This window comes from Macaca fascicularis, chromosome 5 (assembly GCF_037993035.2).
Source record: "Macaca fascicularis isolate 582-1 chromosome 5, T2T-MFA8v1.1".
NCBI classification, from domain to species: domain Eukaryota; kingdom Metazoa; phylum Chordata; class Mammalia; order Primates; family Cercopithecidae; genus Macaca; species Macaca fascicularis.
Window position 1 is genome coordinate 140,865,259 of NC_088379.1, and position 144,179 is coordinate 141,009,437.

At 33.8% G+C, this 144,179-nt stretch overlaps 1 long non-coding RNA gene across 1 annotated transcript; it reads right to left on the reverse strand.

Annotated features, from left to right (window-relative positions):
- Nucleotides 1-36,970: 36,970 nt before the first annotated feature.
- Nucleotides 36,971-89,912, reverse strand: LOC102129215 (uncharacterized). The gene is made up of 3 exons (XR_277400.3): nucleotides 89,854-89,912; nucleotides 37,846-37,907; nucleotides 36,971-37,173 (listed from the first exon to the last, which is right to left on the reverse strand). It is a non-coding gene; the product is annotated as an uncharacterized lncRNA (long non-coding RNA).
- Between the last annotated feature and the right edge of the window lie 54,267 nt (nucleotides 89,913-144,179).

The window sequence follows — 144,179 nt, forward strand, 5'->3', positions numbered from 1 at the left end:
AATCTATTCTCGCTTAAGTTTTAAATCAGATGTAACCCTTTATATTAAAATTCAAATGCATTGTAAATGTTCTTATGGTTTCAGCAAAAGAATGAAGAAGCAGGACAGAAAACACAAGTAAATTAATTACTGCTTTTGTACACACACCATGGGCAAATCAAAGAAACAGGCCACATCAATTCTCAGAATTTTCTAAAGTACAGGCTGCCAGCTTTTTGCCAGCATATCTCAGTGTAGTCATTAGTAGTAAAAAAAAAAAAAAAAAAAAAAAATTATACTTAAGAAACGTACGTGGTCATCAACCATGTGAAGGTTTAGATTGTAAATTCAGAGATGAAACATTCTCCTTTCCTTACTCCTTATATGAAAAGTAATTCAAGATGGATTAGAGACATAAATGTTAGATCTAAAACCATAAAAACCCTAGAAGAAAACTTAGGGAATACCCTTTAGGACATAGGCATGGGCAAGGACTTCGTGTCTAAAACACCAAAAGCAACAGCAACAAAAGCCAAAATTGACAATGGGATCTAATTAAACTAAAGAGCTTCTGCACAGCAAAAGAAACTACCATCAGAGTGAACAGGCAATCTACAGAATGGGAGAAAATTTTTGCAATCTACTCATCTGACAAAGGGCTAATATCCAGAACCTACAAAGAACTCAATCAAATTTACAAGAAAAAAACAACCCCATCAAAAAGTGGGCAAAGGATATGAATAGACACTTCTCAAAAGAAGACATTCATACAGCCAACAGACACATGAAAAAATGCTCATCGTCACTGGCCATCAGAGAAATGCAAATCAAAACCACAATGAGATACCATCTCACACCAGTTAGAATGGCAATCACTAAAAATCAGGAAACAACAGGTGCTGGAGAGGATGTGGAGAAATAGGAACACTTTTACACTGTTGGTGGGACGGTAAACTAGTTCAACCATTGTGGAAAACAGTGTGGCAATTCCTCAAGGATCTAGAACTAGAAATATCACTGGACCCAGCCATCCCATTACTGGGGATATGCCCAAAGGATTATAAGTCATGCTACTATAAAGACACATGCACATGTATGTTTATTGTGGCATTATTCACAATAGCAAAGACTTGGAATCAACCCAAATGTCCATCAGTGACAGATTGGATTAAGAAAATGTGGCACATATACACCATGGAATACCATGCAGCCATAAAGAGGGATGAATTTGTGTCCTTTGTAGGGACATGGATGCAGCTGGAAATCATCATTCTCAGCAAACTATCACAAGAACAGAAAACCAAACACCGCATGTCTTGACTCATAGGTGGGAACTGAACAATGAGATCACTTGGACACAGGAAGGGGAGCATCATACACCGGATCTTATTGTGGGGAGGGGGTAGGGGAGAGGGATAGCATTAGGAGATATACCTAATGTAAATGAAGAGCTAATGGGTTCAGCATACCAACATGGCACATGTGTGTGTGTGTGTGTGTGTGTATATATATATATATATAAAACAAACCTGCATGTTGTGCACATGTACCCTAGAACTTAAAGTATAAAATATATACACACACACACACACACACACACACATGCACACACACACGAAAGAAAAAAAAATTCTGAAAACAGAATGATGTTGGGCAAGAATCAGGGCATCTCTACATTGAGTGAGATCCAGGTTGAACCAGAACAAAAATTATGCTCTCAGAGGTGTAACTAATAGCTATATATCCAATGAAAAAAATTTTTGGCTTGGCAAAGATATTGTATGTCTTAGGGAATTGTGGTAGGCAGAATTCTGGTATAGCACCTTTTTCCCAAGATTCCCCTCCTAATTCTTGAATTAAAATATGTTGAATATTGGAGCTATGATCATATGTTACCTTAAATAAAAAAGGGATCTTTCCTATGTGAGGATTTTTTTCAAAGGTAATTAAGATTACTAGTCAGTTAACTCGGTACTTTAATTAATAGGGTGATTAACTGAGTGGACATAATCAAACAACGGAAGCCCTCTAAAAAGAATGTTAAACTTTCTGGCTTTCTTTGGCTGGTAGCAAAAGAGAAAGTCAAAGAGACTGCAAGTGTGAGAGGTATTTTACTTGCTGTTGCTTGTTTATACATGGAGGGGGCCATGTGATGAAAAATACAGTTGTCCTCCAGCAACCAAGTTCAATGCCCAGCTGACAGTCAGTAAAGAAAGAGGGACTTCAGTACTATAACCACAAAACAATGAATTGTATCAACTTAACTGTGCCTTGCAGAAGATTCTTCCTCAGATCCTCTGTACATTAGTCTAGTCTTATCAGCATCTTCATTTCAGCCTTAGGAAAACTTAAGCAAATAACTTTCATGAACCAGTTACTTCTGACCTACAGAACTATTAGCTAGGAAATGAGTGTTGTTTAATTCACTAAGTAATTTGTTATACAGCCAGAGAAAATTAATCCAAAAATTTTGCTCAATTTTAAAATAGGAGTTATGGCTTTACTTGAAGAAGAGAAAAAAATTGGAAAATCCGAACTCTTTCTGAATGGCATAAAAGGCTGTTCACTTTAGATGAAACACAACCACTGCTATTGCAACTGTTTCATCCTGGACATGTTATTCCCTTCGGTTCAACATACAAATATTTGAGTTTTGATTCCTGCTCTAAACCATAGTGACCAATCTCACAGGGATTCTTTACAGATGGTAAAATATATTTTCTGTAGTACTATGCTATATATCTTATTAGAAGATGCATATGTATAGGCTTACTAATAAACAATTGAATGTATATGGTTTAGAAAATTCTGTTTCCAAAGTGTGATCCAGAATTTTAGCCTTTAGCCCTCACGATATATCAAATTCTCTTGTAGTTCATATTGAAACATAAACTGGTTGACTAACTCCCTTTCAATATCAAAGAAAGAGTCAGTCTTAGGATCTGCAAAGCTAGCTAAACAGCACCTCTTACACAGCATTTATAATATTTAGCTTTAAAATAAGATTTTACACTATTATGTTTGGATGACAGCATTACTTATATGATGAAAGGCTTAAACGTTATAACAATCCCATTTGAATATTTAAGAATCAGTAATACAGATCAATATTTTATAATGGTATATGTATTTACAGGAAAGTATAAAAGATTAACTCTCAATCAATGTATCCAACTCCACAAGTTGACAAGGAAAGTTAAAGTTCATGCGCAAGAAAACAACACAGTCTGCAAATCTTAAATTAAATGGTGTACCATGGTTCATAGTAATGAGATTCTGGTAAGTAGAGAAGTAGTTGTCAAAGTTGTTCAGGTTGCATGATAAGAAGGGTGCCAGTAACACTTAAAGTTTTTTTGGGGGGATTGTATAACATACATTAAATTTTCAATGCTGAGCTCTTCATTTGGTAAGGAGAAAAAAATCTATGAATTTTAAAGAGGCTTGACCATAACATCTTCAGGGCAAAATGCTTGTCAATGTGTGATCTGAAAATAGCACAATCAAGCACATTGAAAATTCAGCAGTTTTTCTCATAAGAATGGATGTCTTCCTGACAAGTGAACACTGGGTTTTATTTTGGCCTGGGGATTTGTTTTGATAGAAAAATTTATTTACTCCAGATAAATCTTATAAACTATGAAAACAAATCCAAACTTCAAAGTTATTTTCTATGCAAAATGCACAAAAGAGCTGATTGCTTTTCATGATTGTTCTCTTTGAGCAAAGACATAATTACTCATCAATCAAATTGGGTTAAAACTCCTATGAGTCTAATTTTTTGGTTATACATAGTTTATGACAATACAGGATACATTTTCTAATTTGGGTGCCATATGATTTATCAATAAGGAATTGTTTTCTTTTCCCTTCTAATATCTTGTTATGTACATGTTAGTTATTCAAAGAGCAAAGTATTGATTACTTTATAAAAGCAAAAAAAGTAAATATATTTAGTTTTTAAGTATTATCTGATGACAAACACATGCATTGACAGAGATTCAACTCAGAAATAGAGGTAAATTACTGTAAAATAGTGTAAAATACTTACTATTTGTGTACTGAGATGATAGTGCCAAAATATCATGCTTTTGTTGCATTATATTCGAGTGTTAAGAAGTATCAACTTGTGAAATTTGAATTACATATTTTAGAAGCTAAAACCAAGCATAAACAATAACTGAAAATAATGAAGTTGGAGTGAGGAGAAACAAAACTATTTCTTTTAAAGAAAATTTTCCAGAAAGAACAAGTGATACATGCAGGTGGCATATTTTGCGTTTGTTTTGTAATTCTGGATCTGGCCTGATGGGAATAACAATTTTACCCTTCCTGGTTCAATCGTGTTATTTCCGGTTAAATCGTATTATTTCTCGGCTCAAATACTCCAAGAATGAATCTCATTCAGATCAAAAGCCGAAGCCCTACGATGTTCACAAGCTCTGATTTCTCTTGCATCATTGAATTAATCTACTGCCTTTCTCTATTTGCTCACTCCAATCCAGTCATCCTGGCTTCCCTGTAGTCCCTCCAAATCCAGCACTTTCCTTGAACTATTGCTCCTGGTTAGTTAGCTCGTCTCTAGAGAACTGCATGGATTAACTCATTTACTTCAAGGGTGAGCTAAAATGTCAACTTTTGAAAATATTTCTTTTCCACACTTTTAAAAGAACCAAATGTACCTGCCCCCACCTCCCATTTCACACCAGAACTCACTCTTCCTCTTACCTACTTTCTTCACTTCTGTAGTATGCATTCATATCTAAAACATTTACACATATAACTTATGTGCATATTAATTTTGTTTGTTTCTTAAAGAGATTGCAGAATGTCAGCTCCAGAAATGCTTACCAAAAAGAAGTCAGCAACTAAATATTTGGTCAGTAAATCACATATATATGTTGGTGCAAAAGCAATTCTGGTTTCTGCCATTACTTTCAATGACAAAAACCACAATTACTTTTGCACCAACCTGATGTATATTTTATAAGGAGTTATATATGCATCACACCTCCTTTTCTGTTGTGTATGTGATATGTATATATCACTCTTCATAAAATGACATATATATCACTCCTTATAAAATGCTTATCACTTTAAGAAGTATAGAAATTTCACTATTAAAAATAAATTTAAAGCAAAAGGTTATGAAGATGGTGGTACTGAAAACTAAGGGTATAAATTAGACTCTATACCAAGATATGTTAAACTCAGATATACATGTAAATTTTCCTTTTATTATCTGGAAAAAGCTGACAGGATTTTCCTGTCAGAAGTAAAACTGCAATTACTATGGACTTAATGTTTGTGTCCCTCCAAAATTTATATATTCATTCACGAATCCCCACTGCAGTGGAATTTGGAGATAGGCCCATGGAAGTTAATCAGGTCACAAAAGTAGAAACTTCATGGTGGGATTAGTGCACTTATATGAAGAGATACTAGAGGACTTGCTTCTTCTCTGTCTCTCTGCTCTGTGAGGATACAGCAAGAAGGCAGACCAGGAGCGGGTCCACACTAGGAATTGAATGGGCCAGCACGTTGATCTTGGGCTTCTCAATCTCCGGAACTGTGAAGATTTATTTCAGTTGTTTAAACCACCCAGTCTATGATAGTTTTATTATAGCAGCCTAAGACTGACTAAGATAACATTCTTACTCATAGCTGACCAAGAATATACTTCAGACCCAAAGGATGAAAAAAGCAGTAATTTATAGTTCTTGGTAGGTGGCTTTCAATCGGTGCAGTATGTCTTAGATGGCTATTCACAAATTCTTCTTCCCTGAATCTCCCTGCCTTTTACCGTTTCTAATCATCTTCCTACAGTGTCTCAGTTTGATTACTCTACTGTTCCTTGTTTTCCAGTGTATGCCGCTTCCGTGCTTTACCTCGTTCATGTATTAGCATTCTGTTTTGCATTCTCACATTATTCATTCTGGGCAAGTCACAAGACAAGCAATCTATTCACTTGATAATGCTAATTGCTTCCCAGCTAAATTATTCCTCCTCTGCCATCATTTTGAACTAGATTTTTAAAAACTTTTACCTAGTTGAAGTATCATTGACAATGATAAGAATACTTGACTTTTTGATACCTGTCCATGAAACACTTCCCATGGCAACCAAGCCTCATAATTTCTCCCTTGTCAGAATGGACCTAAGAATTGGGTTTCAAACTCTGAAATTTTACCCTTGATCTCCTGATTCTGTAGACTTTTCTGACTTGTGTTAGTGTATGCTTATTATAACGAAAGAGGGGCTCAGCTACTATTAACTGTGTTAGCTAGATTTTGACTCTTGGTTACTATAAAACAAAATGTTACATACTTTATTAAAAAAACGAGTTGCCTCTAACCAGCTCTCCCCATTAGGCAGTGTTTTGTCCTCTGAATAGATCTCGTGAAAGAGCATTGCTATTTCTCTGTATTTACACTCTATGTCCAAATCTGCATTGGTTTCTAGAGGCTGTTATAACAAATTCCTACAAACTGAGTAGCTTAAAAACAGCAGAAAGATTTTGTCTCACAGTTCTGGAGGCAAAAATCTGAAATCAATATCAATGGGCTGAAATTAAGGTGTTGGCTGGGGTGTACTTTCCCTGGAGTTTCCAGGTGAGAATCTGTTCTTGCCTTTTTAAACTCCTCCTGGCATTACTTGGTTTGTGGCTGCCGCACTCCAATTCCTGACTCTATCTTCACAAACACCTCCTCTTCTGTTGTGTATATTTATATTTATAGTGTAGAACGCTACATTCTTCTCCATAACACTTAATGGAAAAGGCATAATATCTTCTTTTTATAGAGTAAGATTTTTCTCTGTTTACAGAGCACATTTGCATAACTTGTTTCTGTACTGTTTCTTCTTTTGTCAGTATCTCCAAAATAACCTCTGGGGTTGGAACACTTGAACTTTTATTTTTTATTATTATGAATACTTAATAATTGGACATATTTACAGGGTCCATGTGATATTTTGATACAGGCGTACAGGGTATAATATTTAAATCAGGGTAACTGGGGTATCCCTCTCCTCAATAATTTATTATTTCTTTGTGTTAGGAATATTTCAATTCTATTATTTTAGTTATTTTTAAGTACATAATAAATTGTTGTTAACAATAGTCACCGTATTATGCAATCACTCACTAGATTTTATGCATTCTAACTGTAAATTTTATCCCCATGAATCAGCCTCTCTTTATTTTCCCCTCCCTACTTCTGTTCCCATCCTCTGATAACTATCACTCTACTCTATCTCAAAGAGTTTAATTTTTTTCCAGCTCCTGCATATGATGGTAACGTAGAATGCTTGTTTTTCTTCACTGGATAGCCAGTTTAGGGTTTCTGTAATTGCTTGAATTCAACCACAACAGTTAACACTAGGCTGTTTTCTGTCCTACTCATTTTGAAGTCAGTGTTCTATTACCTGCAACTGGTATTTTCCCTTCTTTTACAAAATATGGTATCATGAGAGCTAGGCTTGTAGGATATAATATTTTTATTTCTTTTGTTTAACCAAGATCTATATTTTATACATAAATTACGGCCTGATAACACAGTAACTGTGCTGTCTTATAGCTTACCTGTCATGGTTTATAGAATTATTAGTTTTCATCCATCAAAGTGTTTTCCATATGTTTAAAAAAATTGTTTATACTAGTTTACTTCAATTCCAAATCTGTGACCTTCTGATTTTAAATAAATAATAGAATTACAGAGTTAGACTGGCAAATGCCATGGCTGTTTCTACAGTAAACTTCCTTTTGTATTACTTCATGAGGCTTTGGCAAACATGGAGCCTTTCTAAGATATTGATAACATTCCATTTCTTCAGCTGGGTGGTGAGTCTATTATTATTTATTTTATTTGTATTCTTTCCCTGTCCATATTCAGTGTGTATCTTATTTTGTATGTATTATGCCATTCACAATGTAAGTAAAATAAAATTAATGCACGTTTTCCAAAGGTGCATTAACCAGCCTTTTGCCATAGGGAAATGCCCAACAATCTGGATCCACCCAAAACCATCACTGTTATTAGACATTCCTGAGCATGCAGTGCTCTGTGGGGATTCTCAACACTGTCAGCCCTGACAGCTGAGACACTTTTTAACAGTAGTTCCTGTCAGATTTTTCTCCATGGCTTTTTCGTCTTTTCCTATGCTTATTCTTTGTTTAAAGTATTTCTTTTATGCCTCTTCTCTCGTTTCTTTAAAGAAAATTAAAAGACAAAAAACAAAACTCATCACCACCAAGATGGAGGAAAAGTATAATCAGTCATTATTTAAACTTTCATGTACACCTGAAGTGTAAAAGGAAAAACTTCTGTGGTTTTTTATCCAGATAATAATGTCTCAATAATCCAGACTGCTTTTTATTTTAGTGTTCTGATAATTATAGGTAGAAAAATTACTGCTAAGCTCTAAACGCTCATGTTGGCCATGTTTATTTTTTAAATGTGTTAATCTTCCTAAAAAAGGATTAAAGGCTTCAGAAATTATATAAAAATTATGAACTGTTGAATTTTGTTTAAAATATATGAGAGTTTAAAAAGATATATCTCTCATGGTTGTGTATAATCTATTCAGAAGTTCAGTCGTGGTAACATTTTGAGATTAAAAGACACAGAGTGAACACTGTTCAAGGAATAATGCCACTATTTGCAAAGAGAAAAGAACTCTTTTTAGAAGACTACATCAGTGGCATAAATGAGAAAATTTGTCAAAAAGATTTCCTTACAAGGAAAAGGAAGAGCACAGAAAAGGCATAGTATGTTATATAATCTGAAAATAAGGCCGGGCGTGATGGCTCATGCCCACTTTTGGAAACTGAGGCAGGTGGATCACTTGAGGTAAGGAATTCCAGACCAACCTGCCCAACTTTGTGAAACCCGTCTAGACTAAAAGGTACAAAAATAGCCAGGCGTGGTTACAGGCGAGCATCTGTAATCCCAGCTACTCAGGAAACTGAGGCAGGAGAATCCCTTGAACATGGGAGGTGGAGGTTGCAGTGAGCCGAGATCGTGCCATTACACTCCAAGTTGGGGGACAGAACAAGAATCTGTCACAAAAAAAGAAAGAAAAATAATTTACTATTAAGTCTAATAAATCTTAATTCTTGCTTTGCTTTTCACTTCTTGTGATATCTTCCACTCTTATTTGTAGATGTTTATTTGCCTTCCTGATGCTCTAAAATAATTGTTTTGAAAGAAAAAGCATCTGTAAAAAGTAATTTTTACATTTTTTTGCAGATATATAAGATTGAGATTTAGATTATGTAAGAAAAAAATCTCATGAGATTTTGTCTGTGAGATCAATTACATAATTTAGGGATTATGGGGTCAGAATCAGCCTTCTTCAGATCCTAGCTCTTACCTTCTACTTATTCGGGGTATGGATTTGGAAAATATGAAAATTGTCAGTACGTCAGTTTCTTCATAATTAAAAAATGACAGTAAAAGTAGTATCCTCTAATTGAACATTTGTCAAGAATCAGTGAACGAATATATTTTCTTTATTACTTTTATAGAGATTACTCATGAATAAGTAATAGTTATTTGACCAGAGATTGTAGTCAACCCAGAATTGAATAGAAATTCAGTAAAATGTCATCATTAATTTTTATTACTTCAAAACAACATAATAAGTAATTTTTATTAGTACGCCAAATTCCTTCTGAACAGTGGTGACATTGCCCACATGAGACAAAAAAAAAAAATGCTTTTCGAAGTTTGAAAAATATTACTCTTTTTGTGTATAAAGTAAAGATACATAAACAGTACATAAAGAGATATACATTTTATCTGTGGTATTAAAATTTTATGAGAGTACATGAAGAAAAACTTTCTTAAAAGGCACCTTGAGGAAAGAGTTATAATGGAAAAAAGTTTAGAACCATTGGTTTAAAACAAGGTAAAGTAAAGAAATGATAAATTTTTAGAAATAAACTCATAAAATAAAAAAATCCTTAATGTTTAATTTTTTTTTAGCATGAACAGTACACTATTTGAATAAAAAACTGTTGTTAGTTAACAGTTCTCTATGACTCTCTCACATTTTTGGACACCTTATGATCTGAGGCTAACTTTTTTTTCTGGAATATCTTCTCAAGTATGTCTATGTGTCAACAGCCTTAAAATATGGAGTGTTTTCCTTTCAAGCAATTGGCCAACATACATGCTGTGCAGAATAGTATCTTCAGGTTCTCCAAACAGTGTTTCTCCTCTGTGCTGCAGCTTACTTTATGCGTAGATGTCACCTGACAATTTTAGTTTACTCAGTGCTTATTGGGGATTAGGACCCTAGTGCCATTTAATAAATTGCTGATTCTCTGGCTACTGCTATTGCTGTGAGTAATAACACTGTTTTTCCTCTGTCCCAGAAATCTCATGCCTTCCACTAGCATCCAAGCATCAGGGGTGGGCTAACTTGGTAGCTTGAATACGGAGGAAAATTTCAAATTTTTAATTCTTAACAGGCATAAGACTTTAATTCAAGCATTTTTATTTCTAATTGTTTGTACTGTAAAAAATTAAGTACATTTTCTTTCCTACATGAAACTAATTTATTTTGCCAAATACAGATTTCAATGTGATGATGTTTCTCAATATCTTGAGTGTTACAGTAATTGATAATTTTGATCACTGCTTAACTGTATCACAGACCAATTTTCTTCAATATTTAATTTATTCATTTTCAAAAACAGTATTTGAAGTCATATATAGATTCTATAAGGGTTATTTGTATCTTTATTATTACTAAAACTATTGTAAGCAATTGTTTCATTGTTTACTGTTGTACAAGACATTATCCAGATATAGCTTCATAACTTGAATTTTTTCAATAAATGTATTGATTGTTTTTCCATCTCATCTTTTATCACACAAATGATTATTCCAGTAAACTGAAATAATGATTTGAGTAGTTTAATAATAATAGCTCTTATATGTGTTTTCAGTTGTTCAATATTAATGGAGACTGTTTCCCATCCCCTCCACCCTAGGGAAAATTATGCTCCAAGTTTACTGTCCCATCGACTTTCTCTAGCTGCCTAATTGGTAATCACCAAACTTAGATTTCTTATGTCAAGAAAAATAAATGTATTGCCATAGACTTTTCTGCTGCAATGATCCCACTTGTCTACACTTATGTCAAATTCTGTAATAGTTATTCCCATGACAGGGTTCATAGGGGATTTCCTATTAAGTTGAATTCAGAAGTCAAGTTTCCCCTAAGGATTACTGAATGCCAAGTTGACAAAGTAATAGAGAGTTTTTCTTTCTTTTTTTTTTGTTTAGTTTTTTAGTCTTCTTTTAACTCTGCTTGCTTGCCATTAAACTAATGTTACTTGTTAAATATTAGGTTTTTTAATAAAAATTGTCCAGTAGAAGTAGTAATGAGTGAATATCATATTATCAGGAGTTCCTTTTTCCTATTTTGTTATTCCGATATAAAACACTGCATTTAATTTTTTTTTCAAATAATTATGTAGTTACCAACTGTAAATTAGGCAGTGCACTTAAAAGTGTCTGTATACAAAATGTTCTAAGGACATCAAGTTCAATGAGAGAGAGACCTGAATTCAATTTGCTCCAACATAGGTTTCTCCTTCTCTTGTAAAAATGTAATTGCATCTTCCTGCTTCAATTTCTTGCTGTAATCTGGCCTTGTGTTTCTCTTTGCCTCCTTTACTATGTCTTCAAAACTAAATGAGATTTTTATGCTCCTTCCACTCCCTTGTCTCTTCCATCCCTGTCTCAAAACTTCTGCTTGGAAGGCTTCGAGTGAGGTAGGTGGAATATTTTAAACCATAACTTTTACTTTTCTAGAACACAGAAATTCACATACAGTGTGAAATAGAATGCTTTAAGAAAAAGTTAGTCCTGTGCTTAATTGTGTGACTGTTTTAGTAAAATCACCACAGGGAATATCTTGAAGCAGATACTGAGTAATGATAACATACAGAGAGTGGTACATAACTCCTCCAAATTACTGCCTGTCATCTCAAAAGAAAAAAAAAATGCAAAAGAAGTGAGTGAAACCTAGAGAAGAAAGTGAGATCTTTAATTGCTGTCATTAAGTAGTAAGAGGACTAAGACATGTTTTGTATCTTTCTTTCTACATTGGAAGTCTAGGCTCATTGTCTAAAGAAAACAATGGGAAGCATTGTAGCTTTTACCTAATGTTATAGTGGCTGAGATTCAGAATTTTTTCAGAGAATGCAGAGTAGATCACAGAAGGAACTCTCCCTGGGAATTTATCACAAATGTCTTAGAGAATAAGAAAAGCAGACAGATTTTCAGATTCAAAATTAGCATTTTTCAAACATATTTTAAGCTGATGTCAAGAATAAGAAAACAATTCCATAGGCTAGGCCTTACACTGGGGCTGCTCTGGGAAATCTAAATGCAATGGGAGTATTTGGATCTCATGGTGGCAGGGGCTGACAATTGTATCAGCAGTCAACCTACAAAAGCATGATGGGTATGGTTGCCATAGAAACAGCAGAGTCACAGCAGCAGTCAGATTGGTGTGAGTCATGCAGCCCCATGCTGTTGGCTACTTGATCATGGTGTTTGTAGAAGTGAAATAGATAGGAAGCCTCTTAAATCCTTACTTGACCTGTGTAAACAGAAAAGTCCCAGGTCAAGAGAACAAAAGTCTAATCTGAATCATAAAAACAGTCATGGCCCCTCACTTGAGATAATTTACAGGCCCTGAACCTCTTGAATGAAGGGCAACTCAGTCACGTTGAGGAAAAATCCCAGTACATGGACAAAAATTTATACAGCGCATCTTTTTCTCAGTCTTTCACAAAGCGCTCTACAGCCTTTTTCCAGGATAACTGTGCATTGGGGAAAATGAAATAGACAGAACTTTCAGGGACTACTGAAACTGCACTGGTTCTGAAGTGCACTCATTTCAGGAGACTCGAAATATCACTGTCGTCTACTAGCCAGCGTAGGAGCATATGAAGGTCAGGTGATGAAAATAGTTTGGTTTGAGTAGTCCTTACTGTGGGATCTGTGGGACCCTGCATGTAATCTGTGGTTATTTCTACAGTTCCAGAATGCAAAATTCAAATGGATATACTCAGTAGCTGGTTGAATCCCCACATTGTTTTCTTGACCTATGGAGTGAGGGCTATTATGATGGAAAAGACCAAGTGGTAGCCATCAGAACTGCCTTTTACTAGAAAAATAGCAAATCAAAAGCAATACCACATTTCTGGAGGAATTGCAAAGATTAGTGCCACTGTCAAAACCTTGAAAAATGCAGGAATGGTGAGTGGCATCATATTCTTATTTGACTCACCAATTTGAGAAGTGCAGAAAATAGATGGATATTAGCGAATGACTGTGAGTTATCACACATTTAACCAGACGGTGTCTCCAATTGCAGCTGCCATACCAAATGTGTTTTCATTGCTTGAGCAAATTAACACTTTTCCTGGTACCTGGTATGCAGCTATTGTTGTGGAAAATGCTTTTACTCCATATCTGTATATAAGGCCCACCAGAACCAGTTTTCAGCTGAATAGGCTAGCAATGAACCTTCACTGCCTAACTGAAGGTATATCAACTCTCTAGCCCTACGTTATAATTTATTTTATAAGAGTCTTGATCACCTTTCTCTTCCGAAGGATATCACACTGGTTCATTACATTGATGGCATTACAATTGATTGGATCCAGCGAGTAAAAACTAGTAACTACTCTGAGCTTGTTGGTAAGTTATTTTCATGTCAAAGGGTGGGGAATAAATCTGACAAAAATTCAGGGATCTACTACCTTAGTGAAATACCTAAACATTCAGTAGTTTGGGAAATATGAAGATACCACTTCTAAGATGAAAAAGAATTTGATGCATCTTGTCCCTCCTGCAACCAAAAAAGAGGCACAAGGCCTAGTGGACTTCTTTGTATTTTGAAGGCAACACATTCCTTGTTTGAGTATGTTACTCTAACCTATTTATTGAGTGAGCCCCAAAGCTGCTAGTTTTGAAGGGGGCTCACAAAAATGAAAGACTGTGCATCAGGTCCAAGCTGTTGTAAAAGTTCTTCCGCCACTTGATTCTACAGATCCAATGAGACGTAAAGTTTTGATATCAGATAGGAATGCAATTTGGAGCCTTTGGAAGAGCCTCATATGTGTATTTCAGTGTAGGCCTATAGCATTTTGGATCCTAGTGTTGATATTCTCCAGATATCAACGCCAATTTTTTATAACTAGCTCTTTGTCTGACTGGACCTTCATGGAAATTAAATGCTTAACTACTGGCCACCAAGTTTGTATGCAACCTGAGCTGCCCACCATGAACTAACTCTTACCTAACTCACCAAGCCATTAAGTTGGGCATGCTCAGCAGCATTCCATCATCAAACAGAAGTGGTATGTATGTGTTCAGGCCTAAGGAAGCCCTGCAGGCATAAGTAGGTTACATGAAGAAGACGCCAAATGTCTATAGCCCCCCCTTCTCTTACACTGTCTTTTCTCACCTAGCCTGTACCTACAACCTAAAATCAGTTGACAAGAGGAAGAAATTAACCTTGATTTAGAAATAGTTCTGCACAAAATGCAAGCATCATCCAAAAATAAAGAGCTGCAGCATTACAGCCACTTTCTAGGACATCCTTGAAGGATAGTGATGAAAGTAATCCTCCCAGTGGACAGAACTTTGAACAATGCACCTAGATGTTTAATTTGTTTAGAAACAGAAATGGCTAGATGTATGATTAGACCTCAGTTCGTGGGCAGTGGCCAATGGTTTGACTGTATGGTAAGGAATTTGGAAGAAAAACGATGGAAAAATTGTTGATGAAAAAATTGGGAAAATGACATGTGGATAAACCTCTGTGAACAGGTCAAAAAACATGCAGATATTTGTGCCACATGTGAATATGCACCGAAGTATGACTTCAGCAGAGAAGGATTTTAATAAACTAAACAAAGCAGGTGATATAGCCTGTTTTATAGATAACAGTCAGCCTCTTTCTCCTGCCACTCATGTCATTGCATAAGGGCCCATGAACAAATAGCCATGTGGCAGGGATGGAGTTGATATATGCCCTTAGAAGCATGAATTTCTTCTCAGTAATATTTACCTGCTTACAGCTACTGCTGAGTGCCCAATCTGCCAGCAGAAGACCAACATTGAATCCCAAATATGGCACTATTCCCGTGAATGATCAAGCTGGTGACCTGGTGGCAGGTGGATTACATTACACTACTTCCACCATGTAAGGGCCAGCATTATGTCCCTTCTGGAATAGAAACTTTAAATATAAATTTGCCTTCTCTGCACATAATGCTTATGCTGAACCTATCATCTAAGGACTTACAGAATGTAATGCTTATGCCAAGAACTTCCCTGCATATAATGCTTACGCTAAAACTACCATCCAAGGACTTATCCACTGTGATTGTATTCTGCATGGCATTGCTTCTAATCAAAGAACTTGCTTCACAGCAAAATCCACAAAAAAAAAAAAAAAAGTGACAAAGGGCCACGCTCACAGAATTTACTGGATTTACAATATTATCTGCCACCAGAAGCAGCTGTTCTGGAAGAACAGTAGAATGGCTTTTAGAAAATTCAGTTACAGCACTAGCTAGGTGACAATAACTTCCAAGTACAGAGTGATATGAGGAGATTTCTTATGATAATTGGCTCACAATTATGGAGATGAAGTATTCCCATAATATACCATCTCTGAGCTGAAGAACCAGGAAAACCAGTGGTGTAATTCAGTCCAAATTCAAAGGTCTGAGAACAGGGACCCAACTTCTAGTTGGAGGCTGAAGGCCTGACAACTGGAAAGAGTAGGGGGAGTCCTAAGGCCCAAGGCCCAGGAACTTTGGTGTCCTAGGCAGGCGAAATACATATCCCAGCTCAAAGGAGTGTGAGAGAATTTGTTCTTCTCCTATTTTTTTGTTCTATTTGGGTCCTCAATGTACTGGATGATGCCTGCCAACATTAGCAAGAGTTTATCGTCTTTACTCACTCTACCAATTCAAAGGGTAATCTCTTCCAGTTATGCTTCACAGACACACACAGAACTAGTGTTTTACCAGTTTTCTGGGCATTTCTCAGACCCATCAAGGTGACACATAAAATTGATTATCACAAGTTATATATGCTCTGATTCTGTGTCTAATCTATAATGTTCTTTTTCCCACAGCTAGGATTCACAGCATCAGGAATCAAGCATTAGAAATGAGAATGGTATTACTAAAAATTACTTCACTGATCTTCCAGCCAAATGTTTGATTTTTGTTCCCATGAGTTTATGCTTCCTGGCCTACTTTTAGAGAAAGGAATGCTTTTACTGGGAGACATAGCATTGATTCTATTGAACTGGAAGTTAAGAGTGCCACCTGACCACTTTGGACTCTCTATGTCTGTCTCAACATGCAAAAGAGAGTCATTTTTCTAACTGAGGTGATTCATCCTGATAAGTAAGTAGAAATTGAAATATTACTCCATTGTGGATGTAAGGAAGATTATGTCTGAAATTCGAGGTGCCTTTTAGTATTTCCACGCTCTGTGATTAAGGTCCATGGACAACTACAACAACCCAATGTAGGAAAGAAGTACTCTTGGCCCAAACTCTTCAGGAATGAAGGTTTAAGTAACCCTACAAGTGAAATAAACACAATTAGCTGAGGTGCTTATAGAAAGCAAGGGGAATACAGAAGAGGAAGTAGAAGAAGGTAGTTTTAAATACCAGTTACAACTGCATGACCAGCTACAGAAAGGATGACTTTAGTTGTTATGAGTATTTTCTTCATATTTTATTATGCATTTATATGTGTGTATAAATATGTATTTATATATCAATATTTATGTGCCATATATAGAAATATACACTAAACAGATATTTTGTTTTCCTTTCTCTCATTTCTTCAAGTAATATAAAACAAATTGATTCTATATCATTGTGTTTATGTATTATAGTTTTCTATTATAATATTTAAATTGTAGACTCAAATACTTCCTCTCTCTTAAAGGAGTTAGTGTGTTTTCTGTTGTATTCAGGATAGCTGAATTATATTAAGCAGATTATGACTTTGCCATTTTCTTTATTTGCAGAATAAGTATGGTTTAAGGAATTGCATATGGGTTCTAAGTTGATAAAGAATAGACCTGTTACTGTTAATTTCATGTGTCAACTTGACTGGGCCATGAGGTGCCCAGGTATTTGATTATACTTTATTCCGAGTATGTCTGCGAAGGTGTGTTTTTATGAGATTAACATTTAAATAAGTGTACTCAGTAAAGCATATTATTTTCTTTAATGTGAGTAGCACTTAACCAATCAGTTGAAGTCTAGAGCAAAAAGCTGACTCTTCCATTAACGGGAAAAAATTCCTCTCTGCCTGACAGTTTTTGAGCTGGGATGTTGAACTCTGACTTGGATTAGAATTCACAGTATTGGCTCTCCTTTTTCTCTGACTTGGATTAGAATGTATACCATCATTTTTCCTGGGGCTCCAATTTGCTGACTGTGTATCTTGGAAGTTCTCAGACTCCCGAACCATGTGAACCAATTCCTAAAATAAATGTCTTTAGATATAGATATGGATATATACATATGTTTGTCCAGATAGTTGATCAAACTTTATTCTGGGTTATTGATCTATTGATTGATTATATCTATATATGTGTCTCCTATTAGTTCTATTATCTGTAGAACCCAGATTAATACAACATTCTAACCCAGAACACAGAAACACATGTATAATCATGTCAAAGCCCAACAATTAGAAAATAGTACTTAAACTAACTCTGTGTTATATTGTTTGTATTTCTTCTTTTATTCACTTTAAATCTATATGATTGCAAACTAAATTGATTTTATATTCTATGATTGGGTGGCAACTCATAATTTGTAAAACAGTGTTGTAAAACCCAGTGGGGTAGAGGGTAGTACTAAGATACCAGAAGAAGGTAGAATGTTGCTAATAAATGTCTGGCCAACAATGATAAAGCAGACCTGTGGTGCTGGAACTTCAGGAGATGGGGTTGGTAAGTTGTGAACTTTTAGCAGAGAAAACATGAAATGGCTCTCATTCTTGTGATAAGGCTAAAATAATTTTTGAATCATGTATGGCTGAGAGGTTCATGGAACAAATTGAAACAAGTCTCAGTTCAAAAGAGTGCTAGAACAAGCTATACTTAAGTTCATGCTGTGTGTAATGAGGTCCAGAAAAATCTCCACTTTTCCTTTGAGAAGGTGAAATTTGGAAGTCTTTTTAAAACTTATTTCTCTATTACTTAAACTCTCCAATATGGGCCAAGTAATACAGTTTAACAGGTGAAATGTTAAGTTTCACCTGATGGGGGAAGTTTTAATTTATCTCACTAGGCGTTGTCATCAGGTATTTAAGGAATCTTGATTTTCTCTGAGCCTGTTTTCTCCACCCCATCCAAGAAAATTCAACTAAGTGAAGGGACAAAGAATACCTACAGCGAGGCTAATCCCTGTGTGATTGCTGTACTTGGCTCTGTAGAAGTGAGAAAAACATGCTAGCTCCAGAAGTTAATCTCTCATCATGGTTTCTAAAGCCATAGTTTAATCTCTGTTCTTAACTCTTCCTTCAGAAAGAAGCAGGAGAACCTGAGATACCTCTTGCAAAAACAGCATAGCTTCCCTTCGTGACTTTGTGGAACTTATTTTATTGGTTTTGGATTCTCCATTATTGGCTGCTTATCTCTTTTAGATATGAATATGAAATTCAACCATTTTTTAAAAGCAAAATCTTGGTAAATAAACCTCAACGGATTATGCTAGTGACCTGAGTTGCCATTACTGGAATCATTCTTTACACTCTATAAAAAAAGCAGTCGTTTTGTAAACTCAGAAGACATGAAGGAATGTTAATGGCAACCTTCTGTGATCAGTTACTTCTTCCATATGATGACTATTTTGTATTTGTCTCTGATTTTTTAAAATTTATGGCCTGTGTATGATGAGCATCTACTTTTAGTAGAGAGTGTGTTAATTAGACTGTGATAACCATATGCTACACCATATTCCATTTTACAAAATTTTAGTCATCAGTACTCCTTGAATGCACACAGTGCTTATATTTTGGCTTTGCTCCAATATTCTGAGTATTTTATTCTGGGATTTTTCTACTATAGCAGGACAGAACTTTCATATACATATAGAATCCTGCTCTCTATGGAACCCCATAAACTTGGTGAATCAAATGATCTATATAGCAAAGTAGATTTCATGGAAGTATGGAAAGACCAAGAAAATAGGGCATAGAAGCAAAAGGTGCAGGCTTGCAATGTAGCTCTAGAAGTCTTGGCCAGGTTGATATTCAAAACAACACAAAATATTTCGATATCCAAAAACAAAACAAAACAAAACAAAAAAATTTGAGTACCTGTATGCTAGTTCAAAGGTATTATGTAATATATCATTTTTCTTTTCATTAATGGGTAATAAAGTCTATTATTTTAAAGATCTCATTATGTAGAGACTAGATTTTTAAAACTCTATACCTTTAAAATTATATAAAATATATACTGTCACATATCAAAATTAATCTATTTGCTTGTTACATATCTTAAAACAACATTTTAAATTACATACACTTAAGTTGCAAAAATCATGTTTAAATTTTATTCATTTAACTTGTTATATCTACTATAAAAGTCATGATTTTGGAAAAAAAATTAGTTCACATTAAGGAATAATGTATAAAATTCCTTTAAAATTATGTTTTTGAACAATATTTTATGAGTGAGTTATAATTAGAACCCCCTCCTGAAACCCAGCATCTTTGTTTGCAAATAATTTCATTTGTATTCCTCCATATTATTGGTTATTGTCTTTGAATAATGAATAATCATTATTAAATTAATTTTGTATTTATTTTACTTTTCTATGTTTTTCACCAAGGATGCTGACTTAGCTTAAACGTACAGTGTCACTTTTAAACTAACAAACCAAAACCCTACAACTATTCTTTGTTGTATGTAGAGATCATATTCCCTACTGAAATTTCTACCTTTTGATAAATATTTTTGCAAAGTAACCATCTGCATGCTACATTGAACAATTCATAATGCCTCCCCAGAACAATAAATGAAGTCACAGGTGATAATGTGTCTTGAAAGAGCGTCACCCTTAATAGAATATCATCAAAAGAACTGTTTATGGCGGAAGTAAGGAAAATATAGAATCAAAAAGAACTAGGGAAATAATCATAGAGCTAAATATATCCATTAAATTATGAGATAAACAATATTAAATTATCATTTTCAAGGCCTAGTTTTATGTGTTTATTAAATCCCTTTTTGTATTCAGCAATTAAGCTGGAAAACCAATTTGTGTTCCCAGCTATTGTAGTTATAATAGAAGGGCTAGTAATTAGTGAAAAGCAGAAAAGGGTGGAAAAGATGGAAAGAAAAGAGAAACTACCAAGCAAACTGTTATAAAACTTACAGTATAAAGAGAAAACACATTTGTTTTTGCAGAATTTAAACCTTATTTCATGACTTTATATTTAGATTTAGATTATTTGCATTATTTTAATGTTTTATCATCTTATTCATGCTCTTTTTAGAGTGTTTTGTGTCCAGGAATTCATCCATTTCTTCTAGACTTTTTAGTTTATTTGCATATAGGTGTTTAGAGTATTCTCTGATGGTAGTTTGTATTTCTGTGGGATCAGTGGTGATATCCCTTTTATCATTTTTTATTGTGTCTGTGTCTCCTCTCTTTTCTTCTTTATTAGTCTGGCTAGTGGTCTAAAGACTAAACCAGGAAGAAGTCAAATCCCTAAATAGACCAATAATAATTCTGAAATTGAGGCAGTAATTAGTAGCCTACCAACCAAAAGAAGTCCAGGACCAGAGGAATTCACAGCTGAATTCTAGCAGAGGTACAAAGAGGAGTTGGTATCATTCCTTCTGAAACTATTCCAAATGATAGAAAAAGAGGGACTCCTCCCTAACTCATTTTATGAGACCACCATCATCCTGATACCAAAACCTGGCAGAGACACAACAACAACAAAAAAGAAAATTTCAGGCCAATATCTCTGATGAGCATCAATGCGAAAATCCTCAATAAAATACTGGCAGACCAAATCTAGCAGCACATCAAAAAGCTCATCCACCAACATCAAGTCGGCTTCATCCCTGGGATGCAAGGCTAGTTCAACATACACAAATCAATAAACAGTTTATGTAATCCACAACATAAACAGAACCAATGACAAAAAACACATGATTATCTCAATAGACACATAAAGGGCCTTCAATAAAATTAAACATTCCTTCATACTAAAAACTCTCAATAAACTAGGAATTGATGGAACTTAATTAATAGCTCAAAATAATGAGAGCTATGTATGACAAACACACAATCAATATCATACTGAAGGGGCAAAAGCTGGAAACATTCCCTTTGAAAACTGGCACAAGACAATGATGCTCTCTCTCACCACTCCTATTCAACATAGTATTGGAAGTTCTGGCCAGGGCAACAAGGCAAGAGAAAGAAGTAAAGCGTATTCAAATAGGAAGAGAAAGTCAAACATTCTCTGTTTGCAGATGACTTGATTGTATATTTAGAAAACCCCATCGTCTCAGCCCCAAATCTCCTTAAGATGATAAGCAACTTCAACAAAGTCTCAGCATACAAAAATCAATGTGCAAAAATCACAAGATTCCTATACACCAATAGTAGAGAAACAGAGAGCCAAATCATGAGTGAATTCCCATTCACAATTGCTACAAAGAGAATAAAATAAATAGGGGAATGCAACTTACAAGGGATTTGAAGGACCTTTTCAAGGAGAACTATAAACCACTGCTCAAGGAAATACGAGAGGACACAAACAAATGCACAAACATTCCATGCTCAGAGATAGGAAGAATCAATACCGTGAAAATGACCATATGCCCAAAGAAATTTATACATTCAATGCTATCCTCATCAAGCTATAATTGACTTTCTTCAGAGAATTAGAAAACACTGCTTTAAATTTCATATGGAACCAAAAAAGAGTCCGTATAGCCAAGACAATACTAAGCAAAAAGAACAAAGCTGGAGGCATCACACTACTGACTTCAAACTATAATACAAGGCTACAGTAATCAAAAAAAGCATGGTACTGGTTCCAAAAACAGGTATATAGACTAATGGAACGGAATATAGCCCTCAGAAATAACACCACACATCTACAACCATCTGATTTTTGACAAACCTGGCAAAAACAAGCAATGGGGAAATGATTCCCTATTTAATAAATTGTGTTTGGAAAACTGGCTAGCCATATGCAGAAAACTGTAACTGGACCCCTTTCTTACATCTCCTACAAAAATTAACTCATGATGGATTAAAGACTTAAACGTAAGACCTAAAATCATAAAAACCGTAGAAGAAACCTAGGTAGTTCTAATCTAATCTAGATCTAATGAATTTAGTGGTGTGTGCAAGTTTCCGAAATCTCTGTGTTTCCATTTCTCTGCCTACATAATGGGAGTAGAATTATGTAGGTACTTTATACCTTCCATCATGAATTATATATGATGAAACATTAAAAGACATGAGGCAATTGTTGGCACATATTAAACATTGAATCATTGTCAATAACAATACTGGTTGTTAATTGTGTTGCTATCCCTTCTCTTTTTTCGACAAAAATGTGCTCTGGACTGGATACATCTGAAATTAATTCATTAGACTGAATTAGTTCAGCATTATGATTAGAGTATGTCACAGTGTCTCTGGGTCTCTGTTTCCCTGTGATAGAAGTGGCAAACACATCTTACTCAGAATATTGTGAGAAAGTGCTTAACATGATGTCCTGAAAAGCCCCAGCACACACAGAGAAACTCGCATATGTCAGATGTTTACTTATTTTATGTTTTAGGGAACTAATGATCCAAGATTAGAGGAAAAATCTGTCCTTAAGGCTCTTGTATTCTAAGGTGGTTGAATGAGGGTTTGTTGGGGGAAGAAATTCTACACACACACACATGCACGCATCCGTGCGTGCACACACACACATACACACACAGACACACAATGCAAAAACAAAAAATAATTGATGCATATTGTTTTAATGTATACTGTCACAAAGTTAGAAGTTATTTTCTACTTTTGGCATGATTCTGAGTAAAAATTCACTAATTCTCCTGCTGTCTTTCTTTGCATCATCTGATTCCTTGTAAGCGTGGGTATACACTCAAATTTCAGTTAATTGACAGCTAAGCACAGCTGTTGTGCTTAAGGAGAGATAGAATTTGTTGTCATACAACCTACAAAGGTTGAATGAGGTAAGAATCTCAGTGCCCCAGCTTATAACCTCCTCATTTTTTAATTGAAAACACTTTTTCATTTTTGATTAGCCTTACTTCTGAGAGAGATGGTAACTTCAGCCATACTTGACATCGTTTACTATCTCCACTGAGTACTGTGATACTCCTCTTATTTAATAACTGAAAATATTCCATTGTATGGATATACCACAGTTTTGTATTCATTTCTTTATTGAAGGATATTTCAATTGCTTCCAAGTTTTGGCAATTGTGAATAAAGTTACGATAAACATCAGTGTGTGGGGTCTTGTCTAAACATAAGTTTTTAATTCATTTGGGGAACTATCTATAGGCACATTTGTCCTGCCATTTACTGACACTTCTTTTCTCAACAGTCACAATAATTGAATGATGCACCAGGCAAGAATTTTTGACACTGGCCTGGGAAAAATCAAGGGAAAAGATTGGGCTCAGTGTTATTCTTATGACATATCCATGTATAATTCACTGCTATGTCCTTATCTGGTAGAGTAAACCTATGTGAATTATATACATGCAAAAATACTATCAGTATATGCAATCTTTATTATGATTTGCTGTATGAACTATATGCATGCTCAATTACTGTATAACATATCCAAAGCTACTGGATTAATCTATAAGCATGGATTATGAAAGTGTGTATTAGATTTTTCAGATGTTTTAATATTACAGTGATATTCATTCTGAGATTCCTATAATTCCCTTATAGACATATAGACTCATTCTACCTTTTTAATTGAGTTTAATTTAATTCTTGAGATAGGGTCTCACTCTATCACTCAGACTGGAGTGCAGTGGCACAATCTAGGCCCACTATTGCCTCAACCTTCTGGGTTCAAGCCATCCTCTCACCTCGGCCTCCCACGTAGCTGGGACCATAGGCATGTACCACCATGCCCAACTAGTTTTTGTAATTTTTATAGAGACAGAGTTTCACCATGCTGCCAAGACTGGTCTTACCACAGTTATAGTGTTATAATATTCTGTGTTTTTCTGTGTACTTACTATTACCAGTGATTATTTTGTATGTTCAAGTGACTATTTGCTACTCATTAATGTCCTTTTCTTTCTCATTGAAGTACTCCCTTTAGCATTTCTTGTGGAACAGTTCCAATATTAACGAAATCCTTCATCTTTCTTTGTCTCAGAAAGTCTTTATTTCTTCTTCATGTTTGAAGGATATTTTTGCAGCGTATACTATTCTTAAAAGTTTTTTCCCTTCAACACTTTAAATATGTCATGCTCTCTCTACTGGCCTGCAGTGTTCCTACTGAATGGTCTGCTACCGGATGTATTGGAGCTCCAGTGTATGTTGTTTATTTCTTTTCTCTTGCTGCTTTTGGAATCCTTTCTCTATCCTTGATCTTTGGGAGTTGGATTACTAAATGCCTTGAGGTAATACTCTTTCAGTTAAATATGCTTTGTGTTCTATAACATTCTTGTACTTGGATTTTGATATCTGTCTCTAGATAAGTTCTAGATATTCAGAGAACTTTGGGAAGACATTCAGAGGACATTGGGAAGCTCTCTGTTATTTTCCCTTTGAATAAATGTTACACCTGTTTCCTTTCTCTACTTCTTCTTTAAGACCAATAACTGTTAGATTTGTCCTTTTGATGTTATTTTCTACATACTGTAATCATGCTTCATAGTTTTTTTGTTATTTTGTTTCCTCTGACTGTGTGTTTTTAAATAGTCCATCTTCAAGGTCACTAATTGTTTCTTCTGCTTGATCCCTTCTGCTATTAAAGGACTCTGACACATTCTTCAGTGTGCCAATTGTATTTTTCAGTTCCAGAGTTTCTGCTTGATTCTTTTTAATTATTTCAATCACTTTGTTAAATTTATCTGATATAATTCCAAATTCTTTCTCTGTGTTATCTAGAATTTCTTTGAGTTTTCTCAATACAGCTCGTTGGAATTCTCTTTCTCAAAGGTCACATATTTCTGTTTGTCCAGGATTGGTCTCTGGTGCCTTATTTAGTTCATTTGGTGAGGTCATGTTTTCCTGGATGGTGTTGGTGCTAGTAGAGGTTCTTTGGAGTCTTAGCACTGAAGAGTTAGGTATTTAATATAGTCTTAACTGTCTGGACTTATTTGTAGCCATCCTTCTTGGAGAGGCTTTCTGGATATTTGAAAAGAGTTGTGCGTTGTGATCTAAGGTGTAGCTACTTTAGGGTACACCCCAGCCCAGTAATGCTGCAGTTCTTGCAGACTTGTAGAGGTACTACCTTGATGGTCTTGGATAAGACCTGGGAGAGGCGGGGCACGTGGTTCATGCCCGTAATCCCAGCACTTTGTGGGGCCAAATCGGGCAGATTATGAGGTGAGAAGATTGAGACCATCCTGGCTAACATGGTGAAACCCTGTCTCTACTAAAAATACAAAAATAAAATAAAATAAAATAAAATAGCAGGGCGTGGTGGCAGGTGCCTGTAGTCCCAGCTACTCGGGAGGCTGAGGCAGGAGACTGGGGTGAACCCAGGGGATGGAGCTTGCAGTGAGCCAAGATTGTGCCACTGCACTCCAGCCTGGGTGACAGAGCAAGACTCCAAAAAAAAGAAAAAAGAAAGAAAGAAAAAAAGACCTACGTGGCAGAGACTCTTCTTCTTCTTTTTTTTTTTTTTTTTTTATTTCTCCCAAACAGAGAGTCTCTCTCTCTCTCTCTCTCTGTTCTGAGCCACCTAAAGCTGGCGGTAGGGTGACACAAGCACCCTTGTGGCCACCACCACTATGACCGCACTGGGTCAGATCTGATGCCAGTACAGCACTGGGTCTCATTCAAGTCTGGCTGTAACCACTCCCTGGCTATTGCCTAGATCTGCGGAAGTCCCTGCGGCTGTCCCTGCAGCTCTACAGTCAGAAACAGCAAAGCCAACCAGGCCTATGTCTTTGCTTTCAAGATGGTGAGGTCCCTGAGCCACCAGGTGTCCCAGGTGGGTCCAGAAGTTTTGTCTAGGAGTCAGGGACTAGAGTCAAAAACTTTAGAAGTCTACCTGGTGTTCAATTTTATTTCAGCTGAGCTTGCACTAGAACCAAAACATGCAGTCCTTCCCACTCTTTCCTCCTCTTTCCAGAGGCAGAGGAGCCTCAGTTTGCACCCACTGCAACCTCAGGCCATGAGGAATTCTGCCAGACTACCACCGATGTTTCCTTAAGGCCTCAAAACTCTTAAGTCAATTTGTTGTGAAGTCGCCAGGCCTGGGCTCATCCTTCAGGGCAGTGGGCTCCCCTCTGGCCCAGGGCAGGTCCAGAAATGCCATTCAAGAATCATGTCCTGGAATCGGAGCCCCCAAGAGCTCACTTGGTGCTTTACCATTCTGTGATCATATTGATACCCAAGGTGCAAGACAAAGTCCTTTTTGCTTTTTCTCTATTTTTCTCAAGCAAAATGAGTTTTGCCCCTTAGCCACCACAGTTTGTATATGTGCTGAGTTTCACTTGAAGTCAGCAAGTTTCATAGGCTCATCGAAAGCCTTTGATGTAATTCTTGGGTATCACTGGTGGTTATTCAGGGCCCAAGTGCTCTTCAGTTAGCAGGTGATAAATACTGCCAGGGCTGTGTCCTTTCCTTCAAGGCAGTGGATTTCCTTCTGGCCCAGGATGTGTCTAGAAATGTCATCTGGGAGTTAGGGCCTCAAGATGCTGACAGGTACCCTATTCTGCTATGGCTGATCTGGCATCCAAGATGCAAGACAAAGTCCTCTCCACTCTTCCCTGTCCTCTCCTCAGGCATAAGGAAGCGTTCTCATTTAGAGATGCAAGCTATGCAGCCTAGGGTCAGGGGAGGGGTGGCTGCCCCAGCCAGTGCCTCATTATGTCACGAGCCACCCCCGACCCCCACTGCCACCAATTCCACCGTCCCTGGGCTTAGTTCAGCACTAGGACTTGCCTAAGAGTTTCAGTCCTTATGACCTAGGCTGCCTTTCAAGTTTACTTGGAGACACAGAGTGCTGTAGCCCTCACTGGTGAGACACATTTTATTTTTTTTAAAGTGCCTCACAATCGTATATGTTTTGGAGTGCTTACCCATTTATATTGTCATAATATTTTGAGTTTAAATTTAATTATCATGGATTGTTCTAAGTGTACATTTGTTTCTTCTTTTTTGAAATCTTTGTTTCATTCAGACTGTGCCCAAGATTCTAGAAATCAGATTGTTATTTCTTTGAAGTCTCTAATATAAAAATAGTTCATTCATTTAAGATAATCAGTGTGTTTACAGTCAACCCTCTTTACAATTCTTTTCCTTGGGTATCTAAATGTTCTGGAAAACAATGACAGATTTTCTTTCTGCGTGGCTTAATAAAAATACACAATTAGATTCCTGCTTTCAGTTCAATATAGCCAGTGCAACTTAGAATTAGGGACAGAAAAGTGAAATAATTCAGTATTGTTTGCTTTCACCTGGGGCCTATCGTTTTCTGAAGTTGTTCTGAGGGTATAATTTCAGTCACAGTCTGTGTCGTTAGTAATCCTTTTACTATGGATTTCCCTTGTCTATACTATCTAGTGACATTATGAACATTTTAATAAAAATGTAGAAAGAGGCATATTGGGAACATCAAATTTGCTAACCTGATGGTATAATGACCAGATACACTCTTTCCCTTTCATCTTCTACATTACACATAATTGATACTAAAGATTTTTTTTAATGAAACAAATCAGTAACAAAGTTATTTTCTTTCTTTCAAAAAATTTAAAACTTATATTCTCATGAGAGCAAAGGCCTACCTTAGTTTTTAATATTAAGATTCTATTTAAGATTTAATCAGTTATTCTTTTCTTATAGAGAGAAAATTTTGCGTGATGTAACTCTAAGAAGGATGCTTCTAAGCCTCCATCCACTCATAAGAAATGCACTCATCTCAAATGAACAAAGATATCATACGAATATAAAAGACTGTGTATATAAAAGGAAAATGTCAAAAATATATGTTATAAAAGGGAGACAATTAAAGATATATTATTTATAAGTAATTTGAAAGTGTATGTATATTTTAAAAATATTAAATTGAGAAATAAAACAACAATATACTTGCATGATTTTGATTATTATAATTACCTTGGTCTGAAAAATTTCTTGCTTTTATCTTCTCTTTTAGATATGGCTTGGTCAAAAAGAAAACTTGCAACTAGCATTTTTGAATCACAGGTAGTGCAATGTGGTGGATAGGGACATAGCCTATAGAGCATTGCTGCATGTGTGTATAGTTGACCTCTGTCTCTTCTTATCTGTGAGATTTTTTAGTTACTTTAACTCTCTGTGCCTCAACTGCCTCAACACAGAATGGTTAACAGTACCCCCTACACTAGGACGACCCTACGAAGATTAATGTCCCAATATATGTAAAGTCCTTACAAACCATGCTGTTTCTCATCTTGGACTCACAGTTTTTTAAATAGTTTAAATGGCCAACATGAACATCGGGCAATTGTATTTTACATTTGTTTCATGTAATATGAAACTTACTTAATTCACGTTGGTATAGCCAGTGCAAATTCATCAGGGTATGTAGCCTAAAGAACCAAATGGATTAGATTTAAAAAAAAAAAAAAAACTCACACCCAAAGTCTTGTTTCCTGAGTTGAGATGCCTGAAAAATAAACTTAAATTATACTTTCTCTTATATTTTTGCCAAAGAAACAGAAATGCTTGTAGTTCTGTGGTGAATTGAACTCTGGGAGAAGAAATGGGAGATGGCCATGAAGTAAGGAAATCTCTATGTTTGAAATATCAGATTTCCAATGAATCTCCAAGTACAATGTTTGAGTTCATGTAGAGAACGCACAAACTATGGCTATGTTGAAAAATGATTACAGAATTAAAATGTTAAGAATTCTAAATTTGATTTAAAATGTAGTCTCTGTTTCTCACCCAAATCATGCATATTATAGGGAAGAAGTCTGCCTCCAGAGAAGGTTATTTAGTCGGCTTCTTTCTTGTTCTTACTTACTGCAGCTATTTAATCAAAGCTTCTGACCATTCCTTGGTTGGCCTACAGGAAGAAGAATAGGAACTGAGCCAATTAATTCCTTCCTGGCTGATACTGCCACAAACTGGTGGCGCAGCTCTAGTATCAGTACTTGCTGGACTTAGGGAGTATTTCAGTTTGTCTCTCATAGACATGTTTCTGCTGCACAAGCTATTCCACATTGCTGGCATTATTGATCACTGTTTTTTGATGGAGATAAATGCATCTCTATTTTTGCTGGTCACTCATTAACTCACCAGCCTGTAGAATCCAGACATACCTCAGCTTCTATCTATTATGATTTGTTCACATTGAGAAGGCTTTATTGGAGAGGTTCTAATATATACTACAATGAATATTTTTGTGTGTTATCACCTACATCTATTACATGGGAAAAGCTTGCCATCTTTGCTCTGAATGAAAAGGTAGGTACCTCCTAAACTACAACCCTATTTTGTTAATATCTTATGATTTTGATTATTATCTGTGACTTAGACACCAATTTACTTTATCCTACTAGCCTCAATATATAAGTATTGAGCTTTTAAGTGACTGCTTTCAGAACATTCCCTTTTGTGTTGAGTATGTATCATGACAGTGAGAAAAGTAAAATTTCACAGTACTGCTATAGCCAAAGAATTATTCAAATCTTCCCTTCATATACCCTCATTCTATTGTATTATAAAAATAATTCAAGATTTTCAGAATAATATGAGAAGTCATCACTTTCTGTCATTTCTGCAATATCCTTGTGGCCACACAAGTCAGCCCTAATAATTATGGTGGGAACTTCACAAGCTCGCTGAATGCCTGGAAACAGAAATCACTTGGGGCTGTCTCAGTAGCCAGCTAGCACAGTGTGTCCTCTGGCCACCAATGATTCCCGCTACCCCCACATGCAAAATACACTTGCCCTCCTCCCAGGCCGTGACATGTCTCATCTTATTAAAATTATAATAACTTATTATCCAAATTAAGTTTTATGAGCAACTTCTCAAGAAGTTCCTCTCATTCTGAAGATCTGTGAGTTAAAGAAACAGCTTATCTGCTTCCTATTTACATGCACACAGCGAACACAGTGAGGCGGTTCTAGGGTACTGCTACACACATTCCTTTCCAAAGAAGGGTGTCTGTTGGGAAGAACACAGAAATCACTGTTTCTCAATATTTTTGAAATTATGACAGGCCAGTTGAAAATTTTCTTGTTTGAGACTCAGTCATACACTTACCATGGACTGATTCTCCATGATTCTTTTCTCTGCCCTCTCGATTTATGAATTCTTTATTGAAAATACCTCAGCTGAATATAACCTACAGCCCACTCAGAAAGTGACTTTGTTTTTACTCTCTTTGTCTCTTTTGGTGAAAACTGGAACAGTTTATGCAAATATAATTCTCTTAAAAATGTGTTCATTTATTCCTATTGAACTCTTAAAAAATTCAATTGTATGTTTTTAAAATATATTCTGAGAACAAACTTCTACAGCTTTTGTGTGTTCCAAATATCTTCTTCAACTGCATGGCTTGCCTTTGAAATCACATATGTGTATTACTTATATCTTTATTTATTTACATATATAATATACTCAATATATTTTATTATATTAATTATATATTTACATATGTAAAATGCATATATTCGTCATAATATATATGTGTTTTACTTAACTTTTCTTCGATTTTTAATCATGATTAATAATTTTTAATTTCTATTTACAAAATTTTAATCAGAGGTCAAGTTGATATTTTCTTGTATACTCCACAGAGCTTATTTTATTACAGAGTGCTTTTAGAACTAAAATGTATTACAGATCAGTGGTCTTTTTTCCTCATATGCACTCCAACTCCATAAACAGGACATGTTCCTTGAAGATTACTCTCACCAGGCAAGTCTCAGCAGAGAAAGTGGTGGGAGGGTAATCCTGCAGATTCTACAGTTCAGCTCGCTTTCAGCAAGGGGCTGATATCCCAATACCTCTATTTTGCTTGAATTACTCTTCTGAGGGCCTCTCACCTGTCTGCCTGTGAGTAGTCTTTACAGTATGTTTCCAAAAAATCTTACAAAGACTATCTCAGTGACTCTCAACTCTCAACTCTCAACACTTTCTCTGTCCCCAGTCATTGTTGCATAAAGTTTGGGGATAAGAGCTGGAGAGCTACTATTGTGGAAAAGTGGTAATTGTAGTAGGAATAAATTCTATTTTCTCTTTAGTAATCCCTAAGGATCTTCTTTAGAACTGGACACACATCATCGCTTGGTGGCAACTGTGGATCCTGATCTCCGCGGCAGAAGTTAGCTAAGCCTCAATTACATGAGTGAAAATGAAGATCCCCCTTGTCCCTGAAGGTTTGTTTATCTGTTGAGTTTTAGAGCAGAATACTATGTGATGGCACATATTGAATTCTAATGTATTTTTTTATTGTTTATGTTGAAGAATAAACTAATAAAGAACATATTTTCAGGAAAATAGTGCATTGAACTTTTGAAAAAAAAATTATCTCAAACTGTAAAATTACCTGACATTACTTTCCAACAAAATGAATGATCTACTAAACTGTAGAATCTGTGATATAGAACTAATCTTCTAAGTGGGTGGGTAGGTAAAAACAAAAGAAAAATTTCTACTAGCATGACTCTTATTAATGTTTCAGCCCTACACACTAAGTTGAAAATTTATTCTTTATTATGTAGAGTCTTCTATTCAAAATCATTCAGTGAATCTTTCAGTTATTAATTGCACATGAGATTTGTTTTTGTGCTATGATAACTCCTCTGGAAATGAAGTTATAACACAGGCTATGTGAAAATTTACAAGGTGCTAATGAGCTTTCTTCAAGCACCACAAATTATTTAAGTAACTTAATGCTGTTGTTATTTTTACAGTGTCAGAGGAGTTTTCACACTAATGTGAAGCAGCCACACAATTTATTTCTCTGTTTTCAAACTTCCAAAAACATAAGCATAATGTCAAACAGAATGGCATTAATTTATTTCTTTCAAATGCTTGGATGTTAAAAAGTATTTTTATTCCAGGGAAATGTAATACATAATGATATAATTGACTTTGATCTTTAACAATCTGAAATGTTTAGTACAGTATTGAGGAAGGGAATGTGTAATAGAATGTTGATGTATTTTAATAAAATATTTAATTTCTATTCATTTCAGTTGGATTCACTATATTAAAATTTGATCCAGGTATATATTTACACTAAAACCTCTCAGTGATAACTGTGCTCATTCCATCACACTTGAAGGTCAATTTGATTCTTGTCTAATATGGAGAAGTAAACACTGGATAAGCATAATTCTGTTATTTTAAGGAACCTCAGAAGTGGAAAGCTAAGTTGAATTTGCAGTGGTATGCAGAGCTAAGGATTCTAGAGAAAGATAGAAAATTCCAAAGGATAAGTGAAAGTTGAGTTTTGAGCTCATAAGGGTTTAACACTAGCTTTGGACTCTTGAGGAGATTCACTTGTATGGTTGTAAACTCAACAGCTGAGAAAATTGGAAGGGGTAGAGAGGTGGACAAGAGTTTTAAGCTCTCATTTGGTGAAGATGCCACCCAATAGAAATTTTAAAACCTAGACACACTTGCTTTCTATTTCCTCAGTTACCTGTGGTCAACAGCAGTCCAAAAATATTAAATGGAAAGTTCCAGAAATAAACAATTCATAAGTTTTATATTGCACTCCATTCTAAGTAGTGTTATGAAATCTCACACCATCTCACTCATCCCTCCAGGAATGTCAGTCCTCCCTTTCTCTATCATAATCTCAGTGTATTTGCTACCTACATGTTAGTCACTCAGTCATTAGATCAACTGACATGGTATCACAGTGTTTATGTTCAAGTAACTCTTATTTTACTTAATAATATCCTAAAAGTGTATGCATAGTGGTGCTGACAATTCAGATATATCAAAGACAAGTCATAAAAGATTTCCATTAAGTAAAATGGGTCATATCCTGAGGTTGCTATGATATATGGTAAGAACATATTTGTGAAACTGTGAAGAAGAAGAAATAATTTTTTGTTAGTTTTGCTGATTCACCTCAAACTGCAAAAGTTATGGCCAAAGTGTATAATAAATTCCTAGTTAAGAAGGAAAAGGCATGGAAGGAGTGGAAGACATGAAAATAAACACACTCCTGTTGACAACAATTAGGTTCAGTACTATCTGTGGTTTAAGGTATCCACTGGGGGGTCACAAAACTTATCCCTTTTGGATAAGGGAGGGCTCCTCTAAAAAAATAATAATTAGTTTAACACTGATCTTTTCAATGACTTACTTTCTGAAGTGATTTTCTACCTATGTGGCAATATATTTAACCCTTCTGAGAACAAGACTTAAGATCTGTCAGATTCAGGATTTAACTGCAGGTTCAATGCTTACTAACTGCAGGGCCCTGAAAAATTTACTCACAATCTCTAAAATTTAATTTCTTCTCCTTTGAGATGGGAAAAATAATAATGCGTATTTCATCAGGTCGTTTTCAAGGTTTAAATGAGTTTAGCTGAGTGCCTGACACAGATTTCAGTTTCACTGAATTTTAATAGTTGATTACTTTTGCTAAATGATATGAATGACGTAAACCAGAATATATCATATGATATAATAATAAGAATTATACAAAATGATAGAAATCATTTATTGAGATTACAATATTTGCTTATACAATTAACTCAGTGCTTTAAGTAAGTTTAATCATTTCAATAACTCTAGATAGAGATAAATAAGAGGCTGAGTAACTTTAATAAAGTATTAAAATTAGGGAAAAATATTGTAAATCCAACCTCTAGTTAATGCGTTGAAGAGTTTTGATCCTTAAAAGTTGTCAGTGGTTATGTAACATGCTTATTATTAACAAAAGCATGTGCTATTACCCTTAATTATCACTTTTAAGTCTTTGAAACCACAGCTTCTTTATTTATAAGTAATGTGCATGCAGACCAGGTTTGGAGATGTTGAGCACACTAATTGGCTTCTTATTTTGTTTTGTTTTGCTCTGTTTTTGTTTCTTCTGAGATAGAGTTTCACTTTTGTTGCCCAGCCTGGAGTGCAATGGCGCGATCTCGGCTCATCGCAACCTCCACCTCCCGGATTCAAGCAATTCTCCTGCCTCAGCCTACCAAGTAGCTGGGATTACAGGCACCCACCACCACGCCTGGCATTTTTTTTTTTTTTTTCATAGAGACGGGGTTACATTATGTTGGCCAGGTTGATCTCGAACTCCTGACCTCAGATGATCCACCCACCTCAGCCTCCCAAAGTGCTGGGATTACAGGCATGAGCCACTGCACCCGGCCGGATTCTTATTTTAAACCACGTTTGCGAGCATGTGTGCCTTGTGCATTTCATTTAGGGATTTGGACGTATACCACAGAGCAACACTTTGCTTTGATATGGCTGCTCTGTAAACAGATGGTAAATTTCTTACTGTTTTCAATTAAGTGCATTTTTTTTCCCAGAAACTTTGAAAATACTAAACATTCAGAAATTGTACCCACATACACCTGTAATGTTATGAAGAGGGCAGAATAAATTTTTGATAATATAGTAAGTTTAACTTAGGTAGTTCCTGGACTGATGGATTTATTTTCTCTATGGTTTTCACACTAATATATAACTGTTTCTTCCATTTAGGCTAGGTTTTAATAAAGGCACCTCTTATTTACAGTGTACCTCTTAATTGATTTAATTAACTCTGATTATGTAACTGCAAATTGGCAGATGTAAAATTTATTTAAATGGTGTTTCTCAAATTTCAAAATAAAAGCATTTCTGTTTCCTTCAATCATACAATTTAAAATCAAGAAAACATGCAAATGTTAAATTGGGAGGTTGGAGTTTGACAGTATATTTATTTGATTTTAATTTAAAAAATGTAGCTTTGCATATAAAGTGCATGAATTTCAATTCAATAATGATATAAGTAGGAATAGCAGAGATGATTAAAAATGTTACCTTAATTCTACATTCTAAGTATATCTTTATACGTCCTATTAGCTCTATGCTTTTTATTTCCCATCATCTTTAGTGATAAATGACCATAAAATTTTCACACCATGAAGGAATTTCAAAATTATAGTTTCAAGTGTTTCTTGCATAGCTTCAAAATATAAAAAACAGAAAATTGAATACAATTTTCCAAACTGCCATGGATAATGGAAGAAGAAATTCCACGTTGATTTCATTAAGACTAAATGCTGTTTCCACCATACAATAAATTGTCTTTACAATCTGCCAACTAAGTAAAAAAAAATTGTATTATATTCTAATATTAAAGCCACCTCATATGCTATTGTCTTCACAGGGACAATAAAACATAAAGGCATTCTATTCTGTGTGTTTCTATTTACTGAAGATAATTGTCTTAAAACAATAGGTAATGATGGATATTTTAGAAGGAGATATAAATTAAACAGACATAGAACTTAATGTGTAAGTATGTATGTTTACATGCACACACTTATCTACATATAGTCATTAAACACTTGGATTTGCAAGGACTACACAAATAAACATATGTGCACTTGAAAAAACCATAAGAGACTGTGAAATAAGCTTTGGTGTAAGAATTAAGTCTATATACTACACTAATGCTTATTTAAGATCCATTAATGTGAAATTTTAGTTGAAGATCATTTTGTTGTGGAAAGAGATTTGGGCTCAGATCACGATAGAAGGAAAAAATAATACTCAATACTCACTTCTACTATCAGTTCCTTCTCAAATTCTACCTTATAATGTTCATGATATATTCTTATCTTTATGGACTATGATGTATAGCATTGCCATTAATTTATAAATTACATTGATAGACATTTTGGAGAAAGCTTAAATTTATTTTGAGCTATTTCAGGAATATAAAATGAATAAAGAATCTAAAATATTCTCTGTCTCCACTATTAACAAATAAAACTTAAAACAGAGTTGAATCATTCCTACAAACTTTTACTGATTGTATTTTTCTTTCACACAGAGATATTTATAATTCTGAATTTATATTTATTACCCCTTTACATTCTTTATGTTTTACTTCATATGTATGCACTCTGAAACTTTGTGACTAAACTAGAACTATGTATATCAATATAAATGAATTAAAAAAACATAATTTTATAAAATATTAAAAGAAATTAGTTGGTGAAAAACTAAGTAGTATATATAACAACAATTACATGAAGTTTTATTCAGTTTTATGTCTACCTATAAATATTGTGTAATTCTCTATGTCTCTGATAGTTTCTTCTACATATAGTTTGCTAAACAATACATAAGATTTTCTTAACAAATCTTGATCCCCCTAACTTCTACTCACTAGTAGAGTCTTACCAACTTGATTCTATAACCGAGGGACCATGATCAACTATGTTCATTATATTAGATCCCTTGGAAGCAACCAATATTTTCTTTCTGTCTCCTGACATCTGATATTGCCACATAACATCTAACAGCTTTGCTTATCAAGATATACCTTCGTTCTGAGGGTCTGATTTTTTTTTTCTTTTTAGTGTCATCATTCATATGAACCATTCATTTGGTTTTTTGTTTTTTTTTTTTAACTGCTGATATTTTATCACTGTATCACTATCTGGCAGAAACACATAAGGTCTTTTAAAACTTCCTATCACATTACACTGATATAAAATATAACATATAGAATAATAACTTCTCATCAATAGCATTTGACGTCAGGATCCATTTTAATTAAGACTCACATTTTCTGATACATGTGAAACAAACATACTTCTCTGTTAAATGGACTGCTTAATATTTTTACATAAAGATCTTCATAAAGCATGAGAAACCATTTAAGTATAATAATAATCTTGGTTGCTGCTATTTTTCTTCCTCCGTTTTTGTCACAAAAAGGCAATCTGTGCAATCCTGTATTATAGAAGGACATAGAGCATAGAGAGAAAAAAAACAATTAAATTAATTACATATTCTAAGCAAGATTAGAAAGCAGTAATAACCCAAAGAGAAAGATAAAATACCACTGAATAGTGGAACTCTAAAAACCGTAGAGACATTTCCCATTAGAATTAAATTACATAAAAAACAAAGTTACCCCTAGCCCTTATCAAAAGTTCCTGTGTCTTGTGAGAGCCAAAACAATCACATCAGACACATATATTGAGAAAATGTAATGAAGAGCAATGAAACTTAATTGAAGTGCTTTTGGCCATTAGGGTCAGGCCTTCAGTGGATTAGAGGCACATACTATTAGGCATTGCTCTTGCTATTTCCATTTAATGTCAATTTAATGTAGGTGCACGCACTGTTCTTCTGCTCCAATTAAATTAGTCAAAGTTATATTTTGAAATGTTCCAATACAGAGTTAACCTTGGGGAAATACACTAATCATATTAGAAGATGATATATTTTAATAAATATTTTACTGAAAGAAATAATTGCATTATGTTAACAATCTGTTATTTCACTGGAATAAATTATATCAGCTTTCAACATGTCTACATTTAAATATTTCATCTGCCTTATTCATCCTGAAGTTACACACACACACACACACACACAAACACACTCAACAAATATCACCTGTTTGCACCTATATAATGAAGGTTAGTTCTTTTCTTTAAATATTTTTTCTGTTCTTTGACCTGAAACAAGATTTATTCTCTTGTGAATTTATCTAGTCATTCCAGTTGTAGCAGTTGCCTATTTGAATAGATAGTTTGAGGTCAGAATTTCACACCAGGAGAGCCTCAGAGGATAATGTTTTATTTCACTGTGTATCTCCACTGGGACATGACTGTCACCCTCATAAGTAATAAATAAATAAATACCAAATATTGCCAAGTAGAGATGAAATAGCAGAATAAATGTGATGCATATAAATAAATATTTATTTTCTTCTAAAAATAAAACTGATAAAAGTTATAAAATTAATAGGTGAATTATTAGCCTTCTTTCTAATATGTGATTATAGAAAATCATATAGATATTTAATAATTCCTATGGTTTTCAAATAATAACTCTGGACATTTATTAACACTCTTATATTTAAGTCTCCTCACACACTCACATATAGGATCCCTATTGGCCTTTCTTAGAGGAATAGTGCTTTGCTATCAACTCTGAAAAGTCTGAGGTAATTTATGAAGAGCAAATTTCATGAGTTACCATAAACAACAAAATAAGATGAAGGAACTGATGTTATTCTTCAAATGCCGTAGCCCTTACTCTTGCTGTTCATTTTTATCAAAATCCAGATGTCAAAAACTTTAGTACTCTGCAAGAGAAACTCATAGTTGAAGATGATCTTGACAGACTGTAACATGTGCATAATATGACTTGTTTATGGTTTAAAAGAATAAATGTATAGACTTACTAATACAGGCTAGTTGATATGACAAAACACATGAGAAAGCAAAATCCCTGTGATTTAGAATTAATGAAAATACTATTGATGGATAGTTAGGTTGATTCACTGCCTTTGGTATTATAAATAGTGCTGTAATGAACATGCAGGTGCATATGTTTTAAAACAAAATAATTTATGTTCTACTGGGTATATACCCAGTAATGGGATTGCTGGGTTGAATGCTATTTCTGTCTTTAGGTGTTTGAAGAATTGCCACATTCTCTTGTCAGAGCTAAATGATGAGAACACATGGACACACTGCGGGAACAACATGCACTGGGGCGTTTCAGAGGGTGGAGGTGGGAGGATGGAGAGGATCAGGAAAAATAACTAATGGGTACTAGGCTTGATAACTGGATGATTAAATAATCTGTACAACAAAATCATATGAGACAAATTTTCCTATGTAACAAACCTCCACTTGTACCCTCAACTTAAAGTAAAAGATTAAATAAATAAATAAATAAGAATAAAATAGAAAAAAATAATGAAAATAATATTGAGACTCCCCAGGAGCTCTAGCTACAGATACAGCATATACAACTCTGTATGTAATTTAAACAAAATACAGAATACCATCACACAATTCACCAATTGACAAGGACTATTAGGCATAAAAAGACAAATAATAATTAAGAACTAAATTTCTAGAAAAAATACATTTATTATACTTTAATATTTTATTTTTAAATAAATAATTATTATACTGAATGATAAACCTAAAGACATTGAAAATATTCAGCCCAGAAAGACAATGTGTAAAAGAGATAGTACAGATAATATTAGACAACAGTGAAAATGGAAAAAATAGCATAACATGGGGAAAACAATAAGTGCAAAGTTTGTTTTTTGAAAAAAGATAAAATAAGAGAGAAAAATCTCTAGCCAGATTGATCAAGAAAAAAAAAAAACAGACACATGTAAAAATAATATTAGTAATGCTAGAGCAAAAATAACTGCATTAAAAATGAGAGTACTTTATTATAGTAACAACTTGAAGATTTTGCTGGAATACCAGAATTCTTAGAAAAAATATAACCTGCATCTGAATCACAAAAATCTGAATACCCCTATAAAATTGAAGTAATTAAAATATTTCTTATCAAACTACAAGAGAAACACCAGACCCAGTGATTGACAATATAAAGGTCTATAAGGCTTTCCTAGAGTATATCATTCTAATGGTATCCAAATACTTTAAAGAAATTTATAAAGGAATATCTTCTATCTCATTTGGTGAAGCCATGTCACCTACATACCAAAAGATGATGGGAATATTATCAGATAGGTATAGTGAATTTCTTCATCAACAAAGCTCCCAATATTTTTCAAACTATTAATGTCCAACTCTAGCAGTATATTAAATGGTAATTCAACATGAAAAGTTGATATATCCTGGGAATTGGCAATGAGAGGTGAGCAAACAAAATCTATTAAAAAACTATTCAGTACATTAACGGAGTGAAGATAATAAAGAGAATACAGGATAGATGGATTCAGAATAAGTATTCTTCAAGCCTGATATGTCTTCATAATATAAAAGCCATCTTAAAAAACTAAAAAACAAAGAGAATTTCTTTGTCTTGATAAGGATTACCTGCAAATATCTTACTGCATAACATCAATCAATAAGGAAATGTTGGGAAAATTCTTTTAAAATTAGGAATAATGCAAGGATCTCTGCAATCAAAGCTTATCTTTCACATTGTCTTGGTAATTCTAACAAGCACACTAAAACTTTCAAAATAAATTAATTCTAGAAGATTGAAAAAAGTAATAAAAACACACTGTTTCCAAAGATATCATGATGGATTGTCATAGAGAAACCCCTCGCCCAAATTTGCAGGTTCATTATTAAGAAAAATTGACAAGGTATATAGCTATGAGATTCATAAAAAGAAAATAAATTGTGTTTCTATACATGTACTTTACATCTGTTTCTCAACAGCCAGTGATGTGCGTATCATATAAAAATTACCTTGTCTATCAAAGATAACTTTTGTCATCTTTGTAAGTCTTGCTGTTATATGTCATTGTCCTAATTAATTATTTTTTTATATTTTACTAATTGCATCTTACAGAGTGTTTTGTTTACTTGTTTTTAATGATTCCACTTTAAAATTTCATGTGTATTGTAAAAGAACAACTGAAGAACAGAAGTAAATTTTTGTTATGTTTAGAAACATAAAACATCTTATGAATCATGCTTTAGAAATAACCTATTTATTATTAATGTGTTAATTTTGATTTTATCCCAAATCCTATCATCCTTCTTTTGGCTTGACAAGGATTTAGCTTTGTCATTTACAGTTGGGACAGGTTAGTTTTGAGGATATGCAAATTTCACACAAGTTTGAGCTGAAGGAAAATATCCTCAAGCACTTCTGAAAATAAATATTTAGTGTGGTATATAAATGCATTGTCCAATGGGGTTCATACTCTCTAGTCAGTTTTCAGATACATATGTGTGATGGGAAGTTACACATAAAGCAACGAGCTATCTCAAAGGGTTAATACCACATTACAATGGGCATTGTGCAACACAGTATATGAATGCAATTCTGAGACTAGCAGAAAATATAAAGAGTCTATGGCTCAGTAGTTTCTGGGGCATATTACAGCCTTTGCTGAGTAAGGTGTACAGTTCCTACCTGCAAGACTTTGGGAACATATGATAGGTATGCTATGTTTGGCTGTAGAGTGATGGTACTTAGTATACATTAAGATGATATTAAAACCATGTAGTGAGCCAACAAAGCACATGTAGGAAGGCTGGAAAATATAGAGTCAATAATAAGATATGAGGATGTGTGCGGTAGCTCACGCCTATAAACCCAGCACTTTGGGAGACCAAGGCGAGTGGATCACCTGAGGTCAGGAGTTCCAGACAAGCCTGGACAACATGCTGAAACCCCCCTCTCTACTAAAAATATAAAAACTAGCCGGTTGTGATGGCATGCACCAGTAATCCCTGCTACTCGTGAGGCTGAAGCAGGAGAATCGCTTGAACCCAGGAGGCAGAAGTTGCAGTGAGCCAAGATGGCGCCACTGCACTCTAGCCAGGGCAACAAAGTGAGGCTCTGTCTCAATAAATACATAAATACATAAATACATAAATAAATAATATGAGGCACAATTCTGAGACATACTGGTACTGTGCATTTTATTCACAAGAAGGAATGAATGCAAGTCAAATTCATTTAAAATAATAGACTCATCATTCAAGGTTAGATCACTTGAGCTACATCATTTTCTAGGTTCAACCTTTGGGGTTCAAACGATTCTCCTGCCTCAGTCTCCTAAGACTTTTTATTTTTAACAATGCAGAAGGAATAGAAGAGAGGGGCTGCTGTTTTAAATTCCATAAATCATTTTGGGGTTTTTATAATGTCTGTGGGAAATGAATTCAATTTAAAGTACTAACATGTAGAAAAAAATTATTTCAAGTCCTCTCGTATGTGAAATGAGTGTTTATATTTATAAACTGTCACTGTTTACTATATTTTTATGGTTTTTGGTGTTCACAAATTATTAAAATTCATTTTATGAGCTTGACACTCATAAAAATATAAATATTTACCATTTAGACAAGTCAATCTCTGTAATAAAACTAGTCAACCAGAGTTCATATTTATTTCTATTGAATGGAAACTAATAACAGCAATAGAAATAGAAAAATACATCTTTTCTGATAAAGAGCTTAAAAGTTTAATCTCATAAAGAAAATTTCTTAAACTGATTAGTGAAATAAGGTTTTCTGTTCAGTAATAAATTCCCCTTTCAACTCATAGAAGAAAGTTAAATAATTTACCTGAATAAAGAAAATACTTCTAAGTTCAAAAAATGTGCTTCATAATAGCTTTTCTTAATTGAAGTGTTGTTCCTTTTAAAAGGGAGAAATATCTCTGATGACGTTTTCTTTCTGAGAGACTTATACTACATTTTTATTGACAAGATCATACCAATTTTTCTACGTATATTTTTTTCATTTATCCAAAGGGAGCAAATTTATTGATCTACATTATTCGTATTATCAATAACATGTAAATACCATGTTATTTTATTAATCATGCATGCTTATCTGTGATTCATCTGTTTATTCATTAGTTTCATTAAATTACCTATAATTTCCTTGGTATTAGAGACCTGCTTTTTTACTTACATTTTTTTCTAGTACTGATTTCAATTTGAGAAGAAATAAATATGAAATTGATTGTTTTAAATGTATAAATAGGAAATGTATACATACATAGGTAGATGTAAAGATGGGAGATGGTAAATCATCCTCCCATATAAACCATGGTATTGTAGTGTGTGTCTTGATTTCCTGTATTGTTGAAAAAAAAAAAAAAACTATCTCAAATGACAACATTTAATTATTACTTTACTTTTTAAAACATATTATATGGTCATTTTTTGATCTTTTAAAAATATTTTGGCTGGAAGTAGTTGCTCACATCTGTAATCCTAACACTTTGACTGGCTAAGGCAAGTGGATCACTTGAGCCACAGGAATTCAAGACCAACCTGGGCAACATGGCAAAACCTCGTCTCAACAAAATATACAAATATACAGAAACATGTGCACTCCTGTGGTTCTAGCTACTTTGGAGGCTCAGGTAGGAGGATCACTTGAGCCCAGGAGTTGAGGCTACAGTGAGCCGTGATCGGGCCACTGCACTTCAGCCTGGGCAACAGAGTGAGACCTTGTCTCAAGAAATAAGCAAACAAAAAACCATACTATATATACATACAAATATATACATTTTTTATTCTTAACATACAGTCTTCTTAATTGGTTTTCTAAATATATGCTTATAATTAAAAATGCATTTATCTTGTAAATAATATAACCTAAAATATACTATATAGTGAATGCAGACATCAATTAAAAATTAATCAGATTTGTTTTTTCATGCTCAACAACTCCACATTCATTCATTCTATAAACCATTTATGCAAAAATATATAATATATATTGAATGCAGCTCTATATGTTTTCCTAATTAGCACATGTTTAATTTATCAGGTTTGAATACGAAGCCTCATGACTTTAATTTTTAAATAAGTTAAACATGGTTTTTATATTTCCATTAACTTGATTTAACAATACTATATTTAAAAGTTTATTGAATTTTGTAACAAAATCAATGAATAATTCACATTTACTTAATTACTTTCTCCAGAAGCAGTAAACTCTTCATTAACTTAGGGGTTATGGTTTATGTAAAACACTATAGATTCATTTCAATTTTTATAAAATGTTAAATAGGTACACACAAAACTTTTATGGAATTTTAACCACAGTCAATATTTGCTTCACCTAACCTTGTAATTCAGCTCTATGGTAGATAAATTATTTTGCTCAATAATACTTGAAAATAAACTGCCATTACTAAAATCTGTTAAGAGCCTACTGGCTTTAGGTATCTAATTATTTACCTATTGGTCTATCTGAAAAAGCAGTGTTCATATTGAGTTGAAAACATATTTATCAAACTCCTGATATGTACCTGGAATTATCTATCCTTGACACTGAAGAAAAGTTGCTGAATAAAAGAGACATAGTTCTTGTCATATTAGAGACTAGATTTGGAGCAGAGAGAGAAACAAATACACGTACACACTCATACAAATATGGCTGAAAAGTACAGCAGCAACATTCATTCTAATAATGATAAACACAATAACGCAACAGAGGGAGTCAAGCAATAGATGTTCTATATTCATGTGAGCCAAGGAAGATCTCAGATATGATGGCCTTTGAACTAACACCTAAAAGATGAGGAGTCAGGCATAGAAGGAAGGAAAGAAAGGGGAATATGGCAGAAGAAAAAATTACGTACACGAGTTCTAAAGCAGAAATGCGTATGATGTATTCGAGAAACAGGAAGAAGACCAGAGTGGCGGGATCATGATGTGGAATTCAAAGAATTTGGAGAATACAAGCTACCATCAAACTAATCCATGTGTAAATACAATGTTAGAGACCAGCTTTCACAAATATATAGAAATACAAAGAAGTATGTTTCTCAGTAGAAGCAAGATCTCTTGTGTAGGACAAAGTTAAATGACGTGAACAGGCTAACATTACTAACAAATACACACCTCAATGTGTAATGTTTCTAGACTATAAACTTATTCTCAATCAAGTATCCAGATCAAGGAATGTACAGGTTGGAGGAAGTGCTCTGTTCTATGTATTAATTCAATAGTAAAATGTCAGTGACAATACACCTTCAGCATGTCTCCTGGAAGAATTTCCTTTTCATCAACCTTCATGTAGCAGAGGCAAAGAGTATAGAAGACCATGGGTGGAAAGTTGTTTTATGCGTCTAAAAGTCTCATAGGTTACATTCATTTGCCTCTACTTGAAAATAACTCAGTTGCATGGCCACACTGAACTGGAAGGGATGTTGGGAAATACAATCTAGGGAGAAGGACAACTGATGTTTTAATAGACCCTCCCACAGTGTGGCACTTTTAAATTTCAGGTCATGTCATTCCTGTATTTATTAAAGGTACTTCATTTTCTCATTGTCTAAGGAGTAGGCAGGACCTGTAATCGAATTCAATAAATTATATGTAAGTTGTTTTTAACTGATACTTATACTTTATGATAGCTAATAAAACAACAATATTTTAAATATTTCTTGTCTGACAGCCACATTAATACTTTACATTTAGTGATATAAGAAAAAAAAGAATTACAAGCCTGGTATAGAGAATGATTATATTATTCATAGAATATAACATCAATATGTATCTTGAAATTTGAGTTAGCAAGAAGAAATATTCATATAGTAAAATGACTTCACTGGTCATTTGATGATGAAAATCTGATTAATTTTGCATGTAAAAAGAAATCTGTACTTAAAGCTTGACTTCTTCATGATCTTTAGCAACTACTTTGAACCACCTATGGTCTAAATTAAAGCGACCATCAACTCTAGAGAAATTTCTAATTATGTCTGTTCATTGTCTGAATTTTAATGCATCTGAATGCACCTTCCATCAGCATTTCAGAGTCAGTGCTCTAGTCTGTCATCTGAGAATACGCTTTTCTATGTTATTTGTCAGTCCCCATAAATATACTGAATTGGAGAAATTATCTGTGTTAAATGCTTTAGATGATATTTAACACAGCCACTCTTCTAGGTGATCTTTTGTCTGTCCTTGAGAGCCAAACCACATAGACATAAGCTCACTGAGCTTTACTTTAGCGTTCAACACTTGGTTGTTGTCTAAAGTTGTTAAATTGTCCAGCCATTTGAAGTCTGTGATTTCATTATCTGCATGCACACTGCAGAAAAAAGTATCACTCTGTGCTTTTTTTACAGAGCCTCAGGTGAAGATTTAAGTTCATATTGCTTTTAGAAGAGATATGCAAGGTACAGTTCACATCCTCTAAGGAATCAATGTTTTTCCCTTTCTGATGATAATAATCCCATAAGTGGCCATGTGTTACTGTTTCCTCTTGCCTGCTTTAAGAAAAATAAGCAAATAATTAGAAAGTAATTTATGGCCAATGAATTTGTGGTCTTTGATTTCTTTGTTACATTTATCTCATACTTTTTTGAGATAATGCTTTTTTATATATATTATAACTTCCTTTGACATTCTTACTGTTATTTGTCTCAATGCTTTCTTAAGAAGATTAAGATCTGCACAAATAAAAATGTCATAAACTCTAAGTTTTACTGAGGCGACTGTTGAAGGCAGGGTTTCAACGGGATTGCTTAGGGCTCTCATCACTCCACATGTCTATCGGTACTATAGCCTGAATTTATGTTCCTCCAAAATTTATATGTTGAAACTCCAACCCCCAATGTGATGGTGTTAGGAGATAGGGCCTTTGGGAGTTGACTAGAGGTCAAGAAAGTGAAGCCTTCATGAATGGGATTAATTCCCATTATATTATATATTATAAAGGGATGGAGAGATCAGAGTTCTGCCCTTCTGCCATGTGAGGACACAGTCAAAAGATGACCACCTATGAACTAGAAAGAGGGCAATAGTGAATTTGCCAGTGCCTTGATCTTGGACTTCCCAGACTCCAGAACTGTGAGAAATATATAACTGTTCTTTATAGATGACCCAGTTTATGTTATTTTGTTACAGCCACCTGAACTAACACAGTAGACAACACTTACTTGGATGGACACTTTAGTATTGTTTCTATTCAAACTTATTTGAGGATTTACATAGCAAGTTTTATCTCCATATTGCTCTGCTCTATATATATTAAAAGAATACAAAACCATTTCATGGAGTGGATGAGAGTGCTGTCTCTAATTTTAATTTTACTGTTTCATGTCTGTGATGTCCTACCTTGTACTAATGTGCAAACACATGCATATGAGTGTTGTCCTTGGCTTTAAACAAATCTAAAGATTTTTCAAACAAAAGAAATAATAGACAAATTAAGAAGTCTAGAAATAACTTTCAATTGTAGAGCCAAAAAGGAGAATTGACATTTCTTTGAAGTAGATTTCTTTCAGCATTAATGAAATGCAGACTCTTCTGAATTTCTCTTTCTTAAGTCATATCTCCTGTCAAACTCTTAGAGCCACTGAAATCCTGGAAAAATTCTGGAACTACTGAGCACTGAGTATCTCAAATACCGGCTAAGAAAGCACAGACTGGGGATTTATGCACCAGGAAGCTTGAAAAGGGGGCAAATGTAACAATGTCCATACAGTGATTTACATTTTACAAGCTGTTTTTACATGGAATATCTCATTTGATTCAGGGAAAAAATAAAACAATAAAAATGAATAAATGAACAAACAAACAAACATTGTGAGATGAAGAATGAAAAGTAGAATTAGTCTTCAGATTTTATAATAATAGTTGTGGAATTTGAATGTCAAAGAGGTTAAATAACTCCTCAAGTTTCCATGGTTGAACAATATTGTACTAGATTAGTCTGTTGATAGATCGCCTCATTGAAGACCTGTGTATAGTTTCAAAATTAAGCTAATTACTTTTCCAGTTCCCCATGTCTGAACACACATGAAAGATTAAATCTAGCTAGAGTTATCCCGATAATTTTAGTGAATAATAGTGTCAGAATTGCATTGCAATTTTAAATTTAGGTCACATTAAATAAGTCATTTTCTTAAAAATTCCTATATTTTTACTGGAAGATTATAAACATTAATGTTTGGAAGAGTATAGTGCAAAGTTAACTTTCATCTTAGTTTTCAAAGTTGTATTATCTACTATTAGTATCTACTACTAGTATCTATGTTCCATGTCTCTTTGCTTGATTTTATCTGTTTGCTTTTCTAGACCAGAAAACAAGAATTTTCATTTTAATATTAAGACAAACCTTTAAGTAATATGTCAAAACAGAAAATACTCTGGTCTAATGTGCAAAAACAGTACTCGGTAGCAAATTGCTTTATTTTCTTTTTTCATTATATAAAATAGGAAAAGTAGATTATGTGCTTGAGAAGGAAAAAAGACATTGGAATAATAATATTAGAATGAATAATTTCATCTTGACAAATATTGCTAGGAAAAATATTAATACATATTAATTTTCCAGTTTTCATAAAGATCTGTGTGCATGTAATTGTCAATTTGTGAATTATTTGTAAATAGCTGTAATTTCAAATATTCACTGATATAATTGTGTCTGGCTGCAGTAAAGTTACATATAGTGTAGCAGGACGAGCTGCAGACAAAACTCCTCAGACACCAAGTTAAAGGAAGCGGTTTATTTGGCCGGGGGCATCGGCAAGACTCCTGTCTCAAGAGCTGAGCCCTCCGAGTGAGCAATTCCTGTCCCTTTTAAGGGTTCACAACTCTAAGGGGGTGCATGTGATAGGGTCGTGATTGATTGGGCAAGCAGGGGGTACATGACTGGGGGCTGCGTGCACCAGTAATTAGATAGGAACAAGATAGGGATTTTCACAGTGCATTTCTATACAATGTCTGTAATCTATAGATAACAGAACCAATTAGGTCAGGGGTTGATCTTTAACTACCAGGCCCAGGGTGTAGCACCGGGCTGTCTGCCTGTGGATTTCATTTCTGCCTTTTAGTTTTTACTTCTTCTTTCTCTGGAGGCAGAAATTGGGCATAAGACAATATGAGGGATGGTCTTCTCCCTTAATAGTACTTTGTGTATCCCTCACTCATCATGAAGCATGTCAAATGCAATGAGCAATAGAGCATAGCTGCCTTGTGGAAACTTCTCTCCCTTTCTATGCTTCACTGCTTTCTGTCTTGACCCAGGATAGAATACCAGCATTTTAACATCACAATTAAACTACCAAACAGTACAAGTTATATCACTAATCAAGTTGAGGGCGAAAAAAGAAACTATTGTTATTTTCCTTTATAAATCAAAACTGACTTTTTAAAGGAAATTTATGAACTCCTTTAGCAATATTTATTAAATTCCATAAAATAATTATGAAGTGTTGGAGGCCCCAATTTTAAGTAATATAAAACGTTTGTATTTTTCAGCAAAACATTTTTACTAAAAGCAAGATCTAAGAATTAAACACGAATGAGATACAGTTTTAAATTACATTCACTATATAACACTTAAGATGTCTACATTAAATGAGAAACATTTGTCTACATCAAATGAGAAACATTTGAATTTTCCCTTTTTATGGCATAAATGCTGTTGAGTAAATATAATTAAAAATAAAAGTTACTCCAAACCTAGAAAACCTCTCTGCAAATGTAGAAGTAAAAGAAAACAACTTTTATAACTGAATAGGTATCAAAACAGAATGTGATGTTCATCACAGATAATCTGCTAAGGGAGTGCAAAGACAGGAATAAATATTATTATTTTGTATAGTGAAGCAGATCTAATCCATTGCATATGAGTTCTCAAGATAAACAATAACTAGTGCTCAAATAAGAGGCCCCGACAGCACCATTTAATACACAAAGGTCATTCTATAATCAACAGGTCATTAAAGTAGCCATCTGTGTTTATGAATTGGCTAATCCAAAATTAATAAATAAATCAACTTTTCACATCCTTCTCATGAGAGAATTTTACAACTTGGAGTGAAGCAGCCACTGAGTTAGGCTCCTTCCCTCACAAAAAAACTGGGAAATAAGGGCACTACCCCTTTCTTCATGATTACATTTCTAAGAGAAGATTCCCAAGACTTGGAGAAAGATATTCTTGGGTTTTAAACCTGACAAGAAGCTTATTTAACTTTTAAAAATATTTCCATATATTTCAAAAAGATAGAAGAATAACTTAAAACTGTATTATAAAATAAATGTTATAGGAAAGGGGGGAGTCTCTTATTTTAAATATAAATAATTAAGCCTCTTATTTTTATTTGTTTGATTTTATATTCCACATAGATTATGTATCTATAGAGTGACTAAGTTTTCAATACATTCTGCTAAATAATGCCATATGATAAAATGTTAATTTTTAGGCCATTTTTCTCATAGGCAAATTTCTTTTTTGAAATACATTATCTAATTTTACTATTAACTACTATTGGTTATTAGTAACTACTAGCAACTTTAGTAACTATTCAAAACTCGGTGACGGTGGGGGAAAGAGGTGTCATGTTGCATATCTGCTGATATTGTTTTCAGTAGGCAAATGGAAGCATCATAATGAACCTACCCTTTTATTATTAAATAACATGCTTTCCTCTGAGACCCTGTAGGCTATTATGCTATTCAGATGATCTGATTTCCTTAACATCTTCCTGGACACCTTGCAGTCTGTTTACATATGTATATATGCATAAGCATTCAGTAATTACTAATGAAGTTCAGCATCTTTTCATTCATTTCCCAGAAAGGAGGAGGGGAGATTTACATTGAGCTGGACTTATCAAGCCCAAACATGATAGACATTCATACTATTTTTGAAGAGAATAGTTGTTTGCTTTAAATTTATAATTCAGTTACTGTCCAAAAGTTAAGCCTGCAGTGATGTAAATTTACTATCATAATTAAATTGAATTGACTATGGGCTAAAATTTTAGATTTTAATGAAACCCTTCAGGAACGGTTATGGTTCAGGATTTCAGCTTTAAAAGATATATTAGTTACACTTTAAAGATTGAATGATATCTTCATCTATATGTGTTGTGTGTGTGTGAAATTAATGTCTATACATGTACATATATAGGTAAAATTACCTACCTATGTGTTAAAAATTATATATAGTATATATAATATATGCATATACTACTATATGATATATAATATATGTATCACACATATTATATATATCATATATTTTTTATATATATGGCTATTCTCTTATCTGTAGGTTATCAATGTCCTTTTAATGCCCACAGTTTATTCAAGGCAGAAGTTTATTTCTTTATAAAAGAGACAATGTATTTGAGGCATTACTTTTTATGATTGTTGCTATGTCCTTCAAACTTCGAAACAGTAACTACTGTTGATTAAATTTTCTGATTTCTAATTTTAGATTACACATAGCATTGAGATAAAAATCAGATAACTTGTAGCCCCATTGCCTAGAGTCTTAGTTCCAATAATTATTAGCTGTATGACCTTGAGCAAGTTAAGCTCTATGTCTCAAGCTTCCTCATCTCTAAAATGAGTATAACAATCATAATTTCCTCATAGGTAGTTGCAAGAGTTCAGTACGTTAATACAAATAGAAAGGGAAATTGTAACTACCAAAGGGATTGTGGGACATGATCCTAACCTCTATGTCTAAAGTTCTCTTCCCTCCTTTAAAAAATAAATATTAGCCGGGCGCGGTGGCTCAAGCCTGTAATCCCAGCACTTTGGGAGGCCAAGACGGGTGGATCACGAGGTCAGGAGATCGAGACCATCCTGGCTAACACGGTGAAACTCCGTCTCTACTAAGAAATACAAAAAACTAGCCGGGCGAGGTGGCGGGCGCCTGTAGTCCCAGCTACTTGGGAGGCTGAGGCAGGAGAATGGCGTGAACCCGGGAGGCGGAGCTTGCAGTGAGCTGAGATCCGGCCACTGCACTCCAGCCTGGGTGACAGAGTGAGACTCCGTCTCAAAAAAATAAATAAATAAATTAATTAATTAATTAAATAAAATAAAAAATAATAATTAAAAAAGGCAAATCTTTGGTGATTGATAATCACATGTTCTTTAATTCTAATTGGCTATGAATGAGAATTCTATTTTCTTCTTCTCAAAGACAATATAAAACAAATATTTTTATTGCATATCATGGCTGAAAGTATCTCATAAATTGCAGATATATTGACTGCATATAAAAAAATAACAAGATTGCACTAAGATATCAAAATATAATTTCCTGTATTCTTGACTTAAAATTGTAGTTTTAAAACATTTGATTACAGAACTCTATATTTACATGAATGCTTATTCATGCTCTCAATATTAGGGGAGATAGAATAGACCATTCACCCCTTCCAGCCTGTCTTATACACCAACCAAGACTGCCTTTCATGAAGTGCTACAGGACTCACTGGTCTAGCAGAGTTTAAACTTGCGTTTTGGCCACCATCCAGTGCAATAGATCACAAAGACTTATTCCTTCAGTCCAATGAAGCAATATACCTTTGATTAATATCTCTTATTTTCCCATTCATATACGCAATTATTGTCAATTAAAATTAATTATTAATTAATTAAAACAATAAAAGTAAAATACACAAAAATGTGTGCTTTGTATAAAGTGAAATAATTACTTATTTTTCATCAATGTAATCTCTTTTTGGTACTTGCAGCTACCAAAAATAGCCATTGCTTTTATAGTTATTTTAAGAGTACTATCAGTAAGATAAAATAATCTTATTAATTAGAATTGCCTAATTAATTAGAATTACAAAATGCATAAGGTCAAGCAATCAGAGACACCATATTTTGTTGGAATGTAGCAAAGCAGAGGGGTGCACCATAAACTAAGCTATTGGAATTCTAAAGCTAGGATTTTACCAGGATTTGTTTTGTTATGCTAAACAAATGAAGCAAACTCCATCAATTCAATGACATTTGTTTTAAATAACAAACAGTTCCTGCTGCTTCTTAGATCTCAGCAAAGATATTTTTAATGTAGGATATTGGATCCCCAAAACAATTCTTAAAAATATATTTTTAAAGGAAAAATATTGCAGATAGGCTCAGACTCACAGATTTCTGTGTTTGTTATTATTTTTCTGTACTGCATCTAGTATTTACCCAGATCTCTGTTCAGAGTCCTGAGTATCTATTAAGTCAGCAAACTATGACCTTTCTCCTGCTCTCTTGTTTTTCTTATCCAATTTATATACCGATGTATGACTTTTATTCTAGTTCTTTCTCCTAAGTTTCAACCTAACACTCAAAACCATTAAAGCCCTCTGTTTTTAGGGGATACACTCTGTAATCCTCATTTCCAATTTTTTTTTTTTTTTATCACAACCCAATCCAATTAAATACAAGTGTCCCATGATGTATTCTGTCCACTTTGGAAACGTTGTGACTATGCCTCCCTCACTAGAACAAGTGTCTATTAGCTTAGGGACTTTGAGCATAGCTGAAACCTAAGTTTGTTACACTCATTAAATATTATAATGTGAACTTCTAATGGGTAACAACTATTGATTTCTCTATTTCTGGCTCTCTTATACCAGGTTTTCTCTTTCTACTATGACCTGTGTCCTTGAAGCCTCAGCAGACTTCACCATAATCTAAGGTTTAATACAAAATTATTTAACATGAGTTTATTATGAAGATATATGAAGCCATTTTGTTAATATTAAATGGTGCATAATAACATTTCATTTGATTTCATATGAAATTTCTTAAAATAATATTGTCAAATATACAAATAAAGAGAAACATAAAATCTAAAGAATGTTTTTCTCATAAAAATCATTAAAACAGTGATGTTGACCATCTTATAGCAGCAACAGATAAAATATCCATGTTATAATCCAAAATATCCTATTCATTTAACTTTCAAGTTACATTACACTTTTGGTAGAAGACAGAGTCTTGGATAGAGCTTCAGGGTCTGAAAATAATGGCTAACCACTAGATAGATTAAGCATACATACAGGATGGCAGGCAATGACTAAATCTCACACATCAGATGTTTTCAGTTGCACTATACACGTGAGTGATTTTGCATCACATATACATAGATAATAATTTTAATTTTCTAATATAAAGGACATAGGCATAAGCTAAACTCTACTTTTTTTTTTTTTCCTAGCATCTTGGGTAGAGATAGAAAATTTCTTAATATTGATGCTAATTTTAACAACTCCTAGCATTGTAAAATGACTTATATCACACCATAGTAACAGCACAAAGAACACTGAACCAGAAAACAAACTGATCATGGTTTTGTTATTGTCTTTTAGGCCAAACTCATCTTCCCTTAAGCAATTGTTCAGTGCTCAGAGAACTGAGTTTAAAAATGCTCATCACCTTCTTTTTCCAATCTTGAAGGATCTGGAGGAGACAGCATCTTCAAGGATGAACAGGGTTGAATAGATTTTAAATTCTTCCCAGAATTCAAGAAACAGAGTTTTTCATTTGTTGTGCATGCTGTGACACTCAAAGCATTTATGGAATACATCGTGTGTGTGTGTGCGCGCACGCGTGCATGTGCGCGCACGTGCGTCCATGTGTCCACTGGGACTGGGAAAGGGGTAATATGAAATATTTGGTAAGGCAAAATGATCAATCCAACAGCTGAGTTTATATCACAGTATGTGCCTTAGTGGCTTGGTTTGACATAATATCTTTATACCTATTAAATCCTGTAAGACAATCAATTTTATAAAGTTACAACACAATGTAAATATAATTCAATAAACCTTGGTTTGTTAACATTCATTGACTATTCAATTAACTAAATGGTCTTTGGAGGATCTTTTTAGAATACTAGACTTTATCCTCTTTGTTCTTTATGTTTTAACTGTTTCAGTTATTTAAGGACCCGTGATCTGAAAATAGATTATTTTATTTATGAACAAATGAGACTTGGAGGATGAACTAGAATGTCAGAGGCATAAAAACATTAAATTGCCTAGGATTTGGCCAGGTATCTATTCAGAGTATATAATCACTAAGCTTGGTAAATACAGAATGAAATAGCAGAGGCTGTGAAGAGATTGCATCTCTTCTTGCTCTAAGCCTAAGATCACAACTAAACAAAAGATCTTGTATACCTCATAAATGTTTTACCAAAACTTTCCTGACTTGAGATTTTCAGAGGTTAGTTAGATACAGGATCTTGAGAAAGAAAGCAAAATTATTAATTTAGAAAGCCTCAAAGTACAACACAGCAAAACTCGGGAATAATAAATAATCAGACAGCTATTTAGCTAGCAGAACAGTGTTAAACATACTGCAGATTTGTACACACATGTATAGATGCCCGAAATATCTTTGTGTCCAAGAAAAGAAATAACTAAGAGTAGGAATACTGTTAGTAATAAAGAACACTAACTATTTCTTTTCTCACTGTCTGTCTCTGTGATCACAAATAAATAACTTATTTGGACCTCATTTATTTTTACATGTGTTTTAAAACTTAAAAAAATCAAATAATAGTAATACTTGAAGTGAAAGATTTCTAAGAACGGACTGCAAAACAACATTTTAAAAATATATAATACTACCACACATAAATACAAATGTCAAAAATTAGGTAGATTTTGGTTAAATATAAAATATTCAGCTAGTTATTGCTTCATACTAGTAAAAGACAGCTCATGACAGAATTATCTTTTTTCTCATTTGGAATTAAATATCCGCAGCTGTAGTTACACAAATGCACTGAACTTCTCTTTGCAGAGTTTACATATTATTCAACAAATATTTTAATGCTTAATACCCCAAAATAGTCAAAATCAGAGACAAAATGTTCAAGACAAATGATAGTGCCAGAAGCACAAATAACAGCTGTCAAAAGAAAAAATGATAACTGCTGTTCCTAATTGCCTGTTAAAAATCAGTAGTGTTTAAGTTTATAAGTCAATTTTTCTTTGTGAAACATGGAGTCAACAGTTTGCAACATTAAATTTGGAATATTCTTATTTGCATTAGTAATAGGGGAACATCCCTTTATTTGGAAAAAGGTTTAATGTATTTTATTTGAGGCCTAATAGATCAACAAGTCATAGAGTCATTGTACAGAATCATGCTGAAGTTAAATTAAATGCATTGAATGAGTACAGCACAGTACTACATTTTGTCAGGTACAAATATAAAATATATTAAACTAGACATATAAACATAAAGATTCTGAGAAAATAATAACAATAATATGTGAACATAATGTAGGAAAAAGAGCTGTTGATATGATATTTAGTAGATAAAGAAGATAATATGGCAGAATGGATTGGCTGAGAAAAGAACAGAATTGGTAGGAATTGAAACATGATATTAGTAAGTAGAAAATAGTGTAATTATGGTAGATCTTTCATATGAGAGTATTGGTTAGATGGTTTTTCATGAAAAATGTCTGTAAAAAGATACATTAGATTTGGCAAATGTATTAGTCTTCTATAGCTTCAGTAACAGTTTACCACAACTTGGATGGTTTAAAACAACAGAAATTTGGTCTCTCACAGTTCTGGAGACTAGAACTTCGAAATCACATACCAGCAAAATTAGTCCCATCTACAGAGCTCTGAAGAAGAGTCTGTCCCAAGCTTCTTTTTCTGCTTCTGAGAGTTACCAGTTACCCTTGACCTTCTTTGGATTATAAATGCATAAGTGTGAGCTCTGCCACCGTCCACATGCAGAAATCTTTGCTCTGTGTCTCTGTCTCTTCTCCTCTTTTTAAAACAACAGCAGGCATTAAGGGCTTACTCTATGCAAGTATTGCTTCATCTTAACTAATTATATTTGCAATGACTGTATCTTCAAATAAGCTCATATTCAGATATTCTGGTGGTTAGGACTTTAAGTGTTGAGGGGGTAAATTTTTACCTATAACAGTAAGTAAATATTTTATGTAATAGAGTTGAATAATATCAATATTAGCTTGAAGTTTGCAGGAACTCATTAGATGTACAAATTAGGAGAAAAGCAATTTGGAAAGTGGAACTTTGGGATTATTTAATTGCTTAGGAGAATTCTACAAAAATACAAATATGAGATAATTAAAACATAAATATAATGGAAATGGAAAGAACATATTGAAACAGTCTCTTGTTAAAGAATGATATACCCTAATGGCACCACTGCAAAACAAATAAAAATACCAAGAAACTATTAAAAAAGCATAACATAAAAACATAACTTTGAATCTATCAATGGTATGAAAAATAACTTAAAAATTCTCAGAGACCAAACAGAAAGTAAAAAGAGGCAAAGATTCTAAAAGAGTCATCTGTCAAATTCTATTGACTTTAACCTTCAATTTTTGCTACCATATAGCAGAAGACAAAGTGTAGAAACTGATTTTGTGGGAAATCTGATAGAAGACTCAAAAAACAAAACTGACACCTGTAAAAACTATCCTCTTAGTATGACTGCAAACTAAAGAATCATCCACCCACAAAACAGGGCAGCAAGAAACGTTCTTCTCTCAAACTTTGCATTGTGTACCAGGAGAAAATACCTTCGTTAAGAATTCAAAATCAAAAACCTCAACTGAGCATGCCACCTGAATTTAAAGTTCTTATAGATTTCTGAAAAACTCTAATGAGTGTATAAATGCCATTGTAAGCATATAATGTCACCAAGAAAATGGGAAAACAAAATATAAATTATTGGGGGTAGAACACAGTCTTCAAACAAGACCTCAAACATTATTACAAATGAAGGTCCTAAGGGGCATGAGCTAACAAAGATTAGATATGCAAGAAACAAAGGCATAATGAGCAAGACCAAAAGGATACAAAAGAGTATAGTCATACCCAATGAATATAAAAATTAACAATAAGAATACAACAAATAAGTGTGTGCAATATAACTGATCAAATAAAATAGTAAGTAGAAAATGAGTTTAAAAGAAAAAAGAGACATAAAATTGTCAAGCACATTGGAATAACAACCAAAGAAGTTAAAGGAGGGAAAATAGTAGTTTCATGTGATGAATACAGTGGCAATTGCCTAGTTAATTAGATGCAGCTAGGAGAAAGACTGACTTGGAAGATAAATAAAAATATATTATAGTGGTAATTCTAAAAGAAAGATTAAGAATGTACGGAAGAATCTAGTTACCACTTGGCTAGCAAGACTACTAGGAGGAAAGTAGAGAGAAAATGGTGCAGAGTCCACATTTAAAATGATAATCATTGACAAAACTTGGTAAAAGACTCACATTTTCAAATTCGAGAATCTCAATGACTCTCAAACATTATAAATAAGAAATACTAAACCTAAATACACCAGAGTGAAATAGCAAAACAGCAAAGAACAAAAGAAGATTTTAACCACAGCCAGGGGAAAAAAACTATATTTATTCCAAAGAAATAACTTTAGATCAACAGTTAAATATTCTATAGCTATAGTGGGAAGCATAACATGGTATATGAATAATTTTTGATGAATTTGCAACCAACAGAATCTCTAGAAGCAATATATGGATATGTCTCACACAGAAGAAAAGATTCCAGAGAGATTGCCTAGTAAACATGTACAAAAGTTAAGAGATGAATAACTAAACAGGCAAAACTATGATAATAATAAATAATAAGAAGAAAATAACAGTAATAGTATTTTGTAGGATTAAATGAAGCCATAGAGATCTAATATCTAAACAACAATAGCAAAGTTTGATGTGCAAAGGTGACTTAAATTATTGATTTTATTTCTTTTCTCAAAATAATATTAGGGCTATTTAATAAATTTAAATATTTTAAATTATACATGTTGAAATGCTGATGGTAAACATTTTCAACAAAACAAAAATAGTGTATTTAATTTCTAAATTAGAGGAAGAAAGTAGAAAAAGGAAGCAAAATAATGTCAAACAAATCAAAGTTATTACAATGGAAAGAAAAATAATAACATAAAGCAAAATAAAATTTTGAGCCAAAGAAAGAAAGTTGTAGAATACATACATTATTATTTAATTTATATACAATTCCAAATGCAAAGCCGAGTATAATAAAAAGAATGTATGTATATATTCCAAAAGTACATAAAAATGAAAGGGAGTGGTTAACATAGAATTGGGGTAACATTTCTCTCCTGAACAGAGAAAGGGAAAAATAATTGGAAAGGAGGCATACAGGGGATCTAATATTAAAAATTAGGAATTTGTATTATCCACGTTTCAAAGAAGATATACAGTTATGTGTTTTATTATTTGTATTTAAAATTAACAAAAATGATTTGGGCATATTCAAAAATTAATAAAACATTTTAAAAGAAAATAAAAGGATTTTAAAATTATACTAAATTTAGAGAGATACCATTGTCAAAACTGGAAATTTGTTACAGGATTTGTTCATATACTAGCATTCTCAAACTGCAAATTTTGTCCTTCAATGTCACTTTCTGGTTGTTACGATGGTTTCTAGACAGAAAGTTGAGGTTTGATGCAGCAAGCTTGTCCTCCTCTAAAATTGCCTTGCACAGTCTACCAAGAAATCTAATTTTCAGGTGTAGTGAACTCATCATAGAAGCATATATGTATGCACATATAATCAGATATATAAATATATATTTCCAATCTAATTAGACAAAGACATTGTCTTTAATGATAGCATTATTTAGTATGCTTTATGGTTCTTAGAAATTATAGATTAGTCCCCTTAATCTTTGGCAGAGTCAAAAGTAATATCTTATTAGTGTCTCTTGAAAAACAGTAAGAGACATTGCCATTATTCTTAATCGTTGATATGTTTCATTTAATCTCATTAAATATTGTAACTTTATTCAGCCCTTGCTAAATTTGATATACTTGAAATGAGGGAGACATATGCTGAAAGATATATTTTTAGAAGGAATTATGGAAAGTATGTATATATGTTCTATTCACTGATATATACATATTAATATTAAGCATATATAAAAAGAAAACTACATAAAATAAAGAAAGAAACATATTCACTATGAAGTGAATTGAAACTAATATTCCATTTGATTGATTTTCCTGGAGTAAAAATCTATAGTTAAAAAAAAGAAATCTGACAGATCAATTACACAGCTCAATATCAGAGAAGTATTCCAGTTATTGAAGAATGAACTTTAATTTTTATGGTCCTTTAAAATTTCTTTATACAAACATTTAAAAATATAATCTTTAAATCTATGGATAAATATATAAATCCGACACTATCATGTGTGCTACTCTTTTAGTAGTTCTTTTCCTTTTGCTTTCCTTTTTAAAATTTGTATAAGTAGCCTCTTCTCTTACTTCTCATTAGAAGTGCTACCAATCGTTAATCCACGTTAGTTCACTAAGATACCTTCTTGTATTTGCCCTTAATTTATACATATGAAAATACAGGAAGAATTAAGATCAATTATGACTGTCAAAAAATTGGGCCATCTTACTCATAACTAACTTAATCGCATAAATCTCTCCAAATCAACTGGTATATATCTACTACTGTTGGTTTTGACATTAAAAAAAAAAAAAACTGTCTTTAATGATGGGTATTTATTTGCTTCTTCATCTCACAATGTATCTTTTTTGGGTAATTGTGTGTGTTTGTGTGTGTGTTTAAATGAATAAATATATATTTGTTAATATATAGGTATTTTGCATTTTTGAAAGTGATTATCTGTTGTTTAATTGTGGGATCAGAGTTTGTGCTACTTAACCTTGATTTTAGCAAGCTGTTAGTTTCCAAATGACTGTAATAGTTAATGTATCTGAATACTCCTTAATCCACCATATATAGGTATTTCTAATTTGGAAAATTCTGATTGTATATTGTGACATGCCTGATATGTCACTAAAGTTTGTGTTGAGAATTTCACTATTGATTAAATAACTAATCTACTTCTCACTGAAATAATGCTAACTTCATAATGCAATCTTTTCACACATTTTAAGTTCTATTCATATTTTTGTGTAGTTTTATTTTGTTCTGATCTGCATACCTTTTCCTATGCAGTTTCCAGGTCAACTTGTTTTCAGAGGTTTTATGATTTATTCTCTCAATTCATACACAGTAAGTTTTTAAACATTCTTGCCAGTTGTTCAGTATTCTGGCACAGCTGTTATCCCCTTTGATTTTAAGATCATTTTATTAAATTTCAAAAGCAACAACTAAGAAGGTGCTGAATCTAAAAGCAAAACTTTAATAATGGAGATTACTTAAGAAATGCCACTATAATAGAGATTATTCATAAAAAGTTAACATAGATGGATAAACAATATTCAGATGTGTCATGTGCTAAAACATTATTGTCATTCTTTGATTAAAGCTCATATATTTTGTATTTGGCTGTTAGTCAAAATGCTGTAAGTAATAAACATAGATGACTTCGAAATATATTTCTAATGATCTCTCAAGTGAGATTTAGATAGAATTGATAATTGCGTAATGAGAAAATATGCTGCCTGACAGAGGTTGGTACTCTACAATTCTCTATAGGTGACTGAAGAAGGATATACTTGCATTTGAAACAAGAACATTACATGGTATAATTGAAATGGTCAATCGTTTTTTCATAAAGAAGTACATATTTCAAAGTTTAGTCATACAAAATATGTGAAAGAATACAATTAATAGTGATTTGAAAAAGAACACAAAAATAAACAAAAAATTGTATAAAAATGTTATAGTCATTGGTGGTTCCTGGAATATGTTAAGTTTACTTAGTTGAAGGAATAGAATTATACTAAGGGAGTTAAGCTGAATGGGCATGTTCTCCTATTTTTGTGGGAGTACAGGTGAGATGGTTTGTAGCTACATTTCTTTTTGTCTTCCATCTTCATTCATTTTCTGCTGTACTTTATTCTATTTCTTTGCTTTCCCAGAAAGTCAGCAAGATAATTGAATCAATGCTCACGTTAAAATTATGTATGGTTATTTAATAATATGATTTCTAATTTTGATGCTTTGGTCATCTTTTATTATGCATGACTTAAAACTTCTTTATAATGAGCATGCATATTTTCAGTGCATTCAAACCAATATTCTAAAAGTAATTTAGTCTCTAAAAAGTATTAGATTGAACAAAAAAACAAAATATCTAAATCGATTGTTTAAAAAATTGCTACAAACAAAGTCATTTTTTATTTCTGGATTTTAGGATTCATTTCTTAGAGTGCCTTGATGTTATGTTTCATAAATAGTTACTAGCCATAACTTAATAGCATTCTATTTAAATGATAGTTATTCTGTATACTAATGATTTATTCTATATTACATAAATACATCTTGACTGTAAATTTTCTTCTTATGTCTGCTTTGCTGTGCCTCCCTTGCAATCCCTAAGAGTAGTTTTGTTCACGACTCTGTCCTTGGACTTCTTCTCTTTCCACTCTTTTCCACTCTTAAATTTTTCAGCTCATTTGAAAATTACTTTAAATATCACCAAATACCACCTACAAGCTCATCACTGCAGTAGTCCCCCATTATGCATAGTTTTACCACCATGGTTTCAAGTACATGTGGTCAACCGAGGTCAGAAAATACGTGATTACAGTACAATAAGATATTTTGAGAGAAAGACCAGATTCGCGTAACTTTTGTGACAGCATATTGTTATGAGTACTCTACTTTATTAGTAGTAATTGTTGTTAATCTTTTATTGTGCCTAATTTGTATATTAAACTTATCATAGGTTTGTATGTATAGGAGAAACTTGGTAATTACAAAGTTTGGTACTTTCTGTGGTTTCAGACATCCAACAAGATCTTAGAACACATTCCCTGCAGATAAAGGGGCATGCAGCTGTACTTAAGGAGTAATTTCTAGCCAAGAATCTCTCTTCAAGTCACAAATGACCATCAGAAAGATCCATCAAATGTAAAGATAAAAATTAAATATAATCATCATTTTTATTGTGATACTTCTCCCAGTATGAATGCAAATCACGTCCACAAAATATTCTTTCTTCTCTAACCCTTTCCCTTTGAAGAGTGCTATCCTCCAAGTCATTTGAGTAATAAAACTAGCGTCTTCCTATCTTATTTATTCTCCTAACTTCAATCTCCATCCATCACTAAATTCTATAGATCTTATCTCCTTTATACTTCACATATCTAGTCTGCCTATATCCAGTACTCCTATATTATTCAGACAGATATTTAGTCCTGAGCTACTGTCTTCTAAGTATTCTGCACACCTGCATTCCCACATCACTCACAAACTTTTTATACCTGTTTCAGAGTAATTTTCTTCCAACATAGGCATGATTATACCCCATCCATGCTTGACATTTTTTCATGAGCATTGAGCTAATTTACACCCCTAACAACAGTGTTTAAGCATTTCCTTTTCTCCACTGCCTTTCCAACATCTATTTTTTGATTTTTTAATAGTAATTGTTCTGACTGATATGCAATGGTATTTAATTGTGGTTTTAATTTGCATTTCTCTGATAATTAGTGCTGTTGAGCACTTTTTTCATATGTTCACTGGCTGCCTGGCTGCTTGTATGTCTTCTTTTGAGAAGTGTCTATTCATATCTTTTGCCCATGGAAAATATTATGGATCTTTGTCAAAGAACTAAAATTTGATTTACCATTTGACCCAGCAATCCCACTACTGGGTTTCTGCCCAGAGGAAATCATTATATCAAAAAGACACCCGCACTCATATGTTTACCACAGCACTATTCACAATAGTGAAGTCATGGAATCAACCTAAGCATCCATCAATTGTGCATTGGATTAAGAAAACGTGTTATTTATACACAACTGAATACTACACAGCCATGAAAAATAATGAAATCAGGTCCTCTGAGCCAATATGGATGGACTTTGAGATTATTATCCTAAGTGAATTAATACAGAAACAGATAATTATATACTGCATGTTATCACTTATAAATGGGATCTAAACAATGGGTACACATGTGCATGAGGACAGAAACTATAGACACCAGGGGACTCTAAAGGGAAGAATGGAAGGAGAAGAGTAAGAGTTGAAAAGCTTCCTATTGAGTACTATATCCACTATTTTGGTGATTACTTCACTAGAATCCCGAACCCTAGCAATATGCTTAAAAATCTGATTTATACTCCAAAATGTAATTTAAAAAAAAATTCATAGCTTCTTCACGTTCTAAATCAGGAACTAGTAAACTATGATGCGTGGGCCAACTCTGGCTTCCAGCAGTTTTTGCAAAGTTTTCCTGGAACCAGCCATGCCCATTCATTTGTTATTGTATGTAGTTGCTTTGGTCTATAATGGCAGAGTTGAGTAGCTATGATAGGGACCGTGTGGCCTACAAAGCTTAAATATCTGGAACTTTACAGAAAGTTTTGATACCCTGCTTGAAATCCTAAACTCTTAATGTTTGACATCTCCTCCATACAAATCTGAGTTCTTTTCAATACCTTATGCTATAACTATCAGAATATACACTGATATAAATATGCATCATAACATACACTGATATCACCTGAGATCAGAAGTTGGAGACCTGCCTGGCCAACATGGCAAAACCTCGTCTCTACTAAAAGTACAAAAATTCGCTGATGTAGTGCCTGTAATCGCAGCTACTCAGGAGGCTGAGGCAGGAGAATAGCTTGAACTTGGAAGGCAGAGGTTGCAGTGAGCTGAGATCTTGCCACTGCACTCCAGCCTGAATGACACAGCAAAACTCTGTCCAAAAAAAAAAAAAAATCTACACTTTTCATGTTGCAACCTAAATCCTCAACTTCTTGATCATTGGGTAATCTTTTAAGATTCAGAACAACTTTTCACCTTGTCGTTGAAACCTAATCCCTGGGGAAACTAAATTAATTTCTCCTTGCCCTATGCCCTCTTTGCCTCTCTATGCCCTGCACAAGGTTATTTCTCACACATAAAGGGTTCTCCTCTACTTAATTCACATGGCTCTGTCTTAGCTTCTCCACTATCCTGTGCAGAAGCAGGGGGCATGTTTTATACTTTTTTATTATTCCCAACATATAACCCAGTGCTTGTCGTAAAGTTAGCACTCAACACATACTTGGAGCATGCATATATACATAAGTGAATATCTATATATATTTTGGGAAAAATATTTTTAGGAACAAAGGTAATTAGTACCTATGTTATTGGAAAATTGTTGCTCCCTATCTTTCTTTCCCCATACAAACTTTTCTTCTTAAAGGAAAAAACTACAGTCCTGAATCAATTTACTTTCAAGTTCCATTTGATCCCATACTATTTATCTTTGACACTGTTTCCTTTTATTATACTAATAGGTTACATTGATTTATAGGAATAAAACTGCATTCCTCTCACTTATTTTTTAAAATATTTTTCTTTCTTTCAAAGTTGAATATGAAACTTTCCAAGTTTTATTGGACTTAACTTATTCAAGTCTTAACTCATTCCAAGAACTTAACATTATTCAAGTCTTACTATAGCCCCAGCACTCTTGTTTCTAAGAGAACACATTAATGATTTCCTGCTAAGAACAAAAGAACAACAAATCTGTGGGCATTACTTTAATAGTTATAGAACAATAAGAGTTCACAGTTAATTTTGTTTTCATTGTATATGTCTCTGTAGGAAATATAGAAAAACACCCTAGTACATATTCCGTTCACAACTTTCTCTTCCCAGTGTTGTTGGTTAGGTATTTGTTTCCTTAATGATAAAATGAGAAAAGACAGGTTGAAGATAGAAGTAAAGTTATTGTTTAAAACCATAAAATTTTAATGGAATACTGTACAAGCAAAAGGATAAGATCACACATCTGTTCCACTTGCCACTTCTATTATTTGTGTAAATTAAACAGGATTTCCTCTATCCCTCACTAAAAATAATCATGGGTGAATGTAAATTTAGGCATACTTATGAACACAGTTTAATTCCCAGTATCCAATTTTGGAAAGAAAAATGTAACATATATATTAATCAAACTGTTTCATATTCTTAATAGGTAGGTAGGTAGGTAGACAAATGCATATTATTTCTTTAAGAATATTTTCCCATATTAGAGTCAAGATTGCATCTGAAGAATCAGATACTATATTTTGGAGAATTAGTTCAAAGATAAATTATGGCATTTATAGGTGGTAAAATATGTACTTAAGGAATCAGTACAGTACAGATGTCAGTTTATCCTGGACTTTACATGCATGTGCACATACACATTTTCAGCAAAATGTTTACAATAAGATAGACAGGTGTGTATTTTATAGTAATTTATTATAGGTTGGTGAAAAGTAATTATGGTTCTTGACATTAAAAGTAATTGCAAAAACCGCAATTACCTTTGCACCAACCAAATAGACAAGGCTAAACAAGGTTGACCTGGTTTTTAATCTATTATGCTGATTATCAAATAGTTAAATTCTGCATAACATATAATTAAACAGAGTAAATCATATTGTATTGGTTTTAAAATGCCTTACTGTTGTGTACAAAAACCTTCATTTTAAAGTAGGTATAAATTGTGGCATCAACAAATATTTGTATTATTCACAGTAAAAAATTAACATTAATTAAATAAGAAAATAGGCCAGGCACAGTGACTCATGCCTATGATCCTACTACTTTGGGAAACCAAGGTGGGAGGATCACTTGAGCATGGGATTTCAAGACCAGCTTGGGAAAGGTGGTGAGATCCTGTTTCTACAAAAGTAAAAAAAATAGCCAGGTGTGGTGATGCATGCCTGTGGTCCCAGCTACTCAGGAGGCTGAAGTGGGAGAATTGTTTGAGCCCAGGAGTTTGAGGCTGAAGTTAGCCTGAGCAACAGAGGATGATCCTGTCACTACTTCTTCAAAAAAAGAAAATTATAGTAAAGAAACTGCAAGTTTACATTTATGCACTAATAACAGAAAATTATTTTAAATGTCCTATTACATGGACCTTAATTATATTTAATTATTTGAGACACTAAATTTCACTGGGCATACACATATGCACATGCACACATGACTAACCTTATAACTCTAAGTAAACAGGAAAATCAAGTCAGTTTGTTTTAGCTACTTTATTCATAGCAATAAAGCAAAGTGACTAAAGCTATGCATTCACAATTCCTATTTTCATCAATGCATTCACAATTCCTGTTTGCATTGAAAATTATTTATCAAAGTAAATTTGTAAAAATATTTCTGGTATTCATTAATTTTGTTATGTATACTGTTTTGCATGCAGTCAAGCCATACATCCATCCAGATATATATATATATAACCGACATACCATGTCTTGGGTGCCCTCATACTATCATAAAGGTTGGAATAGATCCATGAATAAAAACAGGCAAACACATTATTCTCTTTTTTTTTTTTTTTTTTTTTTTGAGATGGAGTCTCGCTCTGCCGTCCAGGCTGGAGTGCAGTGGCCGGATCTCAGCTCACTGCAAGCTCCGTCTCCCAGGTTCCCGCCATTCTCCTGCCTCAGCCTCCCAAGTAGCTGGGACTACAGGCGCCCGCCACCGCGCCCGGCTAGTTTTTTGTATTTTTTTAGTAGAGACGGGGTTTCACCGTGTTAGCCAGGATGGTCTCGATCTCCTGACCTCGTGATCCGCCCGTCTCGGCCTCCCAAAGTGCTGGGATTACAGGCTTGAGCCACCGCGCCCGGCCAAACACATTATTCTCATTGAGCACATTCTTCAATGAGTGGAGACAGACTCTAGACAAGATAAATAAGTAAAATATATAGTACATTACATGGATATTAATGTTATGAAAAATATTGTATTACAAATGGAAGTTGGAAGTGATGGTAGGGCCTTCTTAAAAAAGACCCCAAGGACACAAATAACAAATGTGGAGATTTCTGCTGTAAGAATGTTACTGTCAGAAGGACCAGCACACATTGCTCACTATGAGAATGGCTACAGGAATAGCAAAGAGGCAAGCATAACAGAAGTGGAGTGGAATGAGTGAAGTAAGGGAGAGAAGGTAAGGGAGGGAGGTAGGGGAAAAAACTGGGCAACAAACTCTAAGATTTTATTCTGAATTGTCCTTTTGTAGAGGTTGAAATAAACTTTATTTTTATAGCAATAAAATATAAGTTATATTGTAAATGAAATTCTGAATTATTCTTATTTTGTAGGAACACTATCTCTTGAGGGTCTATATCGCTTAGTATTTTGGTCCTGTCTTCCATTTATGCTAGTGCAGTGGTGTGTGATCTGCTGGTTTTCTTCCTTTCAATGGGGGAAACTAAGTAATATGCACGTTTTCAGAGACTGTATTCCACAAGAAGTGTTCTTTTGGGAGATTTTGAGGGGGGAAGTGCCATCCTCACTGAAAGGAGTGAGTTATTAGCCTGTTAGTTCCTGGGAGAGCTGGTTATGTAAAAAAACTCTGGTACCTCCTTCTTCTCGGTCTCACTTTCTTCTTCTCTTGCCATGTGATCCCTGCTCCCCTTGGTCTTGAACCATGAGTGGGAAGCTTTCTGAAGCCCTCACCAGAATCAGATGCTGACACTATGCTTCTCACACAGTCTGCAGCACTGGGAACAAGACAAAGTTCTTCTCTTTATAAATTACCCAGCCTCAGTGTTTTATTTATAGCAACACAGATAGACTAAAATAACAAATTGGTACTGATGAATGGGGCATTACTATCCCTAGCATCAGTGTCAAATCCAGAAAAACGTATTTCCTGAAAATACCAGACAGATACCAAAAAATGTATAAAGACGTTTGGAACTAAGTAACGGACAGAAGTTGGAAGAATTCAGAAGGCTCAGAAGAAGATAGGACGATAAGGGCAAGTTTGGAATTTTTTGAGGCTGGTTAAGTGGTTGTGACCAAAATGCTGATAGATATATAGACAGTAAAAGCCATGCTGATGAAGTGTCAAATGGAAACGAGAAATGTATAGGGAACTGAAAAAAATAAGCCGTCCTTGTTCTGCCTCCGCAAAGAACGTGTCTGCTTTGTTTGCATGTCCTAAGGCTTTGTGAAAGGCCACACCTAAGAATGATGATTTAGGTTATCTGGCGGAAGAAATTTCTAAATGCTAAAGCATACAAAATGTGGCCTGGCTACTTCTAACAATCTATGATCAGACATGGGAGCAAAGGAATGATATAAAGTTGGATCTTGTAATTACAAAGAAAACAGAGTGTATAAATCAGGGAAATCTGAAACTTAGTCATGTGGTAAAGAAGGAAAAAGCATTTTCAGGACAGGAATCCAAGGGGACTAGGAAGCAACAACTTGCTAGAGAAATTATTATGACTAAAAGCAAGTCAGGTGCTAATAGTCAAGGTAATGGGTAAAAATCCCTGAGGGCACGTCAGAAATGTTTAAGGCAGCCCCTCTCAGCACTGAGCAGAGGCCTAGGAGAATAGAATGGTATGGGGAAGTGGCAAGCCCAGGTTGCCTGTGCTAACTCAGAGTGCTGCTCCCCACCAAACCACTGAACAGGCTGCTCTGGATCTAGGCTCGGCTCAAAGGGTCCTAGGTACTGCTTGGATAACTGCTTTGTAGGGGCACAAGCCATAAGCCTTGGCAGCTTCCATGTGGGATTAAGTTTTAGGTGCCTAGAATGCAAGAATGGTCGAAGCTTGGCCATTTCCACCCAGATTTCAGAGGATGTATGGAAAAACCTGGGTGCACAGAGAGAAACCTGCCATAGGGACAGAACTTCTGCAGAGGCTTTACTAAGGCAGTACTGAGGTGAAATGTGGGATTGGTGGTGCCACAAACAGTTCCCACTGGGAGACAGCCTACAAGAGTTGTGAGAATGGAGCCACATCCCTCCAGACCCCAGAAAGTTAGAGCCACCAGCAGCATGCACACTTTAGCCTGGAAAAGCTGCAGGCAATTGCCTCAAACCCTGAGAATAGCCACATGGCCTACACACAGCAAAGTTGGGGAAACAGAATTGCCTGAGGCCTTGGGAGCCCACTTCTTACACCAGCGTGCCCAAGATGCCTGACATGGAGTCAAGGGAGATCATTTTGGAACTTATATTTAATATCTGACCTGCTAGGTTTTGCATGTGTCCTGTTACCCTTTTTGTTTGATTGATTTCTCCCTTTTGAATGGGAAAGTTTATTCTCTGCCTCTACCACCATTGTATGTTGGAAGTAAATAACTTGTTTTTGAACTTATAGGCACAGAGCTGTAAGGAACTTGCAGTAAATAAGTCTAAAGCCTTGAGAGTCAAGACTTTTGAGTTGGTACTGAAATAAGACTTTTGGGGACGATTGAGGAAGGGTGCTTGTATTTTGCAATGTAAGAAGGATGCAAGATTTGGGGGCGGCCCAAGGTGAAATGATATAGTTTGGATTTGTGTCTCCTCAAAACCTCATGTAGAAATTGGATCACCAAGATCGGAGGTAGAATCTGGTGGGAAGTGTTTGGGTCCTCAGGGTGGATCCCTCATGAATAGCCTTGTGTCATCCTCTCTATAACAAGTTCTCACTATTTATTCCTGCAAGAACTGATTATTAAAGAGTCTGGCACCTCCCTTCTGTCTCTTGCTTCATTCTGCTCTCACTATGTGATGTCAGTTCCTCTTCACCTTCCATCATGAGTGGAAGCTTCCTGAGGTCCTCACCAGAAACAGAAGCCAGTGCCATGCTTCTCGTACGACCTGAAAAACTATAAGCCCAATAAATCTCTTTTCTTTATACATTACTCAGCCTAAGGTTTTTCTTTAGAGCAATGCAGACTAATACAAATTTACACCCACCATCTCCTCTTAACTGCTGGCCCTGTGGACTCCTAAGTCCAGCATCAGACACACACAAAAAAAAACAGACTTACCAACTCCCACAAATGCTTATAGCCTAAGCCTTGACTGAAAACATAAGTAAATATTCAAATTCATAAAATGACAGATATAGATAAATTGAAACATAATTAATTTACTTTGAAAAGTGAATAAATGATAGATATTTTTCCCCATGTGGAATTGGTTAAACTTTCAAAAAACAAAAGCACACTATGCACAAATGTTCCCAGGACAGAGAGAAAATATTATTTTATATCAACATATTAAAATGCCAGTTTATTATCTACTAAAATACTGAAATATTTCCATGTCCACTCATAAAAACACTATTACATTTATTAATATTAATTACCTCCACATAGTTATAAAAATCAGACACACACTGCAATTTCAAGAAATACATTCTTCCGGATTTGACACTGAAGCTAGGGATTCTACTGTGGCTATTTTATTTACTTCAGTTTTCTGGCATTGCCACTAGATTTAATCTTCCAGAGGAAAGATAAACTTCCAAGTCAAGTTAAAAGGAATATATTGTGTAAATCTTTGAGAGAAATGCCTAAGGGGAAAGCTTGACTTAGTTCAGATTGCCTCTGCAGAATGTGTTGGGGTCCATGGTGACAGACAAATGTTTTCATGATAGCCTACTCCCGATGATTTGTGATATAAAAAAAAAAATAAATAAATAAAAAATCCTCTAAGTATAGGCAGTGCTTTCTATCCATTCTCGAAAGTTATCACAAACAAGCATCAACCTGAGACCTTGTTTATAAACCTATGCAAGTAACAATGGATCCACCCCTTCCACCCTCTTATCACAGGTACCATAGTGGCATTTGTGTACATATATAATTTGTATAATCATATTATCTTATACATATGTATATATATCCATATATACATTTGTCGAAGAAATTAATTGACTTAAAAATTTGAAAACTACACATGCAGAGACCGGGCGGAGCAAGATGGCTGAATAGGAACAGCTCCAGTCTCTATCTCCCAGAGCCAGCGACACAGAAGACAGGTGATTTCTGCATTTTCAACTGAGGTACTGGGTTCATCTCACTAGGGAGTACAGGACAATCGGTGCTGGTCAGGTGCTGCAGCCCGACCAGCCAGAGCTGAAGCAAGGTGAGGCATTGCCTCGCCTGGGAAGCGCAAGGGGGAAGGGAATCCCTTTTCTTAGCCAGGGGAACTGAGACACACAACACCTGGAGAAATGGGTAACTCCCACCCCAATACTTAGCAAACAGGCACACCAGGAGATTATATCCCACACCTGGCCGGGAGGGTCCCCTGCCCATGGAGCCTCCCTCATTGCTAGCACAGCAGTCTGCAATCTAACCACAAGGCAGCAGCGAGCCTGGGGGAGGGGCGCCTGCCATTGCTGAGGCTTAAGTGGGTAAACAAAGCCTCTGGGAGGCTCGAACTGGGTGGAGCTCACAGCAGCTCAAGTAGGCCTGCCTGTCTCTGTAGATTCCACCTCTGGGGACAGGGCACAGCTAAACAACAACAACAACAACAAAAAGGCAGCAGAAACCTCGGCAGACCTTGGCAAACAACTCTGTCTGACAGCTTTGAAGAGAGCAGTGGATCTCCCAACATGGAGGTTGAGATCTGAGAATGGCCAGACTCCCTGATCAAGTGGGTCCCTGACCCCTGAGTAGCCTAACTGGGAGACATCCCCCACTAGGGGCAGACCGATACCCCACACCTCACACGGTGGAGTACAAACCTGAGAGGAAGCTTCCACAGCAAGAATCAGACAGGTACACTCACTGTTCAGCAATATTCTATCTTCTGCAGCCTCTGCTGCTGACACCCAGGCAAACAGGGTCTGGAGTGGACCTCAAGCAATCTCCAACAGACCTACAGCTGAGGATCCTGACTGGTAGAAGGAAAACTAACAAACAGGAAGGAGACCCACACCAAAACTCCATCAGTACGTCACCATATCAAAGACCAGAGGCAAATAAAACCACAAAGATGGTGAAAAAGCAGGGCAGAAAAGCTGGAAATTCAAAAAATAAGAGCGCATCTCCCCCTCCAAAGGAACGCAGCTCATTGCCAGTAATGGATCAAAGCTGGACGAAGAATGACTTTGACGAGATGAGAGAAGAAGGCTTCAGTCCATCAAACTTCTCAGAGCTAAAGGAGAAATTACGTACCCAGTGCAAAGAAACTAAAAATCTTGAAAAAAGAGTGGAAGAACTGATAACTAGAATAATTAATGCAGAGAAGGCCATAAACGAAATGACAGAGATGAAAACCATGACACGAGAAATACGTGACAAATGCACAAGCTTCAGTAACTGACTCGATCAACTGGAAGAAAGAGTATCAGCGATTGAGGATCAAATGAATGAAATGAAGCAAGAAGAGAAACCAAAAGATAAAAGAAGAAAAAGAAATGAACAAAGCCTGCAAGAAGTATGGGATTATGTAAAAAGACCAAATCTACATCTGATTGGGGTGCCTGAAACTGAGGGGGAAAATGGAATCAAGTTGGAAAACACTCTTTAGGATATTATCCAGGAGAACTTGCCCAACCTAGTAGGGCAGGCCAACATTCAAATCCAGGAAATACAGAGAACACCACAAAGATACTCCTCGAGAAGAGCAACTCCAAGACACATAATTGCCAGATTCACCAAAGTTGAAATGAAGGAAAATATCTTAAGGGCAGCCAGAGAGAAAGGTCGGGTTACCCACAAAGGGAAGCCCATCAGACTAACAGCAGATCTCTTGGCAGAAACTCTACAAGCCTGAAGAGAGTGGGAGCCAATATTCAACATTCTTAAAGAAAATAATTTCTTTAATTTCATATCCAGCCAAACTAAGTTTCATAAGTGAAGGAAAAATAAAATCCTTTACAGACAAGCAAATGCTTAGAGATTTTGTCACCACCAGGCCTGCCCTACAAGAGACCCTGAAGGAAGCACTAAACATGGAAAGGAACAACCGGTACCAGCCATTGCAAAAACATGCCAAAATGTAAAGACCATTGAGGCTAGGAAGAAACTGCATCAACTAATGAGCAAAGTAACCAGTTAATATCATAATGGCAGGATCATGTTCACACATAACAATATTAACCTTAAATGTAAATGGACTAAATGGTCCAATTAGAAGACACAGACTGGCAAATTGGATAAAGAGTCAAGACCCATCAGTTTGCTGTATTCAGGAGACCCATCTCACATGCAGAGACATACATAGGCTCAAAATAAAGGGATGGAGAAAGATCTACCAAGCAAATGGAGAACAAAAAAAAGCAGGGGTTGCAATACTAGTGTCTGATAAAACAGACTTTCAACCATCAAAGATCAAAAGAGACAAAGAAGGCCATTACATAATGGTAAAAGGATCAATTCAACAGGAAGTGCTAACTATCCTAAATATATATGCACCCAATACAGGAGCACCCAGATTCATAAAGCAAGTCCTTAGAGACTTACAAAGAGACTTAGACTCCCATACAATAATAATGGGAGACTTCAACACTCCACTGTCAACATTAGACAGATCAATGAGACAGAAAGTTAACAAGGATATCCAGGAATTGAACTCATCTCTGCAACAAGCAGACCTAATAGACATCTACAGAACTCTCCATCCCAAATCAACAGAATATACATTCTTCTCAGCACCACATCACACTTATTCCAAAATTGAAGACATAATTGGAAGTAAAGCACTCCCCAGCAAATGTACAAGAACAAAAATTATAACAAACTGTCTCTCAGACCACAGTGCAACCAAACTAGAACTCAGGACTAAGAAACTCAATCAAAACTGCTCAACTACAGGGAAACTGAATAACCTGCTCCTGAGGTACATAACGAAATGAAGGCAGAAATAAAGATGTTCTTTGAAACCAATGAGAACGAAGATACAACATACCAGAATCTCTGGGACACATTTAAAGCAGAGTGTAGAGGGAAATTTATAGCACTAAATGCCCACAAGAGAAAGCAGGAAAGATCTAGAATTGACACTCTAACATCACAATTAAAAGAACTAGAGAAGCAAGAGCAAACACATTGAAAAGCAAGCAGAAGGCAAGAAATATCTAAGATCAGAGCAGAACTCAAGGAGATAGAGACACAAAAAACCCTCCAAAAAATCAATGAATCTAGGAGTTGGTTTTTGAAAAGATCAACAAAATTGACAGACTGCTAGCAAGACTAATAAAGAAGAAAAGAGAGAAGAATCAAATAGACACAATAAAAAATGATAAAGGGGATATCACAACCGACCCCACAGAAATACAAACTACCATCAGAGAATACTGTAAACACCTCTACGCAAATAAACCAGAAAATCTAGAAGAAATGGATAATTTCCTGGACGCTTAGACTCTCCCAAGACTAAACCAGGAAGAAGCTGAATTCCTGAATAGACCAATAGCAGGCTCTGAAATTGAGGTAATAATTAATAGCCTACCAACCAAAAAAAGTCCAGGACCAGATGGATTCACAGCTGAATTCTACCAGACATACAAGGAGGAGCTGATATCATTCCTTCTGAAACTATTTCAATCAATAGAAGAAGAGGGAATCCTCCCTAACTCATTTTATGAGGCCAACATCATCCTGATACCAAAGCCTGGCAGAAACACAACAAAAAAGAGAATTTTAGACCAATATCCCTGATGAACATTGATGCAAAAATCCTCAATAAAATACTGGCGAACCGGATCCAGCAGCACATCAAAAAGCCTATCCACCATGATCAAGTGGGCTTCATCCCTGGGATGCAAGGCTGGTTCAACATACACAAATCAATAAACATAATCCAGCATATAAACAGAACCAAAGACAAAAACCACATGATTATCTCAACAGATGCAGAAAAGGCCTTTGACAAAATTCAACAGCCCTTCATGCTAAAAATGCTCAATAAATTCGGTATTGATGGAATGTATCTCAAAATAATAAGAACTATTTATGACAAACCCACAGCCAATATCATACTGATATCAAACTGGAAGCATTGCCTTTGAGAACTGGCACAAGACAGGGATACCCTCTCTCACCACTCCTATTCAACATAGTGTTGGAAGTTCTGGCTAGGGCAATCAGGCAAGAGAAAGAAATCAAGGGTATTTAGTTAGGAAAAGAAGTCAAATTTTCCCTGTTTGCAGATGACAAGATTGTATATTTAGAAAACCCCATTGTCTCAGCCCAAAATCTTCTTAAGCTGATAAGAACCTTCAGCAAAGTATCAGGATACAAACTCAATGTGCAAAAATCACAAGCATTCTTATACACCAGTAACAGACAAACAAAGAACCAAATCATGAATGAACTTCCTTTCACAATTACTTCAAAGAGAATGAAATACCTAGGAATCCAACTTACAAGGGATGTAAAGGACCTCTTCAAGGAGAACTACAAACCACTGCTCAGTGAAATCAAAGAGGACACAAACAAATGGAAGAACATACCGTGCTCATGGATAGGAAGAATCAATATCGTGAAAATGTCCATACTGCCCAAGGTTATTTATAGATTCAATGCCATCCCCATCAAGCTACCAATGAGTTTCTTCACGGAATTGGAAAAAACTGCTTTAAAGTTCACATGGAACCAAAAAAGAGCCCGCATTGCCAAGACAATCCTAAGTCAAAAGGACAAAGCTGGAGGCATCATGCTACCTGACTTCAAACTATACTACAAGGCTACAGTAACCAAAACAGCATGGTACTGGTACCAAAACAGAGCTATAGACCAATGGAACAGAACAGAGTCCTTAGAAATAATACCACACATCTACAGCCATCTGATCTTTGACAAACCTGAGAGAAACAAGCAATGGGGAAAGGATTCCCTATTTAATAAATGGTGCTGGGAAAATTGGCTAGCCATAAGTAGAAAGCTGAAACTGGATCCTTTCCTTACTCCTTATACGAAAATTAATTCAAGATGGATTAGAGACTTAAATATTAGACCTAATACCATAAAAACCCTAGAAGAAAACCTAGGTAATACCATTCAGGACATAGGCATGGGCAAGGACTTCATGTCTAAAACACCAAAAGCAACGGCAACAAAAGCCAAAATTGACAAATGGGATCTAATTAAATTAAAGAGCTTCTGCACAGCAAAAGAAACTACCATCAGAGTGAACAGGCAACCTACAGAATGGGAGAAAATTTTTGCAATCTACTCATCTGTCAAAGGGCTGATATTCAGAATCTACAAAGAACTCAAACAAATTTATAAGAATAAAACAAACAACCCCATCAAAAAGTGGGCAAAGGATATGAACAGACATTTCTCAAAAGAAGACATTCGTACAGCCAACAGACACATGAAAAAATGCTCATCATCACTGGCCATCAGACAAATGCAAATCAAAACCACAATGAGATACCATCTCACACCAGTTAGAAAGGCGATCCTTAAAAAGTCAGGAAACAACAGATGCTGGAGAGGATGTGGAGAAATAGGAACACTTTTACACTGTTGGTGGGATTGTAAACTAGTTCAACCATTATGGAAAACAGTATGGCGATTCCTCAAGGATCTAGAACTAGATGTACCATATGACCCAGCCATCCCATTACTGGGTATATACCCAAAGGATTGTAAATCATGCTGCTATAAAGACACATGCACACTTGTGTTTATTGCGACACTATTCACAATAGCAAAGACTTGGAATCAACCCAAATGTCCATCAGAGACAGACTGGATTAAGAAAATGTTGTGGCCGGGCGCGGTGGCTCACGCCTGTAATCCCAGCACTTTGGGAGGCCGAGGCAGGCAGTTCACAAGGTCAGGAGATCGAGACCATCCTGGCTAACACTGTGAAACCCCGTCTCTACTAAAAATGCAAAAAATTAGCCGGGCGAGGTGGCGGGCGCCTGTAGTCCCAGCTACTCGGGAGGCTGAGGCAGGAGAATGGTGTGAACCCGGGAGGCGGAGCTTGCAGTGAGCCGAGATCGCGCCACTGCACTCCAGCCTGGGCGACTAAGCGAGACTCTGTCTCAAAAAAAAAAAAAAAAAAAAGAAAATGTTGCACATATACACCATGGCATACTATGCAGCCATAAAAAAGGATGAGTTTGTGTCCTTTGTAGGGACATGGATGCAGCTGGAAACCATCATTCTCAGTACACTATCGTAAAAACAGAAAACCAAACACCGCATGTTCTCACTCATAGGTGGGAACTGAACAATGAGATCACTTGGACTCGGGAAGGGGGACATCACACACTGGGGCCTATCATGGGGAGGGGGGAGGGGGGAGGGATTGCACTGGGAGTTATACCTGATGTAAAGGACGAGTTGATGGGTGCTGACAAGTTGATAGGTGCAGCACGCCAACATGGCACATGTATACATATGTAACAAACCTGCACGTTATGCACATGTACCCTAGAACTTAAAGTATAATATTAAAAAATAATAATAATAAAATAAAAAATAAAAAATAAATAAAAAATAAAAAATAAAAGACCATAAGGGACAAAAAAAAAAAAGAAAGAAAGAAAGAAAGAAAACTACACATGCAGAAACATAAAATTTTAATGAAACTTATGTCTATAAATTAACATAGTTAAGTATTTGGGAGGTATAGCTTTCTAAATGTATATTTATATATTTATACCCATTCATTTACCATTTATCCTTCTCTCAATTTGTTTATCTATCTGTTTATCCTTTTATATACTTACCTGTCATGTTAGCTGTTTTCCTGCATTATAATTGCTTAAACAAAAAATCATGGAAGACATTCATTGGCTCTCCTGTCATTATTTACTATTTGTTTAAATGTTTATTCTTTCAATAATGAGTTATGAAGAAGAGAAGTTAAAAAAAGGTACTGCAAATAGAAAGCACACATTTAGCTATTTTTAAATGAAATTTTGTGACAAATGATAGATTCACATTAGAGTAAATCATTCAGTGAACAGAATATTTATCTTAAATTATACCATTATTTTTCATATTTATGGCTATGGGTAGCAAAATTGTTTTGGTCTGAATCATCATAAAGTGATTTACCTTATGCCATCTTTGTCACAGGCCCTAAGGACTAATAATATCTTTTAAATAAGCAAGAGCTACGATAATTCTGAAAAGCAATATACAATGTTTTTCTTGAACCAGATAGAGTAGAAGTTAAACTCTACATGGGTTTTTGCCCAAGTTTGTCATTTATATAAATTAAATTTTAGCTCTTCTACTATTATTACGATAAATTTGTCTCTAAGGAAGCACATTTTAAAATCCCACACAAGCCATTGAAATAAGATACATTAAATCTGTACTTTATAATTCATGTATGTAGTAATATTGTCAACAAACCTACTGTGTTTAACGAAGACACATAGCTAACTCTATCATAAACCTACGTAGTCATGAAATAACTACCACCCATTTGGTCAGTTATGAGTCTTGTTTAGAACATAAATGTAAAGAACAGGTACATTTACCAAATAAAAATAAAATCTCTGCTTTGGATCAAGTGAAGGTGAATTAATCTAAGATTCTAATTCAATCCAATGGTTAATATGCAACACAATTTCTACCTCATCTCTCTCCAAACATATTGTATTTTTATATGTGAATAGTTAATGAAATTCCACAGTCTCATTATTAAAGAAACTTGGAAAAATTATTGCATTTTAAATGCACTGTGAAATACAATCACATTTAACCTTCATTTAAAACTGTAAATATACAATTTCCTGTTAATATAGAATAGAAGAACTCTGAAAAATTAATCAAAACATTCTGACTTAATTTCTTAGGGCATCAACACAAATTAACATAAAATATTTGCTCAATAATTCTGTAAGGCAAATAATAGCAAAGCTCTTAGTAGAAATAAGCAGAAAAGAATGAGAAACAGTAGCATATAATTTTAGGACACACTGTATTACAAGAGTGATGTGAAAGTTCATAATTGATTAATTGACACTGTACCATAGACCGAATCTGTTAAGCTCTTATTTATTCTGTTACTATACTCTGGTATATAAGCTGGAATATTTAAACACTTTTTCGATTTTAGAGGAAAATAGTGGCTAGCTAACAATCAATTACACATTTTGTTTTGCATTATATGTTTTGACCGGGGATGTGGTCTTTGACAACATATGTTTGAGGTCCCCATGGCAGAGTTCCTGTGGTATTTCCCTGCATGCTGTTTGTCAGTCCAAGTAATCCATTAAAACAGTTGATTTCTTCTTTGCTTAACAGCAACAAAGAAGACATTTTTAAAGATTAATTTTATAATGTCATGAAAAATATTTGTAAAATATACTATTTGAAATATCAATACAATTACTTAGAGATTAATGCACTTGTCATTGAAACAGCTTAGAATTTTTTGATTAATTTTCCAATACTCTAAAAAGATATAGAGATATTTTCTTTGTAGCATGTCCAATGTTTTCAAACAGTTATTGGATTACTTTAGAACACTATTTGTTAATGTTAAGAAAAGAGAAACATTTTGATTAGATATGTTGAAGTTTGTTTGGAAAGACAAGTGATGAGACAATAATTTCATTTTATTGTTACTCTTTCTTTTGAAATGTTTTGAATTTATAAAAGCATAACAAAATAATGCAGATGTTTTTCATGAAATTAAGCATTCTTTACTGCTGCTTTGTGAGGTTGAGGTGTAACGAATCTATTATTTTCTTTGAATAAACATATATAGGCCAGGCCTGGTGGCTCACACCTGTCATGCTAGCACTTTGGGAGGCTGAGGTGGGCGGATCACGTGGTCAGGAGTTTGAGACCAGCCTGACCAATATGATGAAACTCCGTCTCTACTACAAATACAAAAATTAGCCGGGCATGGTGGCATGCGCCTGTAATCCCAGCTAGGAGAACTAGCAAATATGGACTCTACAAATAATGAGGATTGACAATATAATATTAGAATATCATAAAAAATGGAGGTTTTTCTTCCTTTGAAAGCAGAGTACAATGAGGGAGTTCATGAATTCCCAGGAAAAGTGCAGCTGTTATTTAAAAAGGGTAAATCAGGGCATCCTGGAGAAAACAAAATTTCAGTAAAGGTCTGGAGCAGGTAAGGAGGGTAGGTATTTGTTTTCTGGTGTGTAACATTCCAAACAAAATGAGTAAAAATAGCCAATGTGCGAAGCTTGAAGCATTCCTGAAATATTAGCCCAAGAGCAAGGAAGTCATAGTGCCTGGAAGGTCAGAAAGAGAGAGGAGGAGAGAGAGAGAGAGAGAGAGAGAGAGAGAGAGAGAGAGAGAGGGAGAAAGTTGCAGAGAAGGTCAGAGAAGTAATATGAAGAATCAGTTCCTGTGGGTTTTTTGGGCCCCACTAAAGATCTCTGCTTATATGTTAAATACAACAAGAAGTCATTGCACAAGGACTGACTTACATTTTAAATCAAACTCTCTGGGTGTTCTGTGGTGAAAAAACAAAGGGAGAAGGGAGGGATGAGGGTCAAAGGAAAAAAGCAAGAAAACCTGTATACATTAGGCATTCTTTGTGGTGTGTGGAAAATAGCTGCAATAGATCAGATTCATAGTCATATTCATATCTGTGGAAGTGTTGAGAACTAGTAATGCTCCAAATACAGTTTTAAAGTATTTAATGTAGGACATGAGAAAAGAAATTAAAAAGAATAGGAAAAGAAGAGGAACCAGTTAAGGTGACTGAGAAGGACTAAAAGTAAGGTAGAAAAAAATTGAGGAGAGAGTGGTGTTTAGTACCCAAAAGAAGTAGTGGATCAAGATTGAGCACGTTAAGCTTTGTCAAAGGCTACTAATAAATAAATTATATTGAGAAGGGAGCAATTTGACACTTGATTTGACAGCCTAGAAATTATTGTAGTCTTTATGGGAACTCTAGGAGGGAAATCTTGATTGAATTGGATTTAAGAGAGAATGGAAAGTGAGAATTTGAAGATGGTTAGCCTAAACTATTTCTTAAGAGATTTGCAAAAAATGGAAACAGCTTTGGTATATAGTGATTCAAGAAAAAAAAAGTGTTTAAAAAATTGTAAGACAGGAAAATAACATTATGTTTTTATGATGATGAAAAATCATTTTTTTTTTTATGTGGGGAAGAGCCAAAGTGTACATTCTCAGGCCATGTACATAAATAGTCAAAAGATGAAAGAAGAGAAGGTAAGCTGAAATAAAAGAAATTATTGAATTTAGGCAGAATCGTGATAGCATTACATCTATAGTAACATCAAAAACACAGTCAGTATTTGCAAATACTGGCAAGTAAGGAAAATGTGCTTGTGAGAATATGTAGATACTTTTTAAAAAAACTTTTAAGTTCAAAGGTACAAGCACAGGTTTCTTACATAGGTAAACGTGTGTCATGGGATTTTGTTGTACAGATCAGTTCATCACCCAGGTATTAGGCCTAGTACTCATTCGTTGTTTTTCCTGAAGCTCTTTCTCTTCCCACCCTCCACCCATCAAAAGGCCCCAGTGTGTATGGTACCCCTCTATGAGTCCATTTGTTCTCACCATTTACTTATTTTTCTGTTCTGTGTTATTTTGCCAAGGATAATGACCTCCAGATCCATCCATGTCCCTGTGTCCCTGCCAAAAAACAAAAACAAAACAAAAATTCATTTTTCTTGATGGATGCATAGTTTTCCATGGTCTTCTTTTGAGAAGTACCTGTTTCCTTCTTTTACCCACATTTTAATGGGGTTGTTTGTTTTTTTCTTGTTTGTCTAAGTTCCTCATAGATGCTGGATATTAGACATTTGTTGGATGCCTATTTTGTGAAAAATTATCTCATCAGTAGATTATCTGTTTACTATTTTAGTAGTTTCTTTTGCTGTGCAGAATCTTTTTTAGTTAAATTAGAATCTCAATTGTCCATTTTTGCTTTTGCTGAAATTGCTTTTGGCATCCTTGTCATAAAATCTTTGCTCATGGCTATGCTCTGAATGGAATTGCCTAGGTTGTCTTCCAGGGTTTTTATAGTTTTGGGTTTTCCATTTAAGTCTTTAATCCATATTGAGTTAAATTTTGTATATGGTGTAAGGAAGTCATTCAGTTTCCATCTTCTGCATATGGTAAAACAGTTATCCCAGCACCATTTATTAAATAGGGAATTGTTTTCCAATGGCTTGTTTTTGTCAGGTTTGTCAAAGATCAGATGGTTGTAGGTGTGTGGTCTTATTTCTGAGTTCTCTATTCTGTTCCCTTGGTCTATGTGTCTGTTCTTGTACTTGTACCATGCTGTTTTGGTTACTGTAGTCTTGTAGTATAGTTTGAAGTCAGGTAATGTGATGCCTCCAGCTGTATTATTTTTGCTTAGGATTTCTTTGGCTATTTGGACACTTTCTTGATTCCACATGAATTTTAAAATAGTTTTTCTACTTATGTGAAGAATGTCAATGATAGTTTAATGGGAGTAGTATTGAATCTATGAATTGCTTTGGGCTTTACAGTCATTTTGTTGATATTGATTCTTTATTTTTCATAAGTATGCAATGTTTTTCCATTTGTTTGTGTCATTTCTGATTCCTTTGAGGAGTTGTTTGTAGCTCTCCTTGTAGAGATCTTTCACCTTCCTGGTTAAATGTATTCCTAGGTATTTTGTTTCTTTCTATGGAAATTTGAATGAGAGTTTATTTGTGATATGACTCTTGGCTTGACTATTGTTGGTGTATAGGAATGCTAGCAACTTTTGCACATTGATTTTTTATCCTAAGACATTGCTGAAGTTGCTTATCAGATTAAGAAGCTTTTTGGCTGAGATGATGGGCTTTTCTTGATATAGGTTTATGTCATCTGCAAACAGGGATAGTTTGGCTTCTTTTCTTCCTATTCAAATGCCTGTTTTTCTTTTGCCTCATTGCTGTGGCCACAACTTCCAATATTATGTTGAATAGGATTGTTGAGACAGGGCATTCTTGTCTAGTGCCAGTTTTCAAGGAGAATGCTTCCAGCTTTTGCTCATTCAGTATCATATTGGCTGTGGGTTTATCAGATATGTCTCTTAATATTTTGAGTTATGTTCCTTCAATACCTGGTTTACTGAGAGTTTTTAGCATGAAGGGATTTGAATTTTATCAAAAGCCTTTAGTGCATCTATTCAGATCATCATGTGACTTTTGTTTTTAGTTCCATTTATGTGATGAATCACAATTATTGATTTGCAAATATTGAACCAACTTTGCTTCCTGGAGATGAAGCCTACTTGATCGTGGTGGATAAGCTTTTTGATGTGCTGCTGGATTCAGTTTGCCAGTAGTTTGTTGAGGACTTTTGCATCAATGTTCATCAAGGATATTGGCCTAAAGTTTTGTTTGTTGTATCTCTGCCAGTTTTTAGTATCAGGATGATGTTGGCTTCATATAATTAGTTAGGGATGAATCTCTCCTTTTCACATTTTTGGATTCGTTTCTGGAAGAATTGTACCAACTCTTCTTTGTGCATCTGGTAAAAGTCAGCCATGAATCTGTCTGGTCCTGTCATTTTCTAATTGGTAGGCTATTTATTACTGCCTCAACTTCATAACTCTTTATTAGTCTGTTCAGGTATTGAATTTCTTCCTGGTTCAGTCTTGGGAGGGTGTATGTGTCCAGGAATGTATCTATTTCTTCTAGATTTTCTAGTTTATGTGCATAGAGTTGTTTATAATATCCTCTGATAGTTGTTTGTATTTCTGTGGGATTGTGGTAATATCCCCCTTATGGTTTCTGATTGTGCTTATATGAATCTTGTCTCTTTTCTTCTTTATTAGTCTAGATAGTGGTCTATCTATTTTATTATTTTTTTTTCAAAACAAAACGCCACCTGAATTTGTTGACCTTTTGAATGTTTTTTCATATATCCATCTCCTTGAGTTTAGCTCTGATTTTGGTTATTTATTGTCTTCTGCTAGCTTTGGGATGTGTTTGCTCTTGATTTTCTAGTTATTTTTGTTGTGATGTTAGGTTGTTAAATTGAGATCTTTCTAACTTTTTGATGTGGGTGTTTAGTGCTACAAATTTTCATCTTAATACTGGATTAACTGTCTCAGGGATTCTGGTATGTTATATCTTTGTCTTCATTAGTTTCAAAAAACTTCTTGATTTTTGCCTCAATTTTATTATTTTCCTAAAAGTCATTCAGAAGCAGGTTATTCAATTTCCATGTAATTGCATGGTTTTGAGTTAATTTCTTAGTCTTGAGTTTTAATTTGATTATGCCGAGGTTTGGGAGACTGTTATTTCAGTTATTTTGCATTTGCTGAGGAGTGTTTTACTTCTGATTATTTGATTGATTTTAGAGTAAGTGCCATATGACAATGAAAAGAATGTGCATTCTATTGCTTTGGGGTGAAGAGTTCTGCAGATAGCTATAAGGTTCATTTGATCCAGTACTGAATACAGGTCCTGAATATCTTTGTTAATTTTCTGTGTTGGTGAACGATCTAATATTGTCTGTGGGTTAAAATCTCCCACTATTATTGTGTGGCAGTCTGTCTCTTTGAAGGTCTCTAAAAACTTGTTTTATTAATCTGGTTGCTCCTGTGTTGAGTGCATATATATTTAGGATAGTCAGCTCTTCTTGTTGAATTGAACCTCTTTAAAGCCCTTTTTTGTCTTATTTGATCTTCGTTAGTTTAAAGTCTGTTATGTCAGAAACTAGGGTTGCAACCTTTGCTTTTTTCTGCTTTTCATTTGCATGCTAGATTTTCCTCCATCACTTTATTTTGAAGCTATGTATGTCATTGCAAAGGTGAGATGGAGCTCTTGAAGACAGCATACCAATGGGTTTTGGTTCTTTATCCAGGTTGCCACTCTGTGAATTTTTACTGGGGCATTTAACTCATTTACATTTAAGGTTAGTATTGATATGTGTAGATTTAATCTTCTCATCATGTTAACTAGTTATATTGCAGACTTATTTATGTCATTGCTTTATAATGTTACTGGTTTGTGTATTTTAGTGTATTTTTGTAGTGACTGGTAATCATCTTTCCTTTCCATATTTAGTGCTTTCTTCAGACGCTCTGGTGATAACAAATTATCTCAGTATTTACTTCTCTGAAAAGAATCTCTGAATCATTTTGGACATTGTTTTCCTGAATTAAATTGTAACCAATAGATATAATTATGTGTTTTTTTTTTCTAGTCACTTTTGTTCATAAATTTGCATGTGTGGAATAAGTGACGTGTTTAATTTGAGTTTTAGTTTTGCTAATAAGTAAGACAAAACACAGATGATCAAGGGTCAGTGTTATATTTATTAAATATTAAGAATCCAAAACTTCATGGTGATCTTATCCAGGATATCATTTCTTTACATTTGCCTGACACACACACACATAAACTTTCTGCTTACCAGGGAGGTTTTATCACCTTATTGAAAGATTCAGTGATGCGGTAGCTTTCCAAATGATGGTCTACCTTATATGTCTCAATGTGCCCCTAGTTGATATTAATTTATTCTACACATTGCCAACAGATTAATCTTTATGATACCCTATTTCACAAATAATATATTTTGTAATTAAAAAACCATGCATGTCTCCTTTGTGAGAAATCACAAAATAACGTAAAAGCTTTGTTTATTACTCTTAACCTTAGAGAAAACCAATTAACCTCCTTTTTGCATTTTTTCTGACAATGTTGTGGAAATTATTATATTTCAGTGACAGAAAATATTTTAATACTCTTTAAGTAGTGATAACTGTTAGTTAACAATCATAAAATATTTATTTTATATTGCCCAACTAAACTATTTTAACCATTTTATGGTTTAATATTTTTGAAAATATTTGTAATTTTTTGTAGTTAAATCCCTTTATTAGATTCCATTTTTATTTCCGAAAGATCCACATAAACTATTGATGAGAAATAGATGTATTTCTCTAGTAATGACTCATGCCTAAGCTCGAAATTTATATATTTTACTTGGTTTTACTTCCTGCTTGATTTTTCACTTGGATATTGAATAGGAAATTCAAGCATAATGTCTCCAAATATCTTGTTTCAACTCTACCATGTCCCTGTCACAACCTACTCCCCATGTCTTTTGTATTGCAGTAAAGTGTACCATTATTCACCTAGATGTTCATTCTCAAACATGATGTTTGATTTTACTCTGTCTACCTCACCAATACATCATCAAATACTGTCTGTTCTACTTTCATACAGCCTCAACAATACAATCTCCCATTTCACAGAGTTCTACTCAATTCCTTGTCTGGAGTTATGCTTTTAAATATCAAACCCTCTTACAGCTTCTCATCTCCTTTACAAAGAGGTTTAAGCTCCTACAATGCCCTGTACAAACTGTCTTCTCATGACCTTTCCAAATTAATCTCTCATTTATCTTCCCATTATCACACACTTCATGTTAGATAGGCTTGCTACTTTTCACTCCTTAAGCATGTTAAGCCAGTTCTGCCTTACCTAGGAACTTTACTCTTACATTTTTTTCACCAGACAAATGTTTCCCTCAGATCTTATCACAGTGTCACATCAGTATTTTTCAAGTGGTCCTTCCTGAGAGATGTCATTAGTAACTTTCCTCTGTAAAATAGTCATCAACCTTGTGAGCCTCTCTCACTTCCTTCTGCCTTTTGTCCCTTCCTTTTTTTCTAATCCACACTTAACCAAAAGATCTCATATTTCTATCTAGATGTACAGATTTATTATCTCATCTTCAATTTAACACCCCCCCCACACACACACACACTTTATTGTAATTACTTCTATTCATTTCTAGCCTCTCCATTTCATAACTTTATGACTATGGGAAGATCTGTTTTCTTGTTCACTATTCTATCATCAGTGCCTAAATAGAATTCTTCTTAATATGATAACTGTTTAATAAATATTGTTTGAAAGAAAGAAGAAAATATGAAGTGAGAGAAGAATGGAAGGGAAAAAAGAAGAAAGGCATTGCGAAATCTGAATCCCAAGGTATGATAATTTTTTAAATGCCACGTAATTTTAATATCCTTCTTTGACAAAGCTGGAACAACAAAAAAGATGCCTTCTTTGCTCAGTTGTCATAGGAAGTGTTATGCAAAAGGGAGTATCATAGTAAGGAAAATGCCATTCAGTGAGGCATCTGGAAATTTGTATGAGCATTTTGTTGTCACATGTGGATGGCATTGAATGTATGTGGATGAGGACTGTTAGATATTCTGCACTGTGCAAAAATAGACCTTTGTCATGTACATATTTTGAATGATCTGATATGTATTTATATATGATAAAACCTAGAACTAATATTTTGTATATAAATAAAATGTTTCTGGAACCACATTTTGCATGCATATACTTTTCTAACAATATTAAAACTGTATAGATACAGAAAATATTTTTTTATTTGGGGGCATGTAATAAAAAACTGTTCAGTATTTCCCCAAACTTGTATCAGCAAAGGCAATGCCACTCTTGATATTCACCTACCACTATCAGTGGCAATTGTCTGTCTAATATGATGCAAAGGCTTGTGTCTGCTCCCAAAGGTGTGATTATTAAAGGACATATTATTTTTTAACTTAAATTTGCTTTTATGTTTCCTAATACAGTTAGGGCATTATATTATTTTTTTGTAGCTGCCTATGAAGTTGGGTTACAGTTCCTCTGTTTATCATTGCATGATAACAAATTCACTACAATATATGAGAAGTTGGTTTGAAATGATTGAGAATGAATGGTCTAACATTTAGCTTGTTCATATATGTATTTTATATATGCATTTTATTCCTATTTTCATCAGCAACATCTAATATCACTACTACTTTGCATAGTGAAATATGATAATAACAACTAACTGCTGTCTTTTTCTAAGGGTCTTCTGCTAATCACTTTATGTTTATTATTCCATTAATCCTCTCAAAACCTGTATAAGGTATTGAAGAAAGTGAAGTTCAAAGAAATGATGTCTTATGCAAATATCACAAAGCTAGTAATCATGAGATATGACTTGATCTCTTGTCGGTGTCCTTCTTTTCAGACATGGACTTTGTATTTTTATGCTCCATAGCACATTCTAAAAGGTATTATGCACAGTTATTCCAAAAAAAAAAATCACTCAAATTTCCTTTAATGGATAAAAGCAGGAGCATGGGCAATGTTACGACTCAGACTCAGACAACACCTCAAAGCCATTATAAGTGGAGACTTCTTCATGTTCCAGTTCTTGGAGATATTTGGTTTGGGTCACCTGTTTTCTCTGCTGGCATACCCATGAGTGCCTCTATGGCAGTTGTTCCTACCATGGTTTCACCAGAGAGTAAGTCCTGTGTCATATGCTTCATACAGAAGATGTTCACAACATATGTAATATTTTTGATAATAGTAAACCCCAGTCAAGAAAGAAAACTCTGTTAAACTTCATATTGCTTACTTAATGTGAACTATTTCAATCTGTATGCAAAATTCAAATAATTCAGTAAACGAGTCATTCTTTAAATTAAGCCATCAATTAAAATCATTTTTCAATGGAAAGGAATCCTAGTTTGAATTAAACATGTGACATAATGTCAAGACAATGTTTAAATTCTTTGAATAAAAGAATTAAAACTCACACTGAATTTGGAATTTGATTTTCAAAACTGATTTAAAACAACTATTATCTACTTGTAGCTAAGCATTTTAAATGGTTTCAAATATTATTTTAAAAATCAGACTAGGTATCTAAATTATAAATTTAAAATTATTATGTTCAAAATATCAATGAAAAGAAACTAATTTTGTATTAGTTAGATAGTTGCTAACATTTACAAAATAAACAACTGCATTTCTTCAGGTAAAACAGGAAAATTCAATCCCTAATTTTTATCAATCTTTTGATTTGAAAATGTGACAGTAATTGTAAATCTTGTTGACATGATTTCCCCATGTTCTGGCAAATATTTGAGCTTATATTTAAACAGCCAACACTCATTACCTGTTACTCTGGTTTCCTTTTCATTTTGGGGAATATGTTCTTTTTCTTGTGTGGCAGGATCATCCTAACTAATAGGTTTATATTACCAAGTATGAAGAAGGTGACTACATAGACAATGCTAATAGCATGTCATCATTTTTATAGTTACATATTCTGTGAAAAGCAATTTTTTAAAGGTAAGAATTCTTAAGTAAGTATTATAGGATTAGTAGTAACAGGAAAAGATTGTGTCTGTCATGGCTTAAGCTGAGCAAGGGAACCCATCTCTGCTTTCTTTTTATATTTGTTTAGCTTTAGCAGTAACAAGGCACTATTTGTCTAACAGATCCTCACTAGGTAAGAGCCTACATCCAGCCTATGATATCAGCATTTTCACTTTAAAATTCATTTGATTAATAACTTAGTATCCCTGATGTTGTCTGATATATCTTAGCTCAGTGACTAATATTTATTTTGAAATGCAGGGCACAATAAATCCGAAAAAAAAGTTAAGTCCATTTATTTTCTATTAAAGCTATTCAAAAGAATAGTTCTAATTGAATGATGACAATAGGATTGAGGGAACAAAAGAAAGATAAAAGATTCTATAATCCTTCTGACCAGGTTTGGCTGCAGATGACCTCTTGTTCTTTCTCTGATTTCTCATTGTTGCACAAGAGCCTGTACAGAACAGAACAAGAATTCTTTAGCCTCTGTCGTGCAGCATTAATAATGCCTCTTATCTCTTATAACATTGACCTATAAATAAATGGGAGTTAAAGACTATACAGCACAAGATCAAAAGTATATTTTATGTAATGACAGTCTAACCATCAGATACATTAAAATATTGAATATATACAAATCCTAGGTCAGTAAACAATTTCTGGTATGGAATAATAATAAAACTCTCAATATGTGAGATATGAGTGGAAATTATTGATTAGGCTCAATTAAAAATTAGTCTTCAAGGTACAGTTTTCTAAGATTTATATTAAATGACCCTCTTTACTTCTTGTACAATGGCTTGTCTTGAAGTTTATTTTATCTGATATTAATATAGCAACACTAGCTTGCTTATGTTTAATATTTGCATGGGATATATTTTAATATTTTACTTGTGAGTCATTCATGTTCTTACATTTGAAGTGCATCTATTGAAAGATATAATTTTACATGATTTATCATTTTTTGTTTTTAGAGTTTGGGCTGGCAATTTGGAACAATCTGTACATTTTAATTGAATTGTAAATTCAATTTATATTTGATGTAATGTAGTTGTATTTATAATTTTCCATCCATATCTATTGATTCTTTTTTTATTTTCCCATTTGTCTTTCGTATTTTTATTCTTTTTCTTGAATTGCTCAACTTTTTTTTAAATATTCCACTTAAATTCCATTAATGGACTTTCTGCCATATCATTCTGTATCTATTGTATGGTTGCTGTTGGGATTATTTTATGTTTGTTTATCTCAGTATAGCGTTAATATTTTAACACTTTATGCAAAATGTACAAATTTTATAATATTCATATTTAATTTGCCTCAAATTTGTTGTACCATGGACATACATTTTGCATCTACATGTGTTATAAACATAACTATACAATGTTACGTTTTTGTATTAAATTATAACTTGTATATTAAGGCAATTAAGAGAAGAATAAAAAAGTAAGTCTTTTGCATTTATTCAAAGTATTTATCTAGTCTCAGCCTCTATCTTGGTCAGCTCCATTTGGAGTCTGAAAATTTCTCATAGCAGCTTTTGTGGTGCAGATCTTTGATGATAAATTGTTTTAGCTTTCATTTTCTGAAAAGATTTTTAATTCACCTTGCTTTATCAAGACAGTTTGACTGGATATAGAATTTTTGTTTTTTGTCTTCCATGTGTTTCCTTGTTCACTTTTCCTATAAGCACCTTAAAGATATTGGCCCATTCATTGTGTGCTCTCATTGATATTTTCTGATTCTAGGGAATTCCACCATTATTTGTTTCATTTTTATTTTACTCTGACTGCTTTCAAGATTTATATTTAGTTGTCAGCAATTTAATTACAATACGTCTAGGTGTGATTCTCTTTGCATTTGGCCTGCTAAAAAGGGTTCCTGCACATCTCGAGTCTGTGAATTTGTATTTTTCTTCTTCTTTGGGACATCTTTGCCATTACTTCCTCAAATACACATGCACGCACATGCGCATACACACACATACACACATATATTCCCCTCTCACATTCTGTCTATCCTAAGAATCTAATTAGCATATTCTGGACCCACTGGGTACAGGCATCAAATTTACTTATTTTTCAATCTGTTTTGCTGCCTGTTTTGTTGCCTGTACTTCATATTTTACAGTTTTTATTGATTGATTGATTTTTAGAAACAAAGTTTTGCTCTGTCTCCCAAGCTCGAGTGCAGCAACATAATCATAGTTCACTGCAGCTTCTGACCCCTGGGCCCAAGTGGTTCTCCAGCCTCAGCCTCTCAAGTAGCTAGAACTATCAGTATGCACCAACACAGCCAGCTAATTTCTTTAAATTTTTGTAGAGATTAAGGTCTCACAATGCTGCCCAGACTCATCTCAAGTTCCTGGGCTCAAGAGATCCTCTCTCCTCCTGTCCAAAGCGCTGCTATTACAGGTGTGAGCCACTTCACCCGATTGTATACATTCTATTGCTTTGTCTACTAGGTCGTTGAATCTTTCTTTGCCATCTTTAATCTTTTGTTAGTTACATTCAATAAATTTTTACTTTAACTTCTTAGAATTTTCATTTTGTTTTTGTAGTAGCTCTGTTTTTAGTTTTACTTATTAAGATTTGCTTTTCTTAAAGTATTTGCACATATTTCAAACAACTGGTTTAAAATTCCTGCCTGCTAATTTCTATCTCTGGTTTATCTTGGATTATTTACTTATTAATTTTCCTTCAGTCATATTTTCCTAGTCCATCACATATTTAGTCATTTTTATGTATTACTAGACACTTCAGATGGTATACTGTTCAGGCTTTCATCCCAGATTAGTCAAGACTTTGAGAAAAGGTTATACCTAGGTATGGATATCTTTCATTAATTGTTTGAACTAATATGTTAAAAATAAGGTTGATTAGACTTTAAAATATGGTTTTCAAGAAATTCTGTTACAAGAATTTCATGAAATTTTTTCTTTAAATACAGAAAATGCTTATATACATGTAAGTATACATGCATATATTTACACATTTATAACCTTTATAGTAATTAATATTTTATAGCTTTATGTTCAATGTTGATCATGGTAACAACACTTGAATAAAATCAATCCCTGAAATGTAATTCTTTCTTATTTTTGTATAAAATTACTTATAAGTGTGCTGGGAAAACTGGATATCCATGTGTAGAAGAATAAGATTATATACCCACCTATCATCCTATACAAAAATCAACTTAAAGGAGATGAAATACACAAATGTAAGACTCAAGGGAGTTGAACAATGAGAACACATAAACACAGAGAGGGGAATATCACACACCAGGGCCTGTCAGGGGTGAGGAGTAGGGGAGGGATAGCATTAGGAGAAATACCTAATGTAGATGACAGGTTGATGGGTGCAGTAAGCCACTGTCGCACATGTATACCAACAAATTTGAACGTTCTGCACATGTACCCCATAACTTAAAGTATAATTTTAAAAAATTAGAATAAAACATATGGGACTTTTTCAGGCATTCATATAGGAAAAGATTTTATAAGACTACAAAAGCACAGGCAACAAAAGCAAAAAAAAGAAAAAAAATAGGACTTTATATCAAACTCAAAAGCTTCTGTATAAAAAAGAAACAACAGAGTGAGAAGACAGTTTAGAGAATGGGAGAAATATTTACAAACTATTCATTCAACAGGTGTTTAATATTCACAATATCCAATGAACTCAAACATCTCAACACACACAAAAAAAATCTGATTAAAAAATGGACAAGTTACCTAAACAGACAATTATCAAAAGAAGAAAACAAAAGTATTGTGGGCATTATCCAAAAGACAATAATATAAAATACTGGAGAGGATGCAGCTAAAAGGGAACTCTTAAATACTATTGTTTTGAATGTAAACTAGTACAGCCACTATGGAAAACAGTATGAAGATTCCTCAAAAAACTAAAAAAAGAATGATCATATGAGCCAGCAATTCCAACTACTGGGCATTTATCCAAATGAAAAATAAGATCAGTATGTTGAACATCTGCATCACCATGTTCACTGCAGCACTATTCACCGTAGTGAATTAACCTATAGTTGTCCAAAAACAGATAAATTGATGAGGAGAATGTGATATATACACAATATCATATTGCATGATATACACAATGGAATACTATTTGGCCATAAAAGATTAAAAGGATGAATATCTATCATTCATAACAACATGGATGTAACTGGAGGGCACTATGTGAGTGAAATAAGCCAGGAACAAAAAGTTAAACACTGCATATTCTCACTCCTATGTGGAAGCTAAAAACGTTGGTCTCACAGAAATTAAAAAGTAGAACAGAGGAAGGGTGTGGGAAGGGAAGAATAGGGAGAGATTTATTAAGGGGTATATAATTTTAGCTAGATGGAGGGAAATTTTCTAGTGTTCTATACTACTTTAGGATGACTATAGTTGACAATGTTTGATACAGTTTCAGATAACTAGAAGGAAGATGTTCACAAGACAAAGAAATGATAAATGCTGGAGATGCTGGCTCTGCTAATTACCCTGATAATAGCCTACATCAGTAATTGCTGTTAGTAGTCTAGTCACTATACATTTAGTAATATAAAATTACTAATAGTAATTAGTTCTTCAACTAAAATCAAAACGTATACTCCATTAGTATGAACAATTATTACACATCAATTAAAAAATTTTAAATGCCACAGTATTTACTCTTCCTATAGTCTAAGATGAAAGCATAATATTTTCTTCTACCTATAATTAGATATTAGTATTTATTCTCATAAAACCTGGTAAGCTTCCTGGGAAAGTCCCATTTAGACCTCCAAACTATAGAACCTTGAACACATTTCTGCAACCATGGTAATGCGAAGCGGTGGTCCCTTCACATTTATGATATTCATTAGGATGTGTATGATTGGTGCAGATCATCTTTAAAGAAGAAATAAAGTGTTGTGGAGTTTCACTTGTTAATAAACATTATAAGCTCCTTTTTCATACGAGATCTCTTTCCTATTTTTCTTCACGTTTCCTTAAATAATGTGTTTTCCCTTCTGCTGCTAATTTATGTTTACAAAAGTTAATCTACTTTCTTTTTTTTTTTCTTTTTGTTTTTTTACCTCTAAAATAAGCGTGAAATTATTTTGAGTTCCTCTAAAGGTTGTTTGTTATGAGATAGAGTAAGGCAAAATCTAAAGAGATGAAAAAAGACAGAGTAATGAGATGTGAAATCCAAACCACTGAAAAGACCTGAAAGTAAAAGATTCACTGTCACCTTTTGTTCTGCTGGCTCCTATGTGTACAGAAGTAGCTACCCACAGGTAATCCAGAAAACATGGTTGAAACTAATTCACTTTTATATTTTAAAAGTATTTACAATGTTCATTTTTGTTATGTTCTGGCTTAAGATAAAGAAAATAATTTTTAAAAATAAAATTTCAAGGTACCCAGAGAAGATATACTGTATTTTAAAATCCACAGAAGCAAGATATTTCAGATTTTTTAAAAAAGTAAAGAAAGCTGTGTAACAATAACAAACACAAATAAATAATCACAAACATTAAATCATAATAATGGTAATGAAGATAATTAGTAATCAGATTGATGTAAGCAGGTATTTTATGAAAGAAATTCCCCATCAAATTATTGATGAATAAGACAATAAAAAGCTGAAAAGTTAGGCAAATCACCAATTTCTGAAGGAAATTTACCAGCTCATGAAATTAAAACAAACTAACCAACCAGAGCCAATTAATAAAGTCTATTAAGATTTGCTTCTGGCAGATGATTTCAATGATCTTTATAAACTCATGATACATATGTAGTGTTTCTTACTCCCCAAATATGGAACAACTTCTAATGCTCTGATTCCTACATCCAGACATCATTCTTAGTTCTATGCAGTTGAATTTATAAGCTTTTTTTGAGAAGTCTATTAGATATTAATATTTATTTTATTATTTTTTCTTTTAAAAACTTTGCATCTATGGCATTAGACTCTTCATATGCTATGATAAAGTTGAGCAAATGAGAATTTGAAAATTGAATTTTGTTTGGTGTGAATTTATTTCTCATCTTGGTTATTTAAAGTATAAAATAATAAAAATTTATTTTATATATACTTTTCTAAAGTAAACTATCATCTTAAACAATATAGAATAACAGATAACTATAAATGGATAATGCCAAATATAGACAAATATTTCCCAAACTACTGCATAAACTCATTCTCAATATTCATCTGAAAATTGACATTAACTTTTGCATTTCGGCCACTACTAATCTTTACACTCATTTCTGGAAATCCCTCTCATATGCTCTTTATTTCCTCTGTGGTTTGATAAGAACATAGTGAATGGAGAGCACAATTGGACTCCGTGAGAATACGGTTGAATCATAAATCTCTCTATAGCAGAATCCATTTAAAAACATATAAATTAGTATTTGGTTTAGGGCGTGTTCAATGTATTATGTGAACTATGTCCCTAAGAATTAATTAATTGTAGTAATGCTTTCTTGGAAAACCAAATGCTACAAATAAATATTGTAAATCAGAATGAGTGCCAATATTAGAATGGTATATATAGTAACTATTATATATAATTTAGCTTAGGTAATACAAAGTATATATGGTAATATATTGCAAATAATCAAAATATGCTTAGCTCCCCTTATTATTATTCTCCACTATGTTTTAGAGTATTTTAAATTCATATTCTAAGAAAAAAAAATCTGTTTTTCTTACATCAGAAGTTTTATGAAAATTATAAATTGTAGAATATATTATATTAGGATTTTTAACCAACTTCCTTATATTACATACAAGTGCTCTTTACTATGTCTTGGCCTGAATTATTTTATATTTTGTATCTGTAGTCTGTGGGATGATTTTTACTTACATAAATGCTTTTAAAATTATATTTTAATCTGACCTTTGATGCCTTTTTGTTGTTGTTACTGAGACGGAGTCTCACTCTGTCACCCAGGCTGGAGTGCAGTACTTCCATCTCAGCTCACTGCAAGCTCCGCCTCCGGGTTCACTCCATTCTCCTGCCTCAGCCTCTCCAGCAGCTGGGACTACAGGCACCCGCCGCCATGCCTGGCTAATTTTTTTGTATTTTTAGTAGAGATGGAGTTTCACAGTGTTAGCCAGGCTGATCTCGATCTCCTGAGCTCGTGATCCACCCGCCTCGGCTTCCCGAAGTCCTGGGATTACAGGCATGAGCCACCGCGCCCGGCCGATGTATTTTTAAAGAAAGCATGACAAATATAATTTGATTTTTTTCTTCAAATTATTGATGCAAGTCTAAGAACAATCAAAGAACGGGGTTAATAAAATTACTACAATGATTTTTAAATAGTTATTTGAAATATCATGCATTGAACGTTTAAAAACATAATTAAAAAATTGAGTTGAGTATTTTTGCTGATGCTTTTTAGAATAATAATATATAATGGACTATTTTTCATTTATTCATTTATAAATTAAGAGTACAAAATTTAGTAGGAATTTGTTGAAAATATTTTATATGGAAAGCTTTGAGAGAGATAATTTGTGGAGGCTGAAAACTACTTTAGTCACAATACTAATTCAACATAAGTAAAATTAACAATTATATTTAAAATATAACAGTTGTTTAAGAAACTCACAATTATAACTTATTGTGCCTTAGCAGTTGCTGGTGTAAGTAATGAATTCTTTGTCAACTAAAACACATCTAGTAACATCTACTGATGAAAAGCTGCAATATTAAAGATTCAATATAACTAAACTCTGTCACTTAAAAAATTTTAAAACATCTAAAATTTATTAATATCTTCTTCCTTCCAAACAGTTATGAGATCGTCAACTTTTATCAGTATTTTAGTGACATTTTGGTACTTATATTTCATAATTTGTCATAGTTACTATTACTGTTTCCAGTCAGCACTTGTTTATTATATAATCAGAATGGAGTTTCAGTAGTAACCGTTACATAATTTGAATATAAATAATCTTTTGAAAAAGTCTACGATTTCAATAAGTTGGGTTTCATAAAAGTGATACTAAAAATCTAATTCTTTACAATTATTTTCTGTCTTGGTAATCTAAACTAAAGTATCCGTAGTTAACATAGTACCAAGCATGGTAACATATGTACTAAGAATATTTTCTTGGGCTTTAACTTACATATGTGTGAATTCTAGAATTTAGTTACAGGCCAGGGTGACTGACTCTGTCTTAAATCAGACTGCTAACATTTACAGTCACAGACACAAGATAAAAAATACAACTAGCACTAACTGGAACACTTCCAATAATGGCCTTATTGAAGAGGATTTATGACTGTGGTGCTAAAGCCCTCTTCAGAAGTCCTGTTCTGGGGTGTTGTGTGCTAACAGTGAAAATATTCATTGTGTATTATATATGCTGTGTGTACTTGCACACACACTGTGTGTGTGTAAATATATAGTATATGTACCTAGGAAAATATAAGAAAGACAATACAGATTTCACTCAGACCCACCATACCCTAGTCCATATATTTTAAAACTTGAATTTGTCCATTGTAAATTTTCTCTTTTTGAATTAGTTAGCTCTTTCATTATCATTAATGTCTAAATAGAAACAGGTAGGTGAACTGTTCTTATGAACCATTCCTTATTTGCATAATTTTTCCTGAATTAATTTAAATCTCCAATTTATTTATTTATTTATTTTTTTATTGAGTTATTAGTCAATGTTCGTTGCAACTCAGTCAAAGTCTTCTAAATATAGTTCTCTCTTGCTTGGCCTCCACATCCACTTTGAACTCTGCCAACCCTATTTTAGACTCAGGACACTGACATATGTGGGCTGTATCAACAGGACTTCAAGGCCCTCTGACTTCTAGTTGAGTTCCACCAATGATTAGCCCCAGTAGGAAATCTAAAGGGTGAAGGAGAGATAGGTCAGGAAAATTATCTTCAGGCTCCCTCTTACTAAGATCACAACAGTTGGCTGTGTTCTTTTACTGAAGATAACTAATCCTCAAAGCTATATTTTTTTCTTGTTCCTATAACCTCACCTTCCTTTTATTGTTAAAAAAATTCAGCTAGTGCAGGAATCTGCACTAACACTTGAGTTTTCTTACACCTCATTCAAACCTTCATAATTTATTCTTACACAAATAAAGCCTCTTCAAATTATCTTAACTGAAATGTGCTATGTGTCTCTATTTGGGTTGTAGATTGATACATTTTCAGTCATAGAATACATACTTTATATAGTATGTCCATGAGGACACATCAGTGTGCTTGAAATCTAAGACAGTATTAATGGTGATCTAATAAGTTTGTTAAAACCGACAGATGATAATGTGTTAACACCTACTGCAATACAGTTATTTATTTTTCAGGAGAATTCACAGGGCAAAGCACAGAATACTGTGAAAATAATTTGAACATATTACTAATAGACAAATTTTTTTTTCAAATGATTACTTAAAAACTAATTATATATTATGGAATAATTTATCAAATGTTAGAAGAGCATCTTCTGTGGTCAAGATTTCTATTTAAGCCCATATAAATGCATTTAAAAATCAGTATAAAAAATTAAGTACTTTTATTAATTACTGTGTTCCTTATGTTCAAAGAAATAATGAGGTTGTACTACTTCAAAATTTTTGTTTAATTGCTTTTTAAATAATAAGATTAGATTTAGATGTTATCTCAAATGATAGATCAGCATGAAAAGAATTTTAAAAAATAAGTGTTTAATTTGCATTTCTCTGATGGCCAGTGATGATGAGCATTTTTTCATGTGTCTGTTGGCTGTATGAATGTCTTCTTTTGAGAAATGTCTGTTCATATCCTTTGCCCACTTTTTGATGGGGTTGTTTGTTTTTTTCTTGTAAATTTGTTTGAGTTCTTTGTAGGTTCTGGATATTAGCCCTTTGTCAGATGAGTAGATTGCAAAAGTTTTCTCCCATTCTGTAGGTTGCCTGTTCACTCTGATGGTAGTTTCTTTTGCTGTGCAGAAGCTCTTTAGTTTAATGAGATCCCATTTGTCAATTTTGGCTTTTGCACAAGTATACATATGTAACAAACCTGCACGTTATGCACATGTACCCTACAACTTAAAGTATAATAATAATAAATAAATTAAAAAATAATAATAATAAAAAAATAAAACCACAATGAGATATCAAAAAAAAAAAAAAAGAAATCAAGAAGTTAGGAGGGTGGGGCCAGGAAACTGTTTAAGAAGAAATGTACAAAATCAAAATCACCTGTTCTCACTTAATAAAGAAAATCAGTTTTTCTCTTTAAAAAAAAAATAAGTGTTTAAAATACATTTTATTTCATCGTCATGAAATATGTCACAGTCATAATAAAATTTAATTAATAACACCTGGATGGAAACCTGAATTAAATACAAAAATACTAGCTATTTCAGTTGAAATTTGAGTATGTTATTTCCTTTACTTTTCATTTTGTTATGTTTTCTAAATTGGGACCTAAGTACTAATTTATCAATTTCCCTCTCCAGTTCCACATTATTAATCACTCAGTGTGTGGAGTGTAGGTTTACAGGATCTGAGCATTTGGCTCAATTGGTAGGTGTATTTCTCTAATGAAGCCATAGATCTATGCCCAGTCCCAATAGAAGCCACTTTGTTTCACATGGGAACAGTAACTACATAATGCATCTTTAAACGCAATACTTACTGGAAAAAATCAAATTATTCATATGCAAGCTTACTTTCATATTTTTGCTTGAGGAAATAGTCTCTACTTCAGTATTAAATAAAATAATAATAATATTAATACTGCTACTACTGATAAAGCATTTTAGCTTACCATTTCCTGAATACAGCACTTCATCTTAAGCTCCCTCAAGTAGAAGATGCTCATTTTCCATATCTCACAAAATTGGGAGTCAGGAGATTATATAGGAACCTCCATGATCCCTGCTGCTATGATTCTATTTCCAAATTATAAGTTCTTCACTTTTATGTGAAATCATCTGTGAATTAGAGGCTCTTAGCATTGTGTTATATATGATATTCTTTTCAATTTTTAACAGTGAATTTTGAAACATTCAATTTATACAAAAAATTTAAAAACATTAAAAAGAACGTGTATACAAGTTTTACTTGTATCCTATGTATTTTACCAAACTTCCGTTCAATTTCTATGTATTTTCTGTCTCACACACACATACACCCATTCGAAGGTAAATTCTAAGTGAGTTGCTCCTTTACCTGTGAATGACTTTGTATATAATTGTGTGTGTGTTTCTTAAAAGGACATTCTTTCAAATAAGCACAGTTTAAACACAGATATCACAAAATCAAATTGATAAGGTACTATTTATATAATGCATAGATTATTTTTAAATTTTATCAATATGTCCCACTGGCGCTCTTTTTTTTTTTTTTTTTTTTTTTTTTGGTCTAGTCTAGAATTCAATTCAAGTTGTCATCATTTGTCATTCTTTTAAGGCCTCTTTAAGGTGATACAATTTTTCAATCTTTGTTTTTTCATGACCTTGATATTTTTACTGACATCTCCTTAACTCTTTCTCATTCATTAAATTACTGAGCACTGGCCTTACATTTGCCTTTTCCACGCTGACATCGAGCTGGGTAACTTAAACAGAATCTGACATTATCTCGAATACTATTCACCTTCTCCTTATTTCAGCTCTCCCCTAGCACGGCTACATCATAGCCTTAGTCAACACCCAGAAGTTTCCTCACATCTAAAATGTTAATGCTGGGATTTCTTTCCTGTGTGACAACATTCTTGCTATTCAGAGTGATTATCAACTGCTTCTCCCAAAACTCGAATCTCTCTTGTCTTTCTCATTGGATTCCTCCTGTCTTCATTTTTCTCTTTGTTCAGTGAATATTTTACAGTATATCAGTCTGCCTAAAGCTTTTCAACACTTTAAGTGTCTTTACTTAATTCATTTCAGTGTCCTCAGGTGACAAAATGCCTATTTCAGATTATTCAAATATTGAGCAAAGTCTTGCCTCTATCATTAAAGCAGACAGAATTATGACTCGAAGAATTTATGATCTCAAAGACCAATTAGATAGTTAATACTCCCAGTCAATTGTTTCTATTTTTCTTTCCAAGGAAATTGAAATTGACCCTATGGGCAACCAAACGTGAAGCACAGCAATCAAAAAACTCTCTCCTCTTCCTATGCATAGCACTCCTGTTTTTGAATTATCACTACTTCCTTACCAGTGACAAACCTCACCAAGCTTTAATATTCCAGCCTCCGGATAAAGATTATTGAAGTATCCAATCACCAAATTAACATCACTTCAAATTCAGAAAATGGCCCATCTTTTGAATTACTTCTTTAATATTATAAAGTCCCTCCCAACTGCTCCATATTAAAATGGTCCTGGCTGTTCCCTGGGGTGTGTTTCATCTTATAACAAACTAAATAAACCTAACTTGGTTTCAATAAAATTTGTCCTGGATTTACTCATAAGATGCTCTCCCTTTTCCCAAAGGAAATACAGTAATTATCTGTGTTCAGATAATAATTTTCTGTCCTCAGATAATAATTTTACCTGGCTGTGTTATAGGGAATGGGTTGCAAGGGAGTTAAATTAAGATAAGAAACATGGTTCAGGCTGGGCGTGGTGGCTCACACAGGTAATCCCAATACTTTGGGAGGCCGAGGCAGGCGGATCACCTGAGGTCAGGAGTTTGAGACCGGTCTGACCAATATGGTGAAATCCTGTCTCTCTACTAAGAATACAAAAATTAGCTGGGTGTGGTGGTGGGTGCCTGTAGTCCCAGCTACTTGGGGGGCTGAGACAGAAGAATTGCTTGAACCTGGGAGGCAGAGATTGCAGTGAGCCAAGATCGCGCCACTGCACTCCAGCCTGGGTGACAGAGCGAGACTCCATCTCAAAAGAAAAAAAAAAAAAGAAAAGAAAAAGAAAAACAGTTTTCATTTTCAGGCCGGAGAAGACAACAGTCAGGGTTAGGCACTAGGGTGGAGTTTCAGAGAAGTAGACAGAATTCAAGGAAATTAAGGAGACACAGCCATGAACTTAAAAGTCAATCACTATACCCCTTCACTCCTGCTGCAAAGATTCATAGGTTTAAGATAGCTTAGAAGAGAGAGGAGACAAAGTGAATGGGAGTTCCCTTTAAAGATACTGACTTGGACATTTTGTTAACTGAGTAGAGATTCTTCTTGTGGCTGAAAGTGATGCTATTTTACACAAAAATTAAAAGGCCAGTTGGAGATTTCTTTCTACAATGGGGAAGAAGAAATGATCCATAGAGTATTCAGAAAGAGAATGAGAAAGAAAATATAAAGTTTTTTTTTTTTCTAAGCTGTACCACATTGAATTCAGCTCATTCAGTAGGTTATTTATGCATGCCATTTTATTATTTCTAATTTTCCATTTCATTATTTCTGATTTTCCATTTTAAGTATTATCTACTGCCTCTTCACTGTGTAACATGATCTATGCTGGGGCAATAAAAAGGCATTATTTTATCTCTCCATCCCCATCCACACACATAGACAACTGAAATAGTCACACATTTACAAAGACTTTCTTGATGTGTTTCTGATTTTCATTGGAAAAATATCTAAAAATTATTTCAAGACTTGGATAATAAAGTATTCTTCCAGAATGCATACAGGGGTTTACATCTTTCAGTCAGTCAACTGGGCAACTATTAGTCCATGACCATTTTAAATAAATTCATGACTTGATGTTTTTAGTTTTATTTGTTTTTGTTTTATTTTGTTTTGCATAGTGCAGATAATATGAATTTGTGCTGCAAATCCACATGAGGGCATGTTTGTGATGATAACTTTGCATGGATAATTATTTTAATTTCTTGACAGTGTGATAGCATTTTCACTGCAGTCAGCTAAGGTTGTGAGGTCGAATTTGTTTGCTTCCGGAAGGGATGAAACTGTGAGATCCCTGCTATAAAGGATTTGTCTCCTATTTAACTCTCCCTTTGGTTTTGGGCTTTGCCTTTTATTCCCAGCAACCTAAAAAGGAAACTAAAGCCAAACCAGGTTCTGTAAATGACCCCAAAGCAAATAATCTCTGGTTCTCTGCTTATCTCTGTGGGTTCTAGTTTTCTCTAAGACTTTAGCTGAGTAAATAACTATCATGCAAAGTTTTTAATGTCTTTACTGAGAAATATATATATTTCTTCTTAAAGTAATTTAACTTGCTCTTTTTACCCTAGTATATCTGGCTAAGTTTTTTTTTTAATTTTTTATTATTTATGTATTTATTTATTTATTTTTTAATGCATGAAGACATACCTAGACAGCTATGCAGTAGAAAGAACAACCCTAGCACCACACTGATATTATTTTGTGATAAATGGGATTTAGCGTACAATACATGGTTTCAATACCCACTTTCCAGAATGTATAATGCACAAATGTTCTGAAAATTGTATTTAATATGTATGTATGTATGTATATATGTATATGTATGGATGCATCTGTGTATACATATGGAAAAGTATACACATACATAGGAGTGGTAATTTCAACTTATAAAAAACCAATAATAAACTTGCCAAAATTACTAGTCTGAATACTTATTACACATGATAATACTGTAATATGAACTGAAATAAAAATATTGATCGTAAATTATAAGCAAATCTTTTCAGAGATCCATAGTATTTTATATAACAGCTATATTTTAAATGAATGTTTCTTGAATTAAGACCTAGGGTGTTTACTTTGTAACAGTTTTATTTTTTTTCCTTTCCAATGTTAAGAAATAATAGATTTTTATTGCTACAATGTACTCGTAAGAATAAATCATGATATATTCATTGGGATGACATTCAGAAATCTCATATAACCCTACTTTTAAAGATTTATTTTATTATTAAAAGAAATTCTCTCTTTAAAATGTAATGGCCTATGAAAACAGTCAATCCACTAAATTTATTCTAGAAAACACAGTAGAGTTGAATCTCCACATGACTAGAAAACTGAAATGTATAGGTGCTTTTAGCAAGGATTCAGGATCAATCATATCAGGCTAGCTTCAAAGGAACTGTATAAACATGAAATAAAAGTCACTCTGTTTGCAGTATTAGTCACAAACCACTTGTCTATTTGTTCAGTTTATTTCACAGTGAACATTTATTTCTTTTACAATTTTCATCATATTTCAAAATCTTTTCCTCAGTAAAAGTTACCAGTCCATAAGTAAAATCTACCCTCCATATTCCTGGGCTTTAAAGTATAATAGAGAAACTACTGAGAAATTGAACTCCTTTGGATGTTTATCTGTCAAAGCCAAAATTAATCCTAAAGGTTGTTTTCCCAGTAGGTACAAATGTTTTATTTATTTAGGTTACACCATTTAAAAGATACAATAGTCTAGCTTTAGTGTTTATTTCACTATAATTTTTTAAAAATTATGCTAATAGATAAATCCAGTTGTTTAGCAATAGGTCTCAGGAACATACCTTCTCTTCAGAAATATCAAAGTTAAAAAAGGAAGGATAAACAGAAAAAGTAAAGAAGAAAGGGAGATGAAAAGGCAAAAGGATAAGACAAAAGGGCTTTGCTTCTGGGACAATGAATTCATGTTATTATGAAAATTTATTTGAAAGTTATGACCACCACAAAGTATATTTTTGTGTTACCATGATAAAATTTGAGGACTATATTAAGAAATTAAAATGTGGTACAATTTGTTGAATACTTGAGTTTATTTATAATTTAAAATGTACTCACCGAATCAGCACTAACAGATGAAAAGTAGGGAGAGAAATAAATTTGAAATTGCTTCTCATCTCAAAATGAGTAGCAGAGGATATTTCTATATGAAGCCAACAGTAGGTAAAAATGAGTTGACATACAAAGTCCCTAAAAACTATCTTTTCAGGTTCATCCCTTTTTACCCTTTTACCAAGAGCTAAGTATATTCCATTACCATGAAATTGGTTTTCCATTTCCCCTTTGAAGCATACTTTCATCATACTTTTGTGTATTATCATAAGCAGATTTATCTGCAGTTTTTCTGGGTGGTGGGGATACTAAGTGATACTTGATATAGAGGAGAAAATAAATATTTACTGAAACAATGGACAAGTGATAAGATTTCCAAAGGAGTTTTTCTAATCTTGAATGATTAGTTCATCATGTAGAGAAAGTTGAAATTAAATATTCGAAGTTGAGAAAAATTATCCTCAGTTGGGGCTAAACTTCTTTTTTTTTAAACAATTATTATTTTATTTTTTTAAGTTCTGGGGTACATATGCAGGATGTGCAGGTTTGTTACATAGGTAAAGATGTGTCACGGTGGTTTTCTGCACCTATCGACCCATCACCTAGGTGTTAAGCCCAGCATGTATTAGCTCTGTTCCCTGATGCTCTCCTGCATGCCCCACCCTCCCCCAACAGATGTCAGTGAGTGTTGTTTCCCTCCCTGTGTCCATGTGTTCTCATTGTTCAGCTCCCACTTATAAGTGAGAACATTCTGCATTTGATTTTCTGTTCCTGGGCTAGTTTGCTGAGGATAATGGCTTCCACCTTCATCTATATTCCTGACATGATCTAATCATTTTTAATGGCTCCATAGTATTTCATGATCTATACATACTGCATTCTCTTTAGCCAGTCTATCATTAATGGACATTTGGGTTGATTCCATGTCTTTGCTGTTGTGAATAGTGCTGCAATGAGCATGCATATGCACATTTATTTATAATAGAATAATTTATATTCTTTTGGGTATATACCCAATAATGGAATTGCTGGGTCAAATGGTACTTCTGGTTCTAGATCCTTGAGGAAGCACCTCACTGTCTTCCACAATGGTTGAACTAATTTATGGTCCCACCAACAGCGTAACAGCATTCTTACTTCTCCACAACCTTTCCAGCATCTATTGTTTCTTGACTTTTTAATAATCACCATTCTGGCTGACATGAGATGGTAGCTTATTGTGGTTTTGATTTGAATTTCTCAAAGATCAGTGCTGTTGAGCTTTTTCATATGTTTAGCCACATGTATGTCTTTTATTGAGAAGTATCTGCTCATACTCTTTGCCCAGTTTTTCCCCTTGAAAACTGGCATAAGGCAAGAATGTCCTCTCTCACCACTCTTATTCAACATGGTGTTGGAAGTTCTGTCCAGGGCAATCAGGCAAGAGAAAGAAATAAAGGGTATTCAGAGAGGATATGAGGAAGGCAAATTGTCTTTGTTTACAGATGACATAAGCCTATATCTAGAAAACCCAAATCCATTGAGCCCCAAAACTTGTTAAGCTGATAAGAAACTTCAGTAAAGTCTCAGGATACAAAACCGATGTGCAGAAATCACACGCATTCTACATACCAAAAACAGATAAGCAGAGTTCCAAATCATGAATAAACTCCCATTCACAATTGCCACAAAGTGAATAAAATACCTAGGAATATAACTAACAAGAGAAGTGAAGAACACTTCAAGGAGAACTACAAAACACTTCTCAAAGAAATCAGAGAGGACACAAGCAGATGGAAAAACATTTCATGCTTATAGATAGGATGAATCAATATCATGAAAATGGCCATACTGCACAAAGAAATTTATAGGTTCAATCCTATTCCCATTAAACTACCATTTACATTTTTCACAGAATTAGAAAGATACCTATTTTTAAATTAATATGGAACCAAAAAGGAGCTTGTATAGCCAAGAGAATTTGAAGCAAAAAGAACAAAGCTGGAGACATCATGTTATCCAACTTCAAACTATACTACAATGCTACAGTAACCAAAACAGCATGGTACTGGTACAAAAACAGGCCCATAGACCAATGGAACAGAATAGAGAACTCAGAAATAAAACCACACACCTACCACCATCTGATCTTTGACAAATCTGACAAAAACAAGCAATGGAGGAAGGTTTCCCTATTCAATAAATGATGCTGGAAAAATTGACTAGCCATATGCAGAAAATTGAAAATGGATTCCTTCCTTATACCTTATACAAAAATTAACTCAAGATAGATTAAAGACTTAAATATAAAACCCCAAACTATAAAAGCTCTAGAAGAAAATCTAGGCAATACCATTCAAGACCTAGGCATGGGCAAAGGTTTTATGATAAAATCACCAAAAACAATTGCAACAAAATTAGAAATTAACAAGTGGAATCTAATTAAACTAAAAAGCTTCTGCACAGCAGAAGAAACTATTATCAAAGCAAACAGGCAACCTACGGAAAAGGAGAAACATTTTGCAATTTATCCACCTGACAGAGCTCTAACATCCAGAAACTACAAGGAACTTAAGCAAATTTACAAGGGGCCATACTTTCTACTCTCCTTTGAAAAGATCAGGCACTGTTCTTTTTTAGGTATGTAGATTTTTTGGTACGTAAATCTTTTTTATGTAGATTTTCATATAGATTTTCTGTACCCTCTAACTGGAGTTGCAAATAACTGCATTTCCTCTTGAATAACTCCTTCAAGTATTTTCTTCAAAGTTTTCCAGTAAGGGCATCTTGTCAAAAATTGTAAACTTCTATTCCAACACTCTATTTTGCTTCTTTATTTTTTCTTCTCATATTTATTACCATTAATACACAATTTATTTTTCTATTTGTTTTCTGTTTCTGGAAGGCAATGTTTTAAGCGTCTCTCTCTTTCTCTCTCCTGCTCTCTTTCTCTAACTGCCCTAATCACAGTATCTGGAAAAGAACCTAAGCCCTCAAATAAATCTAGCATACGAATGAATAAATTGGCTTAGATAAATATAAAAGATAGAAAACTCTGAATTAATTTTAATTATTTACATAATTGTTGCATTTATATCACTCAGGATAAGCTAGGTTTTACTGCAGTCACAAACAAACTCTGAATTAATTAGCATATGATAATTATTATGTCCACAATAAATACTCAATACAGGTCTATGGGAAATTCTGCCATCATAGACAGAAACTTAGACTGACAGAGGATGAACTTGAGCTTTTTTAAGTGTTTCACTCCCAAATAAAGGGCCAGTTGTTGTACCTTGTACTCTGTACTATAAAGAAAGAGGCACAATTCTTTATTGGCCACATTTGATAATAGAAGTAACACAACCACTTCTGCATGTGCTGTGTCATCTGCCTCGAATGTCATTCTCTCAGAATAATCCATTTACCAAGTGGCTTGTTAAGCTTTCAGCTCTGAATGGCAGGCAAAGAAAGAGAAGGCTTCCTGTCAAGTATGAGCAAAAGTGTCAGCTCTTCCGCTTCTTTGGCCAAATGATCTAGTGTATCTTATACAATTTCAAGTTTCCTTGGCAGATAAGAAAGCTTTATGGAAACTGTCAATTACTGATGGAAATATCATGGCACAGACACTTAGGGCTATGAGAAAGCTCTGGAGAAGACTCCATGTATTTTTCTTGAGAAAACTATTCCACCTTTTAAAGACAGAAATCAGCTTATAAATGAGTTCTTATGGAAACAGAATACTTTGTTGTGGGATACAAAACTTACGAACCTGAGCTACTTAACCGCTATGTATATAATCCCTAGATTACACCAAGTGTATAGCATGTAGCAGAATCCTGTCTTTAGAAGACGATTGGATTCCTAATGATCCTAAAGGAACCAGTATTCGCTTAAGTAAGTGGTTATGGTTCCTATAAAGCTACTAATTCGATTCTTTCTCTTTTCAGCTGTCTCTTATGATCTCATTGAGTTCCCTCTCAGCATCTTAATAAAGAAACAAAAACAAAACAAATACATGTTTGTATATGTTAAGTGGTTCCTTTCCTCTCTTTATGCTGTCATTTTACATGATTTTATCTGGGATAGTTAACTTTGCATTTGAGTCTTTATATGAGTTATCAAAGGACATAGATACTAAGTTGAGAAAGTTAAAATGACATCTAGATAAGCATAAAGAGACTAATGGGACTATTCGCCTATAATTTTATAGAGATGATAAGCAAGTTTTAATTTGTACTATAGTTGTTGATAGTATTAAGTAGAAGACTGACAGAGTAGTTGATGTTTAACAGCTCTAATATAGACAGAAGTTTGTATAGGTTAAAAATGGAACAAACACATAAAATGTTGGAGACTCAGTGTCATTTCTGTAACCTTTTACCTTCTCTCCTATGTCATATGGAAACAAGTTTCAAAATGAATTTCCCTAAGTCTCTTCACAATATGTTTATAGAATAGGAGGTGACAATTAAAAATCTAAAAGATGAGAGAGAAAGCAATCTCATTTTCTGGCAATAGCTGCATACAGGTAGTTGAATTTCTAGGCTGTGGCTTCCAGATGTTGTGGAATTAATCCATTTTGGTGCTTTAGGCATATGGGATTATTTGCAGCAGTTCCCTTGCAATTATTATGGAATATCTTTTGCCAAAGAAAAATGAAGATTAGTGCTAGTTTATATGGGATATGTTAAATAGTTACTATGTAAAAAATAATAAATGAAGATATATGTTTAGTTAAATAAGTAGAAAAAAGCAATTTGCACCCTAGTATTAAAACTGAGAGAAAACAATAATGTTTTACTCATTTAAACATACCTTTGAAATAGGTTAAAAATCAAGTTTATTCTAATGTTTGTAAACATAAAAATACAATTGACAAATCTGTTAATTAGGCTAGAGACCGTAGTACTATTATTCAAGATAATTGTAAGGTAATAAAAATCCCATATATTCAACAGAACTGACAAAGTAAAATAAAATGAAAGAGTGGTTTGACTCTTGAGTACAGCTAAGGTAGGGAACTTATGAAGTATGTAGTTCAAACATTTTAGTTAATTTCATGAACATTCTTTCTTTCAAAAAAAATAAATTGTATATTTTAAAAAATATATAATTTATAAAGAAATAGCTTATAGTAAAATATATAACATAAACTTATGCAATTGAAGAGCTTCTCCCTACTTGTTGGCTCTATACATTAACTGGCATCTGTATAAAAGTGTAAGTTTAGACATCAATACATATGCATGTATATGTCTGTGTCTTTATATATCTTCACTGTGTACACTCATTAAAAAATTAAATTTCAATTTATTAGTAATTTAGGATTATTTGTTGTTTTTGTCTTAGTTTAAAAGATTATCTTAATTTTATTTTTCTTTTTAAATATATATGTATAAAACAAATAAATGCATAGCATGCTGTATTAACAAACACATTTACTTTGAAAAAATAACTTTGTAAAAGCTATATAAAAATAATGCTGTGCAATCTTTAAGTACGCCTTTTTGAAAAGTACTTAGTAAAATAATAATAATTGACTATGTAATTTAAAGATGAGACATGTTATAAACATAATTTGAATATATAATTAAGAATAGAAAAAATAATAAAAATAGCCCAAAAATAGATTCCACTACGCCTAAGCCTCAACCTCCTTTCTGCAGATGGTCTGTTGAGGAAAATATCTTGGGAAATTAGCCATTGATGGAATCAGTGGAAGTGGACAGTTAAACATTAGCTGGAGGATTAAAAAATTACTTGTGTCTGCTTGGCAAGTACACTAAAACTGATGTTATAAACCCAATGATATAAAAAGTCTTGCTTGAGTAGAAGGGAGGCATTCAAGGACCAATGGGATTCTCAACTTATTTAGGTGGTATCACTGATGATGAGGTATCTTCATAAGAATTGAACAGAAAAAGATGCTCTTTTAAGCAACAAGATAAATGTATTTATTTATTAAGCTTTTTTTCTGCAATCATTTTTATGCAATGAAGTTATTTATACTATAAAATTGTAAAATTATTTAATCTCTCCATGCATCAGTTCCATCATCTGTGAAAAAGGGAAATAATTTTGTCAAATTCATAGAGTGCTTTTGGTTTAATGATATAATACAGATGGAGCATTTAGAAAAAGTACCTAAAAAATCAGCATTAGTAAGTGCTACTATAATCAATATTTTATATATATTTATGTAATGTATTGTATAATATATAATTAGTTTATAAATAATAAAATTAAATTATATTGGGAACTTGTATCTCACAAGACTGTTTATTGTTAATCTTCCACTTTCTACAATCTTCCAAATAAAAATAATCAAACAAAATTCAAATAAATCAAATAAAACCATAAATAAACTTTAAAAAATGCAACTGATTTTTAACAAAGTTGCATAGTCATTTCAGCAGACAAAGGAAAGTCTTTTTAATAAACAGTGCTACAATATTTAGTTACACATATACAAATAATTAAGCTTCAATCTATAACTTGTAAAATGTACAAAAATCAAAGCAAATTGTTCATAAATCTAAATGTAAAATCTAACTCTATGAAACTTTTAGAAGAAAGCATAATGAGAAAATCTCCATGAATTTAACATAGACAAAATCTCAAGATACAACACCAAAGCATGATTGATCAGAAAAATATGATAAACGTCACTTCATCAAAAGTAGGAACTTTTGCTCTTTGACAGAAACTCTGAAAGAATGAAAAGACAAGTCATAGAGTGGGAAAAAAAAATTGCAGTACAAATATATGATTTAAAAAAAAAAACCACAAAACCAAAAGTCTGGTATCTAGCACATATAAAGAACTCAATAATAGTGATACCACAATCCAATTTTTTAAAATTTACAAAACATGTGAGCATACAATTCACAAAAGAAGACAGAGCATTTAGAAAATAAGCACCTCTATAGATGCTCAACATCAGTAATCATTATGGAAATGCAAATTAAATTCACACTGAAAAGCATTAGAACTCTATTAAAATACCCAAATTAAAAAAAATTCATAATAGAAAGTGCTGCTGCTGCTGAAGTACAACTGGAACTGTCATAATTTGCAGGTTGAACCTGAAAGGGAAGAACCACTTTAAAAAATAGTTTGGCAGATCCTTAAATAGATAAATATCTTCCTACCACATAACCTAGCCATTCCTCTATTTGTTTGTCAATTCTAGAGAAATAAAAGCATATGTCTATATTAAGATTTTTAAACCAATGTTTATAACAGCTTCATCTATAAAAGCTTCAAACTGGAAATAACCCAATTGTCTAGCAATATACACTGCAATATTAAAATGAATGGTGCTTGGCAACAATAAAAAAGTATTAACTGTTAATACATGGATAATCATGGAGAGATATTAAAATAATTATGCTGAATAAAATAAACAAGAAAAAAGGGTACAGTCCCGACGGTGGAACCGTCGCCAGAAACGCTGCCCTTCTCTTCCTAGCACTTCCCTGCCCCACTCCTGCATCAATGACACGAATTTACCTTAATAAAAAATCTGTACATGTAGCCTTGAAACTAAAACAAATATTAAAAATAAAAAACAGAATTACCATTAGATCCAAAAATCCCACTATGGGGTATCTATCCAAAGAAAAATAAATTGTTTCTCCAAAAAGACATATGCACTCATATGTTCATCGCAGCACTATTCACAATGCCAAAAACATGGAATCAATCTAGGTGCCCATTAAAGGTAGACTGAATTTTAAAACTTTGGTACATATGCACCATGGCATACTATGCAGCTTTAAAATCAGATTTTTTTTTTCAGCAACATAGATGCCGCTGAAGCCCATTAATCTTAAGGAAATTAATACAGGAACAGAAAAACAAATACCACGTTCTTACTTATAAATAGGAGCTAAACATTGGGTACACACAGACATAAAGGTGAGAACACTGGGGACTACTAGAAGTGGGAGAGAAAAAGTGGAGAGAGGACTGATAAATGGCCTCTTGGGTGCTATTTTCAGTAACCGAGTGACAAAATGAATCATGCTTCAAACCTCAGCATCATGCAAAATACTCATGTAACAATCCAGGACATGTACCTTCAGAATCTAAAATAAAAGTTGGAATTATTTTTAAAAATTGGAAGCAAGGAAGGTAAGTTACTTTGATAAGGTCTCACAGCTCACAAATGGCAAGGCAAAGATTTTTCTGTCTCCTTGCAAAACACACCTGAAAACTACAAAGTACTAATAACTGTTTTATTAGAGTGTTGAAGTATGTTTTGTTATTTTTAATGTTTTCACTTGGAAATTGTAATAATATTTTACTTTAGAAATGTATATATGTAGAATTTCTTATGTACGTTCATTTTGATCATAGTAGAAATCATGCCTGCTATGATCCCTCTGATTTGGAACTGAGCCAATGAAACAGAGAGATGAGAAAATTCATTTTCTCTCTAAAAGCCATCTCACATTCTAATGTAATTGATCAGATGACACTTCAACATCCAGCTTTAGTGCAACCAATACAATAAATTCAAACAATGTGTTTTATTGATGTGAAAATCTGAGAATTACATGTTTCAACTCCCCAAAACAGTTTCTAGGGAAAGACAATGGAAGAGACAAAAATAAGGACTCAAGGGGAACATATAGCCTCTGACATGTACAGCTACAGCAAACAGTGAGCACAGCGTAATCTCTAGCGAGATAAACATAAAACTTCATTAAAGGCCCATTGACCTCTGTTCTTTTCACCCACTAAATCATATACAGTTTTCAACAAAAACTTACAAGGCATACTAAAAGCCAAAAAAACAAAACAAAATAAAACAAAACAACAACAACAACAACACAAAACACATTTTGAAGGACACAGAAAGCATCAGAACCAAGACTGTGACATGGAAGATGTTGTTATCATCAATCCTGACTTTGAACATAACTATAATTAATATGCTAAGGGCTCTAATAGAAAAAGTAGACATCATGCAAGAACAGATGGATAATGAATGCGAACTCTAAAAAAAAAGAAGAAAATGCTATAAATAAAAAACACCGTAACAGAAACAAAAAATTATAATTACTACTTTAGTTACAAAAATAGCAGGCTTTGTCTGAAGCCTTTTGTGTGAAAGTTTGTGAATGTCTGAGAATTTAATACTTCTAAACATCACTTGGATTTTGGAAGAAAATTAAAATTAAGAGTTCTAGAGATTTTAATATTCTTGTATTTGATTTGTAAGTTATAAAGTGACTAGTTAACATTATTTCTCTTCATACATGTATATACTTATTTTCTATGTGAAGTGTTAATAGTTTGATTTAGTTCTAACTTTGATTCAAAACCTTTATCTGGTCCTTTGAGCATGTGAAAAAGGTCTCCATGCCAAAGTTGTGATTAACTTTATAGATTCAGGGGAATTATGGAAATGCATCATGCAAAATGCCTACTTGCCAAAATTATTCCATGACCTTGTGCTTAGGCTGAGTTTTAAATAATTCAGTGATGTATTGAATGAATAAATTTGTATTGCTTGTTACTCTAAACAGTCATGCATTCCCTTTTCCTTGCCATTTTTAATAAAGCCTAGTTTTCTAATATTCATGAAATATTGCATTTCAATTAAATTACATAGGTTTTGAAAAAATAGTTTGCCCTAAGCTGTTTAGTGTTGACACAAACTGTCATTTACTTTTTCTTTGGTATAATGCCCAAGGAGTCTTTGAGTCCAACTAATGCAAAATACTGTCACTTTTTAATGAGATACTTTTTGATCATGTATAACAGAACGCTGTTGGAGGAACTGGATAATAAATACAAACAATATTTTGTGTATGGGGTATATGATATATTAAAATAAGAAAATTTCAACTTAAACTTTTACTAATTTATTGGAAATTATAAGTATATACTATCCCAAATTGTCTTAATTTCAAGTGTATGCACATAAACATATTATTCTCGAACTCTTCCTTTGTCACCTATTCACATTACACATCTTCATAACACAAAAATAACTGGACAAGACTAAGTGGCTTTTTGGATTATTAGATTTATTTACTTTTTAAAACCATGCACTGTCATGTAGCTGTTACATTTTACTAACCTGTTGAATTTGTCCTATATTTAATGATATTTATGCCTCAAAGAATTTTGATGTTTTCAGGTTATTTCTTAGTGAATCAGGGCAGTAGTTCTTAAATTAAAAAAAAAACTTTCTATGATTAGAAATAGCAGCAATATTAATTCAAGTTATTATGTGTTGTGTTTTACATATATTATCCTATATTTAATTATAATACACATACTTAATGAACTGAACCTTGCATAGCAGCATATTTTTAGACAACTTTAGACATAGTAAAACTATAGCAGCCATCCCATTAAACCAAAGAAATATAAAATTGAAATGTGTGATGTTTTACACATGAAAAACCATGAATTATTAGCATCTACATATTAATAAGCACTTTGCACATATCTTTTTAAAAAATGTATATGATACCATTGATTTTGGTAGCTTTGAATCATTTCACATTAAAATTACTTGCATTTTCATAACAAAACATCCCTTTTAGGTATCCTCCCATTCACCTTAGCTCTCTTATTTTATAAAGGCAGGTGATTTCAGGCAGCTGGGATTTGACGCCACAAAAGAATTTTAAATGTATTCCATTGCAGAGGGCTTAGAAAAAGACACAGTCAGAGTCTGTCACGAGGATTTTGTAAAGCATTTTCATTTTTATAAAAATCAAGGAAATACAATCCTATTCATTTATTCTCTTTAATTCACTTGATCTACACTGTAGCAGCCATTAGGGTAGCAGCATCAGAAAAGAGTAACTTCAGATAGCCCAAACTACCACACAATCACTCATTTTTTGTGTGTAGATAATTATTAAACTAATATATATTATATTAAAATAGCCAAATATAGTATAAAATAAAATCACAGCTGTATAAAGATCTTAGATTTATTAAAGTTCCTCTCATTAGCATACTTTGCCATTTCCCTCAGCCCCTATGCAAAAAGACTCATTGTATCTCTAGCCACATAAATGAGTAAACTTCTAAGGTAATCCCTGAGACTCCTGCCCTGTTACACATGCCCTATATGTATAAATTTGTATATAAACCTTGTATGTGTTAAATTTCCTCTTTTTGAATATGGGGGAAGCTGTTATATAGTATGACAGCACCTCCCTTGATTGTCTCTTCATATGGCAAAAATGATGATATAGTCACCCCCATGATAATGACACAAAGACTCCTGTTTATCACACTAGATAGCAGAGACATTCTTCTGCTGTCTTTGAAAAAGTAAACTGTCATGTTGTGAGAGAGCCAAGTAGCTAGGATCTGACGGTGGCCTCTGGGGCCTAAGAGCAACCCCCAGCAGACAGTCAGAAAACAATAAAGACCTCAAGCTACAGCCACTATTCATGAGTTCTGCCGACCACTCATGTAAGCTTGAGGAATCCAAACCTTAGAAAAGATTGCAGCTTCAGCAAACACTTCCATATCAGTCTTTTGAGCAAAGAACCCAGGTAACCCAGGTTAGGTTTTCTTACCTACTGGTACAGTGAGATAAATGTGTATTGTTTTTAAGTGCCGAGTTTGGACTGACTTGTTATGCTACAATACAGAATGAGCACAACATACAAGGGTTTCAAATTTGAACAGTTATCAAAAAATCATAACAATATTTATCTTTGCTTTAATGTATTGGAAGTTATAGATATAAATTATAAATAATATACATTAGAAAATATTACAGTCTGGGATATTTATATACACGTATGGGTGTGTGTGTGTGTGAATGTGTAAAACCACACATATGCTTCCCTACATATTTCATGCTTATGCACACACACAGACACATGCACACACACACACAGACATATCACAAATATGCATCGCTAAATGATATAAGGAGATATATTGCCCTAAATAAAGTGAAAGTTTAAAGTTAACCAATGTTTTATATATTTATCAGAATTAAGGGAGAATGCCTGCAGCAGAAAAGATGAAAGAATTGTGTACATTAGAGGTTTATTACCATTTTCTACTGCAGAAAATCAATGTTGCTGATAATGTACCTTTACATTTTCAGGATAAATAAACACTAATATAAAATACTTAATTGAAAAAATAAAATTATGTTTCAAGTGATGCAATTTTTAATTTAAACCTTAAAAATAATTTTAAATTTTAAATAATTGTATTGCATTACATTTTGAAAAGCAGATACAAACTTTAATCATTTTGAATCATTTGTAAATTGAATAAGAATGAAAAGTTTAACACATCAAAATCAGGGTATAAAATAATAGATTAGCACCATACTCTTCGTGCTGATCTGGTGATAGAGACTGAGTTCTCATGAAATCTGGCTAAAGTGTATGGCCCCTCTCTCTCTTTTGCTACTGTTTATGCCATGTAAAGTGCCTTCTCTACTTTGCCTTCTTCCATGATTGTTAAGATTCCTGAGGCCTCCCAAGAAGCAGATGATGGTACTGCCCTCCCTCTATAGCCTGAAGAACTGTGAGCCAATTAAACTTCAATAAATTATTCAGTTTCAGGTATTTCTTTATAGCAATGCAAGCGTGGCATAATACAGAGCCATCATGTATGCTGACTGTTTTTTATGTATTACCAATATCATTTATTCATATATTGTAATTTAAAAATGATAGCAAAGTCTTTCGTTAGTGTTAAGATAACTACAATGTTCTATTTATGGGCTAATAGAAATTCATCTAAGATATTGCTTACATTGCATTTAGAGATACTGAAAAGAAAATAAAACTTAGCTCTGGTTTATAAATACTGAAATTTGTACCATAGTCTAGCGTTAGGTGAATACTAGAGTGTTAGATTTACTCTATAAATGAACTAAAATTTAAAAATCTGAAAATATATTTGGAGACATTAATTGTAAATTTACGTTGGTTATTCTTAATGGAATCACTGCCTATTAGGAGAGATTCTGACATAAATTATTCCTTTTTATTTCTTTAATAAATTATATTTTGACAGTAGAGCATCAATAAATTTAAAATAAATAAAGGGTCTAAAACTGATTAAATATAAGATTATGTAGAAAAAGTGAAGCTTTAAGATGTGCCCTGTGTAAAAGTTAATAATCCTATCTTTTGGCCTAACTTTTGATTTTTGGTTACTAAATATAAGCCAATATTCAACTCCAAAGCAATCTGGAAAAATTATAAAATTAAGCACTTTATCACCTAACATTTGAATTTTCAAAGGAAATAACATAATTTCTGAAGGTGGTTGTAGTTATGTCGTTCTTGTTGAAATACATGATGATTTCTTATTATTAATTTTACCTGTGTTGCATCATTTGACAGTGTATTTTTGGGAGGCTTTGTGTAATATTTTAATGTTTAATGTTATTAAATATCTCCTTACCAGTGTGCCTTGACATCAAGCAATGGTGAGCCTATGGCTCAAATCTAAACAGTTCTTATTTTTCATGTTTGTATTTTCTTTAGAAGATCCTTGTAATTTTTTTTACTAACTTGTTTAAGAAAATTCAAAATTTGTACACTTTCTAAAGTATATATTTTGTTATTATTACTATTTAATTACATACATTTGTAATGTATATATTTAATTTAAATTTATATTTATGGGTACATTTAATTTTGATTTGCATGTTTGAAGGAATAGTAAATCATTCTAATCAGTCTCTGATAAATTTGAAATGCATTTCTTAATTACTACTCTTGGGAAATTTGATATCCTCATCATTCCAGTTTTATATGCAATGAATTAGACACTAGGGAGAACCCTATATTTTTCTATTCCATGTCAATATTGTTCCAATAGCTTTTTCAACACCTGTCTTGTATTTTGTTATTGTTACTGTATTTTAATTAATAAAATTAACACTAACATTTCATAATATCAATTTATATAGCATCTAAAGGTACTTTCATCTTTCACTTGGAATTTCCAAACGCTAAATATTCATGTCATAATTGATATTCATGGTTAACTTCTAAAGCAATTAAAAACATTTTGTGACAGGGCCTATTCTTCAGTTACCTGAATCTGTACAAGTATTATTTCTTAAAATTTTAAACTTTATAAAGCATAGTAAACTAAACTGAATCACAATTATATACGCATTGTACAAATCAGTATTTTTCTTTACAGTTAATACTACTAATTTTCCCTACCAGATCTGTGGTAAGGTATTAGGAAGGTAAGCTTTCCTAATAGCATATATAAGAGATGTTTAAATGGAACTATAAAATTTATTTGGGAGTAATAAATGTCATTTTTTCAAAGTTATTTTTATAATAACATGGTAAGAGAATTGGAGCTACATTTTTTGTTTTTTGGAGATTAAATGCCACATATGATCTTTACTGAATGTAAGATCAGTATACATATATATAATGATATACATATATATAATGATATACATATATATAATGATAATTAATATAAATAGTACATCTCAGTAGTTAAGTATATTATAGCAATATATATTTTACTAATAAACACATTGCTTATTAGAATAAATAAGGAATAAAATTGTTTATTAGGACTTCATAAAGTGCAGACCCATGCAATGATAAAAAAAATGCTCTCATTATTTTTCATAGAACAATTTTTCATTAATGGAAAACAAATATTGTGACCAAAGTACATAATGCTACATATTGGTAGTACCTGTTAGAAGTATTTTAGTATCAATTATTTACTTAGCAAAAGAATGATCAGATAATAGTTTAAGAATGTAATTACAGAAAAATGACAAACCCCACATTAGAAGTTGAGATGTGTGAGAATAATTTTCTTTCCCCTGAGCACCTTTAGCCTATGCTCATATTTCTTATTCTTCTCTGTGTTTATGTTAGCATATTTAAACTCAGACCATCTACTGTGTCAAATATACAATGATGACAGTGGCAGCTTGAAACTATAGAATATTGGTATAAAATTACAGCACGTTACCAAGTAAGACCACAACAGAGAAATTAAATAGAGGCAACTACAAGTCTTCAGTTTATCTCTTTCCCCCAAATCCTGAGAATCGCTCCTTCTTTGATTCATTCCACTTTAATTTTATTTATCTGGAATTGAATAAAGTAAAACCTAGTTTATGAGCTACAATAAAATCAAAACAAAACAAAAAACTGTGAGTTATCTATTCAAATGTGTCCAGTTATATTGCTTGTTTGTATTTTAATTGATTTATAAATGTTATTTTCATATATCTTAGGACTCCTTGCTTATATGTGATATATCGAGGATTATCTATGTGTTCACTGGTTACAAATGATTCATGGTATATATGTTAAAGCTTCTAAGAAATATACTGTTGTTATTGGTGCTATGTTGGCTTAAGTGAGATCTGGCTAAAAATAAGTATTTTTGTGTATTACTTTTAGTTCTCTTTATGTTTTCTCCTCAAAGGAATGTGTAAATTCAGAGAATTCTAGATGGCAAATGCTTTCTTCTTAATTGTTTAGAGTTAGCAAATAATTGTATGCTTCAGAATAGAAAAGAATTTGGTAGCCACCATACTTAACTTTATTCTTTAAATTGATCATTTTTTTAGATAGAGTAAAATTATTTGAACATGAGGATATGATTAGCTGATGGAATATATTACATTTTATGTACATTGAAACAGTTATTGATGCTTATTTGATTTGGGACAGCTTATAAAGAAATCTTGTGTGCATCAAGAGACACACAAGGAAGCACTCGCACAAACACACACATACACAAACACACACCTGACATATAAACATTTAATTATCCTTGCTATGTAAATTCACTAAACACACTAAGAAACAGCAGATGGTTATTAACAGCTGATAGATGATCTCTGTTTATGACCTAAACACCAATGGAAAAATCTGGCAAATGAATTAATTTGTGTTGTTTATATATCTTTTATTGAATGTATTTATTTGGTTGAAATCTTTGGCTTTCTTCACTTACTATAAAACTAGAGTGCTCAAAAGAAATCAGGAATATGAAATATAACTAAAGCTCTAATTTGGTGTTCACTTTATTTCACAGAAATTATTAGTTTGGGTCAAAATTGTTGCAGTCTGAGAGAAGGCACTGTACGAAGATATAGATTATAAAGGCAATAATTTTAAGTATTTGATGTTCTATTTTTAAAATAGTAGTCAGTTTTATCTCCAGAATAATTATGTATGATATTTTTATTATTCCATAAGGTATGCAGAAGGTCAGAAGTACTATTTTGTTTCATCTATCATGTTAAAAACTCATTTAACATACAACAATACCAAAAAAATTAAGTTGCATTGTTTAATGAAATGATTTTACAAGGCCATAACATTTCGCAGCATCCTATTCATGCATATTTTACCATCAATGGTGACTGATCCTTTGCAGCTCCCTGCAATCTACCCTGCATTTGACTTTTAAATTCTAAAGTCTAAAAGTAAAATCAATTTACTTTTATTATCTAAGACATAATCATGCTGCAAACTAATTTATATCATGTAGTGATTTCCTTTTCTTCAATATTATTAGGTGATGGGGGTTGAACTAGAAAAGCAAAATGTACATCAACTTATAATCATTTAATTTACAAGTGAGAAATTTAACCTAAAGTAGCAAATAAAAGGTGATATAATAAAATTGATCTTAATGAGCTTTGCATATTTAATCTATCCAAAGAACATTTCTTACAAAGCAAAGACTGAATAATATTGGTTATACTATAAAGGTTAAATGACCTTCTGACTATATTAAAGTTCTACCCTCCCTGCCTTTATTTGAGGTAGCTTAGTGCATTTTTCTTCAGGTAAAAAATACTAATCATTATTCATTTTTCTAGAATTTTAAACATGCCTAGCTAAGCTCGTATTCTTTCTCAAAAGCACTAAACTTATGCAGTTAATGTTTAAAAAAAAAAAAAGCCTATCCAGTTTGGGAATACTAGCATTAAATCTATTGAATCATAGTTTCAGAAAAAAAAAAACACTGAAATTTAACTGTATAGACAGAACTCAGAAAGTAAAAACAGTACTCTATATCTTAAAAAATACATTTTTTCAAGATATTAATGTACAATTTTCATTGATGGGTTTTAAAGCTACTTCTATTAGAAGACATCAATTCCACAGCTTAAACTATAGATCAATATAAATGAGAATTAAGCACGAAAAGTTATTAAAATGTTACTTTTTATGTAAAATTATATTCAAACTGTAAAATATATTATTTCCCCATTTTCAAAGTAAAATTTAAATATTTAATGAAGAGCAAGAGGATAAACCAATTTCAATATTTACTTTGAGCACAAACATATTCATGCAGTTTGGATTTAGATGCAAAATTTATGACATTTTTATTGTAAAAGTTAATAAGTAATCAATTAGTCATTCAAAATAATATAAAACATAGTTGTTTACGTAAAAATGGTTTTCTTTGAGAAGCTAAATTTAAGAGGTCATTGTTTTAAGTTCCTATCTGATCATAATGGTTGAGCTGTAATACGGGAATTTTAGGTAATATTGGTAAGATAAATAATATTGAGTGATTTAGAATTGCAAAGCACTCTTGACCCTCTTAAGAAAATATTATTTCTGACTGAGTTTTAAAATTACATATAGTCTTCCTAAAAAGAACAGACCTAATTGGATCTTCAAACAACCTTAATCTTCTTTCTACCTCAAGGCCTTCACATAAATATTGTGTCATCATTGTATTCAATTTTGTCACTTCTCTTCATGACTCTGATCCACCAGGGGCTAAAGTAAGTATCACTTCCTTGCTGAAGATTTCCCTAAGCATCTATTTCCACTTTCTCAGGATCAATTTAGTCCCTCTATTATACACTCTCTAAACATCATGACTTTGATTATTATTGATGACACTTATAAAATAAAATATATTTTATTAATTTGTATTATATTAAATTTCTGTCATTTTCCTACTATAACTGTAAAGGCTCATGATATCAGGGATTTCTTTCACCTTTTCTAGCTCTGAATCTATGACTAAACATTCACTAAGTAACACAAATTTTAAATAGAATTATTTTATTTCAATAGTTTATAATTCTGGTTTTGATAGATTATGTATATATCTATTTATAAATTATATAAAACATTGATGGCCATATGTATATTTAAAAACCATCATTTCAACTATTTTCAGCTTACTTGAATCAGGTTTTATTGCTAACCATAATTCAAAAGCTGCCATAAATAGTCTCTGGACTTTTTCGTTTAAAATTTGACTTCTCTTAGAAAATGTGGTTCTTATGCCATCAGGATTCATAGTGTGAGTGAAAATACATAGTACCTATGAATCGCTAATCAACACTGATGAAAATGAAATATTAGGTAGTCCCAAATTCAGATTCTTTGCTCCCAGCTACCCTCACCACATTGCTTGGAAACTTATCCTGCAAAATTCCCTTTTAAAATCTCCCCTAGATAATGTTATTCCACTGAACGTCAGACCTCAGACCTGCCCTGAGGCTGAGCATTCCCTCTTGTTCATCTCACTTTATCTAGTTTATAGTTTTGTTGTATACTCTTGTGAAGTTTATTACACAGCATTTCTCCTTTTTGAACACTTTGCCTCCAATATTATACATTGTTGAACTAAGAGCAGGGACAGTGTTTGATTCAATTCTATATATCTCGCAAATCTTTCATTTTAAGTAGCTAAAAACCGTACTACTATTTTGACAGCAAGAAAAAGGATTATCCAGATCCAGTTTATAAGAAAAACATGATTATTAAAATTGTGTTTATTAGCATACTTTTGAAATTCATGATTTACTGATTCATTGTGGATGCTGGTAACTTATTCTTACAGCTCAGTAATAGTGAAATGTAGTAGGCTTTCAATGTTTGAATCCATGCCCCTGTTTGACAATAATTAAAATCTCATCCAAGAATATTAATTTAATTTCATCTGCCATATCTCAATAGTTTTAATGGAAAACAATTAATTGAATGACGCTTTATATAGTACGATAACATAATGAAGAACCCAATCTAGATCCACAGACAGCTTTTATAGAAGGGGTTGAAGGATGAGATCCCACTTCCTCCTCTGTTTCCTAAAATAGCAATCTCTCTTTCTTTTTACAAAATTCCTGCTAATCAGAGGCTATCATACAACGAAAAAAGGGAAAGAGCATCGAAACAATAAAATAACATATAGCAAATAAATTAAATTTCTTCTGGTGATGCTCCACTATAGAACACTAAAACTGCTGTCATCATTTTGGAACCACATTATATATTGCAACTGATGACTGCCTGTTTCTTTATACCTGGCACCTTACTAATCAGCTTTTATTTCCCCTATATGTAGTTTTTACTCCAGTCTCTGTTGTTCTCTCTGTGCTCTTTTAAATGGCATTGCTCTCACAAAGTCTCTATTCTAGGTTAAAATTAAAAGAATGAAAAATTTTTGCTAATTTTCTCTAATAACATTTATTAGTCTTTTATATAATAACATTTTTGAAAGACTTCTTAATCTTATTTTCAATTAATGACATATTTAGTTGAATTATATAAATGAATTTTTGTAAAACATCAATTTCTTAATATCGGTACTTATTTAAAAGTGAATTTCACTAGTTTACATTACTACCAAATTTAGTAACATATTACATATTATTGTGTATTTTTTGTCAAATTTCTGTTAGTGATGTGTATTTAGTAATATAAGAATATATTTGTATTCATTTGTAACATCCCTTTACTTTTTAGGTTTGAGAAAATTAAATAGTTTGCCTTTTTCTCAGAAAAACTGGTTTTTAAACAATGCAATGAGATAATTTTCTAATGTAATTGCATATAGCTTGTTTGAGTGACTTGGAAATAAGTAGCAGAAAGTCTCCATCAACTTTTTATTCATGACATTATCCAATATGTTCACTGCCATTCACTGATAATGTCACAAATCACTCTGTTACCTACCACTGGCTTCCATTCAGGCTGTTATTACTTACTCTCACATTTCTGCAGCCACTTATTATATAATTCAGTGGAGGGTAACCAACACATTTGAAAGCTTTCCCTTTCACCCCGCCTCTTGATTGACAGAATTCCTGATTTCTATTAGGAGTGGACTCATTTGTATGTAAAATATTCTGTAACATCCAATTGCTTGCATAAAAATTTAAAACAAACAAGAATCAATGCAATTTTGTCCTAGTTTCAAGTGACAAGTACTGGATGTTGCACACATTGAAGAGCTCGTCAGAGGAATTTTTGTGTATATGACTATTTTAAAAGAATTTAAGAATATGTATGTTTAACTAAAATCCAAAAGAAACGTTTTAAGAGAGGAAATATCAATAACAGAGGCATCCTGGATTATTTGATTTTGAGGCTTGAAGGTAAACATAATTCAAGGGACAGATGAATGTACGCCTCCAGCTGTACCTCTGCACATTGAACTGCATAATTTTTAATGTGACAGCAAAAGGTTGGATGTCTACTGGTTGTATAGTTAAATAACACAATCTATATTCACAGCTTGCAGATAGGACAGTTAGATCACAGAAACAATTCACTTACTAGTATTTTAATGTTTTATTTTTGCAGCCTTCTTACATTGTATGACAATTTAGGAAATATGCATTATTTTTCATTCTAGAAAACAAGTGTCTCATTGATAATAGCCACAACCTAGTCTATATTACTGAAACAACAGAAGGCAAAACTTGCATGTTAAAATAATCTATATATTCACAGTTTTTATGTTGTTGAAAGTAATTGAAGATTTTTACCCAAAGTTCCCCTTGTGAAAAATTCTACTATCTAAAAAGATTGGAATTGGACCCTCAACAGCAGTAATGTTATATGCTCTTTAAAACTCAGGACTATAATCACCAACTATGAGAACAACCTGAAAAATTCTTTTGTTTAGGAAAGAACAAACTCTATAAAGCAGTCTAATTAACCACAAGAAATGTGTTTGACTATAGATTTTATTATACATTTAGCTATTTGGATGGTCTTCAAAAATCTGGTGATTCATTGGAGAAAACGACAATGACTGAATTTGATAACTAATTAATTGAACTGCAGAAACTAAGGATTAATTTCCAACATAACTGTCAAATGGAGTGTGAAGTAACACAGAGAACAAGTGGATACATTCTAGAAATATTTAAAAAATAAATTCAAAAGGGTTTAAGCATTTCATTTGGTTCCCCTTCTAAATCATAACTTCTCTGATTTCATATTATTGAAGAGGTTATTTTGATGTCCATTAAATCACAAACCCTCTCTATCTGCTTAATGTGTGTGTGTGTATGTAAAACACTGACGGATAATTGTAATGACATCACCAAAGCTATTAAATAGCAATTAGCTAAAATATTACACTGTGGAAGTAGAAAGGCATAACCAATTGTCACGTATCACCCAACATCATCTAAGTATCTATGATATTTCCAATTACTATGTTGCCCAGAAACATTTTTAAAATTACTTTCTACATTTTACTGGCCCTGTAAATACTATAATCATTTTGGGGAAAAAGTTCAGGATATATAATTATGTCAAATTTTAAACATTAGGTAGAGCCGGGTTGTCAGATTTCAATTATTCATGCTTAAGTATCAAATTATGATTTTTAAGCAGTTTATTTTATTTTCAAACTTTGAAATCTTAAGTAGTTAAATCATTTAAATGTGAACATGTGAAAAATAGAATTGTGAGTTTATACTTTCGTTAGTTTATTTGTTTGCTGTTTTGGTAACATATCCTTTTTATCAATGAGGTTTTTGCTGCCAGAAACAGATTAAAAGGAAATTCGCTTTTGCCATTTTTTCATTCACCTCTCGTGTTTTAAGAAGTATAAGGTATGAAATATGCCAATCTTGTGCTCAAGTAATGTGACAGTTGTGAAGGAAGGTGACCAAATATGCAAAAGGTAAAGCTTAGAAAAAATTAATTGTAATTGTGATACATAGCTTCTCAATACATGAGCCGAGGGAATCTCAGCATAGAGAGACATCACATTGGTAGAAATAATCAGAAAATATTTTGTGAGAACTAAGACCTAATGGAAATTTGACATATGTAGAGATAGTCAATCCATAGATTAGATACTGTAGAAAATAGGGCAAGTAGAATTTTACCATAGTGGTAAGTTAAGAAATACATTTGCCTGCTATTGACAAAATTCAAAAGTAATAATGGTTAAAATTAGGTAGAATTTATTTTCTTCTCAAGTTAAATAAATAAATAAGAGCACTGAAGGCTTTGTTCATTTCAGACAAAACACCAGACACAGAAGTCACAGGTTTTCATATGCTGCTTAGTTAGCTTTCAGTATTGTGTAAAGTGTAATACTTATAATCAATTATGTATTAAATCATATTCTGCTTTCTTTCTGTTTAATCTTATTCTATTTCCCAAACTGGAGTGCAGTGCCAAGATCATAGTTCACTGCAGCTTCCAAATCTAGGCTCAAGTGGCATTCTCACTTCAGCCTCCAGAGTAACTGGGACTACAGGTACGTGTCATCATATTCAGTGAATTTCACTTTATTTTTGTAGAGATAGGGCCTTGCTATGCTGCCCAGGCTGGTCAAAAACTCCTGGCCTGATGTGATTCTCCTGCTTCGGACTCCAGAAGTCCTGAGATTACAGGAGTGACCAGTTTACCCAGCTTTCTGCTTTCTGATCAAAGTCTGATACAGAATTTGAAACAAAACATTATTTCAGGCTGGGCATGGTGGTTCATGCCTGTAAAACTAGCACTTTGAGAAAATGAAACAGAGGGACGACTTGAGCCCAAGAATTGGAGACCAGCCTGGGCAACATAGGGAGACCCCATCTCTACAAAAACATTAAAAAAAAAAAAATAGTTGGGAGGCTGAGGCAGGAGGACTGCTTGGGCATAGGAGGACAACGTTGCAGTGAGCTGTGATTCTCACCACTGTACTTTAGCTTGGACAAGAGAGTGAAATTCTCTCTTAAAAGTAAATAAATAAGTAAAAATAATACAGATTTTTCCAGGAAAATAAAATCATACAAATTAGTTCACTGAATAGGTTTCTGATTATATGGAATGATTTCTCTGATTTAATTGGACTACAAATTATATTAAATTTTGATCTTTGTAGATCATTGATGCCCTCATTTCCAGAGGAAAAGTGGTCGCTGTATTGGAAAATTATTACTTAAAGTATTACATGTGGATACTTATAACGAAATTATCATTGAAAATGAGGCTTGGGTTAAAAAATAGTCACTCTTCGAATATTTTTGCTAAAATAATGAATATAATACAACCGGTTGCATCTATGTTCACTGGAGAATGTGGGGAAATAAAGTAATAAGCTCAGTGCTTTAATTTTTAAGTTAAAGTATTTGAGCAAGGAACAACAAAAGTCTATGATTGTGCTTAACAGTCATTATTGGCTGTGGCTGCAGGACTGATATTGCTCAAATCCGTAGTTAGAGTGTAATCCTGTGGATGGCTGAGTTACAATACAAATTGAATTTACAACCTTGCTAAGTCTATTATTATAAAATTAGGATATTGGGAAGGAATGGAACCCTGAAAATTGGAATGAGAGTATGTGGCAGATTCTTATTAAATTGGAGATATTAAACTCACAAATTCCTTCTGATTTTCTTGGTCAATAAAACCAGAATTTTTTCCTTTCCTTGAGAGATTTAGTCTGCCATTGTCTAAATAATCATTAAATTCCTTCCATGTGGAAGCTGCCTACTGGAAGGCTTCTAATCATCTTCAGGACCCATCCATATAGGCTTTTACTACCTCTAGTACCTTTCACCAGATTCAAGTGCCAGCATGTCCCAAAGGGAAAAGTAAAACGTGTAACCCATCAGGAGTATTATGTTACCTCAATAAAAATGCGGAGAAATGTTCAGAAATAAATCCTAAGGGTATTGTGTTAGAGTAAAATCAGTTCAGTGTTTTATCAGGTTGAATTCGTTGATAGGGATATGCTGATAAGGTATTCTAGGTTTATCATGTTAGCTAGAGTGAATGGGAGTGACTCTCACAGTTTAATATGCTGAAAAAAACCTAGACCCAAAGGTTATCTATATTAAATAAAAGTAAAAATGCTAAATATTTCTTAGCATATGGTAAAGAAAGTCGCCAGAAGACTGGGGATACTAGAATGTTAGAGTAGATTTATCATGAAATAACCACAAATGATGTCCTTTGGAAAAGTTCAGAGAATACTGCTTTCTAAAGGCTTTGAGATATATATATATATATAGATATATATATATATATATATATATGTATGTGTGTATATATACATATATGTTTTGAGATATATATAGGTTTGGAGATATTATATATAGGTTTTGAGATACACACACACACACACACACACACATATATATATGATTTTTGTTTTTGAGATGGAGTCTGGCTCTGTTGTCCAGGCTTGAGTGCAATGCCGTGATCTTAGCCCACTGTAACTTCCACCTCCAAGATTCAAGCAACTCTCCTACCTCAGCCTCCCAAGTAGCTGAGAATACAGATGCCACCACCACATCGGGCTAAATTTTGTATTTTCAATAGAGACAGGGGTTCCTCCATATTGCTCAGGCTGTTCTAGAACTCCCAACCTGAAGTGATCTGCCCACCTAGGCCTCCCAAAGTTCTGGGATTTACAGGCATAAACCACTACTCTTGGTGATGATAAATATATTTCTAAGAAGAATCCAAACATTCTCAAACTCCAAATTATCTCTTCTCTGTAGTCCAAAATTTATTATCTCTTCTCTTTAGTCCAAAAGTTATGGTGCAAAAATTTGCATTTGAACTACCTAACTCCTTAAATTTAATTCAGATGATGGCCCCCTGAGTGGCCAGGGCCAAGAGGTAGCGTGTAATTGTCAAAGATAAAGTAGTTGTAGTTACTTTAATGGATATCACATATACACTATAACCATAATGATTTGCCCTACAGAAATATTTGACATTGACTAACTAATCATGGTGAGCCTAGAATTGAAATAAATGGTCGCCTTACATCTTTCTTGAGTTATATAAATAGAAAAGCTCTTGATCTGGTGAACACAAGTATGAGCAAATTACTACAATAAAGAGTCACAAACCCTCAAAATATTTTCAGATTTAAGGCAATTCACAGCACAGAGATTATTATTATTTTTTAAGCCAGTCTTGCTCTTGTTGCCCTGGTTGGAGGGCAATGCTGTGATCTTTGCTCACTGCAACCTCCGCCTCTCAGATTCAAGAGACTCTCCTATTTCCGCCTCTCAAGTAGCTAGCTGGGATTACAGGCACCCACCACCATGCCCAGCTTTTTTTTTTTTTTTTTCTATTTTTAGTAGTGATGGGTTTCATTGTGTTGGCCAGGCTGTTCTCAAATTCCTGACCTAGGTGTTCCACTCACTTCTGCCTCCTAAAGTGCTGGGATTACAGGCATGAGCCACCGTACCCGACCAGCACAGAGATGATCGAATGAAGAGGAGGCTTCCTTCTCTTGAGGAAGTATCATCCGACACTGAGAGAAATTTATAATGTAAGTCCTCCTTCAGCCTTCCCCTAAAATAACCTCACATTATTCACCAAAATGGCTGTACACTGAAGAAAGAAAATAATCAGAATATTAGAGGTCACCTAATACTGGTTTTAAATTGAGGCCCCAACTATCTCTATAGTGTACTAGTCAGAACAGAAGTTAATGGAAGTCAGTCATTCAAAAGAGTTTTGTTGAGACCAACTCGATCGTGGAGACCCTAACCCAGCGGCACTAGAGAAATTAAAGACACACATACAGAAATATAGAGTGCAGAATGGGAATCTAGGGTTGACAGCCCTCAGAGCTGAAAGCCATGAACAGAGTTTTACCCACGTATTTATCGACAGCAAGCCAGTGATAAGCATTGTTTCTATAGATTATAGACTAACTAAAACAGGAAGCAAAGGGATGAGCTCTGGTTAGTTATCTTCAACAGGAACATGTCCTTAAGGCACAGATCGCTCATGTTATTGTTTGTGGTTCAGGAATGCCTTAAGCGGTTTTCCACCCTGGGTGGGCCAGGTGTTCCTTGCCCTCATTCTGGTAAATGAACAACCTTCAGTGTGGGTGCCATAGCCGTCACGAGCATGTCACAGTGCTGCGAGATTTTGTTTATGGCCACTTTGGGAGTCTGTCTATGGCCAGATTTGGGGGTCTGTTCCCAACATCCCCCCCCCTTTTTTTTTTACAAGATGTTAAAAGCAAAGGTAGCTTTATCACTGTGAGCTACTTCTTGCAGGAGTTGGGATCCACATCTACAGACTATACAGAGACAAACAACACAGACTAAAAGCAAATTATCATTGCAATCACAGAGTCTCCAAGTGTTTTTATCCATTTTAATGGGTTACTAGCTGCTAATTTGTCTGCAGCTCCTTTAAGCACTCCAGTTCCTGGCATTAAGGTCAGGTGTGCTTGGGACGTTTTAAAAATTTGTTCTTTTAATTTTGCATTATCCAAAGACAAGTTTGTATAGTGTCTTTCTAGATTTTTTTTATTCTTTCCCAAATTTTGATCTTGTTAACAGGCATTAATAGTTTCCACAAATCCTTGTTTAGCTCCTAGAGTGGGCCATATCATTTGATGTTGATGTGCCACTATATCGTCATGTTTCCAGGTAATAGGAACTCTTGTCATGCTTCTTACCACTTCTACCATCTGACCATTTTGTTCAGACCAACTGAATACAGTGTGGTCATGGCACATAACTGAGAGGTTCAATTCAAGCTAAACATTCCCTCAGGAGATCAGCTAATAATGATTCCATTGGAATCGTTGCATGCCACCTCTGCCTGTTCTGCAATGCAATCTTCCCAAACAAGTACATTCATTTTTTTTATGACCAGGTCCAATCCTGTTTACAAATAGGTTTTTGAGGCCAGTATGCCCCAATTATAGGAGAAGATTTATTATGGTAAATACTGAGACTAGAAAGTATTTGTAACTGCATCATAGAATGATTATATCCAGACATTATTGCCAGTTAAGATTGATAGTGAGGGGGTAGGCAACTAGTGACCTTTCCCAAACAGATAGGCAGATGTTCAAATCCTAAAGAAATATCATTAACAGTTCCTTCCTCATGTGGGTGAGATGGGCCTCTATCTTCTGTAGGACTGAGCATCCAAGAACTATCATTAGTGTATACCTCCACTGGGGGGTCTAGCCAAGTTACAGGCCATAGAAATAGTGGAAAAGGTAAATATGTCCAATAAGTATAATTGTTCTCTGTGTTAGCCCTTGCTAAAGGAATACTCATGGCAATGGTGATCACCACTATCATAGCTATCATTAAATTACTCACTGTGACTGGTTGTCCCACTTTCATCAGGTTTTCTTCTGCCACCTGTGACAGCTTCATGATCTGTCCCCAGGTAGGTGGTTGTGTTCAATGTGTGTGGCTCATGACAGTTGGGGTCTTCCTCAGCTTTAGTCTCGACATGGCTGCAACTAGGAGATCTTTGGGATCCTCCCAAAACCTCTTCCTGTGTATCCGGCTCACGATAAGTTTTCAGGTGTCTTGATGGTATCCAAATTGGCTGCTGGTTCTGGCCTGGAGAAACACAAGCATAACCTCTTCCCCAAGTTATTATTTTACCTATTTCTCAACTTTTGGTTATCTGATCTTTCCACCAAACCAGTTGTTCTGCTTCTGTTTTCGCAGATGGTTTCTGTAGATGTTGTTCAGCCGTTGATAGTATCTGGCCTTTAGTCAGGCTCAAAAAATGTAAAGTCAGTAATGCATATGTGGTTTCCCATAGTCCCTGTTTCCCCCTTTTTGCTTTTGCAACTGCTGTTTCAGGGAGAGATTCATTTTTTCCACTAAAGTTTGTCCTTGAGAATTATATGGGATACCAGTTATGTGTTTAATATTCCATATAGAGAAAAAAGTAGCTAGAGCTTGGCTAGCATAGCCTGGGACATTGTCCATTTTAATAGAAGCTGGAATGCCCATCACTGCAAAACACTGCAAAACACAGGCAGAAGACTCTCCTGATTGGCATGTATCCCAGACAAATTGAGAAAATGTGTCCACACATACATGTACATAAGCTAGTCCCCCAAATGAGGGAATATGGGTGACATCCATTTGCCACAGGGAATTAGGTTCCAATGCACCATTTGGCAAGCTGGGCATCGCTGGATAATAGCTTTAGTTTCTTGCCAGGTAATGCTGTATCTGTGTTTGAGACCAAAGGCATTAATATAGGTAAAATTGTGCAAGTGTCTATCTTTAGCTATTGCAGTAGCAACTAGATGATCAGTCATTTGACTCCTTGCAGTCAAAGGTCCTGGCAGAGGCATATGTGCCCTAATGTGAGTGATGTAAAAAGGATGCATTCTACTCCTAACTCTTGTTTGCAATTGGGTAAATAATGTCATCAGTTGTTCATCTGTATGAAATCACAATTGAGCATTTTCAATTAATTGTGTGGAATGAACCACGTATGAAGAACCAGAAATCACCTTAATAGGCATATTAAAAGCAGTCAATACCTCAATTACAGCTACAAACTCCACTTTTTGAGCTGAAGTATAGGGCCTCTAAAAACCTTTACCTTTCAAGCCAGAAGAAGAAGCTCTACCATTACTACACTCATCTGTGAAGACATTTTCAGCACCTTCACTTGTTCTAAATTTAGTTATTTTAAGGATAATCCAATGCGTTAATTTCAAAAATTGAAACAGTTTTGTTTTAGGAAAATGGTTATTGAGAATACCCACAAAGTCAGCTAAATGGGTTTGCCAAGTAAGACTATTTATAAAGGCTTGCTGTATTTATGCCTTCATGAGACAGACAATACTTTTTCCAGGATCATCTCCATGTAATTTAATAATCCAAGTTCTCCCATTTCCTATCATAGTAGTGATTTGATCCAAATAAGGAATTAGAGCCTGTGAATTAGTATGTGGAAGGAAAGTCACTCTAGAAGATCTTGCTCTTGAACAATAACACCAGTAGGTGAATGCTGAGTTGGAAAAAAAAGGCAAATCTAGAGTCTTCTCTAGTTCTATTCTATTTACTTGAGCCTTATGCACTTGCTTCTCAATTAGCTGTAACTCTGCTTCAGCCTCCTTTGTTAATTGCTGAGGGCTATTGACACTAGGATCTCCTCTAAGGATAGAAAATAGATTACTCATGGCATAGGTAGGAATGCCTAGAGCAGGTCATATCCAATTAATGTCCCCTAGTAATTTTTGAAAGTCATTTAATGTTTTCAATTGAACCCTATGTATGGTTACTTTCTGTGGCACTACTGTAGTGTCATATATTAAGGTCCCCAACTAGGAGTACAAAGTAGTAGTCTGAATTTTGTCAGGAGCTATAATTAAACCAGCATGAGAAATCTAATTTTGCAAGTGATGATAACATTGGAGTAATATTTCTTGAGTGGGGACAGAACAAAGTATATCATCCATATAATGAATAATGCAACATTATGAAAAATTTTTAAGAGTAGATTCAATTACTTGCCCTACATATGTCTGGCAAATTGTTGGACTGTTTAACATGCCTTGTGGCAACACTATCCAATGAAAATGCTTAGCAGGTTGCAGGTTGTTTACTGCAGGAATTGTAAATGCAAACTGTTCATAGTCCTGCTCAGCTAAGGAGATAGTAAAGAAACAGTCTTTTAAATCTATGACTATTAAAGGCCAATTTTTTGGAATCATAGAAGGAGAAGGCAATCCTGGCTATAATGCCCCCATAGGTTGTATAACTGCATTAACGGCTCTAAGATCTATCAACATTCTCCAATTACCTGATTTTTTCCTTAATAACAAAGACTGGAGAATTCCAAGGGGAAAATGTTGGAGCTATGTGCCCTTTTTCTAATTGTTCGGTAACTAAGTCCTCTAAAGCCTCGAGTTTCTCTTTACTTAGCAGCCATTGTTCTATCCAAATTGGCTTATACTTTAACCATTTTAAAGGTACAGATTCTGGAGTCTTAACAATGGCCACCATCAAAAATGATATCCTAAACCTTGGCGGGAACTTTGTCTTTCCGCTTGAAGTGGTTCCTTCAAACCTTGCAAATTTTTTCCTAGTACCATACCAGGGACATATCCCATTTCACGCATCATATGTGGACTTTGAGAGCTGCATAATTGCTCTGGAATTAGAACTTGTGCTCTTCATTGTTGCAATAAATCTCTTCCCCATATATTTATAGGTACAGAAGTTACAATTGGTTGAATAGTCCAAGGTTGTCTATTGGGTCCTTCACAATGCAAAATGTAACTACTTTGATATACTTCAGGGGCTTTACCAACTCCAGCTATGTTAAATTGAGTGAGTTGAATTGGTCACGTGTATGGCCAGTGCTGTAGAGAAATGATTGGAATGTCTACTCCTGTATCTACCAAACCTTTAAATTACTTCCCCTGAATAGTCATTTCACAGGCAAGATATTTATCAGTAATTTGATTCACTCAGTAATCTGCTTTGTCTTGTTTATTTGTGCTTCCAAATCCTCCTGTGTTTAGTTTCACTTTTCCCCATTTCCACATATGGAACAATCAGGAGCTGTGCTATATGCTCTCCTGGCTGTACTTTCCAGGGAACAGAAGTAGATATAACAATTTGAATTTCCCCATTATAATCTGAACCAATGATTGTTGTATGTACTTGCACTCCTTTTAAATTTAAACTACATCTACCTAGAAGGAATAATATCGTCCACACTGGCATCATCTGACTGGAGACAGCAACATTCTTCTTTTTTTTTTTTTTTTGAGACAGAGTCTCTCTCTGTCGCCTGGGCTGGAGTGCAGTGGCCGGATCTCAGCTCACTGCAAGCTCCGCCTCCCGGGTTTACGCCATTCTCCTGCCTCAGCCTCCCGAGTAGCTGGGACTACAGGCGCCTGCCACGTCGCCTGGCTAGTTTTTTGTATTTTTTAGTAGAGATGGGGTTTCACTATGTTAGCCAGGATGGTCTCGATCTCCTGACCTCGTGATCCACCCACCTTGGCCTCCCAAAGTGCTGGGATTACAGGCTTGACACAGCAACATTCTTTAACAGACCCATTACAAAAGGAGAACCTGGTCCATATTGGTTAATAGCTTGTTTAAATTCTTTGAGTAATTTAAAAGGAAAAGCTCAAATGTAGCTATAATATTTCCCTGTTGATCTGGGGGGGTGGGGTGTATCCTAACAGGGAACTGCTAAGCCTCCATATCAGCCTCTTTTCTAGCTTGCTGAATTGCTGCTTGAATAGAACTGAGACCGGTTGCTTGCGGCGCTGTCCAAACCGTCACTGGGGCAACTGCTTCTGCCCAGCGTCCTCTGGAAAAGAAAGATCTGGAGGGTCAGCCACTCTTTTTCTTCAAAATAATGAGGGGGTGCAGAAAGGTAGGGATAAACCTCTCCCTACTTTGACGCTTTAGTTTTAGCTGGCAAACAAACCTGCTCTGTCACCTCTTTTATTACTTTGTTATATGGTCCTTCCTCCTCCTCATCAGTATGAAAAGATTCCAAGGTGGAACAAACCAGAGCCCACACTTGTCCCATTGTTACCCTGATGCTTCTGAGCTCCCCTTCTTTCTCACCACAGGGATTGATTAAGAGTACTCTGGTATCCTCCAGCATAGTTCCACATTTTCCAACCATTGTTCTGGTGATCCTTCGACCAGGGCTGTTCAAGCCCCACGTATGGGCACCACTTGCCAAGACCAGCTCAGTCATGGAGACACTAACCCAGTGGCACCAGAGAAATTAAAGACACACACACACACAGACACACACACAGAGAAATATAGAGTGCAGAGTGGGAATCAGGGGGCTGACAGCCTTCAGAGCTGAAAGTCACAAATAGAGTTTTACCCACATATTTACTGACAGCAAGCCAGTAATAAGCATTGTTTCTATAGATTATAGATTAACTAAAATGGAAAACAAAGGCATGGGCTCTGGCAAGTTATCTTCAGCAGGAACACGTCCTCAAGGCACAAATCACTCATGCTATTGTTTGTGGTTCTGGAATGCCTTAAGTGGTTTTCCATCCTGGGTGGACCAGGTGTCCCTTTCCCTCATTCTGGTAAACCAACAACCTTCAGCATGGGCACCATAGCCATCGTGAACGGGTCACAGTGCTGCAGAGATTTTGTTTATGGCCAGTTTTGGGGCCTGTCTATGGCCAGATTTGGGGGCCTGTTCCCAAAAAGTTTGGTTTGGGTCTACCTTCCTGTGAAACCACTAGGAACCTGAAGGAAATCTCTGATTATTTCCTCAGTTTTGTAATTAAAAATATTCATAACTAGTGACTCACATTTCTACAGTGATACCCTGATCCATAGAGTTAAGACTCTATGGATCATAATATGACATACCATATTATGGCAATATGGGTGAATTGGAAGCCATTATAACTACCTCTAACAGCCAAAATAGTCAATCAAATGTAAGACCATGTTACTTAAAAAATTTCAGAGATTGATGCTACCATCACAATGTAGTGGAGGTGAATTCCTTCATATGTTCACTCAACTCACCTTTTTCACCTGTGCAGAAGACAGACGAAATTTAGAAAATGAGAGTGGATTACAGAAAACTTAATTGGTTATACTTATTGCAGCTTATGTTCTAAATGTAGTTGCAGTACTGGACCAAATTAGCACATCTGGCACCTGATATGTAGGTATTAATCTGACAAATGCTTTTTTCCCCAAAACCTGTTTGTAAAGATCATGAGAAGCAGTTTTCCTTCTTCTAGCTTGTCAGAAATAAATCTTTACTGTACTACTCAGTGGTATGTTAATTATCATATCCTGTGTTAAAGGACCCTTGATTGCTTCTCCATTGCACATGATGTGATACTGAGTCATGAAATTGATGATATGCTGATTTAATGGATCCATTACCATGCCTGGTGGCAATGATTAGTAGACAAAACTGCAATCCTATATTGGTAGAACCACGGAAACCCTCAGCCACTCAAGAATAAAGGATTGTATCACTCTAACAAGAAGATAATTATTTCTAGCTAGAATACAGAATCTGAGGGAAGATGAAATGTTTATTGAAAGTCAAGGATTTGTAACTGTTTGTAAAAATAAAGATTATATAGCTTCTCTTTGTATTTATATCCTTGGATTGCAATGTATAAATCTGTATCTATTTAACAAATATCCCCACCACTTTTCCCTACCACTAGCAACAAATGTATGATGGTTAAATATACCATAAATTACTCACTTTTTAAAATATTGAAAATCAATTGCAATGAGATTAATGAGGGTTTTTATTCTGAGAAGCTAAACTTAAAGTAGGATACTAAAATAACTAATACAACTTTGGATATTCTATAATACTTGAAGGAGACATATAGTTTTGTTCCCGGAATATTTTTCTTATGTTAATCTTGAGATTTCAAGAATTATATTAGGCAATAAAGAAGTAAGCTAGGCAATGCAATGACTTTATTATAACAGACCTGTTATTTTTGCCTTGGCCAACCTCCATTTCTTGATTGTCTTATTGAAATTACTTCATTGTTATCCAGTGGAATTTGGTTGTATACATTAAGTTACTCTTTCTTGGCTACAAAATGCAAACATTTTGCTCAACGTTGGTCAATTAGAAGATTTCTCCCCACAATATAAATCTTCAACAAAATGATAAAAGAGACTGAAAATTCAGAAAGTGGCTTTATACTTTATCAGACAGGATCCTATAGTTTCCTGCTTTTGGCCCTTGTGATGCTTTTTTGGTTTTGGCAAAATTTCAAGGTGGGTTTTCGTATTTCCATAGATGTAAACTCTCTGTACTATTTTGCTAAAGATAACTAAAGTTGAAATCTGTTCCTTGCAACCAAAAGAAGCCTAATTTAAAGAGCATTCTAATAGTTACTTTCCTTTCCTCTTTTTTTTTTAACTATCCTATGTCAGCAAGTGACAGAATCAATTGTAACACCTTTGCCTAATGATGTGAGTTTCTTGTCTATTCTTTGTATTCAATTGTATTGCCTCTGAGATATAATCTTTACTTTTGGGATATATGTGCATTTTTATACAGACAGACACATACAAATGAAAGGAAGATTTTGTTTGTGAGTTCTCTTGAGAAGACACTAGAATATGGAAGAAAGGATGAGGGAGCATTTCATTACCTCAAACTGATGGAGAATTCTCTAAGGAGACAACAAGTAATATGTCAAATGTTGGTATGGACTGTTGCAATTCAACTCCTATAATCCCCATGGTGATATTCTTATTTGTGTATTTTAGCGTGGCTAAAGACATTTACTTCATAGTTGCTAAGAGTTAAATAAAGGAAAATAGGCTAAAAATCAGTCTCTCCTCAGAGAGAAGGGAAGAAATAAAGAAAGAGCAAGGAACATCTTGGCAAAATGTAAAATGTGGAGGTGGGTGCCCAGGGAAAAACTCAGCTTCCCCAAATGAGACAGCAAGAAAACCTGCCAGAAACACACAAGGGAAATATGCCAAGATAACATATTTTCTCCGAGGGAAATAGAGTCTGAGACGAAAAACAAATTGAAATTGGGGAAATAACTGAAAACAAAATCTGAAGCAGTAAGCAGACAAAAGGTAATCAGCATAAGACACAGAGGAGATAAAAGATGAGGTTCCATTCATTTGCAGATATTTGTTTTTATCTGAATACATATGATAATGATCTTTCTTCCAAAATAATATTGTTAACAAGAAAAATTTAACTATTCATGCATACAGCTTTATTATCTTATTATATAATGAATTATTGATGGTGAATGTAACAAAGTGTTTACTATTAATCACAAATCTGCATTAGAGTTAAGATTCAGTTAGTAGCAACATAAATTCCCAGTAGTGACTAGAATGCTACAATATATTTCTTGTGTAAAGAATATGGTTGCAATATTATGAGTATTATGAGATCAGTTTTTCTGGGGTTTTTTTTTGTTTTTTTTTTGTTTGTTTTTGTTTTTTAAGCAAGCCATTCTACTACTTTAAAGGCAAACTATAGAAATAAAAGTATACTTAGAAAAAATGAAACATCTCAAAATTATAATAGCATGGGAAAATTATAATGAGGTCACTTTAATATCTAGCACTTAAAAAATGTAAATTTGTATATAGAATTGCACTACCAAAATAATGACACTAAATTTTGACAAAATATTAAAGCTGAAAAATAATCCCAGAATAATCATCTATGAGTGAAGAGACTACAATGTAAGCAAAACAATAATTGTTCTTATTGATACTTTATAACTGAATAGATAATTTCACCAAAATGTCTTTTATTAAGACAAGGCAGTAATTTCTCATTGTCTTTTTGTGAGAATTGAAGTCATATAAAAGTCATTAAAGTGTTTTGAGAAATAGTTTTTGATAAAGATAATTTGACTATGATTTTCTAAAGAATCTGATGAGTAATCAAACGTTTAAAATGATAACCCAATAACATTCAGAAAGCTATATAGAGGCATTTACTATCTTTTAAGGTACAAGCTAATCAATACTGTAATAAAAGCTAGCAATTATATATTTAATTAAAATTAAATTATATTTATTTAAAATATTAAATGGCAACCTCCTATTTTCATATTAACTAGAAAATGAGCAAATGTTTTTCAGCAGCAATTCAAAAATGTTTCTATTATTTTACATTTATGAATAATCATAACTGTTCAAGGAACATGAAGCATTCAAGTATGAACCCATTTTAATAATGTTCAGCCTATTGATTAGATAAACACAGGATTACTGTTGAAATATATCAAAAGGCAGCCAACCTTTAAAAATTATATTTCTTTTCCAATATATTATCTGAAATAACAAATACTAACATCCTTATGCATTATGATCTAGGTTAGGTCAAGCTGTGTAACAGACAACAAATGTATCTTTGCAACGCCACATTGAAAAATGTGTAAAAAGAAACAAGATAAAAGTTATTCCGGAACTTCTTTTTTTTCCAGTTTCTGGGTCATTTGTTTTCTGTTTGAAAATGTCAGGGGCAAGACAAATATTCATCATTTCTTTTATTTGTTTAGAAAAAATATAATGTTGAAATGCTTTCTTTTTTTTAACAGTTTAATTTATATCACAAGTAGTGGTGGAACATTCCAAAGCTCTTATCATTTTCTACAGCCTTCACATTTCTGGCACTGAACTGAATGTAATTGATGATATACCAGCATTTTCAGGTTAAAAGTTTTAGAAAACAGGTCAGTGCTACAAGCTTTTTTATTCCTATACTATCCTACTTTTTTTCCATACTTACATACCTGCTGTGTTTTTTTTTTAACATAAAGAATATAAAATAAGGTTAACTTAGATTTAAAATAACCTGGATAAAATTAGCTAACTTCTTGTAACATTTATTTTTACTGTACAAGGTATCTTTTTTTCTCATACAAATTGTAACTAACAACTTTACCCATTTTTTTCAACTGAATTGCTTTCCCCAAATTTATGTGTTGAAACCCTAACACCCAAAATCTAATAATGTAACTGTAAGAAGACCAGATTAGGACAGAGAGAGAGAGAGAGACACTAGAAAAGACTACTTGAGAACATAGCTAGAAATCGTCTATTTGCAAGCCAAAGTGAGAGGTCTCAGGAGACCCCAAACCTGCCCAAAACCTTGGTCTAAACATTTAGCCTCCAGAACTGTGAAAAAACAAATGTCTGTTGTTTAAGCCACCCAGATTGTGGTATTTTATCAGCAGCTCTAGCAAACTCATGCACCAATAGAAAGTTTTTTTTTTTTTTAATTTTTCCCTTTTAATTTGCTTTCCTCTGCCATGAGAAGAAAGTTATTTCTGTAATGAATCAGGTATTCTCAAGTTTTTAAATTAGATAACATATTGGTTATGTTGGGTATTATTTTTATATAAATCGGAACTATAGGCTATCATATTGAAATAAACCAGAAATGTAATCATACTACTAGATTTTAACATGGGCAACACAGATTATTTTAAGGTTTAAAGAATCGCTGTCTAACCCAACCAATTTTAGAGAATGATAGGTGTAACAGAGATACGTAGTTTCTTGTTAAATTATCCTCAATTTTATACTTTTAACTTTTTATGATACAGTGATATAGCAAGGTCCCAGAATGGCATAGGGGCAAAAATAATACAACTGAAATACATAAAATAAAATTTTATTTATAGATATCCACTATTGTGTTTTATTGTAATTTTATATGAGTACTTTATTTTACAAATTCAATTTATTTATGCTAAATTAGCAATGGCTATGATGCCATTTAATTGTAGAAAATGAAATTAGAACAATGCATCACTTAATGTCACAAAGGAGGATTGTTGGTAAAAGATTATTCGTTAAAGAGACAGGAGTTCTGAGTCAAAGACTAGGTTCTAATAAGCTGTGTGACCTTGATGAACTCACTTAATCTTATTGGCTTTACTTCTATACAAATGAGGCATTTAGAAAGAATAATTCTAAAATCCATACAGTTTTAATGTTCTGCAGTGGTCAGACATAGAATATTAAGGTTGGATGAAGTATCTTTTATACATAAGTATGTAATTCTATACATTTTAATAAAAGTTGAAGTTTTAAAGCTAGGTGTTTGTGTTGTTTGTATTGTTCAATATTTAAATACATACACTGATGTCATTACTGGATTATCTAATTCATAGACCACAATTTACAGATTAAACATGCAAAGATTTGACCATCACTGTCTTCCAGTACTAGAAGATATAACTGAGGGATTAGCAGCAATGATTGATGGCCATGCCCACACAAGGTTAGAAAGCGGCTAGAGGATGATGGTAATGATAATTAACTTTCTAGGGAAGTATGCTGAACAAAATCATTCTCTATGACAATGCTGGTATACCTGTCACAAGTTAAATGGGATAACATATTTTTCCTAATATGTTAAGGACTATGTGCCATGCTTTGGATTAGATGTTTCATATACAGAAATACGATTCTCTATTTTCAATATGAGGAGACTTTATTTAGTACAGTACATACCTATGTATGTATGCATTAGGTGTGTACATTTATATATATATATATATATATATATATATATATATATATATATATATAAAACTTATTTTGTAGAGAAGTTTTAGATTCACAGTCAAATTGAGAGAGAAGTACCAAGAGTTCTCATATACTTATTTTCCCCCAACATGCACAGTCTCCACCACTATCAATCTCCCACCCCAGATTGGTGCATTTGTTAAAATGGATGATCTTCCATTGTCACATCATTATCACTCAAAGTCAATAGTTTATATTGGGATTCACTGTTGGTGCTCAACATTGTATGGGTTTTGTCAAATGTGTAATGGCATGTATTCACCATTATAGTATCAAACTGAATAGTTTCACTGCTCTAAAAATCCTCTGTGCTGCCTATTTATCCCTCTCCTTCTTCTAATCTCTGGCAACCACTGATGTTTTATTGACTTTATAGTTTCGTCTTTTTCAGCAGTTCATATCAGCGGAAATATACAGTGTGTACCCTTTTCATATTGGTCTCTTTCTCTTAATAATGTGCATTTAAGTTTCTTACATGTTTCTTAAGGCTTTATAACTAATTTCTTTCTGACACTAAATGATATTCTATTGTCTGCTGTATTACAGTTTACATATTCATTCACCTACTGAAGGATATCTTGGTTGCTTCCAAGTTTTGGCAATTATGAAGAAAACTGCTATAAACATCTGAGTGTAAATAGCAAAGAGCATGATTGCTGAACCATGTAGTATGTTCAGTTTTGTAAGAAATTGCCAAATTGCTTTTCCAAGTGGCTTTACCATTTTGCACACTCACCAGTAATGAAGGAGAGTTTCTGTTGTCCCACATCTTTGCTGGCATTTGGTGTTGTCAGTGTTTCAGATTTTCACCATTCTAATCGGTGTGTAGTGACATCTCATACATTGAATATGCAATTCTCTAATGCCATATGATGTTGAACATTTTTAATACACTTATGTGCCATTTTTATATTTTCTTTAGTTTTATATCTTCTTCTTCTATTTTCAGGTCTTTTGACCATTTTTAACTTA